General features: G+C 40.4%; 4 protein-coding genes across 11 annotated transcripts; 3 read left to right on the forward strand and 1 right to left on the reverse strand.

Annotated features, from left to right (window-relative positions):
• Positions 1-17498: 17498 nt before the first annotated feature.
• il17rd (interleukin 17 receptor D) lies at positions 17499-43497 on the forward strand. Its single transcript, XM_063474392.2, has 15 exons — positions 17499-17537; positions 22865-22987; positions 26496-26614; positions 27708-27828; positions 29371-29415; positions 29751-29902; positions 38418-38483; positions 38630-38684; positions 39614-39724; positions 40489-40673; positions 40779-40894; positions 41640-41888; positions 41973-42527; positions 42669-42946; positions 43143-43497. Exons 2-15 carry the CDS (start codon positions 22897-22899, stop codon positions 43268-43270), a joined length of 2271 nt encoding a protein of 756 aa, XP_063330462.2. The 5' UTR covers positions 17499-17537; positions 22865-22896; the 3' UTR covers positions 43271-43497.
• Positions 43498-46496: 2999 nt separating this feature from the next.
• arhgef3 (Rho guanine nucleotide exchange factor (GEF) 3) lies at positions 46497-83784 on the forward strand. 3 transcript variants are annotated; one of them, XM_063473779.1, is made up of 12 exons: positions 46497-46660; positions 56347-56413; positions 60894-60956; positions 74413-74520; positions 75119-75370; positions 76107-76169; positions 76260-76356; positions 77322-77398; positions 77490-77747; positions 78061-78231; positions 78846-79035; positions 80037-83784. In XM_063473779.1, the coding sequence occupies exons 1-12, from the start codon at positions 46626-46628 to the stop codon at positions 80747-80749; spliced, it is 2094 nt and encodes a 697-aa protein (XP_063329849.1). In that variant the 5' UTR covers positions 46497-46625; the 3' UTR covers positions 80750-83784. The 3 variants fall into 3 exon arrangements, with proteins under 3 accessions (XP_063329849.1, XP_063329850.1, XP_063329851.1); XM_063473780.1 differs by lacking the exons at positions 46497-46660; positions 56347-56413 and adding an exon at positions 57983-58402 and having other exon boundaries at positions 80037-83777; XM_063473781.2 differs by lacking the exons at positions 46497-46660; positions 56347-56413; positions 60894-60956 and adding an exon at positions 69513-70464 and having other exon boundaries at positions 80037-83777.
• Positions 83785-86149: 2365 nt separating this feature from the next.
• Positions 86150-118862, forward strand: tasora (transcription activation suppressor a). 2 transcript variants are annotated; one of them, XM_063473782.1, is made up of 28 exons: positions 86150-86650; positions 88721-88866; positions 90618-90710; positions 91010-91082; positions 91679-91770; positions 93000-93131; positions 97976-98106; positions 98378-98409; positions 98561-98666; positions 99639-99742; positions 99957-100060; positions 100723-100795; positions 101556-101630; positions 101928-102124; positions 102208-102486; positions 104130-104313; positions 104634-104762; positions 104919-105073; positions 106461-106641; positions 106995-107483; positions 108816-110215; positions 110601-110723; positions 112394-112553; positions 112752-112860; positions 114913-115091; positions 115492-115641; positions 115865-116654; positions 116970-118862. In XM_063473782.1, exons 1-28 carry the CDS (start codon positions 86365-86367, stop codon positions 117472-117474), a joined length of 6477 nt encoding a protein of 2158 aa, XP_063329852.1. In that variant the 5' UTR covers positions 86150-86364; the 3' UTR covers positions 117475-118862. The 2 variants fall into 2 exon arrangements, with proteins under 2 accessions (XP_063329852.1, XP_063329853.1); XM_063473783.1 differs by having other exon boundaries at positions 108819-110215.
• Positions 118863-120018: 1156 nt separating this feature from the next.
• Positions 120019-139790, reverse strand: ccdc66 (coiled-coil domain containing 66). Of its 5 annotated transcripts, none has more exons than XM_063473786.1 (22): positions 138270-138401; positions 136994-137052; positions 136733-136755; positions 136324-136563; positions 134397-134655; positions 134160-134313; positions 133854-133948; positions 131918-131970; positions 131406-131498; positions 130089-130226; positions 129774-130006; positions 129560-129644; positions 129324-129482; positions 129101-129179; positions 127032-127109; positions 125073-125295; positions 124764-124974; positions 124576-124628; positions 123881-124047; positions 122867-122976; positions 122179-122316; positions 120019-120652 (listed from the first exon to the last, which is right to left on the reverse strand). In XM_063473786.1, the coding sequence occupies exons 1-21, from the start codon at positions 138278-138280 to the stop codon at positions 122218-122220; spliced, it is 2622 nt and encodes an 873-aa protein (XP_063329856.1). In that variant the 5' UTR covers positions 138281-138401; the 3' UTR covers positions 120019-120652; positions 122179-122217. The 5 variants fall into 5 exon arrangements, with proteins under 5 accessions (XP_063329856.1, XP_063329855.1, XP_063329857.1 ...); XM_063473785.1 differs by having other exon boundaries at positions 120019-120736; XM_063473787.1 differs by having other exon boundaries at positions 120019-122316; positions 127032-127106.
• Positions 139791-144179: the final 4389 nt, after the last annotated feature.

A 144179-nucleotide genomic window follows, 5' to 3' on the forward strand; every position in this document is an offset into this window, starting at 1 on the left:
TATTTGTAAAAAATGTTTGGAATCATGTATGATTTTCGTTCCACTTCTCACGTGTACACCACTTTGTATTGGTCTTTCACGTGGAATTCCAATAAAATTGATTCATGTTTGTGGCTGTAATGTGACAAAATGTGGAAAAGTTCAAGGGGGCCGGATACTTTTGCAAGCCACTGTACATTTAAATAATAATAATAAAAAAAAAACTAGAAGAATGATGAAGACTAACTGAAACAAAACTGTTTACTTTTCAGACTAAACTACATTCCATTTAAAGTAAACAGGAAAACATTTTTAAGGGAACTAAGGAGAAAAAAACTTCAGAAAAAACATTTTGGTTTAGTACATTTTTACTGAGACTGAGGTGTCTGTGTTGCTAGTTTAATCCTGTCTGCAGTCTCCTACATTTGCCACTTTTTGCCTGTCACACAGCCAATCTTTAAAAGTATTACCTATTCTGAACTTTGAAAATCTTTTCACTCACAAATACTGACCTTTTGTGATAATAAAACTAACAGAAACTAAATGTAAAAGAAAAATTATCTATTTGAAGTGTTAGACCAGTGCTGTTACTTCATTTGGCCACAAGATGAAGCTGTCTCATACAATACAAGATACATATTGAGAGTCCAAGTAAGAACATACACAGCAGGGTACCACTTTTCTCTTTTTTATTTATTTGTTTTTCTTTTCTGGACTTCCTCGTCTTCTCTGCCGTTCATCCTCTTGCCTGTGGTGTCTCAATTTCTAAAGGAGTGGAGAGCTAGGACATAACAGGAGTGTACAGATATACACAGGCATACTTTACAGAATCTTTAAGGTTCACTTATTTTATTTAGCCAGACTGTATGAAAGAGGTGTGGCACACACAGTTTTGAAGAAAGATGTGTACATATTTAACTTGTCACACTGTCATAATAATCACACGTCTCTGAACTAATAAAATAGACAGAAAGCAGTGTCAGTTAAATATGATTAGCACCACTCTTCATATTTAAGTCACACTGCTTTTAATTCGCTCCAAACCAAAGATCTCTCCTTCCCCCTTTCTCATTTCTGTTTGTACATCCTTGAATCCTCTTTTTACCTCCATTCCTCACATCCACCAGAGATTGAGGAAGAGGAGGCAAGACACACACGGAGAGACGAGCTGAGACAGCAGGCATTTAATGACACATCTTTGCTTTCATCCATCTTCCTACGCTTATCTTTATCAGGGTCACTGGAGCCTATCCCAACTACCACATGATGAGAGACGAGGTCACCAGTCTGACGCAGGGCTAACACAGAGCATTGTTCTGTTAGAGCTCAACTACAGCTGTATTTTATAATCTCAGCCAGACAACCATTCACATCTATGGGCGATTTAGAATTACCAGTTAACCATGTCTTTGTCAGCAATGTCTGCATGTCCAAAGACAATGTCAGAATGTCTTTGGACTGTAAGAGGAAGCCGGAGTACCCGGGGAGAACCCACTCAAACACAGGTTAGAGTTAAGCATGTTCTCTCCATGTTAGGGGGGAAGCTCACACAGAAGATGGTGGAGTCGAACTCAAGACCTGCTTGCAATATCAGTTAAATATTTGGTACAGCTTCAGACTGCATTGTTCTGTTAAAGATCAACTATTGTTGTATTTTATAATCTCCGGTGTAAAACTAACTCTAAACCATGACATTTCTTTTTCATACAAGGCAACTTTGAATGAAATTTACAACTAGCACAAAGTGACAAGATGATGCACCTTTTTCTGTGACACACACAAACTGTTTTTGATTGCACGGTTTATCATTTGCAATGAGCGAAGCAGCTTATGAATACATAGGAATAACTGTTTGTAGAGTCCTCCACCCTCCTTGGGTTGTATTTTCCAGCTGCATTCCACACCTCTTTTGTACACTGAAGTCAAATACACTTCCACAAAGGATACACCTGTGCATCTTCAGATATACCTTCTTCTGCAACCACCTCACTCGTCTGTCTTCGACACCCATTTCAGAACTCGAGATATTCTTCAATATGTTGTAAGAAGATTGATGTCTGGGTTGCAGGCAGAAACATGGAGGACACAGAACACAAAGATAGACAAATGAGGTAAATGAGAACTGCATATTTGGTGGGAGGGTCTAAGGCACAAGCAGAAAAGAAAAGAAAAGAAAAGAAAAGGGAAAAGAATTGAGGATGTAAAATCTGATGAAGGGAGAAGTGGGGAAAGTAAGTCTGCAGTGGCATGGTTGGTATTGCTTTCATTATGTGTGCATCATGGCAAGTGTGGTTCTGGAGACCCCTTACTAAAGCAGGAACAACCACACTGCTGGCTCTGAGGTTTTTGACACTGGTTTATATGCCACAACTATGCAAGGTTCAGTCACGAAGCTTAACAGGTGTGCAAATAAAGGCTCATTTTGAAGATGGGTGTGGTTCAACCAGCTGTTAAATGAAGCAAACAGCTGTTAAAGGAAGTATATGTAGTGTGCAGGTGGGATTTATATGAGAGTCTCCTCCTATAAATCATATCTTTATCCAGTGTGTAAACAGATAATGTTCTTACCTGCAGAGGGCATTGTCTGAGTCTTTGTGTCTGTGTGTGTGAGTGTCAGGATGCCAAAATGACTTCATGCAGACACCAACTGAAGCAAGAACTACCACAAAGGTTGCTTTGAGTGCTTTGGCAGGTGTTTTTCTGTGGTCATACAGTCAAAAACTGTGCAGGTGAGATCAAACTGAACTTTGAGTATAGGTGTGGTCTGAAAACTCATCTGTGATATGGCTGGTGTCATCTCATCCCAATCCCATCTCATGGATGGGTTTTCGTTTTTTGATTGCGTTTACTTTGTGTTTTGATTGACAGCCATCCCAGACACACATGTGAATTTCTGAAAGAACAAATAAAAAGTAAGCAAACCTTCCACCCTATTCAAGTCATGCATCACTCCAACTTGTAGTTACATTCCTCAGGGCGTGCATGCCAGGTTACATAGAAGGTTATGACGCAGAGTTAAAATGGTGTAAGCTATGACCTAGATCTGACGCAGAAATACAATTCACATGGTAGACCACCATGTGAAGGTATGTCTCAATGGCTAAGATGTCCTTATTCCCCAAAGTACAAATCACACAAACACAGATTCATCCTTTTAACCAATTGAAGGATTTTCCAGCCTTCTAAACCTGACCCTTATCTGGATCTGAAAATCCAGCTCTGAACCCTCAAACAGCTCCTAAAATTCTCCCCCAGAGTAAAAGCACCCCCCCCCCCCCCCCAAAAAAAAAGTACACAGTGGATTGTTTGTAATTTGTCAAAAACTGTTTATTCCCCGCCTCTCCTTTTAAATCTGATTCCGAATATCAGATTTCACACTACTGTGTGAACTCAAATTATAATTCACACAATACAAATTTGTCTTTCAATTATTAATGGATTTCCCAGCCTTTTACCCGATCTAAATTTGATTCTAATCTGGACCCAAAATCCTGTTATGAACCCCTCAACAACCACCTAAAAATTGGCCTGAAAGTGAAAACTGGCCAAAGAGCTTAACCCCCAAAAGTACAAAGCTCACAACCACATAAGGCTAATTGTAACTTATGAATACCTGTTTATTTTCCAGTCTTTTAACTTAAATCTGAATCCTAAAACCAAGTTTGCAGTCTTGCACTGGCCTGTGAATGTATGTCTCAAAATGAGCACTGGCTAAGATATCCTCAATCCCCAAAGTACAAATCACACAAACACAGATCAGTACTGCAACAATATTTCCCAGTCTTTTCGTCCTAATCCAAGGGTGGAACCTAAAAAACACGGGGGGGAATCCCTTTGAATATCACTTCAAGAAGGTGAGTACTGGCCAAACTGTCCCTGTAGGTCCCCCACAAAGATATGCGTGCGCAGTACACGCATGCACGCGCGCTCACCTCCTCCGTCCTCTCCTCCTCGCTCTCAGAGTTGCTCAGACTTGAGGGAGGAATGGCGGCACCTCCGAGTTTCTTCATCTCTCTCTGTGGTTTATACCTGCTTTTATATTTCCCATGTGGATCTACGACATCGGGCACCAGAAGAGCGAATCAGGATCGATGCGGGTTTAAGGTAAAGCACAGAATTAAACTTTCTCCGTGGTGTTCAGCGACTTTTCGTTAAAGCTGTCGCTGCGACGTCTCAAGTGTCCAAAAAGTTCAGTTTTCGAAGACGGTCGTGTATTTATGTCACTTCTGCAGTATATGCAGTCAGATTCTTGATGAATAAGCCGCCAGTTTCACACATTCACGTGTGAAGTTAGAGTTATGCTCGCTTTTTATTTAATTTACTGTGTTTTTAATCTCAGGTTGCGTTACCTTTACCTGTCTGTCTGCGGGGTTCTAGCTGCAGGTCTTTTGCGTAAGGCTGCGAACCAAACTCCGTTGTAACAAGAATTAATTTACCTTTTTCTCCTTTTATTGGAAATTTGCAGCCCCTCATAAGCAACTTCAGACATTTTCTGAATGAGTCTGATATCATGTTTAATTCGGCATATAATAAAATAAAAATGATTTTAGTTGCTTGACACTATTATCCTTTACCTAATCTCCAGTCTGGTTGGTAGCGTAATTCAAAGAGATAGCAAGGGGGGTGTTTTAAAGTTTATAAAAAATCTTATTGATGATATTTATGTGTCGTGTTTGCCGAGTTGAACGTCTATTTTTCTGCTTTTAACCAAAACGCTTTAAACATATTGTCGATATAAGTTTTGTCGCTTTTTGGCAAGTCTTAATATTCTTAATTATTATTTATCAGTGTTTGGTGTTCCCTTGTCCTGTTCGGCATTTATGTAATGCTACAAAGTGCACATCACTTGGTTAAAACTCAAACCCCAACAGCCAAAGTCGAGGCGATATTTGCAGGCCCTGTAAATTATCGTGGGTCGTAAAGCTGATTTCCTGCCTTTTGTGTAATCTTTTAAAAGCAATTGATGTGGAAAACAGGAATATGTGAGCTGACCCACCGCCTCCAAACGCTTGTCCTGCTTTTGTACTTCACAGCAGCCTTGCTTTTGGCCATGAATGAACCAGTGTTTGGTCTGTGCCAGTTCAGAATAAGTCTCTAGATTCCGTAAAGGCCAGTGTGCATGAATTTCACTGCAGTGTGAAAAGAACAAGTCTCAGGGATTTTTCATTTGTGGGAATTTCTATAGTTTCTATCCTCAGGCTTGTTTTCTCCTCCTCTGTAATGATCATAAATGTTAGTTTATTTCAAAGGTCCCAAGGACCTCACGTTTGTGTTGGGTTTTCTTTATTACTGAAAAAGGTAGATTTTGTGGCCATTAGACTAAAGCTCCTGCAGTTGATAATTCAACACTGAACGTTTGTTGTTTTTGGCCAAGTAAAATTGTATCATATGCTTAGGCTGCACAATTAAATAATTAAACAACTAAATATAGAAAAATTGATAAAGGCAGGGAAGAGTTGTCAATAGTTATTTCTTTCAAATATTGATGTTTTTTTCTTTCTCTGAATCACACCAAGAAGTCAGGGAACACAGACTAAGCTAAGATTAACTGATAAGTTTCAATCATTGCCAGTTAATCTGTAAACCCATCTCAATTATTCAGTCATTTATTTTAAATTTGGCTCATTACAGTTGCCAAGAGTGCCAAATGTGACGTCTTCAGGTTTTTTAGTGTTGACTATTATTTACACTGATCATATACTCTAGTTATTGTCATATATGACAAAAAAGATAAGCAACCTCTCACAATGGAGAAATTGAAGTTAGAATATACTTGTCAGTTGATCTTCCATAAAATAATAACTCTATAATGAAGTGTTAAGAAACTGTTTTTGTTTCCATGGTGCAATAAAAGTTTCTCTGGTTGCATGTGTGTCCACTCTGCAGGTTTTAATTTTCCTATGTTGATAGATGAGTCCTACATGCCTTTGATACGCTCACTCTCCGTGTGTGTGTGTGTGTGTGTGTGTGTGTGTGTGTTATCCTGGTTTCCTCTTCGGCTTTGAAGTGTTTTCTACAGGAAGCTTCACACTGTTTACTCTGCTGAAACATTCCTTCCTGCAATATCCCCCCACCCCCACCCCCACCCCTCCCCAGACACACACACACACACACACACACAGACACACACACACCTCCTGCCACCTCCCCCTCTCTTCTTCTGCTTCCTCTCCTTTCACACACACTTCAAAGGCTGCTGGATGGGGGTGTGAGGGCCTGCTATTCTACAGGTGTGAGGTTATTAGAGCTGCCTGTGTGTGTGTTTTTGACTGTGTGCTAGTTTTACGTGTCAGCATCATGCAGGAAAAGGCTCCTGATTCAGGATAGATATTAAGTGTCATTTTAATGACCTCTTGGTTTCAAACACTCCATCTTCTTCCCACAGTCCAGTGACATGGATGATGTAAGGATGCACTTATCCAACATTTTCCACTTCCAGTAGAATATTGATACCTTTGTGTTGTGCTAAATTATTAAGCTATATGAGGAAGAGACTGGGAATCATTCCTTTGTTAGGGACGTGGCTGCTTTGACTGTCATGTGTCCAGATACAGGCTGTGAATGCCAGACCTCACCTAGTGTCACTGAGCTGTATATCTACCCTGTGTTCAAGCTGTTGGTGCCTTGTAGAGTATTTTCATCAGACTAATATTCTGGATTACTTAATGATACAGAGCATGCAATAAGTCTGAGATTCAGTTTTTGTGAGTAAAATCTTAGTATTTCATTAATCTCTTAATTAACAGGTATCTTTGTGTCTGTTAATGGGTGCAGCTAGCTAACCCAACTTGCTAGTGCTAGCTGATACCTTAAGACTGAGGCTTTTTGATCAAATCTGGTAACTTCTGAAAGCAGAAAAGCACCAGAAAAACCCAAACATTGAGGCATCAAAACACAGTCTTAAGCCAATGGGTGATGTCACTATAGCTACCTAAATCTTTCATACCCAGTCTCTGGTCCTGAAACATTTGCAGATGTTACTCTTTTTTTTTGTTAGGGTTATCAGAATCAGAATAAGAGTCAGCATACTTTATTAATCCCTAAGGAAATTATGTGGGTTACAGTTGCACCATTGTAAATACCGGTAACAGAAACAGACTAGACTATTTAACAATAATGTTAGAGATTTAAGAAATTTAGGAAATATGAACAATATATATACAAATCGCTCAATAATAAATATCACGGATTGACAGAGGTGATTATAAATAACTCGATATATAATATAAATCACTCGATACAGATATCCTGGAAAATACTCAATACCATTTTCAGTGGTATCAGTTGCTGCTTAAATGGTTGGGGTTTTGTTTTTTTGTTTTTTTAAGGCAGGATGCTGTTGTCCTTTTTTGCTGGTAGACTTTACAGACATTAAACATTACAGATGGGCACGACTTTAAGGCTCCTTATCATTTTATTATTAGCTGCTAACTTAACAGATGGCTAATGTGGCTGTCAGACTAACGGTTGCATTTACGATGTGTCTTTAATACTTTACGGACCTCCCGAAATTGCTCATGACATTTGTTCTGTGGCGTGAAGATCAACTGCTTCAGCTGTTAGTGAGAGGAGGGGCTGTGTGCCTGCCTGTCTGTAGCATTGTGTGTGATGTTGTGCGTTAATACTCCTGCAAATAAGTATCTCATCCGTTTATTAGTATCGATTAATATCAGATTTTTTTTGGTAACCCTACTCAACATTCCTGCTTTGAAGAGCTACATGTTAGTCAAACTCGATGGCACCATTGTAATCCAGATGTTGGCTGCAGTGCCTCTAATGATGCTATGAAGTTTATTTAATTTAATTAGCTAATGTAGCCTGTAAGCTCCAAGGCTCTACATTTATTTTAACGGTGTTCAAATTGCTTGCTCAGATTTCTTCAGCTCCCTCTGGAGCCTTGCAAGACTATTGCAGTTTTTTCAAAGATGGTGTAGTATTCATCAAAACAATTAAACAAGCTTTTATGTGTGAAAACAATTGTGTTTGTCTACATGGAAAAATAGTAGTTTTTTTTTAAAATTAAAATTGCAAATTTGTTAAAAGGAGGTTTGATATTAATCCTGAAACTCATGGAGGAAACCTCCTTTTTTCCCTACATCATCCAGAAACCCGGTTACTGCAGAGAAAGCTAGAATGATAAATGATTTAAGTCAGCGTAAAATCTCTTTTTGTAGTGAAACACATCTGCTGAAGCCATCACATCTGTCTCAGTGGAGGAAGGAACTCATTCGGCTTCCTCCTCTCTGTATCCCTCTCTGGATTCTTCATCCTGCCGTCTCTCTCACCCTGCCATCATTTTTCAAATAAGGTTTCCCCTGTGAAACCATGTCATATATCTAGGGCGTCGGTGTGTTTTTGGCATCAGGGAGCCTCAGAGGACATCATGGCTGGGTAGGCGTCGGATGGGAAACGTGTGTTTTCTGATTTCTGGCGGCTGAAACAGGCAGAAGGTGAAGCGTGAGTGCTGGAGCTCCACCTCTATCATAAAACAGCTCAGGGAAATATTTTTCATCGCTGTCCTCTGAGGCTTTCTGAGGAAAAACTGAGTTTTACAACTTGAACTTTACTTACGTTCGTGCTGGAAATGTCCTAAACAGCCCTGAGCAGAAGTACGAGGTAATAAAAGGAAAGCGAGGATGCTTTAAAAACTTATGCAATGAACAGTTTTGATTTATTGAGTTAATATTTTGTTCTTAAACCTTTGGAAAACTTGCCACAGTTGTTCTGTGGATTCAGGCTGTCTCTGTGTGATTCCATCTCTTCATGTCTTCATGAGTGAATGATGTTAAGCTCTGAGTACATCATTCTCTTCCCATTCTGCTCCGGTCTGCATGCCAAAGTCTCCCTGGTACCTCCAGTTGATCTATGTTGCGTTTTTCAGAATGTGAAAGCACTTTGGTAAAGAAAAAAGTGCATGTGTGGATGATGAGTGCTCCAGTACAGAAGAAAAGTGCTATATAACAACTAGTCCATTTAGGATTCTAAGTATCTGCTATTCTTCTGGGTGAAGATGGGTTTTTTTTAATAACCATTTCAACACATGTACTGCAAATCTTAATTTTTCTAGGCACCTCAACAGAAATATAAATGATCTTCGGTGGAACTTCCAACTTCCATCGTCTAAAGTCTGTCGTGGTTTACCTAATCCTATGAGAATGGAGCAGGTAATTGGTCAAATCACTGCAAGCTAATGGAGTCTCTACTTGGGAAGTAGTGTACTTTGAGAAGTGAGAACGTGTCGGGCGTGCACTTTCTCCTGCTGTGTGGCTACACGTGTGAAAGGGAAACATCAGACAATGTCCCGACCTGATTCCTCTGACATTGTCAGGAGCTCATGTGTAAAAATGGCCCACAGCTCTTCCTTCAGAGTCAGTTTTGTTGCAAAGAGATGGCCCCCTGACGGTGTTGCTGGTGGAGAATTTAATTGTGTATTTTTATGCCCTTCAAACAAAGAAGAACTTTTTAGTTAAAGGAAGATGTTGGATGTTAAAATCCTAAATGAAATTAAAATGGCGTTTTCTCAGGTAACAAATGAGCGTCACATGACCTCGTTCTATAGATTTGGACCATCACTCACTACACATGTATAGTGTTGTCTAGGTCGTGTATTTTCAAAGGAAGTCAGGATTTGGCCTGCTCAGAGTCTCTTAAAGGACAAACCGTCACAGCGGGAGTGAAGGAGCTCCTCCTGGGTGAGGAGGAGTCCTGATGAAGAGGGGTGGGAGGGGTTGGGGGACATTGAGGAGCAGTCATGCAGGAGGAGGAAGCCGCAGGTTTTGTTCTTGCGGTGGGAAATCTCTGGTTGGCTGCTCCCGAGCTCACACTCACACAGAGTTTGTATTGTTGGACCTCACTTTTGTTTCCAGCTTTTTCTTTCTGGATTTGGTGCTGAATCGAGATCATACATGATTTCATGTTCCTGTTCAGCAGTTTGTCATGTGACAACAGATGTGTGCGTTCCTGCTCTCCGTGTTTAGCCATTAATAAAACATTTTGACTGGACTGCGTTCACTGATTGGCAGTTCCAGAGTCATTGATGATGCACGGTTTAGGTAATTTCTAAAGATGATTCACCAAAGTCAGCCTGTTTATGAAATACTTTGTGTCTCCAATTTTCATCTAGCATGTCTGACCATCTTTATCAACAAGTACATGCTCCTCACTTTAGATGCGTCCTCTCCTCTATGTTCTTTCTCCGGATGAATGCACACTTCCTCACTTAATCTATGATCCCAGAGGGTTTCCTATCAAACTGCGAGCCTGTTAACTTGAAAAAGGAGCAGGTCTGCTGTTAGTAAATTTTACTAAAAGAAAAACTATAATAGAATGAGAAAATAAGCTAAAAGGTGTGAATTAATGTGGCAACAACCCCATCTTTAGGACACAGGAACGACTGACTGCATTTGTAATTAAGTGTTCTATTGGGTAAGCATTGGGGAGCAACTTGGGGTTAGAATAGAATAGAATAGCCTTTATTGTCATTGTACAGGGTACAACGAAATTGGAGTGCCACTCCCTTGGTGCAAAAATACAATAATAAATATAAATGTAAAATATAAAAGGTGCAATAAAACAAACAATAGTAGGTACAATATATACAGGATAGCAGCATTAATATAATGACAGTAAGAATAGCAGCATAATAATTGACGGTGACAGTATGGAGTAGCTAAGCAGTTTCAATTGTTTTTGTGCTTATTTACTATGGTGATAGCTCTGGGAAAGAAGCTATCCCTGAATCTGTTTGTCCTGGTTTTATGTGACCTGTACCGTCGGCCTGATGGTAATAGTTCAAACACTTGGTTGCTGGGGTGAGAATGGTCCTTGATGATATTGCCAGCTCTGCTGAGGTACCGAGAGTTTGCAATGACCTCCAGGCTGGGCAGAGAGCAGCCGGTGATCTTCTGGGCTGTGTTGATGACCCTCTGCAGTGCTTTCCTGTCTGCAGCTGAGCACCCTGCATACCATGTTGTTATGCTGTACGTTAGGATGCTCTCTATGGTGGCTCTGTAGAATGTCACCAGCAGCCTCTCCTCCAGGGTTAACTGTCTTGTCCAAGGATAGTTTGACATGCAGACAAGAGAAGCTGGGGATCGAACCACCAACCTTCTGATTAGTAGATGAGCAACTCTACCCCTGAGCTATAGCCGTCTCCTCAGTCTTTGTGGAAATATTTTATTCATTTGAATCAATCAGAAAAAAGCAAAAAATTTCCTCAGTTTTAGGCTTTTACTGTCTTGTATATTTAATAAGTAGCAGAATATTTTGCTGCCTTTTCATCTTTACTGGTTAACTTATACACTAAATGCGTGAAATGATTCAATTCAGTGCCGTGTGGAGGCAACAATCTAGCTGCACTTTTAAGGTGGAACGCTTTCATCCATCCTACTCATGCTGACTGAACAGAATCTATGAACAGATCTCATTTTAACCGTGTTTTTACTGGCTGCCTTGTATTAAATATGCTTGAGTGGGGTTTTAAATGTAACTGTACTATGCAAGAATCAGTTTGAGTTATTAAAAAAACACTCATAGTGTGTTGGATTGGTGTGTTTTATGCATTGCATGTTGAATATCTGTTCCCTGTGTCTCAACAGTATCTGGTTCTTTCATCAGTATCACTCTCCCATGATTTATGAGGATGAAGTTAAACTATTTCTCAGTCCATGCTGAAACTCCCAAAGCCCTAAAAAGAAATCCTTTAACTTTTCTTCTGATAGAAGAATAAAATCAAACATGACTCCATTACATGAGAAAGATTTGATCTCTACAGCACAATGCTCTGCTCTGCTTTGTCACTTCTTGCCACACAGTTCATGTGTCCTGACATGATTTTAAAAAAAGTTCACCAGGTGATCATAATAATTATAAAGTGCATAATTTTCTCTTGTGTAAAATACCAGTTTACAGGGAAGGAAAGAAGGAAAGTACATTATCAGTGTTGATTAAAGGTCTCCGTCCGCCTCAAAAACAGCCTTTTTCCCCTGTGATGATGATCACGATGATGATGCAGCGATTCGTCAGAACTGACAGTCTGCATCTGCTCCAAAACGGTATTTTACACACAGTGAACAAGATCCTACAAGACCAGAGCAGACTGAATCCAACTCCGACTCAGGCGCTTTGTTATCAGCGGCCTTGTTGTGCCATATGGAAGTGTTTGGAGGTGTGTGTTTGTCTGTAAAAGGCAGGAAGACATTAAGAGGGCTGAGTTTTTAGCCTCGAGGCTTTTGCATGAACAAGGACCTCATCAGCTTCACACGGTCTCGCTGTTCTTTGTGTGCAATGAAATCCTCAGTGAAGTTTCAATGAAGATAAAAAGGTTCAGGTGGCTTTTTTGAAGTAGTTGCCATAAAGGAGCACTTTTTTTGGTGGGGTAGTCTCTGGAAGTTTGCAGAATTGCTAAAAAGTGGTCGTATTGCGTCTTATCTCATCTGTGTGCAGAAAACAAGTTCTCTAGAAGCAAATACTCAGAGACGCACTCAGAAGGGGAGATGAGTAAAAATACATTAATTATAGCTTAATAATATTGACTTGATTAACATGATAGGAGTAATGTAACCCAACTTTTCACTTAAAGAAAAGCAATCGCATGTCTCCGACCACATGTAAGCACACTTCATTTTTATCATAGCAGTCCCAATCATTCCTTGGGATCAATCTAAACAAATATTGATTAGACTGAATGAACTGAAATAACAGCTGGAGCTCTCTGAATGTTGATTGATTGTGCCTAGCAGTTTTGAAAGAAATAAAACAGGAGAACCAGCTCTAACTTTATCCCTCAGGTCCTTTCAGCTGGGCATGAATGTAGGATGGCTGGATTAAGATTCAGCCTACTGGACCATCACACAAGCAGCTGTGATTATTGTGGCATCCAGGCCTGGCAGTGGGCTGGTAGTCTCTGGGTGCTGCTTAGAGCTTTGGAGATCCACATCTGCATGTTGTAGTTACCTGAGGGCAGTGTCAAAGACATGTAGAGGCTTTTCACATTTCCTGTAAGCTACTCCTGTTTATGTTTGTGGTTTTGCTGCTCCCTTAGCATTGACTTAGAAGTTATAATAGACAAAGAACTTTATTTTATTTTCAGTGAAGTGAAACCAAGTGTTGAAGATAAATACAGCTTTAATGTGCTGAAGAGCTTAGTCTCATGTTTTATTTGTATTTATTTGTTTTTAATTACCACGAGCCCGGAAAAACTATTCGGTGATCAATTTCGGCCTGCTCAGCTTTTTATTAGCGCTGTCCATGTGTAGCATATCTAATGTGTATATTATCCTAACCGTTAGTTAGCCCATCATTACATGTGAAGTTCAAAGTTACAGTTGTGCTGTATGATTTTTAGAAATACTTAGTACATGGAAGAACAGCAACACTGAAAGAGTTTGGACTGTTTTTAACTCTCCGTGGTGATTGCTTTTGCCCAGTGTTTGTTTGCTTTTGGGAATTCAAGGACCATTTTAATACGGAAATACCCAATGACGACAGAGTTAGCAAGCAGATAAAGATAAGATAACATAAATGCCTGTATGAAGAATGGTTGCTAACCAGGTTTTAACCCCCCTTTTGTTGAGCATGTTACACCCTAGTAGAGCATATGGACAAAACTGGAGGGAAGTCTGAACATTTGGACCTGAGCTGCCTGAACTGCAGCTTGATGGACATTTATGAATTCTGGAAGAAGTGGAAACAATGTTGTCTAAACCCAAGTAGCTGCACATGAGCTTAAATGGAACTGCTTTTTAAAATCTGTGACTTAAATCTGAAAATATCTGAGAAACAAGTGAGCAGCATCATAAGTGATGGTGCCTGACAGACGCTCTGCTCTGCAGGCACTTCAGCTCATCGTGCAGCTCTAATCTTCCTCTAATCTTCCTCCCCTGAACGGAACTTTTGTTTATGCTTCAGCCCAGGAGGAGTATGTTGATTAGAGGTCAGCTGGGAGCTTGTCCCCACATCTGGAACTGGTCTGGCTGGCCCAAACAAAACGAAGCAGAGGAGAAGTCTGCTAAGTGAACCTTAAAAGCTGTAATTGAAGAAGTTCCTGTTTAATCAGATCCCTCCTTCTCTTCTTTCCTCCTTCCTTCCTTCCCTTTTTCCTTCCCTGCAGGCTCGGTTATTACTTCTCCCATCATCCTTTACTCCCCCATTCCTCTCCTGTGTCCTTAGATCCTTTCCTCCCTTGTGTGCGCTGATTAATTACTGTTTCAACTAACTGAGCCTGCAATTAGCTGTCTGATTACCACAGGAACTGATTGTGTGTGTGTGTGTGTGTGTGTGTGTGTGTGTGTGTGTGTGTGTGTGTGTGTGTGTGTGTGTGTGTGTGTGTGTGTGTGTGTGTGTGAGAGAGAGAGAGAGAGATGTTTGGGGATTCCCAAGGGAAATTCAGTGTTTCTTCAAAAGTTTTTATGTTGTTTAAAGAGTTTTGTTCTTCTTGTCTGAAAAAGTGAAAAAAATTTTTTGACTGGTTTGTTTATGTGTCTGCGGACAGGATGTCAAACAGCTGCTCCTCCGGTCATTTATTGTGAGTGATAATGAACTACTTGTATTTTCAGTTGTTTACTGATGTGGATTCATGTCTGCTCGGGCCTCAGGGGGTGTGCGTATTTGTGTGTGTGTGTGGATATTTGCAGGGGAGAAGCATAATGATTATTACTAGTGAGAAACACCTGGCAACAGGAGAAAAGAAAGCTTTTTGTGTGTGTGTCTGCTGTAAAGTATTAAAGTTTGACTCACAGCGGTGGGCGGTTTAACTGGTGGTGAAGAGGGGTAGAAATAGTTCGTTAATTCTGAATTATCTAAGTATGCAAGTTAGTAAAAAGTCCAGGTGTTTTTACACAGCTGGTTAACTTTAGGATAGCTTAGAGTTGCCATTAGTTGGAGTGTGAAATGAACAAGACACCTTTTACTAAACACTGAGATTTAGCCCCTTAGAATCAGGGCTGGCTGGGGAAAGCACTTAATGAATGTACGGTTAAATCTACCTTGTAGTCTCAAGTAAGTTGAGTCTTCAGTAAGACTAGAAAAGTGCTACACAAATACCAGTGAATTTCCAATTCTTGTTTTATAAATTAGGTGCACCCCTTTCCTTTCCTGTGTACCTTTGTCTCTTGCTGTTTTGTTCACCTTGACCCAAAATGGCTAAAAAAAAAAAAGAGCCTTTAGTCAACAGGATCTCAGTAAATGTCACAACATTTTTTCTGTAGGTGAACCAGTCGATGCTTTTTCCCTTCAGATCAACAGAGGTCTGCTAGCTGTTCTGCTTTTCATGGTACACAGTCAAGGTGTTGGTTGGATGCCTGCTTTGGCCCTTCCTTGCTCTTCCTGTAGCTAAGCTTGTCGCATGGGCCTCACTTTTCTCTTAGTGCCACTGCAGATTTTCTGCCCTTGGACCAATATAGTCACCAATATGGCCAATATAGTCAGTCTGGGCCTGACCCCGAATTGGATGGCTTTTACTTATTTGTTAATTAATGAAGACACAATGTTTATACAGTGTTAAATGATCAACCTTAAATTTGCTTACCAAAATAACATTTGCTTTGGATTGGAAACAAATGAATTCATAATGGGCTGTCAGACGGTGAAGATCAGAGCCAAGTCAAGTGTTTCTGTCCTGTAAGATGCTGGAGTGTTTGAAGAGATACAGGAAATGTTGTAATGCAAAACCCAAAACAGAGTAGGAGCAGATCAAAAGTACTGTCTTAATTATAATTTATGTATTAAGACATCACTATTGAATAGACTATTACTTAGAAAAAGATTAAAAAATTAGAATGACTAAAGTCTGATATCTTGAATAGTCAAGTTAATTAAACATTGGTGATTTTAAGAAGTGCTAGCAGCGGCGTCACGGCTTAAAATGTGACTGCTGCACATTTATTTTTCCGCATTTTAGAAACCATAAGTTTGGTTATTTGATTTTTTTAAAAAAAGCATTTTTTCCCTTTTCTTAGACAACGTGTGATTCTCATGAGTTATTTTATTTAATCATAATAAAACCACTGATGCTTGTCAGTTTTTCCACTGCAGCACAGCAAAATAATAACTGTTGACAAGCGAATTTAGCAAACTTCAGTTTTCCAAATTGTAAGCACAGTTTAAAACAGTGCTTACTGCTACAGTGTGACACGAGAAACTGAACCTGTCAATCACAGAGGCTGTGGTGACACTGCTGTTAAAACTTGACAAACTTGTAACTTCTAACTGATTCGTACCAGAATGAACGATCTAATGTGAGACATTTTAATGCGTGTTCGCAATGAGTACTTGCACCTGTGACGTGAAGTTATTTACTTGTTAATATGTTTTATCTTGTATGCCATTTTTGGCAAAAATGTAGTTCCATGCAAAACCAGGTTTTTTGTTGGTCAGTGCAAGAAACCAGGAAGTCTGGGTTTTTTTTGTTGTTGTTGTTTTTTTTGTTTGTTTGTTTTTTTTCTTTTTCCCCCTGTGCTGTCGGTGGAAAAAACGTCCCCCTTGATTTTTAATTAGCCTTTTAGTTCATGCTGCCAGCGGGACATGTGCACACACCACAGCATATAAACTTCAAAAGGTCAAAGTTCACACAGCAGAGGCCAACTTAAAGCACAGCGTATGATTAATGCAAACATGATTAGATGAAACGTTGTGTGTGTCTGTGCGGACTTTTTTTTTTTTCATCATTGTTGTGTTGCCTTTAGGTGTTTTGCAATCTGGACAATGAGGGACTTCACAAGTATGTCATTAAATGTGTGTGCGTGTCTTTTTGTATGGATGGGTTGTATTTGTGAGGTACAGTGGCTGTTAATAAACAGCACACCGTCAGTAACACTCGCACACACTCAGCTGGGTGTCTCTTTGATTGGTTTCAGGTGTGTGAGACCAGTCTGACACCTCTGTAATAAGCCTGAGGGTGGGGGTGTGTGTGTGTGTGCGTGTGTGTGTGTGTGTGTGTGTGTGTGTGTGTGTGTGTGTGTGTGTGTGAGTGAACATAAAAGAGGGTCAAAGCCATAAAACTGCTGAAACAGTCGAGGCTGAAACATGCGTAAAGAAAGTCCTCATCTTTGTGTGGGAACATGGAGAATGGGCTTCTGGGTAATTGTAGCTCACAAGGGAGCTGATGTCTCGTCTTATCTTGCTGCTCATCATGTGTTACTCTATCTTCTGTTCTTTGTATTAAATAGACCTCATGGGTGAGGTTGCAAGGATAGCCCAGTCCCGTCTATTAAATGGAGATTTGGTGACCTTTCTCAGGCGCCAGCTATTATCTTACAAAAATGTAATTATTGCTAAAATTTCCACTGCTAACACCATCTTAAGACCAAGTCATGGCTTTTACGTCTGCATGGCTAGAAAGCAAGTAGACTTAATGTCATTTTGTTAAAAAGAAGTGAAACAGCCATGCTTTGACATGCTAGGTGACTGGTTTGCATAATCTTCTGCTAAAAGTTTAACTTTTTCACGCCTGTCATCAGGACTGGTTACTTTCATATGTCTCATATATCTCTGTTTTCTCCCTCAGGTGCCTTCAGGTGCAGATGGAGGCCGCAGGCTGGCCGTCACCTTCAGAGCCGACAGTGAGTTTCTCTTAAACATCGTAAATCTGCACAAAGTGGCTGACTGAATGTAGCAAAAATTGTAGCACACATGGTACATTTTCTCTGGTTTGCACATTGCATTGTCTGCATCAGGTGTACTCTCTTAATTCTTTACCCATTAAAAGCATACTAGCAGTAAGTAGCATCGAAGCTCTGCTGGTGTCCGTCACATTTCAGGCCTGCTTATAGAACAAAGTGATTGGGTGTTCATCGGAGGTTTGCAAGAAGATGTCCTGTAAACTATTCTAATGATCATGAAACCACCTTTATTGATACATACTTAGGTGTCAAAACTTGTCACTATGGGTACAAGAGAGGTCATCAGATGTTGTCTGAAAGCGGGGGGGTTGAGGTTGACTCCATGTGTTGCTGTTCAATTATAATCCTTGTTTATCTTACATTGGGTCGTAGTGAGTCCATGTATAAAAGAAGCTGTTTCATCTCTTCACCCCTCAAAGTCAGCTTCTTTCTGATTGGCTTCCCCTTGTAAACATGAGCTTTGAACTTAATGAGCTGAGCTGTGATCCTGAGATGGCAAAAAACAGTCCAAAGTGTTAAGAGCAGTTGAAAGCTAAGCTTTCAATTCGCAGACCTCATTACTGGACTCTCTGGCCATGTTTAACATCAGCCACTAGAATATTAGCTATATAACAAAAAATAATCTAATCTAGTTCTGATTATGTTTGCTCTACCTAACTTGAATTTCAAGGTATTTATTAGTTAATCCAAATAAAATCACATTATAATATCAAATTTGAAGTGTTACAGACTAGAAGAGAGCTTTCATGCAGGCATTTTATGGAGATCGTTTTGTATTTGACACTTAAAATCCTCCACAGGTGTGACTCGTTCCTCTGAGGGTAAACCTAAAATCTTTCACAAAGATCAATTTGATCATAAAATAGTTTATTTTCTGTCATATTTGATATGAAAATCTGCAAGCCCTCCTTACCCTCGCCCACATCATCTTCTCTGTCCTCCTCCTCCACCTTTTTCACCACCACCCTGCGCCTCCTCTTCTTCTTTTGTTCTTTTCTGTGTAAAAGTCAAGTTCCTGAACCGTGGCCGATCCCTGCCTCCCCTCTTTGTCTGTGACCATGAGCAAGGAAACGCTTTCAGATCCCTCAGAAAGTGTGTGTGTGTGTGTCTGTGTGTGTGTTGTCTGCAGTGTTATTGCAACCCCTGCAGCTAACAACTACATGCGGTTTAACTATTTTATGGAGTTTGCTCGTGTTGATTGAGGAGTTTAAAAAAAAAAAAATTGTTATATTTGTGCGATAGGGAAAAATATTGTCACAAATACAGATTAAATTTAAATAAGAAAACCTGTATTTGGATCTAGGGACTTGATACATGGATGGAGTGGACAACAACTTCAACCTTGGTGGAGATTATTCCGTGTTTCATCTAATAAATGTAAAAAGTCCTCCTTCCTCCATCTGTAAGGTCCAAGATGCTTTGTATATTTTCAAAGTTAGTTTAAAATTGTGTATGAGGGAAAAGTGCAGCAGCAGATTTAATTTATTAACTGTTTTTGCCGTAACTGCAGTTCCTGTGTTCAGTGATTCTGAGTTGATTCACAGTTTTAGTTTTTAAAAAATTAAAGTGAGTCTGTTTTCTTAAAGATTTCCTCCCCTGTGTTTGGACATAGTCAGGTCACCGCTTTCCTTGTATCTCCAGCACTTATGCTACGCTAACATTATGTAGGTTTGTATTTGCTGACATTAAACTGCATTTTAAACCAAATCACCCCGTATTACCCAAAATGTCAAACTGCATTATTAACAGGATGTGATTCTTTCCTCTGAGGGTCATCTTGTGAGTTTCTTCCATTTCTCTGATTTTCATTTAATCTAGTTTTAACACGTATTATGTAAGCAATGACGTGTGGGTCAGAGGTCAGAAGATCATGTGAATTCTGAAGATCAGATGAAATGAAAACACGCTTGGAGCTAAAGTGAAGCGCTGAGGTGTTTTAGCATGACAATCAGTGTGTGTGTGTGTGTGTGTGTGTGTGTGTACGGGTTCGTACTATCCTGGTGGGGACCAAAATCTGACTTTTACTATCCTGGTGGGGACTTTCTGCACCGTGGGGACCAAAATCCAGGTCCCCTCGGGGTTGAAAGCAATTTTCACACTCAAAATGCGGTTTTACTGTCAGGGTTACAATTAGGTTATGGTTAGGTTTAGGGTAAGGGTCAGGGTTAGGCATTCATTTTTAATGGTTAGGGTTAGGGTAAGGGGCTAGGGAAAGCATTATGTCAATGGGATGTCCCCACGAGGATAGCAAACCAGACATGTGTGTGTGTGTGTGTGTGTGTGTGTGTGTGTGTGTGTGTGTGTGTGTGTCACACCTCAGTAGTTTGAGGATCAAGGAGAGCCAGAGGCTTCCTCTCTCACACTCTCTCTGCTGGAATGATGTCATGGGGATTATAAAGCAGGGTGACCTTTGACCTCCAGTAGGTTCCCTAGAAAGGATTGTAGGATCAGCGATACTTTGAGGATAGATTATTTATTTATTTATTTATGTATGTATGTATTTGGTCATGCGTTTACCATCTTTGCTGCAAACACACCATCCTGCTGTGGGAAATTCTCACCAGTGATCAAAATGTTTTTTTTAATCAACACATTCAAACAAATCCACATTTAAAAACTGTGATGTCCAGGATTTTTAAAAATTCCTGGATATTTTGTCAAATTAAAACTGTACATTTGTAAGCTCTGTTAGATACCTGTCCAGTGTCGTGTTTGGGATATTTTCTGTAGCTCTAAGTTACAGACGCACCATAAACTGCTCACGTCCCAGCCGTCATTAATCGTGCAAGTTGTGAAAACATTTTTGCCACAATATTAGACCTCCTCTTTCAGATGATTTCAAACCTGACATCACACTTCCTTGTGTAACCGAGGCTGAAATATGAAGCTAGCGAGCTTCATATAGCAGTGAACAGGTGCCTTATACCTGTACAAATCCATGTCTCCTCTGGTCATGACAAGAAAGAAGTGTGACTGCATCGAAGTCCATCCTTCAGCCCCTTCGATAACCTTAGGAAACACTTTCCTGATGAGAGGAAAGATTTAAGGTCTTTGTTGCTGGTTTCAGCACTTACTTAATGCACCAGTTTCAGGGGACCGAAACTGGAGCCTAGTTTTAAAAAGCAAAGCTAGTCAAAACATTTATTTGAGTTTTATTCTCCATGGGTGATGTCAACACAGCTATGTCCACGGATTTTGCTCCAGCTGGGATAGGTTCCAGCACTCCCTAGCTGACAAAAGTGTTCAGAAAATTAACTGAATGGTAACTAATTGTTGGCTTTGGTCTTCGTCTGCTGACAGTATGTCCAGGATTTGAGCATCCAGTCTGAGTGCCTCAAACTGTGTCACATGCTCCAGAGGATTTAACCAAAACTAAAGATTATGCATTTTAGAAATCTGACAGCGCCTCACTGTCAGTGAATTATTTTAAATTCTTTACTCAGACTGAAATCTGCTTCAGAAGAACGTCAGCTGAAGCTGATACTTTAAAAACAGTAGGTTCAAGTTGTCATAATTCTACTTTGACGGATGAAGCGTTGAAAGGAGATGAGGATGCACAAATAAATGGAGCAACTGTGATGGTCTCCTTCAGCCTCCTCTTCTTTCCGTGCTTTGTGTGAGCGCGTCCTCCTATGCTTCTTAAATTGGAAAGCGAACAGGAAGAAAAAAGGGGACGGCTAAAGAAAACGTTTGCAGTGAACTTTAGCCCTCTTTTCGTTCTTCTGTCTTTACACTGCTTTGTTTTATAAACGCTGAAACCAAAGATTAGGGAAGGAGGAAGAAGAGTAAAAAGAACTGCAGCCTTCCTCTCCTCCATACATCCTACGGAAGATGGAGGAAGAGGGGCAATCAGCTGTGACCTTCTCTTTAGCCCTGAACATGACCCTGCTTTGAGGAGGATGATGAGGCGAGAGGAAGAGGAGCAGTGACTCGTGTCCGCTGCTCTTCTAACGTTCTCTCATCCGTTTCCATCTTTTATAAGCTCTTCTCTCCCAGCTTCTTCCTCCTCTTCCTCACTTCTGTCAATAGATGGTTAGCAGAGGAAAGGGGAGCAGTCAGTCGTGTCTGAGTTCACGCCTCTTTTCTTTCTACATCCTAAGTCCATCTTTTTTCCTCCGATCCCTCTCGGTTCATGGCTGGCTGCTCCTCCTCCTCCGCCCCTCCAACTTCGTGTTTCTCAAGATAAAACAAGAGAAATGTTGGAGACGAGAGGAGGTGAACGACAAACAACCCAGAGCGATTGAATTAATGAAGGTGCGGTTAATAAAATATGGATGACAGATCGGACAGCTGTGGAATCTGCTAATAATGCATTTCTTAATTTAACTCAAAGTATCTCCTTAGAGGGTTATCTAAGGATAATGACACACACACACAAAAGATGTCAGTCGTATGACTTTTAAAAAAGTAGACCTGTTATGTTCAGTCGTTCTGGACTCTTATTAGAGTAGCTTTAAACAACTCACAGTTCAAATTAAGCCTTCTTTAACTTAGTTCAAACAAGCTGTTTTAGCTCTGCCCTTTAAGGTCTAACTTTCTCCTGATTGGCTGCAGAAACTTTAACCAGCAGGTTTATGGAGCTGTTGAAATGAAAAGACGACATATGGACCTAAGAATAGAAACAAATGTCTGAAGCTGAGTGTTAATATTCGTCTGAAGTCTGAGTTTAAGCCTGACCATTAAGGAAAGGTCAGTAGAGCAGAGCATCTCCCACCAGAGCTCTGGACCATAAACTGTCTTATATTTTAAATTCAGAATTGCATATCCTTCATTTTAGCATGGTTTTGGTCTATTGTTACCTCAATCAGTTTTTATAGTTTTGTGGTTTTATTTGTTTATTTTCCCATTATTTTTATATATATCTATATCGATCGATCTATCGATATAGATATAGATATCTATATCGATATCTATATCTCAAATTTCAAGTTATTCTCTCAGTTTTGTGTTGTTTTCTCAGATGTTTGAGCTGCTAAGTAGAAATTTCAAGATACTTAATTTTAAATTTTAACTTATGGATGGTAACAAGCTGGAAACTATAATAAAAGAATTGGCAGAGTTGACAAAAGTCCATAACCTTCCTGCAAGAATCTGGAATTGAGCCTGAATGGTCCTTAAATGGCTGTGAAGATGTTAACTGCAGTCTTTAATCTTTACTCTGTCCATCAGGCTCAGATTTCTGTTTCAAGAACCATTAAATCTTTTGTTAAAGTGCGGCTCTCTGTGCTGTTGTTAATCTGTTCATATCTCTCTGTTTCTCTCTGCAGACTGCTCATTAAACTACCCACTGGGGAAGCACATGATCCGTGAGGTCACCAACGTCTCCTTCAGTCATCTAGCCTGCGACGATCAGGCCGCCGTGGTTGTCCACTGGTCTGCGAGCCCACTAGGTCTGTTTACCTGTCAGCCTGCCTGTTTGCACGATCATCCGGAGAGACAGTTTTAGAGAGAGAACAGGGAAAGTTGAGGGAAGAGCAAGAAAGTTCAAAGTGCTCAAATCCGTAAGATTACCCAGCTCTGTGTGTCCCTTTGATCGGGGCCGGAAAGAGAGGGAAAGAGGATCGCATCTCACACAACAATGCCGCGATTTGACCGTGAAGGAATGTGTGTGCGCACAGTGTAAGGTGAACCTCTGCTGCCTCTCCCTCTCTGTGACAAAACGGCCTGTTGTTTTCTCACACAGAGAGGGAGAGGCAGAAATCTCCCTGAAATTCTCCATGTCATACTCACATGTTGCCAGATTTCCTCTTTGAGATCTGCACAGCTTAAAGTTTCTGCTGTAACACAGCCAAGACTTTACTGACAAACCCAGAATTTATCTGAAACAAGGCTGAAGGCTGTGGCACACCAGATGAGTAAAATTAGGGAGTTGAACAGGAAGACTTTTTTTTTTTTTTTTTTTTTTTGTGGTCACCCGAAATAAGGTCTGTGACTAATTGTTGTTAACTGCAGTGAGAGCTTGTTTTGCATTGCCAGCATTAAGTTGGACTCATTCTCGGTAGAAGTTGGTTCACGGATCCCATTCAGAACTTTCATGGACAGAATTCTTAAAGGGGTGGAGGTTGTCGGATTCAGAGGTCTCAGGATCTTGTGTGAGTCTGTCGGCTTCCTTGAGCCATGACCTCCACCGTGTGCTGAGTCACAAGTCTGAGGCCATGGTTCTTAGCCAGCAAAGAGTGGATTGCCCACTCTGGTTTGGGAACAAGCTGCTTCCCCTGGGTAGGAGTAGTAGGAGTCTTGCGGTCTTGGTCACGAGTGATTGGTGTGGTGTCTGCAGTGATGCTGTACAGGTTTGTTGTGGTGAAGAGAGAACTAAGCATGAAAGCTGTCAACTGGCCGATCTACGTTCCCACCCTCAGCTGTGGCCACGAGCTGTAGGAAGGGTGGCTGGACTCAGCCTTAGAGACCCTTGGGTTGAGCAGCTCGGTCACTGGGGCCAGGCCAAGGACAATCTGGAGAGATCATCGCTCTCTGGCTTGGGGACACTTCAGTGTCCATCCAGAAGAGCTGGAGGAGGGTCTGGGTATCTCTGCATAATTAAGCTGCTGCCCAAACGCCACATGATAAGTGGCAAATAACAGATGAATGGATAGCTGGTTAGTTATTTCCACTGTGTTTTTCCCAGAGAAGGCAAAGCTTCTACATGTTACGTACCAGAGATAAATACGACTAGTCGTTGGAGACATTTAGCATCATCACATTGAACTGAGCCTAGTCATAGCGTTTAACTTCTTGCAGCTGCATTTAATCTTCAAAAATAATGTCAGGGAACATGAGAGAGAGATGCAGTAGAGCATCTACTGCTGATCACTCAAAGCAACTCAACTACAAGCTACTTTTACTCATACTTTCACTCTTTTTTTCTATAGATTTTAATCCCTTGCTCACATGCGGAGCCCATATAGAATCACAGATTAACTTTAACTTGTATTTGGGGGGTGGGAGGAAACCGGAGTACCTGTAGGAAATCCTCACAGAAAGGCCCCGGGTGAGCAGGAGATTGACGCAAGAAACTCTTTCCTGTGAGGCAACATAGCCATTCATGCCACAATTCAGACTACTCGATCGACTTGCAAAAAAACTCGTCCACCACAAACAATAAACTCTTTACATGTGTCCGATCTTATAAAAGAGGTGAAAAGGGGTCGTTTTAGATTTGTATTTGTGATGAACAGACACTCGTGGTTCTTGTTTGATTGCTATTGAGTTTGAATAAAGATTGTCCAAATTTATACTGAAGAGAAGGAGAGAAAGAAAAACAGATCAAATCTGACCTCAGGCTGCTTCTGCTGTTAAAATGCAAAACAGCGACGACTCACAAAGAGGGAGCGAGAGAGAGGTGTTCAGAAATATGCCTCAGGACAGAAAAACCTGCTCTGCTGCATCTCTCTCTCATGTTCCCTGTCTTTCTCTTGGAGAGCTGATATGAAAAACATGTCCGGTCGATGTATAGGTATAATTAAAAGACAGGTGTGCTTTCAAAGAGGAGGGACGAGGGTGTAAGGAGTGGAGGATTGTAGGAGAAGTGAAGAGGACTGAAAATAATAAGGAGGGTGGAGACGAGAGGAGATGCATGCAAATGAAGGAACAGAGTGGAGGGGGGAGAAAAATGAGAACGGGGGATAGGCGGAGATATGAGGAGGCACAGGAAAGAAGGAAACAAGGGTAGGTTTGAGGCCTTGTTTATCACTGTGTGAATTAGCTCTACACACTATTTGGTTTTTAATTGTAGCCATCTGTCGTGACTGGTTGCTGTTTAGCTGGAATGATTCCCAGCTACACTGACTGGTTACTATCTGCAATGTAAAATAAGGTGTAGAAACGTACCAGGTATCAAAACCAGTTAGACCTTTTATGGTCTGAAAAGAAGAGTTGAGGAAAGGGCACAAAAAAGATTAGCTGAAGGAAGCATCCTGAAAGAGTTGGCAAGACTGTAAAGAAGAAAATTAGGCCATTAGCTGCTATGTGCCCATTTATATTCACTGATTAAGGTATCATCAGTCTTTGCCCTACTGCTTATTAGTGCTACTTTCCTTTCTCTACATCAAATATAATTTTTCATAACTAAATGCAAGATTTTATAGTACTGTTTAGAGTTAATGTTGACACTGCAAATCGCAAGATATTTAGTGGTCTTTAATCTCCCAGCTCCAAAGTGAGAATACCACAAGTAATAGTCCACTGAGTTCACAGTAAGCAAGCGGTTGACCTGTGGCCTCGATTCAGGCAACACTTGCACCAAAAACAACATGGAGTGTTTCTGGCAGTGAGAATACGTCTGCAGATGACTCATGCTTCTGAGTCTCCTGCTGTGTGTTACGTATCAGAAAGGATAACAGAAGAAAGTCCCCAAACTATATTATCCCCATGATGTCCGGAGTTCATGCACAAAAGTGGCACAACACATCAGATTCCCACCTTTTCAGTCTTTTGCCTTTTTCTGACAGTAAGTTTGTCGAGTAGCTGTGACAAGGTATTACATTAAAAATATTTCTCCTGTGTTTATATCAAGGGATTTTCATGCAACTCTACCATGACCACCTAAAAATCCCACCTCAAATCAAAGGGGTACTAATACAGTAGAAAATTTACTTAACTGTGCAATAGAAATGAGTGCAGCAGAGAAAAGGGGAAAGATGGATGAAGAGGAGGGAACAAGGAAAGGCAGAAAGGAGAGTAAGAAGAAGGTAGGAATGAAACTAGATCTGGTTAGGAGTGGAGTGTAGAGAGTGAATGAGGTTTACAAAAAAATAAAAAAAGGGAACGAAAGGAATTAGGTGAAGAGGCAAAAAGCAAGTGTGTTGGTAAAAGGCAAGGAGAAAAGACTGGTGAGGACAGAGGAAGAGAAAAGATGGATGCAGACGTGGTGAGACTGAACTTGCTGTTGCATCTCTGCAGGGATTGAACACATTAAAGGCTTCAGAGTTTACCTGGAGGACAAGAATCCAGAAGGGAAACAGTGTCAACACCTCATCCTCAAAGACCCACGACAGCTCAACTTCTCCTACAAGAACACGGTAGGGCCATTTCCACAAAACACTTTGAACTGCTGGCTTTTCACATTTCCCGCAGTAGCACATCGCTCAAAGGATAAGATGCTTCTTCCAAATGTAAGCATGTTAGAGGTGGCTATCGAGGGCGCTGGAACTGGGGGACAAGGAGCCCTGAAGAAAATGTTGATTTGAGGGATAAGCATGTTAATCCCTGCCCACTTTTTGTAAAATGAAGCAGACATGCATAAACAGGCAGAACACTCCTAATTCTTTCTATTTTTCAAAATAGGGATTTGTAATTGACACCATTCTGGGTTTGCTTGGGAGTGGACAGAGAGCTTGGATCTCCATAAGGCATACCTCTGGATCTGCATCTGCAGTTTCTTGGGTTGTTAATGCATCTTAGGCTTAACATCAGCAGTTTGAGTCATTGTGCAGACCTCTCAGAATATAGTTTTGTGTATTTGTTTTACTTTATTCTTTTGTTTTTTGTTGCTTTTTGGCCCTCGATCGATATGAAATTACTTCAGCTCCCTTGGTGGTTTCAATCAATCCTTTCCGCTGCAGGCTAGCTGTGTAATAATCTCCTCCTAAGCTGACGGTAATGTACTGTAAGAGATCAGGAACACAATCTGCAGTCTTCATTCTTCCAAAATATCGTCATTATAGGACACTGACAATAAACTCGCACATGACTGCCTGAACAAAGATAAACACTTGAATCCTTGAAACATCTGTGGCCCTGAAGCCTTGAAATAATTACCACACAGTGTAAGCTGGCTCACTGAGTCACTCTTCTGTTGAGATGTTGTATTTAATAAGTCCACATGTACATGCTCATTAGAGTCTGCTTTTATCTTTTTTACTGCTTTTAATCAATGCATGTCTGCAGCCCACAGATAAAAAAATATTGGCACAATGACCTCAATTAATGTGCACTGTTCCCGATGAATGGATGAAGCAAACATGTTTGTGCTTTATTAACTCGGATATTTACTCTTGCTGCTAAACTGTATTATTATTTAGATTTACTTCATTTCCTCTGAAGACTGTCGCTCATCATTTCCTTCTAATTTCACTGTTGAACGTTTGTGTTTGTTAATGTTTTCCTGTACAGAAGCTGAGCAGTCAGCCGTTCAGCGGTTTGAACTTTGACACTGACTACATGGTTCGTGTGGTTCCCTTTCCATCTCAGATGAACGAGAGTTTCTTCCCTCCGTCTTTCCTCAAAACTAACTGTGAGTCCTACATGCCTCACAAATGTATGGGACTGAGTTTTTAGCCGATCAGCTGATTCACTGATTGTTTAGAAAAGCCTTTTCAGGCACCTCTTACATCATCTTACTGTTCCAAATCACAAAAAGCCACCTCGAGGCACTTTACACTGGTAAAGACTTAACCAGACTCAGGGAGGGGCAGCCATCTGCCACGACTGGTTAGAGGTGAGCATAGTTTTACGTTTTCTTTGTTATAATATAATTGTTCCATTTAGGCTTCGAAGGGACGATAAAACAGAGTATGATTTAGGGTGTGGCTACCTCAGCATGCACAAGCCTCTACCATGTGAGTGTTTATATATACAGCCGGTATGTAATACATGTGACGACATAAACAAAAACAAGATACAAGATGCTTTGTTTTTATTTTTTTATTTTTCTATTTAAATCAGTTCAATTCAGTTTTATTTATAAAGTTAAAGTATAAAGACTAAATCACAACAACAGTTGCCTTAAGGCGTTTTATATTGTAAGGTGAAGACCCTACACTAATACAGATAAGCAATCAGATAAGCAAGCACTTGGCAACAGTCGGAAGGAAAAACTCCTTTTTAACAGGAAGAAACCTCTGTCAGAACTGCAGTGACTGGTTGGGGCTGAGGGGAGGAAGACAGGACAAAAAAGAGCCAGGAGATTAATAATAACTCATGATTAAATGCAAAGAGGTGTAAACATGCAGTGAGTGAAAACAGATGTGAAAAGAAACACTCAGTGGATCATGGGAAGCCCCAGCAGTCTAGACCTATTGCAGCATAACTTAAGGGAGGATTCAAGGTCATCTGATCCAGCTAAAACTGTAAGCTTTATCAAAGAGGAATCTTTTAAGCTTGGTCTTAAAAGTAGAGGGGGTGTCTGTCTCCTGAATCCAAACTGGGAGCTGGTTCCACAGAAAAGGGGCCTGGAGAGACTGCCTCCCATTCTACTTTTGAATACTCTAGGAACCACAAGTAAGCCTGCAGTCTGAGACCAAAGTGCTCTAATGGGGTGATATGGTACTATCAGGTCATTAAGATAATATGGGGACTGATTATCAAGGCCTTGTATATGAGAAGAATTTTAAGTTTGGTCCTGGATTTAACAGGGAGCCAATGAAGAAACGTGACATCAGTGTCCTCACCTCTTGAGACACCTAAAAATTACAGTTCTGAAGAAAACAGTGTTTACTTTCATGTTGGAGTCAGATGGAGACGTGTTCATTAAATACTGGAAGCAAGATAAAAACAAAATGCTGCTAGACTGACAGATTTACTGCACTGCTCCGAGATGCATGCACCATCTTGGAAGCGAGTTTAAATGGATCACAAGACAGAACATGCATAAAGCTTAGGAGTTGCTGTGAGGTTGTGTGTTTCACTATGTGCCAAGCCAGACTAGTTTTCCCAAAACATCCCCTTTTTTTAATAAGCTGAGACAAAACTGAGGCTATAGAATGAGAACAATAAAACAAACTTTGTAACCATCTCTCTGTCTGTGTGTTTTGTTTTTTTTGTTGTTTCCCTACAGCGTGCGAAATGCTCCTCGGATCAGACAACCTGGTCTGCAAACCATGTAAGTTCCTCAGTATCGTCGTCATAACCAGAGCCACATGTAGGCCGACTTAGTCGGGAGCTGGTTACACTGCCAAAGCTGGACCCAGCCCCGCCTCGCTCTTAGATCAGTTTATTGTGAATTAGTTTTTGCACAAACGATTCAAGTTTTCCTGTGTAGGTGAAATGGTGAGAAATAGGGGAGGCTACGGTGACCTTAAGCGGAAAAAGACAACAATGTGTTCCTACATTTCTGAAATGTTGCTGTATTGTTTGAAAGGTTCTTCTTGTACTTGTTTTATTGCAATATCTAAGAGGTCGTGGGAGTTTAGAGTTCTTATTTTTTGGTGTTTGCAGTCTGGACACCAAAGACGCTGAACGTGTCTCAGCTCGGATCGAGCCTTCATGTGGCCTTTGATCAGGCTCCGCCCTCCTTTGGTTTCCATTTCTACTACCTGTACTACAAACTGCGACCGGACGGAACCTCCAAACTGCAGCGCTGCAAACCGGTAAGATCAGTTGTGTTTAATACATTTTGACATTGATCGTCAGTTAATTTCAGATTTATGAAAGTTTTCTAAAACCCGCCATGTTCGAGCAGGTACTCAGTGACCTCTAATGAGAAACGTGACAGTTTTTGTAATAAATACCCTAATAAATCTCCGTAAACAGATTCAAATGCAAAGGACTGTGTAGGCGAATGAAAATGTACTGGGTAGCAGGAGATGACAGAACTTGAGGAACTGGTATCATATTTAACCCTTTGTAATCACCATTTGCATGTCTAGACCAAATAAATTACAGCAATAATTCTTTCTGCATGCAACCGCACTTAAATATCACGAGATCAGCTGTCCCAGAGCGCTGTTTCCTTTGGTACTCTATCGATCTGACCAGCTGTTAACAACACTTCTTAAGTTGGAATATACGTCATCCAGTGGCGTGTCTAGAAAATTTTTGTTGGGGGGGCCAGGTAGGGGCACAGATTTGGAGAAGGGTGGCAGATGTAATTGGCAGATAATGTTAAAAAAAAATATCTACCAACCGTTAACTATAATTCAATAACCCTATAAACCTAATAACCGAATGCGCTTTTAACTCTTATTAGAATGAGATTTTAACCACTACGGTGCAAAGTTTTTAGATACTGCGTTGATAAAGTACAAGAGATACAATCAGTGCTTTGTCAGTGTTTATTCAGCATTCAAGGACAGCAATATTTGCATAGTCTTATTTTCTGCAGTTGACAGGCTAACAAACCCTCCTGTGTCAGTGGCAGCTGAACTTCATTCGACCATGGCCTGCAATGACTTTGCCAAATTCTTCACAGACAAAATCCAAAAGATTAGACAAGCAATTGGTACATCAACAGCAGATTCAGGATATGTACTGTTTACTGAAAAACTGTTTAAACACTATGAAATAGTTTCACCCTATTAACAGCAAAGACCTGGAGGACATCTTAGGTCAACTGAACTCAAAGACTCAAAGGTCTCAAAGACTTTAGAGTCAGACCTGTTACAGATCATGAACTTTTCTTTAATGTCAGGTGTGTTTCCAGAACCACTAAAAACTGTTGTAATAAAACCTATACTGAAAAAGGACAATCTTGACAAGACACAAATGAACAACTACAGGCCGATCTCAAATCTCCCATTTTTAAGTAAGATCATTGAAAAAGCAGTTTCTCAGCAGCTCAATTACTTCTTAAAACAGAATAACTGCTATGATGCCTTCCAGTCAGGTTTTAGACAGAACCACAGCACTGAAACTGCTCTGACCAAAGTATTTAATGACATATGTCTGAATACAGACAGTGGAAAAATGTCAGTCTTAGTTTTACTGGATCTCAGTGCAGCATTTGATACAGTTGACCACAACATATTACTCAAACGACTGGAGAACTGGGCAGGTCTTTCAGGAACTGTACTAAACTGGTTCAAAACATATTTAGAAAACAGGAAATACTTTGTATCAATAGGTAACTTCACATCTGAGCAGACAAGTATCACATGTGGAGTTCCCCAAGGTTCCATCTTGGGACCCCTTCTGTTTAACATCTACATGCTCCCACTGGCACAGATTATAAAGAACAACAAAATAAACTATCATAGCTATGCAGATGACACACAAATATATATCACAATGTCACCAGGAGACCGAGGCCCTGTACAGGCTCTTGGTAAATGCATTGAGGAAATTAATGACTGGTTGTGCCACAATTTTTTCCAGCTAAACAAAAACAAAACTGAAGTAATAGTCTTTGGAGCCAAAGAAAAACGATTACAGGTCACCAGAGAACTTCAATCTATACACCTAAAAACCACAAACCAGGCGAGAAATTTGGGTGTAGTGATGGATGCAGACCTAAACTTAGAAAAACACATTAAGACATTAACAAAATCAGCTTACTATCACCTCAAGAATATTTCAAGGATAAAAGATCTGATGTCTCAACAGGACCTGGAAAAACTAGTTCATGCATTCATCTTTAGCAGGCTTGATTACTGTAACAGCATCTTTACAGGTCTACCTAAAAATCAGTCAGACAACTACAGCTCATTCACAACTCTGCTGCTCGAGTCCTCACTAAGACCAAAAAAGTGGACCACATCAGTCCAGCTCTGAGGTCTTTACACTGGCTGCCTGTCCGTCAGAGGATAGACTTTAAAGTTCTGATGCTGGTCTATAAAGCTCTGAATGGTTTAGGACCAAAATACATCAGTGACCTCCTGACCCAGTATGAACCTTCCAGATCCCTCAGGTCATCTGGATCCGGTCTTTTATCAGTTCCCAGAGTCAGAACCAGACACGGAGAAGCTGCATTCAGCTTTTATGCTCCTTATATCTGGAACAAACTCCCAGAAAGCCTCAGATCAGCTGAAACACTCAGTTTATTTAAATCCAGGTTGAAGACTCACTTATTCTCAGCTGCATTTGAATAAAACACCAAATCCACACTTTGACACTGCCAGTATTAACCTGCAGGGCTGGACTGGGAGAAAAACTTGGGCATTTTGACTAGAGACTGGCCCACCAGGTATTAAAGCCATAAAGCCTTTGAATGAAAACAAACGCTGTTGTGACAGTGATGTACAGTCTTTTTGGTATATGTATGATTTCTATACATTTTACATCAGATAAAAACTTTTTTCGCAAGATTCAGATAATTATTTAATAAAAGCTATATATTTTTTAATGAGAATAAGAAAGAAAAGTATTTCTTTCTGCCCCCTTTCCCTGTTAATGCCCTACCTGGCCCCCTGGCAAAACTTTGCTAGACCCGCCCCTGCACAGTTACCAGCTGTCAGCTACATAGAAAAGGATCCTGGTGTTATTTGTCTCTCAGAAACAGTTCATAACTTCCCTTCAACTCATTCATGTCACCTAAAAGGTAAACCTGTTTCTCCATCACCTGTTCAGCTCTGATGATTCAGTAAGGACATCTCCTGGTTTCATCTTCATGTTTCCCTCTCACCACATTTCCAAACCGACATCATGACCAGCAGCTTTTACAGCTGTGGCTCCAGCAAACATCAGCTGATACTAGAAATTAATATTAAACAAATCAGGGCTCTAGACTAACTTTTTGACATGGGCGCACCGGTACGCCTAACTTAAAAAATTTAGGCGTACCGGCACAAAAGTTAGGCGCACTCAAATTTTTCAACCGCTTCGCTTAACACCGCAGTTTTACATGTGCACCTTCTTTGGGGGGAAGTCCATACAGACAATATTCATTTCTAAATTATTAACTAACAATCTTGTGCTTAAAGTGCTTTGTCAATATTGTAGAAAATGTTAAACTTAATCATCAGCTTGGCCTCCTCTGATGACCTGTTTGCCACTGCCTGCTGCTGAAAGGCAGTGGGGAGAGGGGACACTTGGGCAGTGCATTTATTGCAGCATGAAGTGTGTTTTCTGGATACACTGTGCTTTTTCAGCATTCAAAGATTGATGGCTCCGTGTCAGAGCTGGCTATGAATTTCAGACAGATCAGGCCTTAACTTAACACAAAAGTTATCAATAGTTCTTTTCATCTTTTCTTATTACCCACAGCTACATCCACTTCTGTCAGGCCTAGGCTGCTCACTAGAGCTGGGTATCATCACTGATTTCTATAATCCATTCAATTCCGGTTCTCAAAGTCCTGATTCGATTCAATTTAGCCTCAGACAGTCAGAAATATTATAATTCTGATCATTTATCAGTACTGATACATGTGAGACTTCATCAGAATTGTGAACATCACAGTAGATGCCTTTGTGTCAAAGTAACTGACAATAAAACACAGAAAAACATGAAGGAGATTTTCCTGGTCTGGCTTTTTATAACAGATAACCTTAAAAATATTCTGCAATATTCTGCAATTTTGCATAATTTTAAGAAGTTTAAATTTCTTCAGTATTGAACAGCAGAAATTAGGCTTTCTTGTCGGACGTCATTTACATGAAAAAAGAAAAAGACAGCGCTGTAAACAACGGTAGACTGGTGGGTAATAAGCGAATGAATAATCCAGAAAACAGATTTGAGACGGGAAACTGTTCTTGAAGTACACACAGGGAGCTGTGTAGGAAGTAGGGCTGCACGATTTTGCATAAAATGAGAATCACGATTTTTTTGCTTAGAATTGAGATCACGATTCTCTCACGATTTTCTTTTCCAATATAAATATTTATTGCACTTATTAACTGCACATCAACTTCGTAACATAAAAACAATAAATAAACATAAAAACAATAAATAAACATAAAAACAATAAATGCCTCACATTTTGTCGTTGCCGCAAAATGTTGTACTGCTTGAAATTCTCAGTGTCTCCACCGTTGCTCGACACTGCGTGTATAGAGCAGGTAGTGCAACAATAGAAAAATAGTTGCGGGATGGCACTGTGTAGCGTTTGTCTAGGGTGTTGATCATTTTCCTAAATCCCTCGTTTTGCACAGTGTTGATGGGAGCCATATCTTTAGCCAGGTGATAAGTAATAGCCTCCGTAATTTCTTTGTGCCTGCAGGAGTTCGAAGTGTATAGGGAAGCGCTGTATAAGGTTCCCGTTATTGATGTTTGGGTGGTTGACCCAGACGGATTTTCTCCTGTCACTTCCTCGTCATCCCTGACGTGTTCTCCGTTGTTTTTCCCTGCCAATTTGAGCATCACCGGCACAGCTTCTGTATCACGTGGTATAAGGCTCCGCCCTTGTCATTTGTTGAGCAGGAAGAGTGAGCGCTTGTTTTCATGCAGATTACGTCCCGGATCAAAATGCGGTACAATCGTCGTCGTCTTTTTTTTTTTTTTTTTTTTTTAATCGTTGTCATTTGGAAATGAGATCGCACATAAGTATGAATCGAGATCGCGATTTTCTAACGATTAATCGTGCAGCCCTAGTAGGAAGTGTAATTTTTATCGTGGGGAAGCAAAACAGCAAAAGTCAGAGGGAATTCATGACGACATTGATCAAATGTGAAGCGTAGTTTGCTGCTTCTTTTGCTGCTGGCTCGGCGAATTTTGGTTGGAGAGACAAAACCTGCAGCTCAGAATCAGCGCAAAAAGACGTAAACACAGAGCGACCCGACGCATCAGAATCGCTAAGCTCCGACAGCGTGTCCGTCTGCGGGCCGTCCGGTGAGAAAGCCGAGAAAGACAAAGCTGATTCTGATGCGTCGGGTCGCTCTGTGTTTACGTCTTTGTGTGGAATCCGTTAATTAAATCCGTTATTAAAGCTACTCACCTCCCTCTTCTACCTGCACTTTCCACTGGACCACGGCCAATCAGAGAGGTCCCGCCCCTGACTATCTCTGATTGGTTTAGTCCACGATAGGGGCATAATGTGTGTCTGTTGTTGACCACACGGAGTTGCAGAGATTTTTTTTTTGTTACCCAAACAGGTACGACCAAGTGTTGGTAACAGTTGGTCGCACCGGTGCGACCAAATGTTTTTCTTTAGTCGCACCACGGAAAAATTTGGTCGCATTTGCGACCAAATTGGTCGCACTCTAGAGCCCTGCAAATTCTAACAACAGCTGATCAAGCTTAAAGGTGCTGCTGTTGTTTAGCGCAACATCCGCTGGTTTCCTCTTTCTGGCGCAAAGTGGGCGATAAACAAACAAGAGAGAAAAGCTGATCAGCTGATCACTGATCAGTTTCATGATTGAAGTAGGAACAGGAGAGGGAGGGGGGAGAATGAGAGAAGAAGAGGCAGCTGCAGCGTAAAGACAGAATAAATCCAGCTTTGTGTCTTTTTTCATTATAGCTAAAGTACGGGACAAACTATGACTCTTCTCAGCTCAATACCAAACGCATATTTTCTCTGAATGAGGGACCATTCCATTTTTTTAAGGAGCCGTTGGCAACTCTACTAACGAACCTTGTGAATAAAATAAAGTTCAACATCAGTAACATCATAGCACCCGCCCAGCTTTATAGAAACACCGTCATGCTAGCTAGCACGCAGTACGAAAAAGTCAGCATAATGAAAATAAACCACATCTGAACTTGGTTTATATCTGACCCAGATAGACTGCAGGTCATAACTTCTTACCTGAAGTTCAGTTCACCTGACGCTCGGACTGGCGGCTGCCTCGGGTCTCTCCTCCTCCTGCCTCCCCTCTCCCTCATCCACCTGCTGGCCTCTGTAGAAGCTCCGCCACAGCCACCACCAAACAACTGAGTTATTTTTACACATCGGCCAGCATCTGGCCAATCCACCACTTCTCATTGTTCATGCCGTTACAAAAAAAATTAAATAAATAAGTCATCAGCCCACCGGGCAAATGCCCGGTATGCCCGGTGGCCAGTCCAGCTATGTTAACCTGTTAATCTTTCACCGAAGAATTGTTTTCTGCGGTGCCGTCTTTCGTGCTTGGCTCTCCTACCTTTGCTAACATGATGCTCATTTGCAGAAGCCCATGCTGCATTCACTTAGACTCGGATATCTGAGCTTCACTGTGAAAACATAATCGTACATTTGATATTTCATTGAATTTTATTGTTTTAGCTTCGGGGTGGTACCTGGGGTGGCCAGTCTGGTTGGAGGGGTGGCCTGTGCCCCCCCCAGGCCACCCCGCTGGACACGCCACTGACGTCATCACGTTGTCAGCGTGAACTACCACGTGGTTTTCTGCAACAGCGGAGAAATGATGTCATTTTCCAAGGAGCTGTAGTATTTTCTTTCTCCAAGGCCTATCACAGATCCACTGTGGCTGCTGAAAACTGTTTAACTTTGTGCCTTTGCGCATATAAGCTGGGCACGTAGAACTTTGAGTGCACTACTGGAAATAGTTAATTTTGCTGTACATGCTGTGTTTCTTCAAACTGCATATGCATTTTATTTTATTTTTAATACAGTTTATAAAAATGAGTGCATCACAAAACTTTATGAACACACTCAAGCTAAATTTCCTGTTTACAGTTTTGAGGGACACACCCATGACAACTCTGTATCTAGAAAAATGTGTAAAAAAAAATAAATAAATAAAAATAATTTTATTTCACTTTTAGTAATGTATTTGGTTACTATGGACTTATTACATACACATTATTAAAATTTGGGCTCTGTCAATATACAGCAAGTTGAATTTCTCCCAAAAAAAAGTCAGTACAGCATGTAAAAATATGAAGATAAGCTTGGGTGGACTTGTTCTATGATAGTTAAATTGGAAGAGGTTATATTGGTGCCTATTGAGTACCTGTAGACCACCAGAGATTTTCTCATGAAAGATCTTAAGTTTTGTTTGGAAAGAGGGTTTAATCGTTTGAGGGGAAAAAGCTGAATTAAACTGTATGGAAAATTACCAAAGAATGTTTTTTTTTTCTTCTTTGTTTTGGAAAGCGGATCAGCTTGTGGGTAAAAAGTGAATGCTGTTGTTTCCAGAGATGTATTTATTTAGATTACAGAAGAGGGTTTACTCTGTCCTTTTTTTTTTTTTTTTTTTGTTTTTTTTTTTTTTTGTTTGCCACCACAAAAAGAACTGAACTGCTTTTGTTGGTCGCTGCTGAAACCCTGTAAAGAGGTGTTTTTATTGAATTATTTCCTTTCAATAAATACATTTGTTTGGACTTGCCTGAAAAGAACATTTGAGATTGCTGGGCATTAGAGTCCTATCTGAATCTAACAGACAAAGGCATCATTGGACCTTATTTTGCTTCGCTTGGTGCTTTACAGTTGAGGGGTTCGTGGTAGAGTGTGTGATGCTCTAAAACATGTGCTCTTGTGGCAGATTCACCCTGAAATAGCAAGTTAGCAGTCTGTTACAAACATGCGATTGTCTCTGATTCTCTAAACTATTCTCATAGTTTCTTCTAATATTTTCTGTGAAAATGTGTGTTGTCCCTCCCCCTTCCCAGCTCTATATAATGGTCTTATTTTTCACTTCGCCTTCACGTGTGGCCACTGTGGAGCAGCTGTAAACACATTTTATTTGCGATGAATTTGATGTGGAAGCCTATAATTCGCCCCTAAATCTCATCCAACCACATCAAGAGTTTCTACCTGATCATGTCCGGACTGGAAGGTGGCGTGAAAAGCTTTTGTTCCAGCCTCGTCCTAACTGCATCCTCCTTGATCTCGCTCCAGCAGCTCTTTTCTTTTGTCTGTCTTCGCAGTATCAACACCATCAGGAGACATACAAACTGCACACAGACACACACACGCACACACAGGGGAGTTTCTGTCCTTTAAGGGGTTGTGAGGACTGAAAGAAGCAGTTTTGTGAAGAATGAAAAAAGGCACACCTGTCCCGTCACTATATCAGGGTTGATATTAAGGCTGCACCAACTCCCCACTGATACCGACACCACTGTTTAATATTTGTACAGTAAACTGATGAATATACTGTTTCTCATATGCTTTGAAAACATTTTTAAAACTTCTTTGGCCTTCAGTTGTACCTCCTCTCCTCCTGAGCAGGCTTTCGTTGAAATGTGTGCGTTGTCAGAAGGAGTTTGGGATTGAATCTGGAAGCTAAAATTTAATTGCAGATGTTAGTCTTTATTGAAAACTAAAGTGTCGTGTTTTACCGTTTCCAGGATGTGAATCAGCCCAGAACGACATGTATCCTCCAGGACGTCACTCCAGGGACCTACACTATAGAGGTACATGAATGTAGCACAGAGCTGAGCTTCATTTAGAGCATTCACAGCTGGTTAAACTGGTTTCTGCTGGATCCTAGTCCTCACCGAAGATGATTTATAGACCAAAAATGATCAGTTTTAAACAGTACAGTCTTCTCTTCTCTCAGTTGAAAGATGACAGCAACACCACCAGGATGCACACTCAGCACCACGTCAGCCAGGGTGAGACGCGCACAACCACACAGTACGCTGTATATAAAAGATGGCCACAGACAGCTTGACATCCCACCATTTCATCTTTAGTATTGTTGGGTCTTTAGTTTGATTTAAAAATACCCCATTAAATAAATATTCCTACGATGACTGCACTAAAAATAATTGAGCTGAATCCACTGTGAACAGCCCACCTGTGCAACACTGCTGTTCCTGATTTACTGAAAGTTTTAATCTATTTTTTTTAAAAAGCCACTGAGGGGCTGTCATAGTGAGACATTAATGACATGTTTTCAGTGAATACTCTGGTCTGTCCATGACTCATCTTACCACATGCTGAGCACAAGGCATTGTCCACATTGAGGCAATAGACTACAATAAAATACAATGGCATGTTGGCAGCCAGAAAGGAGTTTGCCTCTTCACTAATTTGTCAGTTCATTAAGGATCTCTGACTTTTCTGATTTCTTTACCTTATAATAAAAAATTAGCACCACCTAGTGGCTGGAGGTGTAACTATAAACCAAAATTGATTCTACACAACAAAGGGGTCCAAGGTGAATTTTAGTAAAATAAAGTTCAGCATCCTGCTTCTCCCCCCGAGTTGAAAAAAGTCTGTTGGACATTAGGATGCCTCCTGGTAGCCTCCCTGTAGAAGTTTTCCTGGCACGCTCAACTAAGACGAAACCCCGACATAGATCCAGAACCCACTGGAGAGATTATGTATCCACTGGGTCTAGAAACGAGTCAGGATTACTCCAGGAATCAGTTCTCATTGTGTGCACACAATGAAACATCAACTTCAGTTCAGACCTAGTTAGCTCAGTCGTTGACTCTGCCCTGCCCGCTACTATCATTTTTTTTGTGGGAAAGAAATACTGAAATAACAGTCTGATCTAATTTCCTCACAAATGGGTATGTTTGTTTCCATCCTCCAGTCCACTCCCCCTGGGCGGGACCTATCCGTGCCATGGCCATCACGGTGCCGCTGGTTGTCATGTCAGCATTTGCCACCCTCTTCACAGTCATGTGTCGCAAGAAGCAGCAAGGTGAGGGGAACCATGATTCATATTTTAAGGGGCTCAGTTTCTTCCCATTTTAACGTTGTTAGTAATGATTAGTGATAGTGATCATCTGCTGTGTAAATGAGTTTCTTTCTTTTAGACAGCAATTGGCCCCAGATTTACTATCTTGAGAGGTGTACACAGTATAAAATGGTAAATAAATGGTAAATGGCCTGTATTTATATAGCGCCTTCCTAGTCCCTAAGGACCCCAAAGCGCTTTACATATCCAGTCATTCACCCATTCACGCACACATTCACACACTGGTGATGGCAAGCTACGTTGTAGCCACAGCCACCCTGGGGCGCACTGACAGAGGCGAGGCTGCCGGACACTGGCGCCACCGGGCCCTCTGACCACCACCAGTAGGCAATGGGTGAAGTGTCTTGCCCAAGGACACAACGACCGAGACTGTCCGAGCCGGGGCTAGAACCGGCAACCTTCCGATTACAAGGCGAACTCCCAACTCTTGAGCCACGATCGCCCCTATAAAGCAATTACCCTTGTAAACCTTTGCATTACAAAAGGGTGAGAATATATAAGTGTTACTTCTTTCCACTTGTTGTACTAGAAGACAGTATTAGCTGTATTCATGCTCGGAATAGGTCAATCAATCAATGTGACTGCACGACATCCCCGTTATCTTAATGTTTTTGTCATTTGTCATTCAAATGCAGTTGCCGAATTTCTGTCACTACACTTTAAATTTATGGCTGCATTTTAAAACAATCCTCTCTTCCCTCTTTTAGAAAACATCTACAGTCAGCTGGATGAGGAGAGCAGCGAGTCGTCCAATCACAGCGCAGCACTGACCACTGAGCGGCCGTGGCCCCGCCCCAAAGTCTTCATCTGCTACTCGAACAGAGACTGTCCCAAACACACCAGTGTCATCCAGAGCTTCGCCTTCTTCCTGCAGGACTTCTGCTGCTGTGAGGTGAGACGATCATGAAGAAGAAACTGAGGACCACTAAAAGACTTAGAGGAAAAATATATAGAAAACATGAAAAAAATCAAACTGATTATTTTCACTCATGTTCAGGTTGTGTTGGACCTGTGGGAACACCTGGAGATGTGCAAAGAGGGTCAGATGTCATGGCTCAGCAGACAGCTGGATGAAGCAAACTTCATCATCACCGTCTGTTCCAAAGGCCTGCGGTACTCACCTTACCCTCCTGTTTCTATAGAAAAATAAGCAGACAATCACATTTATTAGAATTTAGATTTCATTAGTTTGATTTGGTTTGATTTATTTTTTATGCTTAATTTTTATGTGTACAGTATAATTTTAATTAGTCTTTGTTTCTGAAGTCTCATTCTTCTTTTTTAAATTTAGCCAGGGAGACTTCTCCTCCCTGGCTGAGAGTGAATGTTTTCTTCATATTTAATTGTATTTTTTTGTGAATATTACAGTTGAGGCGCTGAAAGTGCCTTCAGCTGCAGTTCCTCAAATGGCCACTAGATGCCTCTAACACTTTTTATCAAAAGTAAACATCAGAATTTGAACTAACAAATAAGTCAGGTGTTCAGTAGTTACTTTATAGTAAAATCTTTTAAAATTGTTGAATTAAAACACAAAATGTGTTAAAGACGCTGATGCATATATGATTTAATTTATGGTAGGCTCACAGGTTTCTAAACCTAATTGACGAGTGTGTCACCCCTCTGCCCCACCTCTTTTTACAGGTGTCATGTTTTCTTCATTGTGTTTTCACTTGTTTCAGTCTTTCCTTTTGTCTCTCTTGTCTTCTTTGCCATACCCACGTGCCTTTTCCTCTTCAAGAACATTGCAGGTTTCTAAAATAGAAATGTTAAGTAATGAGTCAACTAAAAATGTACTTTAATTCTTTTCCTTACCAGATTTTTTTCAACCCCTTTTGTCATAACTGTTGTTTTTTTGCAGCTATTACGTGGAAAAGAAGAGCCGTCGAGGGAAGACGCCAGTGAGCCGCCGTAGTAATGGGAGCAGCTCTTCGATTACTGCGGTTGGTGGGGACCTGTTCATTGTGGCGGTTGCCATGATTGCTGAGAAGCTGCGGCAGGCGAAGCAAAGCGAAGACAGCGGGGCACAGGAGATGAACCGATACATGGCGGTTTACTTTGACTATTCTACAGAAAGCGACATCCCCACCATGCTGAGTCTGGCTACCAGGTAAAGACAGGAACCATGAAATACAAACTTTAATGAAAATGATAAATACTTGCCGCCTGATAAATAATTTCATTTCCTGTTTAGGTTCAAGTTGATGGACCAGCTGCCTCAGCTCTTCAGTCGGTTCCATTCGAGTCATTCCAGTCTGACTGATCGTGAGCAGCAGCCTCTTAACATTTCCCGGAGGAACTATTTCAGAAGCAAGTCCGGGCGCTCGCTCTACGTTTCCATCTGCAACATGCACCAGCACATCAGCCAGAACCCCGACTGGTTCGAAAAGCAGCTCGCTCCTGCAGGAGCATCCTCTACCTCTCCTGACTCCTCCTCCAAACATCTGTCTCTCGCTGCTGTCCAGGCTCCAAGCCTTCCGCCCAAACCTTCCTGCTCCTTGTCATCTCAGGCTGAGCAGAGGTTTGACTCTGGCTTGGTGCTGAATGAGGTGGTGGTGCGAATGCCATCACTGGAGAGTGGGGAGGGCGTGACGGGGAGGAACGTACTCCAGCTGGCCCATGGTTCCAGCCCTGATCCCAACCTTGGCCCGAGTCCCAGTTCCAGCCCTGACCCCTGTCCCAGTCCTGGTGTCTGTCCCAGTCCAGACCTACCACACTCTTCTCTGTTCATGCTAGATCCCAATTCAAGGTAAAGGAAAGTGTGTTACACCTCATTTTTGTTTTCTTTTAATTTCACTGATATAACAGCAGGTAACATAGAACTACTATTATTATTATTATTATTATTGTTATTATTATTCTGACTGCAGATGCTTTTTATCTGTTACAGGTCTGCTTCTGGAATATCTGGACTGTTATCCGAAGACTCTTCATCCTCCTTGTCCTCCTCTGGTCCTTCCATCCTCCAGGATGGCATTTCCCCTGGTCAGGGACAGGCTGATGAAGGCCGCCCCACTGTTCCAGAGGTCCCCCCTCCTCGTGATTCAGGCATCTATGATTCATCTGTTCCTTCGTCAGAGCTTTCTATTCCCTTAATGGACGGACTGTCACATGACCAGGCAGACTCCTCCTCCCTGGCTGAGAGTGAATCATCTTTCTATGGTTTGAGTAAGGCCTCAACCTCAACAGATGTTTTATAAAATCAAACTTTGCTGTTTGTTCTGTAGAAAAAGCAACATTTTAAATAACATGCATGTGCCAAATTTCCCTGACTTATGTCCTCATGTGACTTTTGCACAAAGGTAAATGATTCTTAAAGACTGAAGGTGATCATGGTGCTCACACTTGGCTATGTGTCTTTCAGGTGATGAAGAGGCACCCGCTGCCACATCGCTCAGCTGCAGCGCTGCCACGGTGTGCAAAGCTGAGCTGCACCACCATCATCACCTCGAGCAAAATGACGCTGTTCTCACACCTGTGGCATCATTGTAGGGGTATGCCTTCAGCCAATCAAAAGAAGGCTAGCCCGGTGATGTCATCTTGTAAATCAATGTGCCAACTTGGACCAAAAAGTTGTCTTTGTGAAGAAGGCGAAGCTGGAAAAACCGGAGTGGGAAACAGTTATGACAGATCAGCATTCCAGAACTCAGTTTCTGTGTTAACCACTGAGTTCTAGAACACTATTCCATGGTAACTGTGGTAACCACTATGTTGTAAAACACTTGACCATAGTGACCATGGTAACCTTTGAATTCTAGAATGTTGATAAATAGCTATGATAACTATGGAACCACTGAATTCTATAACAGTATTCTTTTGTAACTGTGGTACCACTGTGTTCTAGAACAGTAATGACTGTGATTGCTATATTAGCCACTGTGTTCTAGAGCAGTATTTCCTGGTAATTGTGCTAATCACTGATTACGAGAAAACTTTGGTAATTGCAGTTCTTTTTTCTTTTCTTTTTTTGTCCACTGGAGGATTTTTGAAGGACTGGAACTCCAGATGTTGGCAGAGGTGACCATTTCAAACCAAAGATGGCCTCAGGCCACAGTGTCCTGATTGGCAGACAGAAATGTATGACTTGATGTCAGGTACCAAAACGTGATGCTGTAACAAACCAGCTGTTCCAGTACTGTTTTGATGTGAAAATGCAAGATAAAGCAGAACCTGATCAAAGAGTTTACTTGCTGCCCAGGACTGTCAAAGGAGTTCTTACTTAAAGCTGCTGAATGTATAAACACCCTAAAGACATCAGTCAGCACTTTTGGACCAAACACTTCTGGGAAACTCCCTCAGAGTAACTGCTCCACAGAAGTGCATACCATCAAGGACACACTTTTTTTTTCTTTTTCTGTTTGCATTCACACCTTCGGTAAAAATGCTAGCATGAAGTTTGACCCACCTGGCTGCTGGCATAGCAACAGCTATCACAATTACATAATGGAGAACACGGTGGTTGGAGCCGTATGTTTGTTGTGTGACTTTTTTTCATAACAGCGATGGCATTAGAAAGGGGACAGATATAGACTTTCTAGAGGGAAGCACCAATTCTGGGCTTTTCCAGTGACCACAGCTGTTATTGCTGCAGATAACCAAACAAATCTTCCCTATTCTCTGACCAAACATGTTATCAAGTAAACCAAAACAGTTCAGATCTGCTTTGGTTGTGGTGATTCTTGTAACTCAGTTTCAGTCTCTTTGTTTTCTCTCTGTTTTGCTTATCGGTGTAGCAAGTCGAGAGGAAAATCTAGCAAAGATTTCACATTTCTTCTGCCACATACAGGCTGGACTTAACAGATGCTTTATTTGTCTACTGTCTTTCATTTTTAGTAATCTCTGGCTTACATAGGTAATGTTTACTATTCCTATTTTATCATGGCGATTGCATTACTCAAAAGGTTCCTCTTGTGCTTTACTTAGAGTGAAAAAAGGTCCTTTGCACTTTTAGTTCTTGCATTATGCAAAACTACAAAAAAGGGGGGACTGTTATGATGTAATATTATTTTGTATTATCATGATTTAAGACCAAATACTGAAAAAAGAATCAGATGAAGCTTGTTTAAGAGGTGCCTTTTTTATTTAAATGTGCCCACTTGTTTCTTGAAAGACATTTACATCATAAAGAGAAACCTTCTTTAAAAGCACATCTTGTTTTGAAATACTTCCAACATACTCATGCCTTATATTTGTTGACAAAGATTTATTGTTGGTGTAACAAAGTAACATGACCACTATTATCCGATCATAAAATCGAATATTTTGTTTAAAGACGTGACATAAATGTTAGTAAAGCTGGCTAACGTGATGTACAATGATGGAAGACTGTCATTTACGTGAACTCAAATTATTTTGCTTTTTGAGTTTTTCTTTTTAAAAATTGTTTTCTAGCTCAAGAGAGTGAGTTGCTGCTGAATGCGTGAGTGAGGATTTCTGGTTCATCTGCAGGTTTGAGTTGGCTGGAAGGGACGATGTAACATTTCCTACTTGTAAATATAACTTTTATTTTTCTCTGGAAATGTCTGATATAATTTTGTATAGTTAGACTTTTATTTTAGTAAGCTACTTGTTTTTAGAAATTGTACTGTTTTATAGTACCTTTTATATAGAAAATAAAAAAAATCCATATTAAAAAAAGTTATTTCTATTTCCTTTCTTTTCATGACTTCCTGCTGGGGATGATTTGGATATGAGCAAGCTTTTATTGTTGCAAAATATAATTTGGATCAAAATATCCTTTATGGCTGATAGTACTCTGTGACATGCTTCAAGCTGACTAACAGGTTTTAGCTTCTTGTGGTGAAACAAACACTCTTCCCTGATATAAAGGCCACTGGACAGCTCTATAGTTTGTGAGCTGTGAGGCATCAAGGCCTAAATAAACAGAAGCTACTAAAACTCAGATGTTCTACAAACAGCCTGCTTTTATTTTCAGAATAAAAGCTTAAACCCTGGAATGGTTTAGAGATGATTATCAATTAATTTAAAAAATATTTGACAATTCAGTAGGCTACATATACTTAGCTTGGAGGAAACAAAGTATCAACTCTATTGCACTAATATCAGTCCGATAACAATACCAACTTTGCTATCGATAATATAAACATTTGGATTGTTCTGCCCACGTCTAGTTTGAACTCTTGGATATGTATGAGGTCATAGAGAGCAGATATAATCTGGTCGTCTTTGGCACAGAAGCTCCACCCACCTGCTGCTCAAACCTCTGTTTTTATGAGTGAGTATCATCCGGTCAAGAGAAAATTGGTGCAAAGGTGGAGGAACTAATACAGCTTGTTTGAGAGGATTTGTGGTGCTGCAACCAAGGAGCAGAGCTTTTTTTTTTTTTTTTTTTTTTTTTTTTTTTGAATGAATCATGCAAAGCTACTGTAGAATAAAAATAAGCCCGATCTGGAAATGCATAATACAACCCTATGTTAAACTATTTGTTCTTGACGGTCTCTGTTTTTTAATTTTTCCTCAATGCATTCTAAAACGCATTTAATATGTTAATGTACTCATTGTTGTAATATCTCATTTTATCTTCAAAGTCAACCCATGCTTTTATTTTGAAGGCGAGGTTCAAAGGAAGGCGCTGCTCAGACTCGGCTGTACAGAAAAGGGAAGGATTTATCGCTCTCAGGTTGTTTTCCGGCACAAATCTTCGCACTGAAGCTGGACTTTCATTTATTTTAAGAAGAAACTTTTGTTTTCACTCACTGGAAGAGCTAAACTCACTGAAACAGCTGATCCGACTGCTGTTTGCTGTTTTTGTGTTTAATCAGTTTTAGTTTTTTGTTTTTTTCTAAAGAGGGTTTGTTTTCGGCTCGTTGGGAGGAGCTGCAGTCCGATGCAGGCAGGTGATGGATGTCAGCGGGGTTCGAGGTGAGGGGACGCTCCTCTGTGAAGCTTGAGACGTTTGTACTGAAGTTTTTTGGTAAAGAAAATGTATTAAAAGTTTCGGGGAAAGACATGCGATTCTAAGATTAACCCTATCACTGCTGGTGTGTGTTTAATTATAAGGCGTTATTATACATGTGGAAGATTTAAAGTCAAGAGACTCTGAAGAGGCAGTCAGTCTACCAAAGAGAGAAAAAACTGAAAGAAAGAGGTTTTTATTGCTGCTTCATGAGTCACAAGTTTGCATGAGAGGGTGACTTATAGCTTGTGCACACACACACACACACACACACGGCTCCAAGTCTATCTCTGTGAGGACCCCGAGCTTTACCCCTGAACTTCACCTGGACCTCATTCACCTCATTCAATTCTGAGCCATAAAAGAAAGCTTTCAAGCACCAAAAGACAGGATCTCTCTTTTCCCAAGCTGTAAAACTCAAGCTGGTGCTCGCAAAAAGGAATACATACACACACACACACACACACACACAGTGGGTACTTCTGTCCTTGTGAGGGCCTTGCTATGATTTTAACCTGTACCACACAGTACATTTCAGATAAACAGCCTTCTGCAGACAGTTTGCCTCTCTGACAGTTTGGTGTGAGCTGATGTTTGTTTGCTGTTTAAGTCACAGTTTTCTGATACTGTTGAATTAGCAGCTGAAGCTCTGGAGTGATGTGATGCTATGCTAGTTCGTGTTAGTTTTGGTTACTTAAATGCAAAATAGCATTTGTTGAAGCTGGTGTTTACCCACGCTGCTCCAGGATGATCTCATAAAGAACTTCCTCAGTCTTCATAAATGTTCAGTGAGGTTGAGATCATGTGATTGCAGGGAAATTCATGTTTGCTGGGACGCCTACTTTGGTTTTTAAGTAGTTCTTCAAGGCTTTGATGTGTGTTTGGGGCTCATTATCCCACTGCTGTGTGAATCCCACTCCACAAATATCAAACCAGAAGGTGGAGCGAGTCTCTGAAGGATGGAGAGCTGCTTCTCTTCGGATTCAGTGTGGCGGTGTGGATTCATAGTCCTTCTAGAAGCAAGCCTCTCTATTTGGACAGTTATTTTTTTATAAGCATCAGCTGAACTAACTTCTAATTTAGCTGTTCATTGGGAGCTCAAATCAGAAGTTGCTCTGAAACAAGGTTTTAAAAAAAATCTCACAATGCTCACAAAATTATACTTCCATAACCATATTTGGTGCAGGTGTCCTACTCTGTGAGGCAGGCAGTAAATACAGCTTAGAAGTCAGCGTCTGAGTTTTAACCTCATTTGCCGTCCTGTGCCCTCATACAGATGTGTTATATTTGGAATTTGGTGCTTCATAGAGACTTTAAACATTTGAAATGGTAGAAGTATTTACGTCCAATGTTCCCTCTAATTTTTCATGTGTCTGAGCGAACACACAGACTCCCTGAGCGATCCCTTGGACCACTGTGAGCGACATCAGACATGTGCACTGTGGTCACGCCAGCATCTAATCCATCCAAGTTACATGGTGTATTAAAATAATCAAATTACAGCATTTACATTTATGTTAGACTACTTTTAATTAACTGCTTTAGCCCACTTACAATGAAAATGTAAAAAAAATCTAGTCTTTGACCTGTGCAGTATGTTAACACTATTGGAAGTAAAAATAACTTGAACTCCAATTTTGAAAACACAACTTTCTTTCTTTTTTAAAAAAAGCTCTGACTTGTATTATGAGTCTGTGGTCTGGGAGAGAGTCCTGTAACTCTCTGTCTGCAAAATATAGTATATAATGACCAATGCTGGGCAATTAATTATATAGTTCTTCAAAAAAGTAACTCAGTTTGGCAAACAACAAAGATTTTTGCAGCTATTTTTTTAAATGCAGCCAAGGCGTTTTTAAATAAACATTTCAAACTATTTACAGAACAATCAGCTGTTCTGCATCAAATTTGATGCCACACAAATTATTTGTGCCACTCCAAAAAATAATTTCTGTCCACTATGAGATAAAGGAGAACAACAGCCTGATACCTGCAGGCCTGACAACAGGAGATGTATCACTCCTGTAACACCTGTAACATTCAGCAGTCGCCTCATTGTTCTGACACACACAACAAAACTATTGACTACACTACACACTAACTACACAAGATTTGCGCTAAACGTCTCAAATCTCTCACATCTCAAAGCACCGCCGTCACTTCTAAAACTTCCCCCCGTTTCTTAACAACTAGATGCCACGTTGCCATATCATTTTTTGATTGGTCGACATGGTACATATTTGGACGAATAGGAAAGGGAGAGGGGGATGGAGTTTGTTTTTGCTCACAGGCTTTCGAGCCTTTTTTTTCTTATAAAACGCCGTTTTTACCGTTTCTTCCCGCAGTAAATATAAACAACGATAGTATTCAGGAAGAAAACCAAACATTGCAGATATTTTTATCATAACTCTGGTTTTACGTGGCCTATCAACACAATTTAAAAACTGGTATAAAGTCCACACTTTTCCCGTCAATTGTTCCGTCTGTCCTGCTCACATCTCCAATGGTTGTACACGTTGTCATTAACGTGGCTTCACTCCACATCAGCCACGCCGCTTTGCTAGCTAAAAGTGTCGGCACAGAAGGACGCTGTCATAGCCCATCAACGACGTTGATTAGCTGCATATATACGAATGTAAATCGCATTATTGGCTGGACTATGGGATAAAGTGGCATCGTTCTAATACAATATGGGAGCAGCCAGTCACTTACTGACTAACACTGCAAAACAGAATTGTTAAAGTATTAATTTTAATTTCAATTCAGGTTAATTTTTTTGTGCGCAACGCAGATTTTCTGTGCGCAGAGACCGTACCAGCAGTGCGCAATTGCGCACGTGCGCAGCTTAGAGGGAACATTGTTTACGTCATTTATGTAAAGTACAAACATTATATATAAATTAAAATTACTGAGTATGAGGATCGTAGCATAATCACTTATTAAAAAATGTCACTTTATTGCTGCAGTGAGAGATTATTTTAATATCCTGGATGCTACTTCATCTATATAAATACAGGATAATTTATCACCTTTCAGTAACTTCAAAATTATAACTAGCTAAAGGTTTTAGATAAAAGTTATAGAGTACAAACTAAAATATTAGTGTAGCATAGAAATATTTAAATAAACAAAAAGTACTTGAGATATGTTCCACCACAGTCATTTCCATGCTCTCATCCATTGGGAATTTTAAAATTAAGACAGTATACCATTGGAAAATTTTACCCACTGGTGATCTCTAACTGGCATTCATCATAGACTGTAGTTTTTCTTCTTCTTTTGGGTGCTCCTTTTATAGGTAGTCACAGCAGATCATCTGCCTTTGTCCCACCTTATCCCTAGCATCCCCTTCTTCACTACATCAATGAGTCTTCTCTTGGTCTTCCTCTTCTTCCTCTGACTGGTAGCTCTGTCTTCAACATTTCTTGAGTAGTATATCCACTATCCCTCCTCTGCACATGTAGAAAACTCATTTCACTCACTCGGTTCACCCTGAGTGGTGCCTCTGATGTTCTCATTTCTAACCTTGTCCAATCTAGTCACTGCCAGTGAAAATCTTAACATCTTCAGCTCGGCGTCCTATCTTTTGGTCATTGTCACTGTGTCCAAACCATACATCATAGCAGGCCTCACTCACTTGTCTTGTAAACCTTCCCTTTCTTTCTTGCTGCCATCATTCTGTCACCGCTGCTCCACACTGCCTCCACTCTCTTCTACATCTCTCTTGTGCTCTGTCCATTGCTTTGGATGGTTGATCTCAGGTGTTTATTCCTCACAGCTTCACTGTTACTTCACTGTTTCATCTGCCTCCCACTCATTTGTGCACATGTATTATGCTATGTTTCTGCTGAATTTCAGTCCCTTTCTTATTTCCAGAGCAAGCCTCTGTCCAGAGGATACATCAGATACCTTTCTGGAAGTTTCTCTCAGCACTACAGCTGTACTTTCACACTCTTCTTGTAACTCTTAACTACCACTTAAAGCCTGTGTCAACTCCCCCCGAACTCTGTGCAGCCATTTTCCTTCTTCCTTCTTCAGCCTCTGTCTTCACTCACTTCCTCTTTTTGATTTCCAAAGTAATCCTACAGACTGTTATCCAGTGCTGTTTTGCTACATTCTCCCCTGACACCATCTCTCAGTCTCCTGTGTCTTTAAATGGCACCTTCTGCATAAGCTGTTGTCCACCTGCCCGCACCTTCCTCCATTCTTTTTTGTCACTCGATGTTCCTCCCTCTTCTTGAAGCGGATATTTGCCACAGCCATTTCCATCCTTTTTCAAAATCCACCACCATTTGTGTTTTTCTGCCTTTTTCTATTTAACGCCATACCTAACCTACCTTCTCATGACCTCCTCATCACCTATGGTCCCTTTGCTTTTATGTCAGTTGAAGTCTACTTTAATCAACAGTCTTTCTCTGCTGACATCCAGCCTGGGGCTCATATTCACTGACAGCATTCAACATCGCCCCTACTATTTAAAAGGTTAAAAGGGAGTTTTCCCTTCCCACTGTCGCCAAAGTGCTTGCTCATAGGGGGTCATATGATTGTTGGGTTTTTCTCTGTATGTGTCGTTGTAGGGTCTACCTTACAATATAAAGCACCTTGAGGAGACTGGTGTTGTGATTTGGCGCTGTATAAATAAAATTGAATTGAAATTGAACTGAATATTTCAAGCCTCATACTTGTGATCCTGTCTGGCATTCTCTTCACCCCCACAGCACCGTCATATACATTTCCTTCAACATTGCCTCTGCTGCATTCCTCTTCCTATCTACACCATAATAGAACAGCTTAAATCTGCCTTCAGTGCTCCTGACCTTGCTTCCCCTCCACCTAGTCTCCTGTACACACAATATATCCATATATATCAGCCTACTCTCATCTCCACACTCATTCCTTTCCTTCTCTCTCACTGTCTCCTAACATGCCTTCCCCCTCTCCTGTTGCTTTGTCTTCAGCCAACAGTACCACAGTTTCCACAAGCTCCTTGTTGGCGAACAGCACCAGAGGCAGTCATTGTTAACCCGACTAATCCAATATGGAAATGCCATTTTTTTTTATGAGCCACATGTTCAATTTGGCAAAGATTTTGGGCCGGATGCCTTTCCTGATGCAACCCTTTCCATTTATCTGAGCTTGGGACCGGCAGTAGGAGTACACAGGCTTGTGGCCCCCTCGTTGCTGGGTTCATCATATACTGTATTTAAAAGATGGATGCTACCATGATCATTTGTAAATAACGGCATAAACAATATTTGCCGTGTTACAAACATCACACCTGGAAGTCTCGTCCTGTTTAATAAAAAGACACTGAAAGACCTTCCATACACAAGTTTTTAGATGTAACGCCACCTCCACACACAAAGTTTTAGTAACAAAGCATGCAGTAAATACAACCTGCATTTCTTCTGTGGGATAGGCAAATCTTTCTTGTATGCAGGAATTCTGCCTTCGGGGCTTCAGTAATATTATGAATCATACGCAAATGTGTTCTGTAGTTACTTGTACATGTAGTAACTCAAGTTTTTCCACATTTCAGGGGTCCATAAAAGGCTGACTGTCAAATGATTAACTGCTGCTTTGATACTTGTTTTCACTACATTGGTGATTGGTATGTGATAATAGTCACAGTTCTCCTGTGTGGTTTGAATACCACTAACTTCTACTCCTCGCGTGAAACTTTCAATTATTTCTCCGAAGCTGATACAGACCGAAAACTTTCTGTCCGTATACAAAGACACATGCAATGCTGCTGCATTTGTATGGCGAAAGTTGAACATTTAGACAATGACTGATTACTCCCATTAAGCTGCTAATTATGCAGCTCATGGGATGTACCTCTGCTGATGTAATTTAGAAATAAATTCTGTAGCTAGAATTAACATTTGATAATGATACAATGGGCACCTGGGCACCCGTGAGAGCCTTCCCATTCCAGAAGTTGGACTCACAAATCAAAAGAGATGTTAAAAAGAATGTGTAGATGTGGTTTATGTGACTTTGCAGTTTGCATTTTTTCTTTTTAGTGCTTGAAATTCTGATAATTTTGCATCTTTTTTAAAACATTTTTTCCTAGCTTTTCCTTTTAATGGTCTATTTGTTCATTTCTGTATTCATGGTTCCCATACAAGATTTTACTTGTAGGTAGGTAAAAGCTAAATTTGGTCAACTTTTTAAAATTCATTTAATCATTTATTTATTTATTTAAGATTTTTTGTACTTTTTCTAAGTAATGAAAAGGGGATGAATGATATGAACTCAGTGCAGTCCTATTTGTGCAGTCCTTTCAGCTCTGGTTCAGTCCAACAGAGAGAAATTTCTCACTCGTTATATAGAAATATAGAAAAGTTTGGCAGATTGGTGTTAGCAGGTACTTTACAATGAGTTTAGCAGCTGTCTAACTAAAACAGGTTGACACTGTGTAATTTATTTTAACCACTTTTGCTATGTCTGAAATGCTTCTCAAGAGTCATAAAACAGATGATGAACTGGGTGTGGGGAGTTAATCTCTGGAGGAATGTGGTTCTGCTGCTTTCAAGGGACAATGCAAGATGTTGTTCAGGTGACATTTTTTTCTGTCATTTAGACATAATTGCTCCTACCCACACTGCACACCGCTCTGCTGGTTTTATGAGACGTTTTTGTGCCTGACGGAAGTGGAAGCAGCACAAAGAATGAAAGATTTCCTTAATGGTGTGACATTTGAGATTGATACCACTTCATGGACCTCTCCTAAATAGTCCACTGATTTGCAGATAGTTTCATATCTGCATGTTTATTAATGATGATAACAACAGAACAGAACAATGTAAAACTCCAAAATGACTCCCACAGTTAGTCTCACTACAGCTAGCCTCTCCTTGAGCATAGTGCCTCTTTTAGTCTGAAAACTGAATGTTTGCTGAGAAAGAGATATTAAAAACAGATGAGGGGGTAAAAGATTTACCAAGAGAACAGGCAGGGAAAGACTGGAGGAGCGTGTAGCCAAACACACCTCTGATCTCCTCTGCAGGAGAGTTCAACCACGTCACCTCCCTCTTGGGGGAAAAAAAGTGAGTTTAAAACATTTTAACGTTTAAGGTTAGAGTAAGGGTTATAGTACATGTATTCAAGTCGGCATAATGTCCTCTGAAGTGATGGAAACAGAACTCTGTGTGCAAGTGTGCGTGCGTGTGCGTGTGCATGTGTGTGAGTTCATCCAGGGTGGGATGGTTTGCACTATTGGAAAAAGCCCTGCAACTCCCAGGAATGAATGAGTCACACATATAAAGGCACAGACACACACACACTTTAGAGCTATGATGAGACAGAAATTGTTTTTTGGTCTATTGATTAAAAAAACAAAACAAATACTGATGCCTGGTAGCATCTGTAACTTCAGATCCATCCATGTCATTGTTAGAAAATTGTCGTAAAACACAATGAAGAAGCAACAGAAAGCTGAGAAAAAGCAGCAATCGCTGAACCATCTCCCACCATACACTGTGTGTGAACACATTCACATCTTATTTTTTTTACAGCTGCTCACTGTTTTCCAATTCAGACCAATTTAAACCCAAACAAGGATCTTCTCCTAACAGTTTTAGTACTTAAATCTAGACGGCGAGTGAAAATCAAAGTAAAAAAAGCAGGTCAAACCAAGTGCAAAAACATTAATGTCCAAGCAGGCTCATAAACCTGATATTTACGCCACCAGCACCCTCCAAAACTTCCTAATGTGGACATTGTGTGAGACACAGTCAGCATCTGACAAGACAGGATTATATGAGACACCCCGATGAAGTTATTTTTCAATAATAAAGTGGACCTGTTATGTTTTTCTTTAGTTTTTCTTTAGGAGTTTCACAGTGATGGCTGTTCATACATACATACATGGCCAAAGTTTCTAATAGTGAGGTCAGCATAACCGAAGTAATTATGCGTTTACGAGGGGGCGCAAACTAGAGGAAAGTTAGTTTACAGCAGCTTATTTCAGACCAAAGCCTTTTAAGAATGATTATTATACTGATCTGTGAGTCATACAAAGCTGCTCTTGTTTTCTCAAACCAGTCTGTATTTTTTAGTGTGAAACAAGAACTTCTGGAGCAACTTTGTTTGGATATAACTTCATTTATTGTCATAGTTGTTTATCAGTGAGCCACACATGACTTACATAAGCCTCATTCTTAAGGTAGAACTGACTAAAGTACCTTAAGTAAGAAACATCCAATCAGAGAACTCCTGAGCAGTTACCGTGCCACTGACAGCAGAGGGAAGGTAGATACTGAAGTCACAGACACAGGAGCTTCCTGGGGTGAGAGGCCAGGAAACAGAGCAGGACTGCTGTCACTCTCTGTGTCACACAGACAAGAGGGAGAGGCTCTAATGATGTAACATGTTTGTCTCTGGCTGTCTGTGTCCTCTCTGTCTGCTCGTTCTTCTGCAGCTTCACCAGCGTTCATAAGCCTTTTGTTCAGATTAGAAATGATGAATGTGATATTAACAGTAAATAAAAGTGGATGCCTCTGGGAGATGCTGAAGTTGGCCTTTGCTACAATTTGTCTGTTACTTTGTTGACTCTCTATTGTGTCTCTAATTTTTGCACAGTCAGTTGCAGGACTTGGAGAAGCTCAGGTTGGAGGGAAGCTGTCAGGTTATTAGGACAGGAAACACACTTGCAGTTTCACACCAGTTATTTCCACATACATATGCTAATATACACCATATTTCACTTTTTTGTCAGTTTAGCGGAGCTGCTTTATAGTTTACAGTCTACAAACTAAATGTGACACAAAGAGTTTGTGTAGGTTACAGTTGTTACTGTTGCTGAAAGTCTGACTACTTAAACAAATAATCTGCTTACCTTAAAAGTTTGATATCCATAATAAAAACAAATGAAGTACAAATATCCCGTATTTTCTTTAAAAGTGGCGATGTCAGCTTCTCATACACATAAATGGAAGCCAAGGTTTGTTAACTCTGATGGATGCTAAGCCATGCCAGAGTGCCTTCGTCCACTCATCTGTTCAAAATTCATAAGATTTGAATATCAGTAAAGAATTTAATCGAACTTACACAAAATTATCACCTAAAAGATCTTCACACAAATTTTGCACTGGGTAAAAGGTCGTGGGTGCAGTGACCTTGAGAAACCACCTGGTGGAGCTCTGAACACTTCATATTTTACACACTTTTGAAGGCTTGCCTCCTTTACTCATCGTGACAATCTGCAAAGTTAAAAAGTCAAACCTTAAAAAAAAATTAACTTAATTTTTAATCAAATATGAAGATTAGTTTGCACTTAATCTTCTGTTGCTAACTGTGCAATGAAATAATTCAGCTTTCAAAACTGCTCACATTTTAATGAGTTTTTTAAATCCTACTGAAGTTATTCAAAAAATAAAATGAAGTTTTAAAATATGTGTAAGACGTCTTTTTTCAGTCATTTTTATTTTGATTACTTTTCTCATTTATGCAAAAGTCAAAACTGTTAACTCAGAGGCCATGCTTAGAACTTAAAATAAATAAAACGGTAATTGAAAAGCAAATTGAAAATCTTTTTTTCTTCTTTTAGTTATTGTTTGAGGTAACAGCATGCTATCATGTTCCTTTCATCCTTTATTGCTTCTCTCCTCTCCTCATCGGTCTCTCTTCCTTCCTCCTTTTCTTCCTTCAGGTCGAAGCGGCAGAGGAAAACATCCTCCTTCTCTCTCCTCTCTCCTGATGGCTGGACCCTCAGAGGGGTAAGAACAATTCCCACACATGAACTTAGTCATGTTATTCCCTGTGTTACAGTAACTGTGCTGTGACTCCATTATTATATAACACAGGATGTGCCAAAGTCCATAATAAAAAAACTAAACAAATGCAGCAAAAAAAAAAAAAAAAAACGCAGCAAGCTGTGTCTCAGCTAAGTTATGTGATTTTACCTTTTCTTTATTTGATTTTTATGTTTTGAGGTTTGGCGATAAGGACATTATTTTAAACATCACACAAAAGTCCCATTTTGAAGCCCCACATTTGCACATTTAGGCTATTTGGTTCAGTTCAGCTTAATTCAGTAATTTGTTATTGTCCCTACTGGGGAAACCTGGTATACAATACACAAGAACCACAATCCTCTAGTAATAATCACTAAATTAATTTTAAAAAACACTAAAGCAAGCCACTTTGCCTTGGGAAACACGACCAGCTTCAGATTCATTGTGCGTGTCTGGGTTTAGCTTTGGACATTTCGCCACATTAACGTTACTGAGGCATCTGACCCAGATGGCTCCTGGAGGTCTCCTAGATAAGAAGTTTCAACCATGTCCAACTGGTATGACACACCCAGGAGAAGACGCAGGACAGGCTGTACAGTTTCTGTCTCTCAGCTGGATCAGAAATGTCTCAGTTTGTCTTTCTAGACGAGGTGGAGGTCTGGGCCTCTCTGCCTAGACTGCTGACTCCTGCAAAGAGGCAGAAAACAGGTGATTACATCCGTTTTTAATGTTAAAGGAGACCTATTATGGTCATTTCCAGCTTTATATTTTTGCTCTCTGGCTCTACTAGAGTGGCTTTGCATGACTCACAGTTCAAGCTGGTCTGTAGAAGTGTTTGTGTGTTAGTGCCAGCAACATGAATGCCAGGACCCAGGGTTTCCCAGCAGAACACAATGCACTGTAATGTGATGATTAATGTGATTCACTTAAAGCCATCAGGGGTTTATTGGTAATATTGTGGCTGAATTCTCATTAATAATATGTATATTGTAATAAACACAAGAACTGTGCAGAATGTGTAACCAGTGAATCTAGAGCTGTTTCACCTTTAATAATTAGGTAAAAAAATTGCTGATCGGCACAGCTGAAAATGAATTTCTCTCTGTCAGTTCATAAGTTAATAGTTTTAGCCCCACTCTGCTTGATTTTTTTGTGATTCACACTTTTTAAATCGTTTACTCTAAATTATATGCTTTAAGAAAAGAGAATATCTGTGTTGCAAAATGAAGAATTTCCTTTAATATAATTTGATGAAAAGGCAAGAAAGAAAGAAAATTCATAATTACTTTTTAATTTTGTGTGAAAATAATGTGTAATAGATGTAAGTGATCAGTCTTTGTGTGTAAGTGTTTGTCCTGCTGCTGTCACCGTGCTCCTTCAGCTCCTAATTATAGACGTCTTGTCTTCCCCCCCCGACATCCGTCATTTCCTGTTTGTCCAGTGGGAACCGAGGGGACAGACAAACACACATATACACACACACACACACACATACATTGTAAAGGGTTCCTGTTCCTGAGGGTCTGTAGATCCACTCAGGAAGGTGGTGAGGCGGAGGAGGCTCAGACTGTGGCTGAGGTGGTGAAGCAGGAGAACGCAGGCAGAGAGAAGCAGCGGGCAAAAGAAGGTCAGAAAAGAGAAGAGGAGGTGCAGAAGAAGAGGCTTTTGGATCAAGAACCTGGAGAACTTTAACAGAACTAAAAGAGGTGGAATAAAATGTGACTGTGAAGGAGGTGATTCACAGGAGGTGGGAGGAACAAAGGAGAAATTATTTCAAGTGCTGTCCAGCATGTGAAGAGGAGAAAAGAAAAGAGGGCGAATGTGACTTTGGGGTTAAAAGAAAGGGACCTGGAGGAAGAGGAGAGGAAGAAAGAGGAGGATAAGGAGCTGCAGAGTTGATTACTTTTCAAGTGTGTTTGAGGAGCAGATCTGATCCTGATGATGGGCTGCTGTTTGTTTGTTTACTATCGGGTGAGTGTGAAGAATCAGAACCGCTTTAATAAAAGCACAAACCTGCAGTACCGATGTCGTCCTGAAGGGGGACGTGTTTCTGGATTTGTTTTTTGTGTGCATGTTTCTGTATTTATTAAGTACAAGTTTGAGATATGTTTATTTCACTGGGCTGGTTCCCTTTCTACTTCCAGCACTTTTGGGAAAAAACAAGTGGGGGCTCGCTCTCAGAATGGGTGAAGCTGGACCTGGTCCCCACCTCTAGGTGGGGCCATCCATGTCTTTAATGCATGACTGGCAACAAGCCAAGTTAACCTTTGACCTTAAAAATGAACAATACAGCCTGAGCACCCGTTGTTGATTGTATGTTTGCACCTAGTGGTCAGTGGCTAAAGATGTGAAAACAACCGAAAAGTGCTACAAATTAGAAATCAGATTGTACTGAGGATAGGAACCTGTAGTAGACTGTATATAGAAGATGGTATCAGGTTTTAGGCCTAAAAATGCAGAAGTGCATGCATTTCTAATTACAATTCTATTGAATAACCATGGGGGGGGGGGGCTGTTGTGGCTGCAAAAAGAGCTCCGGTCCTAAAGCTTCCTTGATCACTAAATGCTTTTTATGATGGGTTTATCATCTCTATTTAGAATTCTTATTTGATATGACAAGATGCTCAAGCACGGTGTGCTTTTCTTTGTTATAAACAAGTCAGGTTCACAGTCAGGTCCCCATCACGTGTGGGGGATTTTGTGATTTACAAAGTCAAAGGCTACAAATAAAATGTGACAGCAAACGCGCTCTAGTGTGAACCCTCAAAGTGGCCCGCATGCGCAAAAGAAGACGTCACACACAACGCGCTCTGTTCAGACCCAGACCAAACAATATTGTTGGCCGATATTGTTGTTATTTTGTTATTTAGATTTGGCCTAATAATTATCCTTATTGCTGTTTTAGAGGAGCGGTGCTTCAAAGGATAGTTGCAGATTTCTGTCAGAATCTGCAGATTATACAGTACAAATAAAATGTTCACGTTTCTCCAACGTTGTCTTCCCAACAGTTTCACTAACATCTACACTGGATGGCCAGGAAGCTTCGCGATGTCTTATCGGACGCTTCTCCGGCGCTGATAATTGGCATCTGTCTTGTGTCAGTGACATAAAAGACGGATTAAATGCGACATGACCATTCAAACAGCAGTCGCTTTCTAAAACATCAGATATGTATCGAATTCAGTACCACATACGAAAGTGACCCAGATCGGATTTGAAAATATCGGATTTGCGCCGTTCACACTGTCATACCATGATCGTATATGGGTCGCATAGGGTCAAAAAAGTCGGATTTGATGCGCTTTCGCCTGCAGTGTGAACGTAGCCTAAGATGTCAAAAGTGCTTATCTGAGATGTTACTGGACCTTACAAGCCATTGGTTGACCACGTCCATCTTTGTAGTTTTTGTAGCCCCCACTATCTGGTCACAAGATCACAACCCTTGGTCGGTTATTACTCTAACCTTAGTAGGCCGTTTTCATGACACACATTAAGGCTTCCTGTCCCACTTTTTAAGGAGTCTAACTCCATCTGGAATCATTTTTCCATCACCTGGACATACTCTCCTTTCTCCAACAGAAGCAGGAACACCCAATCAGGATCCACAGAGATTTGAGTTAAGATTGTGTCCATTGTTTAATGGAAAAAGCATCTACTCCATTTAAATCTCATTCAGACTGAACTACTCTCAAAGGAAAGGAAACAAGGGACTTCTTGTTGTATTTACACCTCTTAACACCACTTAAACTGCTTAGCTTTGAAATTAGAGCACTTCCCTCCTCTTGTCTGGTGACCCCCCCCCCATGACTGAGCCTTAACCTGTACAAATGCGGAAAAAAGATATAACACAATATTTTGTTAAGGGTTGAAATGTTTTTGCATGTTATTTTCATTCATTGTAATCTGGGTAAATTAAACTCAGAGTTTATCTGATGAGTAACAACTTATTGAAATGTCGATATCTGAGCAGACTTGAGCAGACAAATTTCTTATAAGTATTCTTGCTCATTTGCCATAAGTTTTTCCTCTCAGGATACTTACAGGTTACTGTTCGACTCTGTGTTGAGTTAGAGGTTAGCCTGAAAAGTTCTTCAGACACTATTTAGTGATGAAAAATGCTAAAATCTCCTCTCCAGATTGATCGAAACAAGACAAAAACAATTTGAACAATTAAACTGAACAGATTCTTTTTTTTTTTGCCTGCTTGCTTTTTTTGTATTAAAATTTTTAATTTATAGTATTTTATTGAAAAAGAACTCACAAGTTATTGCAAGCTGAAACCAGAACAGTGAGCTAAAAAACTGCATGGAGCTGTGGTTGGGATCCACCACAAAAACTCGACTTTCACATTTCTGAATGTAATCTGATTTAATAAAAATAAAAACAAATTTAAAGCACACTTCTTAAAATCAACACCTGCTCTCTCTCTGATGCATTTTATTCTGTTTATTGTGTTTTGCAGAAGAAGAGGAAGCAGGCCAACAGAGATGCCGACTCCCTCAGTCTCTGCAGTCTGGAAATCAATGTGAGTTCAGCTCCTCTTCAAGTGTGTGTCAAACTCTACTCTCGTTTAAAAAATGATGACGTGTTTGTGAAAAGCTCTGCCTTCCTCATTGTGTGGGCAGCGTTTTCACACATTTAAAATATGACCTAAAAAAAACCCTTAAGCTAACAAGATGATGATGTCCTACCACTCAGGAAGTGTTCAGCTGTATTTGTCTCTATTATCCTCATATGCAGAACACAAAGGAGGCGGTACATGTGACCTTCTAATCAGGAAGCTGTTGCATGGCCTGTATATGAGAGACCTCACTTTTGTCATTTCATTTAAAATACCAACTGATTTCAGTTTCTAACTTGAGGACAGAAGTCTTTTAACCACACTTTATTGATCCTGTGCGTTGGGTTTTAAGTTTCAATGCATCAAAATGGGGGGAAATCACAAAAAATAATATGCACTAAAAGCTTATATGGTAGTCAAAACTTAACAGAAGGCATTTTAATGGTTTTATCCACAGAATCAGATAAAAAATGTCCATATTTTCCTACAATTGTCAGATTTTTCTCTGATGTTAACCCTCTCAGGCTCAAATTAAGTTTTTGTTGCTAATGCACAACCAAGTCCTGCAGTGGTACTTCTGAGTAAAAAAAACTCATAAAATATGTATGTGGGGTAATCAGGTTGTTAGTTTTTAACTGTTGCAAATCGGCAACGCCTGCCTCGAGAGGGTTAAACTGATTTCTTTGCTGTTATGCCGTCATGCACTTGTGCACAATCAAAAACGGAGACATTGTTCTTCCTTCAGGGTTGAACCTTAATTAAAAAAGAGACTAGCTGTAGTGAAACTGTGACAAGTGTGACACAGGCCAGAAACTGGCAATGTTTGCCTTCAAAGTTCAAGCTGTGCCTTTTGAAATACGTTGACTGCAGAGATTACCTTTTTTGAGTTTCACTGCCACTTGGCCTGGAGTTTGCTCGTGTTTGTAGAAAAACATCAGCATCTTAACCTCTAAGCCTACCTGATCTCCTGCTGTTTGCCCCCGTATCAGGGGGCGTTGGGGCTTAAGTGGTTAATAATAATGCATTTATAAAGCACTTTTAGGCACTTTTATAAAGCACTTTTCTAGGCACCCAAAGCGCTTTACAATTTCACTATTCATTCACTCTCACATTCACACACTGGTGCAGGCAAACCATAGTTGTAGCCACAGCTGCCCTGGGGCAGACTGACAGAAGCGAGGCTGCCATATCACGCCATCGGCCCCTCTGGCCAACACCGGTAGACGGTAGGGTAAAGTGTCTTGCCCAAGGACACAACGACCAGGACAGAAAGAGCTGGGGGATCGAACCGGCAACCGTCCGGTTACAGATGAGCTTCCCAACCCCCTGAACCACGGTCGCCCACGGATCTTCCATGAAAACTACATAACAGCCACAATCTGCTAGCGACTGAAGTATTCACAAGAACTACTTACTTGGTTTAAATCTGGGACTCTCGGCCATTTGAACTTAGAACTGAAGAAGCTTCTCGGATGAGAGGTGAAACGTCTTCAAGCAACTTAAAGAAGTCCAGACGCTTTTCTTTGCAAACTCCTTTGACTACAATGACCTGGATGACTGAGAACCTTCACAGACATATTCACAAGAACGTTTTTGATGCAGCACCATCTTTGTAGCTGATTTCAGTGGCTGCCAGAAACCACTGGCCACCGGTTGGTGAGTAGTTTCTGGCAGTCATTGAAATCAGCCGCAGTCTCTGAGACAAAGAGTATCTCATACATTTTATCTCACATTCTACCAGAGTAGCTTGGCTTGTTTACGGTTTGAAAATAATCCTCATTTATCTTACATTGGGCTCAATTCATTAACTGTCTGCAACAGTGACAGTTTAGCTCCTCCTCTTTACACTAACTTTCTTCTTATTGGTCACCCCTCTTAAGCTGATTACTTAATTAAAATAGAACGTTTAATGCCTCTGTAAAATTATAGGAGTTCTATGACATGCATCCCTATATAAGAGAATAAAATAGAATAGAATAGAATAGAATAATCCTTTAATTGTCCCACAAGGGGGAAATTTGGTTGTAACAGCAGCAAAAAGACACATATACAAACAAACAGTACACAGGACACAGAACAGAAACATACACAATTTTTCTTAAATATTTACATTAAGGACAATGGTTACTATATACAGAGTATTGTACAGTTATTAAATTAAATAAAAATAACTACAGATAAGAGGCAAACCAGGTTGTAGTGGAACTCGGTTAATTAACTTATTGCAGTTACAGTGCTGATGTAAACATCTATGTTTGTTGGGAGCAGTTCTGATTGTACAGTCTGACAGCTGCAGGGAGGAAGGACCTGCGGAAACGCTCCTTCATGCATCTAGGATGCAGCAGTCTGTCACTGAAGGAGCTCTGCAGTTCAGCAACATTTACATTCATGGGGTGGGAGACTCTGTCCATCAGAGATGTTATTTTGGCCAGAGTCCTTCTGTCTCCCACCACCTGCACTGGGTCCAGGGTGCATCCCAGAACAGAGCTGGCCTTCCTGATGAGTTTATTCAACCTCTTCCTTTCAGCTGCCGACAAACCGCTGCTCCAACATACAACACTGTAAAAAATGACAGATGCCACCACAGAGTCATAGAAGGTCTTTAAAAGCGCTCCCTGGACTCCAAATGACCTCAGCCGCCTCAGCAGGTAGAGTCTGCTCTGACCCTTCCTGTAAAGAGCATCAGTGTTGTGGCTCCAGTCCAGTTTATTATTCAGGTGAACACCCAGGTACCTATACGAGTCCACTATCTCAATGTCCACTCCCTGGATGTTCACCGGTGTCAGTGTGGTGGGTCTGCGTCTCCGGAAGTCCACCACCAACTCCTTGGTTTTCCCGGCGTTGATCAGCAGCTGGTTCTGCTGACACCAGTCCACAAAGTCCAGAGTCCACTGTCTGTACTCTGAGTCGTCCTCACCTGTGATGAGGCCGACTATGGCAGAGTCGTCAGAGAACTTCTGTAGGTGGCAGCGTGGGGAGTTGATGGAGAAGTCTGCAGTGTAGAGGGTGAAGAGGAATGGTGCCAACACAGTTCCCTGTGGGGCCCCCGTACTGCAGACCAGCGTGTCAGAGACACAGCCCTGTGACCTCACATACTGTGGACGTTCTGTGAGGTAGTCCAGTATCCACTGGGACATGTGGTGGTCCACTCCCGATAGCTCCAGCTTGTCCCTCAGAAGTCGTGGCTGGATGGTGTTGAAAGCACTGGAGAAATCAAAGAACATGATCCTCACAGTGCTTCCAGGCTTCTCCAGGTGAGTCAGAGCTCGGTGCAGGAGGTAGATGATGGCGTCCTCCACCCCAATGCCAGGCTGGTAAGCAAACTGCAGCGGATCCAATGAAGACCTCACCAGGGGGCGCAGATGGTTTAGAACCAACCTCTCAAGGGTCTTCATCAGATGCGATGTGAGGGCTACCGGCCTGTAGCTGCTGAGGTCCTTGGGATGGGAGGTCTTTGGTACCGGTACCACACAGGAGGTCTTCCACAGCTGTGGTACTTTCCCCAGTGACAGGCTCAGGTTGAACAGATAACCTAGGATGCCACACAGTTCATCTGCGCAGCACCTCAGGAGCCTGGAGCTGACGCCATCTGGACCTGCAGCCTTCCGCACCTTGATCTTGTGAAGCTCGTTCCTCACTTGAAGTGCTGAGATAGAGAGAGGGGGTTTTGGGGGAGGGGTGTGTATGTTGGAGTCCACAGAAGCCGGGGGTGGGTGTAATGACTGGGAGCTGGGAGGTGTGAAACTGAGAGGTGTGAAGTCCTGAGATGAAGGACAGGCAGTCCCTGAAGATGAAGGAGATTGCAGCAGGGGGGACGATGCTGTGGGAGGGGTGGGTGGTTGATCAAACCTATTAAAATATTTATTTAGGTAATATTTATTTAGGTAATATAAGAAATACAGCTGGAAATCTGTATCTGTAAGTATTAAACCACAAAACCTTCAGTACACACTGTGGGAAAGTAATTATATCTATAAAAACGTAATATTCAATTAAGTTTCTTAAAACCAAATCACAACAGCAGTCACCTCAACGCCCTTAAGATTGTAAGTTAGAGACCCAACAATTATATAGAGAAAACTCAAACAATCAAATGACCACCTTTGAGCACGCACTTGGTGACAGTGGGAAGGAAAAACTCCCTTTTAATAGGACGAAACCTCAGGCTCAGGCTTTCTGCCACAACCAGTTGGAGATGATATGGTGATACAGTGTTTATTCCAGAGACCACAGAAAAACAGAAATTAAAAATATTTTCCTGCTTTTAACATATATTTTTCTCATCAGAAATTTTATTGCACTTGTATAAACTCTGAAAAGAAAAATGTTCCTCTTAGAGCATCCCCTCTGTCCAATTCAGGTTTGCTGGGGGGCTGATAGGTAACCTAAAAACTAAATTCATTTACAGAGGAGAAGACAAATTAACGGGGTTTCTTGAGCAGATTTTTATTTGTATTTGAGTAATAATTATGACGGTGAAAGAAATATTGCAGGGAAAGTACAGAACTTTGTACACTGACTGCAGGCCCTTGGGGGCCCCCGGCCCTTATGTTGGGCCCCTCCTCCTGTATTTTTAGCCTTCTGCCAGGAGCCTGTTCCTTCCTGGGCGTTTCCTCCTCTGCTCGGTCTAACACAGGATGTCCAGCCTGTTCAGCACACTCCAGCGGCTCCAGGGGGACAAACAGACCCAAACACACCATCAGTCTTACTTTGTTCAAACCGGCGCTGGCAGATACTGAAGCTGGAATGAATTACACTCTATTGTTTCTGTGCTGTCGCTCAGTGAATCACACACACTTGTATTGTTTTCTTACTCAAACTCCAGGACCCAGAGACCACTTTATCTGATTTAAAAGACACGTGTAAGGACCACCGGAAAACGTGCTTTACATCAATAATTTAACCCTCCTGAGCAACTGTCTGTTTTCAGAGTGGAGATCAGTAAAGATTTGTTAACTGGGAATTATTATATTTTATCGGTTCATCCGTTTAGGAAACATTTACTGCAGATTAATAACTTTATAACATCTATTTATTTTAGGACAGTTTTTAAATATTTTTACCTGAATTGATTGGTACAGCCCACATACTCACAAATGCATTTAAAACTTTTAAGATTTAATAAAATTTGACTACTTCTGACTGCATAATTACAAAATAAAATAAAAACTTAAATAAACTTAAATAAAAAATATGCAGACCTTTTTTTTTTTAATACAAAAGGTAAGTACTGTGAAAAATTCACAAAAAGTAAAAAATATTTTTTTAAAAACCCCAAACAGGATTAAAAGCACTGAAGTGTAATTGATGTAAACAGACATTAAAGTAAATATTTATTCCTTTATTAATAATTAATGTGGCACTATATTTTGATTATTAATAATAATAATAATAATAATAATAATAATAATTTAACCATGACTAATCAGATTTTCCCTCTCAGAGACATTGAATATCTTTGTTTAAACCTAAAATATTCAACTGGAATTATTTGCTATTGCCATTAATTTTATTTTATTTGTGAAAAACGCTGCTCTAGATGTAAATTAGTTGTTAAAGGGGTGATGCTGTCATTTATAGTTATAATACATTTACTGTGGAAGTTTCTGTTTGGCATTGGATTTTCTTATAGATTTTTTTTTAACTTGTTAATTAAAACAGGCATTCACTATTGAGCAGTTATTGATGTGGTATAGTAACTGTGGATTAAAAATGTGAGGGACGTTTATCTGTTTACATTTTATACACATCGTCTTTCTGACTACAATAAAACAGCATCCCAAGCTTTCCGTCAAAGATATTTTTAGTCGTAATTACAAATAATGGTTAAAAAAAGACCCCTCATCAGTACATGACACCCCATCCTCAGCATGACTGGATGAAAGCATGGATGGACCAATATTGGAATACTGGAAAGTTTTAATGTACTGGTACTTTTTTCATGTTGTGCTTCTTCCTACTTTTATGTATTGAATGTAAATGTTGTACTATATGTTGTGTTCCTTAAATGCTGTTTTAAAATTTTAAATATTCATTATTTTGCTGTGAGACGGCGCAGTGCGTAATAGTAATAGATAAATGTTTGAAAAGAAAAAGTAGGGTCCTGGAGAACATTCTGACCCAGATGAAGGCCCTAGCATGAGCAGTGCTAGTACTAGTAGTGCATGGGTAGTGGTCAGAAGAAAGCAAAAAAGGTATACTAGGGACAAACTGAACCAAATTCCGCTATGCCATGTGTACAGGGAAAAATTATCAATTTGCTTTTTGTGACATTTTTGTTTGGTGGTGTGCCGTGTGATTTTTCTAATGTGAAATATGTGCCGTGGCTCCAAAAGGTTGGGAAACACTGGTTTAGATATACGTGTTTCACCACTTAAATTCTTGTACAGCCACTTTTCAGGTAATAGGTTTCCGGAACTGGACAATGGAAAAAATCTGTGGAAATCTGTGGGGTTTTTAACATTATAGGTTTCCCACTTTAAATCACTACATTGTAAGGTTTGTGATAAACAGAAACAGGACCGTTAGTATTCCCCAGTCTGTCATTTATCTTGGAGGTTTGAGGGTTAAATCTGATGGGTTTCTACTGCAGAAACAGGAAAGAAAGTTGCACAAGATTGTAATGTTTCCTTGTCCAAATGTGCATGTTGATTGAAATATGCACATACGTGGAGTACCATCTACTGTATTCTTCATGTTTTTTTTATTAGTTTTAGGAGATGTTAATAATTGATCGATGTTTTCAAATCTTTATCATTCAAAAAGAGTGTGCGTTTCCATCTGTAAATGCTTCACCACATCCCTGTAAGGTTTAAAGACGCAGTCGATGTGTCACAGTACAGATCGAATGAGGCTGATTTGAGTTCCTCCCTAGGCGTCTACGAACGAAGCCTCCCAATAACAGACAATAGGACTTAGTCACAGGGAGCAGCTTTTGTTAGCAGACTGTGAGGTGTCGGAGGCCAACGCTGCTGCTCTGACTCTGATACCGGTCATAGCTTTTAAAGGAAACAATGAAAACACTTCTGTGAATGATGCAATCTTTTTCTGATATCTTGTTGCTTTCAGCTGAGACAGGAAAAAGCTACTTTTTTTTTGGAATTTCAATGTACCGTGATTATAACAAGGGTCCTAATGTACCCAAATCTGGTCAAATCAGGTCAGCCAAGCTGATGTATAAACATATATAGCTCATTAACATGCTTTAGTAAACGATGGATGTCCCAGCTCTTCATTAAGTACTGGAAAAGCTTGATGAAGATCCTCTTTGTAACATCAAGTGAAGCAGTACAATTAAAAGAGACTTTTTCATAAAAGTGAGAGTGGAGTAGAGGAGGAGATGGACTGATGTGTTGACCCCAGTGCAGTGTCTTCATCAGCAGTGATGAAGACACTGCACTGATCTGTTGTGGCGACGAAAGAGCTGATTGTGAAGGTTAAGCTGTTGATTTACTGGATGATTTACTATATTCCTATCCGCATGTATGGTATGGTGATGAGATGTAGGTAGAGACTAAAAGAATAATGTCACAGACACAAGCGTCAGAAAGAATAAGCTTCCTCTGAACAGAGTTCAGCCTTAGAGACAGGAGGAGCTCTTTGTTTTAGGAGGGGCTCAGAGTAGAGCTGCTACTCCTCCACATTAAAAAGAGCCAGATATGGTGGTTTGAGAATCAGATGGATTCTTTCAGGATGCCTCCTCAGTGAGGTGTTTTAGGCATGTCCACACAGGACACACAAGACACTCTGGAGAGATTATGTATCTGCTCAGTACCCATCTTTCAGATGGGTACTGAGCAGATACACAGTGGGTACACAGTGGGGCTGAATAAACACATTGACTCAGAATTTAAAACCAGGACACAGCTTTGGCTGCAGGCCTCTCTGTTTATTAATTATACTTCGGACTGGCATTGACTGATGAGGACTTCCCAGAACCACCAGCAGTTCCAGTCAGGGATTTCATAATTTACGTTTGTCCAGATTATCGAAATACATAATAATAAACTGAGTAAAGATAATGTGAGTAATAATATAAATATTAACCTTATACAATTTACATTATCATTTCTTTCACATTAAAGGTAGATTTACTTTTTATTTCTGGCATAAAACATTTTCAGGGAATGACACATTTTAAATACACACAAGAAAAACAATATACATTTTCTTAAGTGCATTTACAAAATGTCTTATCTGTAGGATTCATATTATATGTTTTCATATTTTTAAATCTTCTACCAGCTCTTTTAACTTTATTTCTGATTGCCTAATGTGTCTGTGGCACTGAGACAATTGGTTCAATATCCGAATATCTAGAGTTTAATTTTTAAGGAAGAAATGGGGTATTAGTTTGGGTTTTTCTTTAAATAACTGTGTACAAATGTGGCCTATTAATACGTTCTAGTTTCTGGGCCACAGTAGAGCTCTATGACACAAAGGAATCAGATATATCAGGGTGTGGATGCACACAGTACTTATGAGGATGACTTCATCATTGTTGTTGTTGGTCATTTCTTGGGATTTGTTGACAATGGAAACTGTATACATATATATAACAGTACAGGAAAGGGACAGGCAGAGAAATGAAAAAGTACAGAATAAAGAAAGGAAGGAAGTAAAGTTTTAAGTGACTGGGTGAGAGCGCCACTGAATAAGTGAGCCAGTGACAGAGAGAGAGAAAGAGAGAGCATTAGCTGCAGAGAGAGTGAGAAGGCGGACGAGTGAACAGCTACCGCTGAGAGGATTACACGATTCAGAGCTCTACACGGTCTAAACTGCAGACTAAACTTTTCCTGTATGATTTTCTGGGAACAGAACTAAATCCAGCCTCTTTTTGAACTCTTTTGTTTGGGGTCTGATGGTTCGGCTCTCAACCTCAAGCCCTCCCGGAGCGGTGTGTTTAAAAGCTCTGGTCAAAGCCAACTTGTCTTTATGAACACTGCCAGCACCGAGTCTGACTGGATATTTTGCCTCTGGCAGTACTCTTGTGGCACCAGGCCTTTTTAGAGCTGTTACGTCAACTCTTTGAGGCTACTTTACAGCTATTAGGCTTTTAGTTGAACGGCTACTATTACCAGGGGTTTTAAGGGGACTATCCTTGTCTTTCTGTACCTGTGCCACCACCAGAATTGTGCTTGGAACTCCACTGATAGCACTTTCTTTCTGGTTTCCCAGCTTGTATCAGTCATTGCTTCAGTGCTAGAACAGCAAGCTGAATTGTTCCTGGACTTTGTGTCTATACTAGAAAACAGTACCAAACTCTCTTTAGTGTCACTCTGGACCCTCTGCTGTTTTCTACCAGTCTGAAAATCTTTATGGACGCTCTCTTGGTACTGGGAATAGTCCAGATTGTGTGCTTGGCTTTGGGGTGAGCAGTATGGTGGCGGGGCAGGGGCCCCTTAGCCTGCTGGTACAGCGGTTTAACTCTGGATGCTCAGTGGCAAACAGCAGCATGGGAAAAGAGGTTGAGGTAAGATGAAACATTTACTCTTCTGTGCAGCCTGATTGGATTCAGTTGTGTTAATTTTGTGAGATAAATTAGATTCTTTTGTTTGTGTGTGTTTTGTTTTCATCAGTCAAATGTATTAATTTTTTCTTGATTTGGTAGCATTTAGCATTTGTAATTTTCACAAATGAAAAAAATCTTGGCAATGAAGCTGGTGACAAAACTGCAGTTCCTCTATTGGCCACTTGAGGCTGACTTCAAACTGAGTTAATCCCCATAGACTGTCATATTAGAGTCCCAACGTTACAGCAGAAATAAACATAAAGAAAATAAGCCCAGCATAAAAGACATTTTACGTCATTTCCACCTTCACGCACTGCACAGGGGGTTAATTTTTTAAACTAGACCATTTACGTTTTTCTAATGGTATTAAGTTACCATAGCTCGCTGCTAGGCCTCATCTCCTCTAACCGAAGTCAATGAACAGGGCGCTTTAACCTTGTTTGAGCTGTTGCTTATTTGAGTGCATTGAATATCTGATGGTACAATAATGATAAAATAATAGGGTTTGATGTGGAGTTGATTGCATTAACACAGTGTTTTATTCATGTGTTACTTTGCGGTAGTTACCAGGTGTCTGTGTTTTTGAAACACCTTCACTTTCATACTAACCAGTCTAATTTATTACCAGACATGCTCACATATAGTCTCTCCCCCCCCCCCCTCCCCCTCCCCCCAACCAATAGGTGACATCAGTTTTCTTATCAACACAGTATATGTTAAATATGATGTATTTATCACTTTATTTATATTCACATATGTACTTATCTGTACAGTAATTAATTAGAAATATACAGAATCTGATCTAGTAACTTGTATTCTGGTTTTATATGATGTAATCTGATTGGGCCTACTTTACTCTATTACATGACTGATGTGAATCAATCAAATGTGATCTAATCTGATGTTATATGGTCTAATTCAACAAACTAATATCAAAATCAGCACAACTAGTTACATTTAATGTCATTTACTTTAAACTAAAAAGACTGAACAAGAAACGAGAAGTGAAACTATGATGACCAACACCTCAAAAATGTTCTTTTTAGTAATTTTAATTTCCTGAAAGTCTGGGGCCATGCTAGGTATCACTAAAGACCTATAAAAATGCAATTTGAATCCCTGAACTGCAACGTTTGTTTAGTCGTTTAATTTACAATGGACTTTATATCAAACGACTGAACAAACGTTGCAGTTCAATGATTCAAACTGCAGACCGGAGTCAACCTGCTGTGAACTTGCTGTAATTAAATAACCAGCCAGTTGCTGACGAGCTGTATTGAATTGATTGCTGTCAGTTCGAATCAGCTGAAGCACCATCATCCACAGAAAACCCATTACAGTTTGTCCAATGGAAAGTTCTTGAGCATGAAGCAAATAAGCAGATAGTTTATGATCCAAACTGAACCCGAAATCTGTAACAAAACAAAACAAAACAAAACAAACAAACAAAAAAAACAGCTGCAATGCATCTACGCTGATAACTTTCACCAGGAAATGACACTGACTTTATTTCCATGTGATTTGACTGTGTATTTTAGAGACTCATCACTGACTCATCATTTTTTGAGAAGTTGCTGAAAACTGTGGAAATTCTATTTCCAGATTTGGGGGGTGAACTTAAATCGAAAGGTGAAGGAAAAAAGAAAATTATCTCAGAAGTTGGTTTATTTTTAGGCAGCTGGTTCCTGACTGTGAGAGCTGATGGTTCCTGTGTTCCAGTAGGTCAGCTGACAGTGAGCTGCCGGGCAGAGCTGCACACACACAGACACACAAACACGCTGATTTACTGTAAGTCTCCATTCAGTGCAGATAACCCAGAGGCAGTTTCACACTAAGAGATGTACCCTTTCCACTGCAGAAACTCCAGGTGCACACCAGGTGTCCCTATTGTTTACAAGATACCGTCCTAATCAGGGCTTTGAGTCTGTCTGTTTACAGACTCAGATCCATCAGACTCACTACTACGACTACAAATAACCAACTGAAATAGTACCTAGTCTTTAACAAGCCTTTTTAGGCTTAAATGTATTTTTAATTAAACAATCAGCTACCACTTGCAACATATTAAATCTTATTTTCGAGATCCAGCTTGGGTCAAGCTGCTGCTTCTGACAAAAACTGAAAATGGAGCGGTTGCATCTCAATGCATGTGCCATAGAAAAATATTTTTGGGAGATTTAACATGTTGAAATACATTAAATCTGATATTTTCCACACTTAAAACATTAAGCATAAAGTATGAATGCTGGGGTGACATCCCTATGTAGATAACTTTGCTTATTATTATTAACTGTGTGGATTGTTATTAAACGAGCTGTGATGCTGATTCTGCTTTACACTCAACTTTCGGCAGTTTGTTGTAACAAAATACAGCCACAAAGATGACTTTTTCCAGTTAATTTGCAGTAAATATAAACATTAAATAACCATTATGTTCATCAAAACTTAAAATTAAGCAAAAGCATTTTGACCGTAAAGTTTATTCTGAGCATATAAAACACTGTTTGGGATGAATGAGACTAAAAACTCTCCAACAATTGAAGGACTCGACATGGTTGTTGTTTGTTTTGTGTCCCTGTATCACAGATATTGCATTGCTGATTTGGATTGGTGTTTTTTTGTCAGCATCTAGCCCTCTCCAGCAGTTTTCCAATGCATTTAAGTACCTGTAGGAGTACTTTTTTCAGCCAATAAAGAGAACAAATGCAGTTGAATTTTAAATAATTTCACTCCACGCGGTGTCGAAATTTGGAGGCATCATGACAAGAAAAGCAGCCCATCACATTTTATTTTAAACCATTTTAATTCCATTTTTTTACCACCTCGAAAGAGGTTGGGTTGGGTTTTGAAGGGAAAGGGAAGAGATGGATAAAGGGAAAAAGATAATAATAAGATTTAAACACAAGGGGAGTGAAAAGAGGAAGGTAGAGGAAAAAAGGTCAGTGAATCATGGGAACTTCCCCAGAAATCTGAGCCAATAACCTAATAAAGGGATGGTTATAATGCGGTTTTTGGTAGTCCTGCAGCGCCTTTTCACTTTGCTCACATATGAAAACACATACATGTTTGTTCATTTATCATTATGAAGTGATAATTTTACTCTTTTTATCTTCATTATGTCACTGCATATAACGAGATTGCAAAAACGGCTGTTTGTAAACACCAAATAATTGAATAATAAATACATATATTCGTCTTTGTCTTAATCAACGAATATACAGCTTGCAAAGTAATCAATAACAGGCACTATTAGTGTCATTCTTCAATGAAAATTTATTTAAAGATATGTATGAAAACCTATTCCATTGATTCCAAAGTGTCACTGCACTAAAAATTGTTTTTCATTTTTTTTATTTACAAACAACAATCTACATGTAATCTCAATAATGTAGACCTAACATGGATGTAATGTCCACATTCGCTTTGAGATCAGCTGCTACACGTAATAATTGAATTTGAATTTGTAGGGATTTCAGTGTGATAAAAATAATTGGCTAAAGCAAAATCCATGTAAAATTTAAGTTTTACATGAAACCACAACAGCCTCTTGTCTCCATGATCATCCAGTCTCACACAGTGACCATAACAACAGTCCTGTTTAGTGTGTGCGTGACATAAGTTAGTGAAACATGACTGCGTGTGTGATAAAGTCTGGTACTGAGGGAAAGACTTTGAGTCATGCTATTGTTTAATATGTCAACAAACCAGAGTCGGCTTTCCCACAATCAACTAGAACATTTGCACACAAAGAAACCTCTGACTGGCTGATATAAAACAAGAAAAATGTCTGCTGGTATTGATGTTTGGTTGATTAATTGATGTCCTTGTTAACCCTTTGAGTCGTTTGTATCCCAGGTGTGTTGATTTTGTGAGATAATGTAACTATGTGGCTCTGCTCACCCCTTCCAGGAGCCCAGCACCAAGCGCAGTAAGCCTCTATCCCGGGTAACGTCTCTGGCCAGCCTGCTGCCCCCCGTCAAGACAACGCCGCTGAAGAGGATTGGCCAGACACTGCAGGTAGACCAACAATCACGTCTTCAGTTTTTTTTAGTATTAGGTTATTTAAGATGGGAAATGAGAGTGGCTCTTATCCTGCTTCCCATTTTAATTATTAGGACATTGTCAGGTTTGATGAAATTAGATCAGAGATCTCGTGCGGGGGCAGCTATGAATACTACAGTTTAGAGTAGAAAATAGCAGTGAAGTGAGTGTGGAAGTGCCTTAAAACTGCATTCTTTCTAATGGCAAAAAGACGTCTGGTTATACAGAAATCTCTGAAGATATCGCCGCCTTATGAATGTGCAGCCAGATCCTGTCCGATTTCAAAACACAAAAATGGCAACACCCAAAACACTCAGCTTGACTTCAATAGCAGGTGACATTACAGTATACTGGCACCTATGCTGAGGGAGTGGAGGGAGGTCATAATTCAAAAAACTGTTTTATAGTCAAATAATATTATTTAATAATATCATTTATGGGGAAAATTGATGATTGATGAGTTTTTACTTCCAGAATCAGGGATGGCAACAAAAGTTTTAGGGTACAGAATAGTACAATTTAACAAACAGAAATAAGTTCTAATATATATTTAAACCATCTTCTGTTTCTGCAGCGCACCATCAGTCTTCGTAATGAGGGCCGTGCAGAGAGAGCTGCTCCTCCTCCTCCTTCCTCCTCGACAACAAAGACACGTGTTATCTCAGCGACACTCTCAAACCCTTCGTCCTCCATGACTGCCCCGAGGGTTTCAACTGCAGCTGCTCCGGCCTCCAAGCGTCGGGACAGCAAGCTGTGGAGCGAGACATTTGACGTCCGACTGGGAGCGGCACAACCTCTGAGCCCCAAAGAGATAAAACGACAAGAGGTGAAAATCAGTGAATTTTTATCAGTTTATTTCTTATTTCAAAGTATTCAGGTACATTATTTCATTTCATTATTATAATTTAAATACTAGAATATAGTCTCAAGAATGATCAGCAGAATAGAATAGCTCCTTTTTGTCACTGTACATGTACAACAAAATTGTGGAAACACTGCCAAACAACAATGATGAATGAACTTTTTTGGCCTGATAATAGACTGTATGTATAAAAAATGGAAGTAGCCAATGTTGCCACCCATTTGTTTTTGGACTCCACATTTAATCACCTCCTGACACAGAGAGCTGCTAATTAGTGATAAAACTAGAAAAAGAAAAAAGAGAATGTCACCCATCAAAATGAAGCACAGCATCGTGGACCAGCTGTACAGGCACCAACACCAGAAATGAGTCCAGTTTGACTCAAAAAGCGGCTGACTGCAGCTGTGTTGGCATTCCTGTCAATTAAAGGGCCTCATACCTAACCTCACCATAGAGCCGTTATAAAGGGGGAAATATCCATAGATTCTAAAGCTGTTTATATACCACACTGTAAACATGTTTGTTTCTGCTGTAAATTGGGCATTTTAACATGGGAGTCAATGGGGCTGACTCACTTTCTAAGTCAGCCTCAAGTGGCCACTCCAGGAACTGCATGTTCATTTTTCAGCCACTGAACCAAACTAACACTAAAGTCAATCTGTAGCATTGAGTTCTCAGAGTAATTGTTCTTCCTTTGCAGGCTATATTTGAGCTGGCTCAGGGCGAGCAAGATTTGGTGGAGGATCTGAAGTTGGCCAAGAAGGTGAAGTAACTTGTTTATTTATATTTCAATGAAGAACTTGCCTTCAGTGTCAGTATAGTCACCTGTGTTTTTTTTATGTGTGTGCTGTAGGCCTACCACGACCCAATGCTCAAGCTATCCATCATGACCGAGCAAGAACTGAACCAGATCTTTGGTACTCTGGAATCACTTATACCTCTGCATGAAGGTAGGAAAATATTTTAATTACTATTATTTACATTATCGTTTCACAAGAATCTTTTGCAGTCATTTGCATGATCTTTATGTAGCCATACAGATGAATGACATATATGTAACAACCTTAATGCTCTGTGTATAAAAACAATCTATAATGGATGTTTGATAATTCATTGCTTTCTTAACTAAAATTAAACCGAGCCTCATTAGCGTTCAGGTGGAGGAGTCGTGGCAGTTAAAGTAAAACAATTAGTGATTTAGGCTGGCCACGTTTTTCTTTTTTTCTTTTTTTTTTCTTTTCGGTCAATAAATCTTTATATACATTTACATATTGTCATGTTAGGCTGTGTGCAGGCAGGCAGGAAAAAAGGACCCAAAATGCAGGACTCTCAAAGACAGGACTGGAACTCAAAACGCAGCTTTATTGCCAGAAAAAACTCTTAATAAATTAAACTCACCAAAACAAAACTCTGAATGGAGAAACTAGGGACTGACATGGAACAGGCGCTTGAGCCAGAACACACAGCTTACAGAGGGTACGACATGACAAAGGCAAACACAGGGCTTAAATACACAGTGGAGTAATCAGGAAATGGAAAACAGGAGGGAGACACAGCTGGGAGAAATTAAGGCTAACGAGACAGGGGGAAGTAAAAGTGAATACACTGACATAGGACTGGGACTATCAAAATAAAACAGGAAACAAGAAACAATTTACAAAGACGCGGACTTGACAAAGAGAGACAGCCTGAAAGAATATAACCCTTAATACAAACCAAAACATAACTCAAAGAGCTGGGTCAAAATGACCCAGACCCGTGACACATATTTACACTTCTACAATATTAGAGTTTAAGTCTAAATTTCATTTTGTGGAGTTTTCCTTTCTCGGTATTACTTGATGCCCTTAAAGCATCCATTATTCTCACTCTGACGTCTCTTTTCATAAATTTTAACTTTTCTGTCTTACCTCAGATTTGCTGAGTCACCTCCGAGATGCCAGAAAACCTGACGGGTCCACAGAACATGTAGGAGATATTTTAACTGATTGGGTGAGTGTTTTTCTAACCAACAGGCAGCAGAATCCATATATTAGCGCTTAACCAAGTATTTATCAGAGTGTTTGTCTTTGTGTCGCTGTAGCTGCCCTGCCTCTCTGCCTACACGCCATACTGCAGTAACCAGGTCAAAGCCAAGGCTTTGTTGGACCAGAAGAAGCAAGATCGGCGAGTCCAGGACTTCTTGCAGCGTTGTCTCCAGTCACCTTTTAGCAGGAAGCTGGACCTGTGGAACTTCCTGGACATCCCCCGCAGCCGGCTGGTGAAATACCCGCTGCTGCTCAGAGAGATCCTCAAGCACACAGCCAACGACCACCCGGATCGACAGCACCTGGACGAAGCGGTGAGGAAAACTAAGATTGCAATACTTTATCAGTTTGGGTCACCAGATAAAGCCTTTAAAAAGACTAATACTCATGACTGTTACATAAACTTGCTTAGTGCAGACATGTCTCAAGACGCACCTTCATCCCAAAGACAGTCGAGGGACAGTAAGGCAATAGACAAAGATGCAGACAGAGAAAATCCTGGCTGCCTCTTCAATGTTGGCAGAAGATTGAGAGCTGTAGAAGTCCATGACTGCCCAACCATCCATCAAATCAGCTGACCACAAATGTCAGATGAGATAACAGTGTGTTTGTGTGTCTGCCCCACAGATGCTGATGGTTCAAAGCGTGGTGGCGGACATCAACAGGCAGACAGGAGAGTCGGAGTGTCAATATTACAAAGATCGTCTGGTGTACACAGAGGACGGACAAAGGGACGAACTCATCGACCGCTCCAAGACCCTCAGTTGCCATGGAGAGCTGAAGAACAACAGAGGACTCGTCAGTACAATTCTACAACTTTATCATCCTCCCTTCCCCATTTATCCATTCATTAATTTATCCAAAGGTCAAAATGGACCTCAAAGTTTTAGATATTTAAATCGTTGTATGTAAAAGTAATCCTTGTGAATGGGAAGCTCAGGCTTCAGGCTGCTCTGCTGTTTAATTGCACCTGATGAGGTGTTGATGAAGACATGCCTGAAGCCTATTGTAGTCCCACTGCAAGGTATACAGCAGGGGGGTTCAGAGGGGCGTAACATAGTTTCAGATGGGTTTTTTAGTCTTGGGTCTTTATGATGTCATAGAGAGGATTGTTGCCATGGCTAAAATATTCACAACAACACTGATTAAATCCAATCAATAAAACATGTTTATTTTCAACTTACTCTTGAAATCAGTGATATGCATTATATGAATTTTCATGACATATGTGAGGTTTTTAAAGGTGATTCCTTAATTTGATTAATTTTAATGCTATACAGAAATGCTTCTAATACTTTCATAACATTACCATTTTATGACCAAAATCACTCATAAATATCATCCAAATATTTTATTGGTATCTCTAGAGGAAAAAATTAAAACCTGTACTCTGTCTGATTCTCTCTTTCTAGAAGCTCCACGTGTTCCTTTTCCAGGACGTCCTGGTCATCGCCAGATCCATGTCGTCAAACGACCAGCCAGTCAGCTATCAGCTCTGCCGCCAGCCAATCCCCATTCGTCAGCTGGACTTGGAAGACCTATCAGATGGAGAGATAAGAGTAGGCGGATCCATCAGAGGGGCCTTCAGCAACAATGAACGAAGTCAGTACTGGACAAAATCTCACAGACTACAAACACAGATATTTAAATCAGTGTCAGGTGTGCTGCATGCTGAGGATGTCTTTGTGACCAAAGTTAAGGTTACAAAAGTGTTTTTTGTAGTTCTGTGTGGTAGAAACGAAATGCGTCATATTCCGCACTCACCACATGAACTAGTATGCTGATTGTAAGCAAGTATTTAATGTTGGACCTCAATGATCTTGTCCTGAACACAGTGGACGTCCCTGTAGCCAAAAGACTGAATGTCTAGTGTAGTGACTGAAACCAGAGGAGCCTGTTGTAGCACTAGATTTATATGAGTGATTCCAAGATTTTTTAAACTGCCCATTCTGGGAAGGTGTGGTCCAGGTTATTTTTTGTAGCTACACTTTATGGGTGTCCCTGAATGTGCCACATGCAAACAATCGCGAAGTTACAATTTTGATAAGAGGTGTGTCATTTGTCAAATGACTCCAGAGACAGAAAAATGCATTAAATTATATTAAAACATGCTGGTAGAGCTGTCCATGTGATAATCAGTGGGTGTATAAAATCAGAGTGATTAAATTTTGTATTATGTTGGATTTTTTGACCTGCGTTACCGTTTCGCCTGCTTTTAAAGGGCTGTTTAGGAGTTAAGTCCAATTTTTAGGTTTAAAGTTATTGTTAGGGTTCTGAACTTAGTAGTGACGATAAAAATGATAGATGCATTGACGTACCATCAAACCATGATGTTCAGGTTGTGATCTAATGATATGGTATATCAAGGAAAACTAAGAGACTTTGTGCTGTGCTATAAAGGTTGTGCACAGCTCACTTTTGCTTTAGTAAATATACACCTTTATTGGTCATTTGTTTGATTTTGTTTTTATTTCTGATAATAATTTAGCAACAATGTTTACATATCAGTTTATTCTGTTTATTATAGGATTTTTATCAAATTCCAGCTTATGTTCACCACCTCTGTCTCCTGTTTCTTCTTCCTCATTTTCTCCTCCACACAGCAAAGAACTTCTTCCGGGTTTCATACCGTACTGGAGGCCAACTGCAGAGCCACTGCTTTCAGGCTAGTGACGCCTTCAACAAACAGCAGTGGATCAACTGCATTAGACAAGCCAAAGAAGCTGCAGCACTGACTGGAGACCAGCTGCCACAGACGGGACAACGTCCAGAGACGGGGGTCAATGAACAACCAGGGCCACCTGTTGAAACAGGGCAGAGTTTGTGCAATGACTCGGAGCCTGGGAATGAAAAAGGGCTGTGGGGGGTGAAAGGACAGGGCTTGGAGGGAGAGGCAGGTCTGCATGGACAGCAAGAGCTTGGACTGAGGGATGGAGATGGGCTGGGTTTAACTCAAGAGACAATGACGGGGAAGGAGATGGAGGCAGATTTGGGTTTGCATGGCAAGTCAGAGATGGACAGAGCACTACAGCTTGTGATCAGTGAAGCGAAGACAGGTGTGGAGATGGAGGGAAATCAGGGTGTTGGTGTGGAGATGGGAGCTGAACCAGGAGCCACTGCAGACTTTAAGGTGGATGAAGAGGGACAGACTCTCAGCAGATGTGAAGATGCAGTCTCCATTTCCCTCCTCTCCTCTTCTATTCCCAAACAAGTGGAGGATGAGGTGATGGAGGAGGAGCGGAGCAGTGCTGCAGAGGAAAGAGAGGATTGTATGGACACTGGCGAGATGGACTCACTGCAGTGCCACAGGTGCTGATAGGACAGCACGTATCAGGACTGGAACTAAACTCAACCAAATGTGGTATTTAGTAATGATGTAACTAACAAAAAGCCAAATGAAACGTATATGAACAAACTTCTTGGGGGAAGACCAACCGGTGCTCACTGCTCACAGACATACTGCTCAGAATTGAGGCTGAAGGTGGTAAATGCTTGTACTGTGATATGTATGTAAGATGTTAAGTCCAGGAGATATGGTGAAGTAACAAAAATGTGCTCCAGATGAAATAAAGACTCAGAAAAGGCCAAATTCAAACAAGATTCAAACAACATTAAATAAAGAAGACAACTGGCCACTGTATCTGATGAGAACAGAGATAAGATGACAGCAAACATTACACATTTAGAAATAAGCATATCTCAAGGATATGAGTCAGGAGGATACACACTTATTCTCCACATCGGAGTAAACAGTCACTCCCTAGCAATGTAAAAACACTGTTAGGCAGGCAGTGGGACACTCCTCTCCCTTAGGTTAAGTACTCCCAGGACAGTCTCACTGCTGCACCCACTCTGGTTGACCCACGGATGCAAAATAAAACTCCCTATAAAAACCTTGGTGAATTTAGAGTTTTGACTGTTTAAGGAGAATTGAAAAAGTGAAATAGAGGAAATGATGTTAGCAGTTGCTAAATGGTGTGTGCACAGGTTGGTCATAAGACTGAGGATTGGAAGTAAGCATCTCCCATGCTGCTATCTGCTGTGTCCTAACTGCAGTTAGCCATGGATGTTGTTAAGAGGACTGGATACCACACCCTGTGGAAGTTGCTCACCAGGCACACACTGCTAAAAGACTGCTCAAAGGCCCTCCCTCACGGGCTTCCTTTCCAGCTCCCCCCTGGCTCCATCATAGCTAACATTAACTCACATTTTGTACTGGACCCGCCTTTGAAGAAATAAATCCTGTTCCAACCACCCCTTGCCAGCAGCAGAGCTCAACAGTCTTTATAGTGGTGACGAGGCTGAGAACACTACTTTCACCGAATAACAACAAAACGTATGTCTCCATTCACTGTAGAAATCGTCAGTTATTTGGTCACTCTTATGTTTGGGTTTATGGGGGTTGCTCCTGGACAGGCTTCTCCTGGATAGGCTACTGCTCACCTCACTGGTCCTGTGAGGTGAGCAGTAGTGAAAAACAGGAAACTGGGAAATGTGAAAACACTCTTAATTGTGCCATCATCTCATGTATTTTTGCTCATTATTATATTTTACATACCAATTCTGTTGTATAGATTGGTGGAGACACAGACTGTAGTAAGTAAGTCTGCAGAATGCCATCATTTCAGTCACCAAAACTAAAGCAGAGATGTCTTGGATGGTTTGTACCAAACAGGAAATTACAGTATTCTTAGTTAATTCCTTTAAAAGCAAAGCAACAAATCCCCTACTTTGAGCCCAAAAGTCCCCCCCTCCCCCCGTTGAGTTGTTATGGAGGGCAAGAAACTATTCAATGAAGCCAGAACATTAATTGTACCAGGCTGTAAATATGTGGTTGCTGCAAAGTTGGGCATTTTTGCATGGGGAGTCTATGGGGATTGATTTCCTTTTGGAGCTAGCCCCAAGCGGCCATCAGAGGAACTGCAGTTATTGGCATTTGTACATCGGCTTCATTTTTCAGCTCTGCAGGGCGTCACTTGGTTTTCATCTCCTGTTTTAGTTTTCTTGTCAGATGTGGGATCGCTTCCTCCTCTGCTGCTGTGTTTCAAAAACTTTTTAAAGCATGTCTGAAAACACTGGAGAGAACTCAGCTGTACATTCACTTTTAATGAGTTAGCAGATTTTATTTATCTTCTGTGTTCTGTAGATTTACAGTTTTTATCATGTATCCCAACAATATTTTGTTAAACTGAAGTAGCAGCTGAAGCTGCTGCTAAGTGAAATGCTCTGTGTTCAACTCTGTATTAAAGAAGGAGCCTGTTGTACATGTACTGTATGTATATAAAGAATGTATATGAAGTATTTGTGTAATATGAATGAAGGAAAAAAAACAAACAAGTGCTACTGTTTGTTATATACGTGCTTACATATTACACACAGAATGATTGCTGTCAGCTCCGTCAATGTTAGCAAGGCTGAAGATGCTAATAATGACATTTACACTAAATTAAGGCTGCCATTTTTAAAAATGAATTACAGTACTGTGTAAAAGCTTTGAACCACCCTTCATTTTTCTATATATCTTGCTAGGGAAATAGGAAATAGGTGCAGCACTTTATTCAAACATGTAGAAGCGTACATGGAAATATAAGGCAAAAAAAAAAAAAACCCTGGAAAGTCAATATTTGGTATGAACACCTTTATTTTTTCTTAGGCAAGCTTTCTAATAATTTCTTTATGCAGTCTTCAGGAATAGTTTTCCATTCCTATTGAATGAAATTCAAAGCTCTCCTTTGGATGTTGGCTGCTTTTTGCTCCATTCTCATATTTTTGTAGATTAAGCCAAAAAAAAAAAAAAGGGACCAAATGGTGTATTTCTGCTTACTTGTTATATGTAGACAACACTGAGTTAGATGCATTTTTAGTGCTTGAATGTTTCATAGGTCAATGTGAAGTGGTTAAATAAACAGAGAAAAACATTCTTCTGAAAATGTTCAGGTACAAGGACTGGACTGAAAATTAGTGAAATAGCAGCAATTGTCCAAAAGGACTAATTTTTCACTTATTGGGAGCACAATGTAAATGAAATGAGAGGTGGCTCAAAACTTTTGCAAAGTCCTTATAAGAGAAGATTTGGACATCTCTGCTCAGAGAACACTAACTATTGTGCAAAAACGAACAAGGTGATTATAAGTTGAAGTATTATTGTGAGGAACAAAGCATCAATAAATTGTTTTAATAGAAAGCCTTTCATTGGATGGATGGTTACTGTTAGTTTAAAAAGAATTCCCTATCGCCTTGCACACACAGAAATGCAATCACTCAAATGCACAAAAGCTACAGTTACAACAAGCTATTCTGATTGCCTTCAAATCTTCCAAACCAGGGGTAAGTTAAAAAAAAAAATTACCTATTGGTAATTTCATTAACACCAAAGCAGCTGAAACTGATGAACAACCCCTCTGCTACTTAAATTATCAGATCAATGTCCAAGAAGTTATATTGACTTGTCACTATACTATGAATAAAAAGTGTTCCTGTCATGTTTTTGAGCAGTGTACATCAAGGAACCCAAACAAGTTCCTCATCAGGTCAAGGCTCCACAGTCTATTTACACCTACAGTCCACTGACCACCTTTTCAGTGATGAGAATGTGCACATCCTGGACAGAGAGGACCGCTGGAGTAAAGAAAGCCATCTATGTAAAAAGTAAAAACCCATCTCTGAACCAGTGAGGGGGGCTTGTACATCTTCCACCACAATGCTGTAATTGCAGCCATTTCCCGGCTTTCTGTGAATGACTGCTCATGGACATTGATCGATGGTCATAGCAATTTGCATATTAACGATCATGAAACTGAGCTCACAGCCTATTGTTAGTCAATGGACATTATGCAAAAGTACTTTTCAAAGGTATAGGAAAGCTGCAGTCAGCTGAGACTGAAAAAGTCACTTAGATGGGAAATATTTCTCTCACAGATGTTAGAACATTGTGGGATTTCCTTCCAGAGCATGCATTAAGACACTCCAGCTTAGTCCACTACTGCGAATTAATGTTAACCGTGCAGTGCTCATTACAACCTCAGAATAGCATGACATCATTTTCGTTCACTTGCTGTAAAAAAATATTCTCAGTATGAAATAATCAGATCATGTACAGATAAAACGACTGCTCAAATAACAATGACGCATTGGACATATTTCAAAACGAAACTCACGTTTTTCCTCTCAGCTCTTTTTCACTATAAAATACGTTTATTATAAATATACATTTATTTCCGACTGGAAAATACAGAAACTGTATCTTTAGAAAGCAAGAGACACCGTGTGCTAAACTACATTTGGTGTGTCTGTTTGTATTTCTTGAACTTGTTTGCATTTCAAATGAACTGCCATACCAGAAACAGTCCCGTTTATGCTCGCCCCCCTGCTGCAGAGCTGCCTCGATGGCTGGAGTACTTGTCCATATCAAAGCATGAACAAGCAGGATGTGCAGGAATAAAGGGTACATTGTGTGCAGGCGGGATCTCACTGCGGGACGATTGGACATTGTGAATGAAGGCGGTCAAGGCATTATCTACCTGCACATAGATAAATCTCCTTTCCTTTGACTCTCCATCAGGGTAACTGATGTACAGCTTGATGTTGAATCCAGTACAGCCCATAGTAAAATCAGAATTCCAGGAAATTACAGCAGGTTCTCCTTTAAAGCAGGACTATGTCCCTATGTGCGGCTGATATGCAGGGACCGTTTACAAAGTGCAACACTGAACAAATATTCGACATACAAATTCATGACTTTCCTGTCACTGCTCCCAAAATCACTTCATACTTTAATCACTGTACTAACATGCTGCCGTATAATTTAGTGTATTTTTTTTAAATATCCAGAACTATTCCAGTAACACAGTAAACAGTTACGTAAAATCCCCCTTTAGTCTGTCCACAATTTGCAACATCAGGGGTGGAGGTGGGGGTGGATTAATCGCAATAGATGGCTGAATCATTTTCTGTGAATTTCTTTCCAACCTGAAAGAAAAGAGAAGAAATAGTTTTAATACATTTTTCATTTTTCCTGTGAAGTTGTCATCTTTACCACAAATTGGCAACTTTTTCATAAACATTTTCCCTTAGTATGAAGCACTGTTGCTTCATACTAGTATGAAGCACTGTTGCTTCATACTAGGTCCTGTGTTCGAGAAGTCTGCGTGGGTCCCACAGCTTCCTTCCACACAGTACAAAGAAATGCAATGCTAGGCTAAATGGTGATTCTACATCGTTCATAGGTGTGAATGGCTGTCTCTATGTTTGTCTGCCCTGCGATTGACTGACCTGTCTGTAGAATGCACTCCTTATGGCAGCCCCCCCTCCCCGACCCTGACTTAGATCCGTCAGGGTCGATTAATTTGGACACGTTTTTCCTCATAAACATGCCGGTTTATTTAAGGTTTTTTTTGTCTTTTCTTTTCTTTTTTGTGTAAAATTTCCATTTTTGTATATTTGTTTCTTATAAATGTTTTTATTTATTGCAATAAATTTATTTATTTATTTATTGCAGATATATGACTTTATTCACTCTCCTCTCTGCTCGGCTTCTTATTTTCCCTTTCAGTGGCCCTTTATAGCACCATTTTGTGCTACACCGTGGAAAAACATCGTGGGAACTGTCGCAGTTTTAGGCTCGAGGCTTTGTCCTCTCTGAACCCTGACATGTTTTATTTTACCGTTTATTTACCCATCGCTGTTCTGCGTCCGCTGAAACCGTAATGAAACTGTGGGGATGGGGTTCATTTTCCAGAAGATGGCAGCATTGAGATAACCAGGTGCAGCTAAATCTCAGTGAAGAAGATCTGCGCCCACAGGAAGCATGGTGCGGGTTGAGTGTTGCTCCGACTCCCTCCGCTGCGGGATTAGGAGGTAACATCGGTGTCATCGCGGGACTGCAGCCGAGACGAGGTGCCGGAGTGACGGTTGAGGAGAGACTCGTCCATAATGTCCAAAATACATACAATGGACGACAGCAGCCTGCCCCGGAGGGAAGCAGGTCGTCCGAGGAGGGTGTCTGCTGCTGCGGAGCTTGGAGCTAATGTTAGCCTGCAAGATGGCGAGGTGATCGACCTAACCCCTTCCAGAGAAAGTCAGCCTGGAGCGGACAGACCAGGCGCTGCTGGCGGGAGGATGGAGAGGAGGAACTCGGCACCTCACGTAGTCCATAAGAGGCATATGCCCAAGGAGCCCTACAAGTTCCACATACCGAAGAAAACTGAGGAGAAGAAAGGTGGGCCATTGTGTTTGTATATTAGTAAAATTACACCATAGCATTCAGGACTTCTTTGTGCTAATTTGTTTAGATTCTTTTTACACCTGAAACACTGCCCTGAACCTGAGTTAGCAACGGGGAAGTTCCATTATCGGACGTGCGAGTATCAATTCGAAAACGTTGTTTTCTCTTCTTACATCGCACAACATGACGGTTGTGTACACAAATGTGTATTTCATATGTCCAGCCCTACTGTCACCATCAGTTTTACGTGTATCAAACTCCGTACAAGCTCCAGTGTGTTTGAGGACACGGTTAGGGTGAGTGAGGGATGCTAGGAGTTAGCGTCACCAGCCAGTTAACATTAATTACATGCTTGTAAGTGCAACAGGTGTTTATTTTTTCACTTTATAGATGATTTTAGGCTGTTTGTGAGTGAAAGTAAATATCCACCCATTCATGTACGAAATTTTAAGCTGCATTTCACCTTTATGTTGACATTAGCTTCTCCTAACGAGGGTTAGCTAAAGCGAGGTAACCGCCTCCTTGTTTACATTTCAGTTATAAGTGTCCAAGTGCTCACATGTACTTTGCGCTTTCTGCTCTTGTGTTTATGGCTATTGTTATCGTGTCGACCCTAAAATGTGATATTGAGGACATTTTTGGCGCTTTTTACAATGTCTACTATAAGATTAAGGCTAAAAGTTAAATGAGCTTTGAGATAAAGTTTGGTGTTGTGCTTTTTAGGGATTGTTGGTAGGTCAGAAAGATGTAAGCCTGAGGCTATGGTGATTTTATTTTTGCCATGATTAGCACCAACCAAAACAATGTCATTGCATATATATCCCCCATGTACTCCATGCAACCCCCTATCCTATCCTATCCTATCCTGTCGTACTCAAACTGTTATGTTCCTTGGTACCTTCCAAGCAGTCTTTCCAAGCCTAATAGACCACTCCTACTGAGAAAGCCTCCTTTAGTTCAAGAGAAATCTTAGTTATTTTATTTTTCCTCCTTTGCATGCACCGTTTAACAAACAAAGTTAATAACCACCATGCTGAAGATTATAGGGGTTTTTTGAAGCAGTAAATTCAAAGATAGCCAGGCTATGCTGACATCTTGTTGTATCTTCTTTATGTGTTATAGCTGTCTGAGACCACAATTTGAAACTACCACCACATCTTTTTGGCTTGTGTTTGAATATTTTGTCTCAACCCCGGTGTTGTAGCTGTGGAGCGCACAAATATGTTGTGGGTTACTGGGGGCATTAGCTCTTTTTGTTAAATCACACATTAGTGTTTGATGCTCCAGCTGAGCCCTCTCCACTCTGAGGGAGGCAGCTGCTACAGGTTTTTCCTGTTCTCCTGAGAATCTGGCTAAAACAAGAAAAAAAAAAAAAACAGCATCTGTCCTGTTGTAATTAAGCCAGTCTGTCAAATATTTCTGTGGGCCTCCTCATTAGGAGCCTTGATGCTGAAAGCGGCATAAAGGGTGGGGCATATTGGTGGCGTTATTTCAAATTTTACAATTTTGTCTGACATACGTGATCAGCAGGGTTACTGACAAGCACAGTAATATTCTGTACAAGCTCAAGTTAAAGTCCTGTTATTTGACTTGAGTTTATGGCCCTTCTAGAGGCAAGTGTGTTATTGTCAGTGATGACCAGGACTCACCAGGGAACCTGAAGATAAGGTTGAAAGTGCTCCCCCCCCAGCTCGTTATATGCCTGTTACACATACACAAAGCAAGGCATCAGGTTCAGTTACCTGCAAACTAGGGCTGTCATGATATCAGCTTTTCACGGAATTAATATTGTGGCCCATTGCTTACTAAATCTGGCCCCTGATCTCTTCCTCTGTGGACACCCCATAAGAAGTTACATCATCAACTACTTGTCCAGTGGAAGAAAATGTTATGTTGAACAGAGAACACTGCAAACAGCCAAACACACCTGTTTCTTGCTACGAAATAATGAAACAGTGTAAATGTATATATGTAAAGTATAAAGGTAAAATGGATTCATCATTCTGAGGGATTATTTGTGAAAGTGGTTTTTATTGGCTCTAATCTCTCCTGTCTTTCTTGCAGCTCTGTTCCAGTATGTCTCCACTGAGTCCAGGGAGTATGAAGACATGATGACTATCCTGACCTCCAGCTACATCGACACTAACTCTGCTGGCTGCTTTACGTACTCCATACCTCGGCTTGTCTACAGTGAGCTGCTGGAGAAAGAGGTGAGAGATAAACAAGTCAGAGTTGTGAATTTATTAAACGACTAAATGGGAGGGAGGGGGAAATCAAGATCGCCGTGGGTAACGTGCAGGGCCTACTTTACTTGCAGGTTGTGACCACACGTCTTTGCTGGGATGGTCTGGTCAAGTGGTTTTGTAACAGTTTACTTACATTGTGGGCAACACAGATGATAATACTTAAAACAAAGAAAAATATTGTCTCACCTTTCTTTCCATATAAAGAAGTTTAACTACGCATTTAATCCTTGATATATCTTAAGACAACTAACTGCAATGTAAATCTTACTTTTATAATGCAGAAAAACTGTGTTGTGATGCAGCTGTAGTATTAAAAAAAAGAAAGCCTGATGCCACAGCTCTTTGCGCTTATACTTTAAGAAATGTGTTAAAAGTACTTGCGGCTCACTGCCTGGAATATAAAATAAAAAAACGGAAATCTTTTTAGTCAAAGAAAATGTCTTTTTTAATGCAAACCGCCTCTTAAAAAATCAAATTCTGTAGTAAATATTGAAAAAAAAAAAGAAAAAGGAATTTGTATGTTATTTTAAGGAATGCTGACAGTAGACAGCAGCTCATTTTATGCCCCTTAGTGGTTCATCATTTACTTACAGGCTGTAGGTGATGTCTTTGTCAGAAAGAACATTATAAAACGAACACAAGTTTTAACATTTTCAAAAGCTTTGCCGTGGGTTGGATTGGACGATTTGGTGTGCTGATTTTGGTTTCAGGGCCTTATGTTGAAACCGCTGGTGTACTCTGACATGGCCTATATGTGACTATTCATTTTCTAGATCAAAGTATCACAAAACCACTCTGCTGTCTTCTGTTTTTTTAACACCTTGCTTGGGTAGATAACTTCCTTTCCATGAGAGAGTAAAGAGCAGTCATAAGCAAGCCTCAGCTGGTAGTTGGTGACTTAACTTCTTATGGGGCGTCCACACAGGAAGAGAACAGGGGCCAGATTTAGTAAGCAATGCAAATTAGTGTGATGCCACATAAATTATGCCAGTATTACTTAGCTGTAGATCCTGTTAACACATCTGTCAGCTAGGGCGGTGAATGAACAGACATTGTCACAGTACAGTAAGCAGTATAACTGATTCGATTTTAGGAAGAAAAAAAAAGTAATTTTAATCCTGAACTCTGAAATCATATATTTCAGTATTAAAGGAAGTAAAAGGAGATGTTAAAGGAGATTTATCGACAAGCTAATGTAGAAAGTTAAAACAGAATCAGTTCTTATTTTGTGTATTCTGCTCTGTGTCTTTGTCTTGCACAGTCACGCAAAATAGATTGTTCATTTTTTTTTTTTTTTTTTTTAATTTTCCTGGTTAAATAAATAAAAGAAATTAAATAGAAATATCTCAGATTTATCTCTAATGGTGATTGGGGTACCATGGACATGTGCAAGTGTCAGTGCAGTGCTCAGGAAATGAACAAATTAATATTTCATTCAATAAAAACTACTGTTTATTTACATTGAAATGAGCTGAACACATTTGAATGTATTGCCTGTACAGTGCATGGTAGAGCAGCTATTTCAGAGGCTATGTTTGTGTTGTGAGAAAATTTAGGTCTTGGAGTAAGAATTATGAATTGGATAGGTTTGTCATTAGGAAAAGCTGTTTAGAGAGATGATATTGTTTGTTTAGTGATAATTGTACTGATAGTTTTTGTGTGTGTTTGTGTTTATGATTGATCACATTATTCGTGTGTGTGTGTGTGTTTTTAAGTTTGTGGAAAAAAGGAAGGAGATGAAGGCAGAGGGGAGGACCGATAAGGAGCTGGAGGAGTGCTACTGTTTCCTGTTGACAGACACTCAAAAGGTAGGAGTGACACTGAGCTATTGGTTCGGTTAACAGTGGTTTTGTTTGTTTTGGCCTTTATCCAGAAACATAGTCAATTTACATAGTTGATTTACTTAAGGGAAGTATGTATTTCTTAGAAGATTTCTTCTTAAGAAATGAGTTTACAGGGAAAAGACACTGATTGTAGTTGTTCTTAGAAAACTGAATGACTGTGTTTTCTGTGTAAAATAACTGGGGTCACACCAATAAACCATGTCCTTTAAGACTGAGCTTTCATCATATCTGTGATCTAACTTGTGTTTTGTTTATTGTTTTAGCTTCCCCTGCTCTGTGAGAAGGGACTGTTTGTGGGTCAAAGCTGGATCACAGTGTTGGGAAACCCCAGTAAAGGTAATAGTGCATAAATGATCTACATATTGAGTTATTGCATGCTAAAAGGAGAAGTCGCAACAAGCTGATATTGAATTTATTTTGCTGAATCAGCTTTCCAATAAATATACAGTTGTGCCTTGACTTATGAGTTTAATTCGTTCTGTGACGGAGCTTATAACTCAAATTACTCGTATGCCAAATCAGTTTTCTCCATTGAGATAAATGAAATGCCATTAATCCGTTCCAGGCCCCCCCAAAACGACGCCTCCGGATGGTTGGAAAAACAAAGGTTTGCAAAATAAATGCAAGAACAACACTGATGCTTCCACTGCCAGATAACCGCATAAAGTGAACGAGTGAGACACGATTTGCTCGGCAGATGTTGCGTTGTTCACTGTGGCGTTCGCTATGCCAAATAGTGGTGGGGTATTCAAAAGTGGCTTGTAGCCCAAATTTCAGCTCTCAACTCAAAATCGTACAAGAGACTGGGCGTATCTCGAAAAACTTGTTAGTTGCGGCACTCTAAAGTCAGGGTACCACTTTAATAATAATTCTTTAAGTAGTAATTTTATTACTTTGTGTGTGTGTGTGTGTGTGTCTGCATATGTTCTTAGGAGTGTATCTGTCAAGGTACTCAGACCTGCTACAGATGAGTTCCTTAACACCAGGAACCACGGGGGAGATTGTCATTTTCAAAGTGATGAAGGTAAGTTACAGGGTTCATATGTGTGTGGAAAAGCTGAGAATGGTCAAGGAATTTTACAAACCTCTAAAAATGTTGGAAAGTTCAATAAATCCACAAAGTCTTGGAAAAGTCATGGAAATATGCTTCACAAGTACTTCTGTAATAGAGTATTTTTGATTCAGGTAAAATTGGTCAAATAATTATATTTTGTGTAAAATCTATCACTTTACTCAGCATCATGTTATTCTCTGTTTAGACCCCAGCATGAACTGAAGCCTGCACTTTGAGGACAATTGCACAAATACTAAAATAATGCTTCATTAATGTCTTGCTGCATTTATAAAAGCACAAAGTAAGAGCAGAGAAAAGCAAGGACATGAGACATGCAAATTGTTGATTTTGTAGAAGGGATAGTCATCGTCATTAGTCATCATTTTGAATATTCAAAATATTAAAAAAAAAACCTCAAGCAATTTAAGCTGCTGTTTTTTAAAGTACATAGTTTCTCTTTCATTGACCAACACTTAGAGGATATAACAGAAAACTGCAGTACTGAATCAGTGATGTAAGTCAAGAACAGAGTTTGTGAGGCAAGCTTTCTTGTAATTATCGATTTGATTACTTATTTTATGTTTCTTGTGTTTTATTGATTGCTGACTTGTGACTGTGGACATGTCATTTGTTAGATGGCTCACTCTGTAGACATTTAAATACTACAGCTGTGAAATAAAGAGTAAATTATTTGGGCCACAGCCAGAAACTGGCCCAACTAGAACTGCAGCTCTGAGGTTTGATGATATCAACTAATCCCACCTTCGACTAATCTGCATCGGCGATGCTAATTTAAATTAGAGGTGGGTTTTGATAACCGATTTTCCGATTAAAATCGTTTTTAGCTTGAATAAAGCGATATCGATTCATTAAAATCCTGAATTGATTTTTAAATATAAATGTATTTTTCTGAATCGCCAGAATCTCAGGTTAAACATCACAAAACTATTTTGACAACCACCAAACAGTTAAAACAGCAAATGAACGCAGGTAAACGGATTCCGCAAAAAGACGTAAACACAAAGCGCGGACCTGACGCATTAGAATCTGTGAGCCCTGACGGCGTGTACGCGCCATCGGGTGAGAAAGCCGACAGCACACTGATTCTGATAAATCTGATAAATCTTTGTTGTTAAACTCAATACGTAGCGGTAGAAATGATTGTAATCTGCAGTGGAATTCTTTGTTTGGTGTTTTAGGGAAAAGTCAAGAGCATCTATGAAAACATGAAAAACCTTCTAGATCCAACGCCTCGCTTTGACAGCCATATTTCCAAGAACGCCAGCAAAGTCACCTCGCTGAACTCATACCGCGCATTTGAACTCACACAGGTAAATACACTCAAACACAGAGGAAAAAAAAACTGTGACACTAAGATCCCTGGACACAGAAATGGACAACTTACTCTGGGACAAACATAATGTTGATGCACTTACACATTTTATCTGTTCTACACTGAAAATTGTTTCAGTGCTTTGAGATGTTTTATAGTCAACATGAGTCTTTCAGTTGGTTCTGGCGGTGTTATTGGGGTCCGGTTTGTGTTTGGCAGGAATTGCATGCCTGAATTTAACTTTAAAAACAATATTCAGAGAGGTATGTGTGGAAATGACTCAGCTGTTGAAAAAGCAGACATAAAATTACACGTCTGTCAATATTTTTTTTTTGTTTTAAATTGAACAAAATCACATGAAAATGATCTTTTAGCTTCAGATGGTTTATTCGCTAAAACAGATTTTCTGGTTAAAATGTTTTTGTTTGATGTTCAAATTTTCAGTTTCCATATTTGTATTAGGAGTGACCTGAAAAATAAATTTTCCATGGTTGGGTTAGGGCTCATATTTAATGTGTGTGTGAATTTCATTTCATGGGTCAGTGTTGTCTCAAATGGAACATGTCAGGCTGTACACTCACACAAATGACAGTTGCAGTATTTGACTCTGGTTGTTGTGATTGCCACCTCATTTTGTCAAAAACTTGTTGTCCCATCTATGCACCCATTCATCTGTTTTGGGTGGATCATTGCCAACATGTCTGCACTAACTCTGGATACCTAAACCCTTTGCAAACTGATATAAATGTGCGACCAAAAATCTCACTAAAGACGCTGGAGCCACCTCAACTTGCTCCTTTCAACATGGAGGAGCAGCCATGCTATGCTGAGCAGCTCCCGAAGGAGCATAGAGAGGTGCTCCGTTTGGAGCAGGAGGCTCATATCTGGTATATCCGTGATCCCATTTTGGCCCTCTTTCGAATTTTGTCTTTCTCCCCCACAACATGCCTGGAAAATAAAAATCTGTTCTATCTGCTGGTGAGGATATGTTGTCAGCGCTAATGGTGACATTGTGATCAGTGCATATGACTTTTACTAGCTGGAATTAATTTGACAGCACCAAGATGGTGACCGCTAATCATTGTGTGGATGCTTTATGCATCCACACTATTGTTTTCCTGTTTCTCTTTATTCTTTATACTTTATTCTTGTTGCTTCCGTACACTTTTTGGCACTTAACTACTTCCACAATTTTCAGCCGATTTTCACCGTTCAAATTTTAAACTATTCTGCTAATTTTTCCCTTTCCGGCTATATCTTTTGGTATTTTATACTATTATACTTTTTAAAATATTAAGCTTTTTCCTTTAATTTGTCCCATTGGAAATGAATGGGAAACTTCTGCAATTCTGCTAAAACTTTCTTTTTTTTGAGACTTAACTACTTCCTCATATTTTCACCTAGAACAACCATTCAAACTTTAAAATGTTCTCAAATTATTGGGCTATTCATGTATAAATCAGCTTTTTTAAATCTTTTACCGTTTTAATTTTATCACTTTTAAAGTTTTGAGTTGCAAAATTTTGATTTTTCACAAAATACATGCGTTGTTATGGTTGCTATGGTCTTGGCTTCCAGTGTGACACTGAAGGTTTTGCAGTCTTCTCTTCATGTCCGAACAACTTCTTGCTACTCGCTCAATTTTCACTCAACCCACACAAATTATACATCAAAACGTAGGTATTTTTGCTGGCTTTCAGAAAATGTCACTGTCATTGTTGTGGGATTCATAGAATTTTGCCAAATCCCCTCAGACCAACACAAGCTCGGAAAAGTCTCCATACAAAGTCAATGGAGAGTTTGCTCAAAATCACCGCTTGATTTCTGTCATGAGAGGCATATTCGAATCGTCATATCTCCTTAACGAAGCGAAGTTAAAACATGAGGCTTGTCCCAGTATATCTTCAGACACTCCTGACGCTCACAATTCATGAATTTGTTTCTCACCTATTACCGTTCTGAAATAAGTTAGACTTGTTTGAGGGTAGGAAATTCGTCCTTTGCTCAGTTTTCTTCAGATTTCAAACTCTGGAAATGAACCACTTTTTTCTCTCGTCATAACTTTTTGTTGGATTTCCACAGAGACCTGAAAATTTCCATGACTGTTCACCAAAGCCTGCTGTCTCTTACGGTGAAAGAATGATATCGATACTCCAAATAGATTTAGAGTTACAAAGCTTTGTTCGAGGGCAAGTCAGGGCAGTTTTCTCTTCGCCTCTACTCAGTTATGGTGCATTAGAAGTCAAATAACTTTAATAATTCATATTTTAATGATAAATTGTCAACACTTTAAGATTCCCCCATCTCTTCTGAACAAAACGGTGTAAGAATGACTGTTCTAGCCCCTATGGTTAGGAAATTATGGCCATTTGTTTGAGGGGAGTCCTGACTATGAGAAATAGACTGCAGAAATCCTGTCTCTGTGCTGCGTGTGTGTAAAAAGAGGTGCACCTGTTTTGGCGGGAAAAAGCACACAGCCTCTCTGATTGGTGGATTCAAATTTAGCAGCTCCCAGGCTGCTTGACTGACCTAGAAACTTGGTTTTCTCCCCCTGTGTGTGTGTGTGTGTGTGTGTGTGTGTGTGTGTGTGTGTGTGTGAGAGAGAGAGAGAGAGAGACAGAGAGAGCCTTTTTATGGGAGCATCTTATTGTATGATTTTAATTCAATATATTTAGACTGGTTGACTGAATTTGATCCTGTGTGTCTCTCTGTGCTTGTATGTTTCTATATTTGTCCATCTTTGTGATTGTATTACTGTTATACCTTTTTTACAGATTTTGTTTCATTTAACAATTACATTTGAGGGACCCTTAGCATGTTCAGCATTTGTTCAGCTGTCCATTTTGCTTTTCCAATTTTTGTATTTAACTTATTACTATTGTGCTAAGTCATAGCATTTCTGCTGATTTACAGTATTTGTGCTAAATACAGCATTTCTGCTAAATCATACTATTTCTGCTATTTTATAGGATTTGTACTTAATATAATATTTCTGCTTAATTATAGTATTTCTGCCATTTTATAGTATTTGTGCTAAAACATAGTATTTCTACTAAATGCAGTATTTCTGGGTAATCATTGTATTTCTATATATTTCTGCCAGGTCCCCAGGGAGTCAGTCCTCTGTAAGGACTGTAATATTCAAACTTACCTATCAGGACCTGGACGGCTTCCCAGCCAGCCAATCATATCTGAGCCCTGGCACATTCAAATTTGCATATTGGGGCCTTCATGGCTTCTAAGACAACCAATCATATCTGAGCCCTGGCACATTCAAATTTGCATATTGGGGCCTTCATGGCTTCTAAGACAACCAATCATCTATGTCATATATCTTTAATATTTCATATTTGTATTTTAAATGGTCAACATTTCAAGATTCCCCCATGTCTTCTGAACAAAACGGTGTAAGAATGACTGTTCTAGCCCCTACGGTTAGGAAATTATGGCCATTTGTTTGAGGGGAAACCTGACTATGAAAAATAGACTGCAGAAATCCTGTCTCTGTGCTGCGTGTGTGTAAAAAGAGGTGCACCTGTTTTGGCGGGAAAAGTGCACAGCCTCTCTGATTGGTGGATTCAAATTTAGCAGCTCCCAGGCTGCTTGACTGACCTAGAAACTTGATTTTCTCTCCCTGTGTGTGTGTGTGTGTGTGTGTGTGTGTGTGTGTGTGTGTGTGTGTGTGTGACACAGAGAGAGAGAGAGAGCCTTTTTATGTGAGCATCTTATTGTATGATTTTAATTCAATATATTTAGACTGGTTGACTGAATTTGATCCTGTGTGTGTCTCTCTGTGCTTGTATGTTTCTATATTTGTCCATCTTTGTGGTTGTGTGACTGTTATACTTTTTTTTTTTACAGATTTTTTTTCATTTAACAATTACATTTGAGGGACCCTTAGCATGTTCAGCATTTGTTCAGCTGTCCATTTACTTTTCCAATTTTTCTATTTAACTTATTACTATTGTGCTAAGTCATAGCATTGCTGCTACTTTTCAGCATTTGTGCTAAATACAGCATTTCTGCTAAATCATACTTTTTCTGCTTTTTTATGAGATTTGTGCTAAATAGAGCATTTCTGCTAAATCCTACTATTTCTGCTGTTTTATGAGATTTGTACTAAATACAGCATTTCTGCTAAATCATACTATTTCTGCTATTTTATAAGATTTGTTCTAAATACTGCATTTCTGCTAAATCATACTCTTTCTGCTTTTTTATGAGATTTGTGCTAAATAGAGCATTTCTGCTAAATCATACTATTTCTGCTATTTTATGAGATTTGTGCTAAATATTTCATTTCTGCTAAATCATACTATTTCTGCTTTTTATGAGATTTGTGCTAAATACAGCATTTCTGGTAAATCAAAATATTTCTGCTAAGTTCTGCTATGCTATTGTATTTCTGCCAGATATTATCTTTCCTCTAAGATATTACAGTTCTGCTAAGTTACTACATTTCAGCAAAGTTCCTTTGCTTCTGCAAAGTTTTTACAATTTCTGCAACTTTTCAGCTTTTTCAGCTAGTTTCAGCAGACAGCTTCAGCGTTCCAGCATCCACACTGCATTTTCGCAGGAAATGCAAATTTTTCTAGTTATTATTCAAATTATTATTCAGGTGTTTGTAGTGAGATTCATTTAGTTTGTTAATACTTGTTGTTGTGAATCTACTTGTAGGCAGTGCAAGTATAGACACAGCATGTGTATATGTGGAAAAAGTACTGACATATGATGCAATTAACGGCTGGTTATTGAAGAGGAAAATAAGCGTTTGGGAACCTTGCGAGTCTTTTAAAGAAGCAATGACTGCTTTAAACACCACCGTTTTCTTGATTATTCCAGCAATACTTCTACGAGTATTCATTTGACGAGCTGCGAGAGCGACCTCGCCAGGTGTGCCCGTACGCTGTGGTCTCCTTCCAGCTTAAAGGAAAAGACTCTCCTCTTCCCAGTGCACCTCTAGCACCCATCAGGTATGTGACACATTTAAATTGATGCTATTCTAGCGAGATAACACCTAAAGAGAGTGTTTGCAGGAAGAAACAGCCAGAGCAGCTTCAGTAATAAACTTTAGAAATGGAGTCTTTTAATGAATGTGCTCTTGTTTTGTTTTTTTTTATATTTTATTCCATAAAAGTCTGACGGACATTTTAGACATGTAGGAATCAACAATGGTTCTGAGTTTTAACCTCCATCTCTGTGCCAAAACTGACATGAAGTTTGTAATTTGTGTTTGGTGGGCAGGTCGAACAGTCAGTCAGCAGAGGGGAGTAAAGGTGAGCACTGGTCCCACTGGTCGATGTAATCACACCTGAATGTGAAAGGTCACCTACACCGCTTGGATATAAAATACAATAGGAAGCTCTGTGTTTTGTTTTTTTTTCAGTCTTGCTCTGGTGCTGATGAGGTTTTATTTTTCTCCCACAGAGCGTGCTCAGTTCACAGTGTGGACTGGAGACCTAGTGAAAGGCGACCGAGTGCTCTTTCAGATCTCGCTCTGTTCCCTGTCTCCTCCCTTCCTACCCCACAAACTGTGAGTACTGAGCTGACCTTTAGGCTGTTTAAAGCAGTGGTTTTCAAACTGTGGGTCATGGAGTTCCTGTAGGTGGGGTGTGGATGACCAGAAAAGACATTAGTTTGCTGACTTACTGACCAATATTTGTGACTCCTCTTTATTGTTTAAAGATGGATCAAAATCTAAAGTGGGTTTTAGATAGACTTGAATGATATAATCAGCTACTTCTGATGTGAGTCTCCCATCCTGCACGTGAACTCCACCATCTTGGACCACAGCTAGCGAGAGTTGAGTTTGGTCTAGTGAAACATAAAATGTTAGTGTGGATATGCTGCAGATGGGCAAGATGGAGTATATTCGATTCCATAGATCCTTTCTATCTAAGCTGAATGAGAACCACCACATCAGCACCCTGGCTAACAAGCCCGGAGGTAGGGCAAAACAAAAAAGGAAGGGCTGGGTATAGCCGGTTAGTTGTTACTGAATTTTAAAAATAAGACTGAGGATATTGTCCACTGCTAAAGTGCTTATGACGTTTTTCTCTCAGACAGATGGAAAAAATAAAAAGCGAGTCACTGAAAAATAATTAGTACATCTCAGCAGTCTGACTGGGTAAAGTGTAAGCATGGGAAACACTGGATGGGGGGTGTTTCTTTGAGTGGGGGGAAAAATAAAAAATGTTGAGAAAAGGTTTCAACTAAAATGAAAACACACACAGACATATTTCATCAACACCTCGAAAGCTTACCTGGCTTAGCTGACTAAATTCCGTTGTTGGTGTCCATTTTTTCTGTGATGCATTGCGCTCAACTCTTTAGCTTAGCCTTAATAAAATAGCTTAGCAGCCTGCCTTTAATGATCTGTAATCCCTCACAGTATCATTTTTACTTTTACTTACTTCAAAAAAACTACATGCACATTTAAACAAATGCATCCTTAACATTTTAAAATAATTCGCTCTGTGTCCGTTTCTCCATGATCCTCCCTCAGACCAGAGAAGCTGGAAATTGGTCATTTGATGAGGCTCGACCAGGTGACCAACCTCCTCCCTGCCAGCCTGTTCTCCTATAACCTCTACAACAGCAGCCAGGAGGGTAAGATCACATTAATCCTCTTAGTGATGCCACGTTACACACCAGAAGTACAGTAACTTTAATGTTACATAAGATTCTGGTAATCACCCTTTCTGTAACAGCATTTTCACCCTCAGATATTGCCAAAAATATCCTTTCTTAGTTATATTTTCAAAATGCACGTGCATTGAAAGAGGAAGTGGATCGGACTTATTTTATATTTTCTTTTTGGTAGTTGTGAAGAACGGCTATTACTGCAGTCTTCTGGAAGTGATGGACAGAAATCGGTCTAAAACCAGCGTGACGAGACTGCTGCATGAGCTGGAGATAAAGCGAGTGGTGGGTTCTGCTTACTTTAATATCACAGAGGACTAGCAGATTCTCATGTACAGTGCATGGAAGCTATATATAGAAACTATATATCTGCCAGAGTCTTTGTTTACCTACAGAGAAAAGCAGGTTGCCTTTATTTGAAACGGCCTCACATCAAAGGCAGCTATTTCACTTTGATATCACAGATGAATAGATTGTGAAGTTCTGAGCCATGATCAGCTGACACTCTGTCCTGATACAGTGATTTTTACTTTATTTTTGAACTTTTACTTGGTGTAAAATGTATGTTAGACAGCAGTTGAATATTCTCGAGTTATCTTGTTATTATGCTGGTAGGGCAATAGTTTCTAATTAAGTGTCCCAGTAACTCATTTTTGACTTTTATTGTGATAAAACTACAAAAAGATTATAAACAATGCAAAATGATAAGTGGATTTGTGGAAACATTATTTTATCTTAAGAAGTTGTTTGTTGGTTGTTTTTTTTTTTTAGTTGTTTGGAGAATTATTTTCGTGCTTTGCATCACTATTGGAGTCTCAGAGATACTAAAAATTGTAAATATGTCCCACAGACAGCAGCAGTTTGAACTAAGTTTAGCAAGGAAGACAAAAATAAAATGTGAAGAATGACACGAAGTGTTGAGTACAAGTTGTCTTTTCTCTTTACAGGTTATAGTGACTCCGCTTATAGATAAAGGCTTTCTGTTCCTGTTGTCCAGTGTTCAGATGGCCACGCCCACAGGTAAGGCGTGGGACTGTGAGTTATACTGGTAAATTGTATGCAGGATAATATTTGGATAAAAATCAAGAGTAAAAATAAATAAACAGCATTTCTCACAATTCAGCGTTATCTTCTCATTCAAATCCAGGCAGTATCTAGCGCTGGTGGTATTTTCCCTGTCAGATCACTTCTCTGTCAGTCCCGTATTGACCCATTTCATGTTTGCTTCTGTAAATTGTTTTCTTTGCTAATTTCAAACTTGGGCGGATATCAGTTTTTATGTAAGACTGTTCCAGTCTTCATGTTTAGAGTCATTGCCAGCATTGGGTTTGAAGCACAAGCAAAAACATGCTCATTAATGTGTTTGATCCATCCCTCAGGCTGAGCATTCAACTTACTGTAACATCCTCTGATGGTCTCTGACGGAGAGTGTGAATGAAATGTGTCTTGAGGCCATCTCACCTCTTCTAAAATGATAGTAAAATACTGGATAATAACTTTGAAGGGGAGGTTGACCAAATAAAAAATCCTCTTTATAGGTGCTTTCAGCCCATTTCAGTACCTTAAAGGCAGATTTGGCACAATCCAACCCATAGTAGATTTATTCTTGTTTGAAGTAGTTAACCTTAATTTTATCACTGCTGTGAGTTTTCTCTACAAAGAAAATATTGGTAGATGTCAGTGAAATGTTCATGTACTATGTTTTTGCTGGTTGTATAATTAATTATGAATTTACTATACTGAAATGAGTAAGAGTGAGAGTGAGCTAATGTGTTTTCAGAGAGAGGAGAGAACTGGAAGAGGTGTCTTCAGGCATTGTTTGTTTTCCCAGAGACCAGAGATGTGTCCAAAACTGGTGAGTATCACCGTAAATGAGGGGCATTCATTTAATTTAGTTGCCTTTTGGTACAAAGTGAAGTTTAATATAGAAAAGAAAATAACAGGAGCATTAATAGTGTCCCTGAAAACTAATTTTTGATGAGCTAAATTAAATGGAGCCATAATACAAGCATTTTTAGTGTAACCACAGTTCACAGGACACTCAGCCTAAGTGTTAATACTGATCTTTGACTCTGCTGACAGGGTTAAACAGCTGAATCAACATTATTTTCAACCTAATGATGTTTTCCTTGTTTGTTTTTTTTCCTTGTAGCACCGCACTCTGCCTTCTCTTCCCATGATGCCTCTGAGTCTCAGACATCCGGTGCCGCAGTGATGTCACGGCTAAGTCAGTTTATCCCAGCAATGCATCATGCCCTGCTCAAAGTTCGTGCCAACCCCCCTCCTGAGCTGTCTGCTGGTGTGGAGCGCCAGGCACGGGAATACCTCATTGGCCTGAAAGACGGCAAGGTACGACCCAAATCTCTTGAAGCTGGCATCTTCAAATATCCACTTCCCCTGGGGACTGCAACATTTCTGTGTTTGCTCCCAAGGTTCGACAGTACCCAATGGGTGAGTACGATTCCCAGATGGATGACAAGGAAAAGTCGTTTGCTGCTCCCATACACCATCGGGTGAACTTGGAGGGCTACCTGCGCTCCTACCTGTACAGCCCCGCCTTCTACCTTCTATCAGCAGCTCGGGCCAGGCTGTTATTAGAGGCGCACTGTGGAATCGAGCAGCCGCAGCAGGAAGCAAGAGCCAGGAAGAGAGATGCAACAGAGAAGGAAGCGACAGGAAATACTAGGCACGGGCAGACCAACACACAAAAGGTGAACAGTCACACAAAAAAACATAACAGAGTAAGTCCTTAGTTAGTAAGTCCACTTGTACTGGTCATGTCCAGAAGTATTTGGACAGTGATACAGCTCTGTGCACCAATATTATTTATCTGAAACTGACTCAAGATGTTATTTTAATGGTATTGAAATTATTATATTGTAATTCAAGATGTTATTGAATTACAGACTTTCAGCCTTTAATTCAAGGGGTTTAATAGAAATATTATTGAATTTGCCTAAAAGTAAGTCAGTTGTTTTTTGGGTAAAAGGCTACATTTGGTAGCAGTTTATGGGTGCTCTTAATATCCCATTCCAGGCCAGAAAGCTCTGGGGAGTACTCTGGGTTAGATCAGTGTTGGAGACCTTCAGCAAGAACAACATAAATTATCACAGTCTTCTATTTTAATGAAATCCTGTTTCAGCCTCTTCATTTCCCCTCTTCATTCTCTCTCTGCTTCCCTTTGTGGTGGATGCCCGGTAACAAGTTGATGGAAAATTATGGCAAATATTTTTTTAAATATATTTTTTTTATATACTCATTGGCTTATTTCTCCTTGTTTCGTTCAGTTTCTTGAAGCAAACAAATAGGCATGTTGATTACATTGTGAATATTTACAAACGTTACACTTTTCAAAATTCTACATGAAGTCTTTAACTGTTTACCCCTTGAAATCCTGGAGTAACCCTTAAAGCTCTTTTCTGAGCTGCGTGGTTTCTGTTATATTTCAGCCTGCTTATGGAACCAACTGACTGTGTTTGCATCAGAAGTTAGTGAGGGTGGTCTCTGCCTACGCTGCTACCCTTGGAAAAACCCAGAAACTATTCTAATGGTAGTCAAACCAAAACTTTATTGATCTATAGTAAGAATACAGGCGAGGCTTTGTTGTTATCAATACTGTTAGAAAGGAGTACCTAATTCACTAGTTATTTTTAGTATAAATTTTTCTGATAACACTACTCAGTACGGGTAAAAAAACCCCAAATGCAGTCACATTTTCAGAGTTTTGGTGTTGAAAAGTACCATAGGTATCATTCTGCTGACATCCCCATTAGAGAATGTATATTCCTAATATGCTCTGGCTATGAGTAGAGGCTCTAATTCACCTGCTGTTCAGATATCATATCAGGTAGCTTCAGATAGCAGCAGGCTCAGAGGGAGAGGGAAGAATCAGAAATATAAATGAGGATTATTTAGATTTGTGAGTCATGTAAAGCTACTCCAGTAGAGTCCGGAAATAAAAATGCGGAGATTGAAATGTGCAAAATAATCCTGCAAAGCAAAATAAATCTCCTCGAGTCATTCACCTAAACTTAGACAAACAGAGCATACTTTTCACTTACCAGTGGTGAAACTGAGGGCTGAAGGACCCACAAACAAGCAGCAACTTAAAGTAGTAAAGACCTAACAGGAAATCTCAAGGGAGGACACTCAACTTGGTGGTTTCAGATTTAAGGCAGTTAAGTTGAAAGTCTGGTCAACACATTATTCGCAACTTGATGTCACAGTTTCAGTTTCACAGTTGCGTCTGAAATGAGAGCGAGAGACCCACAGTGGGTTTACTGAGGTAAAGTGACGGAAATTGTTTTTGTCCTATGGGGTTGATGAACTCATACCAGTGATGCTTGTTGCTCAGATGCAGCAGCTGATCGACCTTGTTTTGACCTGCAAGAGGAATGCAGAAAATGAGGTGAAGAGGGAGGAAGGAGGGGGGCTCCAGACTCCAGGGAGGAAGAGGAAGATGGAGCAGCAGGCGGCAGAGAGGGCTCTTAAATACCTGAAAGCATCCCAGGAACCCATAAGGCACAGCAAGATCCCAGGTGAGGAGATGGGAAAACCATGTCTGCTTTTTTGATATGACCTGATCCCAGGCTTCATGAAAATCAGCTTTCAGGTCCTCAAATGTAACCTCTAAAGTCATGAATGAATTTAAGTTTGGTAGCAAATCCTCATGAGTGAGTCATATTTGTACATTGATGCAACATCAAAGGAAGCTCTTTTTCTTTTGATGATTCTTTTTTGTCAAATTTCCCTCTAAATTTTCTTAAAAACACCAAAGATTGTTTGCTTTTCTCATTTTGTTAACAAGCTCACAATCATTGACTGATGACATGTTTTCTCTTTGGATGTGCCTCCTAAGTTGAAGGAAATCAAGTGTCCTTGTCTCCTGTCTCCTTCACGTCTGTGATTGGCTCATTGGGTTTGAGGGATGCTGATTTGAGAGAAGAGGGATCTGAACTTGCCGCCAAACTTCTGAGCCTGCTAACAAGTGAGTGGATACTCAGACAACATACTGAAACTTTCCATTCTTCCTGCCCTTCTTTTGGCTCCTTTGTTTAACCAGAATCTTTTAACTGTTTCCTTCTGTTATGGAGCAGCTTGCTGCTTACATCTTATTTCAGTTGATTTTTCTGCTCATTTCCAGGCCTCGACCAGGCTGCCAGAGGAACGGCTAATCAGAGCCTTTATGAGGCACAAGAAGATGGGCTGAGGGGGTCGTATCCATTTGATAGGCTGGCTACAAAACTAGGCCTGCCCACCAACTGTGACATTGATCTGAGAAAGCAGGATGAACTGGAGGTATTTTATGCTTATAGTATCTGTTCACAAAATTACTGTCTAGATCAGGGATGTCAAACATGCAGTCAGGCAGCCAGAACCTGTCTGCTGAAGGGTTCAAGTCAGCCTACTGGATTGCTTTGCAAAGTGCAAGAAATTCTCATTAAAGTGCACTTGTTAGTGTGTGGGTACCAGTGTTACACACATTTTTTACCTTCTGTTTCCTGGCAAATTTTTAGAGATGCCATGCGAGGGTTTTCTTTTACTTGTTTTTTTTTTTTTAATTTTATTTATAGTGAATAAAGCAAATACTGGACTGCTGAACAAAAAGCCTATTAAAACCTGAAGCATATCACAGCTGTGATACTGTTGTGTTTTCCTGTCAAGAGCCTTTAAGGGTCGTTTATAACATGATCTCAGTGGTTTTTAGAGTTTTCTTAGCATCTTAAGACCAACAAGAGATAAAGGAAGTTGATACCAGTGCAGTCACATAGGTTGTTATGTATTATTTCAATGTATTAGTCATCTTCTTGCCTGCTTTCTACTGGGATGCCTTCAGAACAGCTTAATTCTTCATGGAATCGATTCAACAAGGTGCTGGAAACATTCCTCAGCGATTTTGTCCACATTGACATCCACAAAGTGAATTTCCTATTCCAACACTTTACAAAGATGGTCCATTGATATCTGGTGAATATGGAGGCCATTTGAATAGAGTTGTCATGTTCAGGAAAGGAGTTTTAGATGATTTGAGATTTATGACATGGTGTGTTATCCTGCTGGAAGCAGCCATCAGCAGATTGGTTGTCTGAGGTCATACAGGGATGGACATGGTCAGCAGCAATACTCAGGAAGGCGGTTACTAACGTTTAAACAATGCTCAGTCGCTCCTAAGAGTCACAAAGTGTGCCAAGAACTATCCTCCATGCAGTTACACCAGTGATCCTTTCATGTTGTTTACACCAAATGTTGCAGCAGAAATCAAAAATTACTGGTTGGAAAATTGTTGTTATAAGGCTTCTCATCAACAGCTCCCATCACTGATCTGTTGTTTTTGGCACCCAGGTGGAAAAAGTCTGACTCAGCGAACCTAACAGACGGCTTTATCAAAGTTATTTAATGTTTACACTTAAATAATGAAAATAAGCAGCTGGAAATTAGCATTACCAATCCCTCTTATGAATATTAGTATCATTATCTTTTAATATTGTATCCCCAAACCAATGTTGTATTATTGTCTTATAAATATAAGTACTTGCATATTTACCTGCTACAAAGCTGCTTCTATTTGTATTACTTCTAAATAAAGCTCCCACTCTGGATAAGCTTCTTCCGGAAAGTGTCATAAAACATAACCATTTGAAATCGAGCAGGTGAGATTACAAAGTGTGTTTTCCTGTGTTTGTAGGAGCAGACGGCAGGTAGTGTCAGTAGTTTGGAGGGATTCAGTCCCAGCTCGCACAGCGGGGAGATGAATCACCACGGAGCAGCAGCTCGAGGAGGAAGAAGAGAGCTGGGGAGAAAAATGGAGTTTGATGAAGATGACGATGAGGAATATGAGATCCCGTGGGTCCTCATCCCCATAACAGGTGTGTCTGTCTGTTCAGTCAGACATCTGTACTCTAAAACAGACAGTGTGCATTTTACAATAATAAAAAAAAACAATCAGCAGTCATACCACACATTTAAATACTGTAGATTTTAATATGAAGAGTAAATTAAAGTCAGAATAAAACTCAAAAAACTAAAAAATGTATGAACAATAAAAAAATAAGGGGCCACGTTGTTTACTAACATCCATCATAGGAATAAAGGTTTTTGTGCTAAAACTGTGTCCAGGTACAGTTAGGATGAATACAGCAGCCTGTGGTTTAGATCACAGATCACAGAGTTGGAGAACTAATCAGACTGAAAACTAAATGTTGGTGTTTTCCGTCTGCAGGTCTGAGTTCAGAGAGGTACACCCTGGGAGACAGGAACATCCCTCACGATCCTCGTTTCCTGCACCTCACCATGGCTACAAGCATCACCACCACAACCAACCCTCCCAGGCAGAGCCCCACCTTGTCTCCTGAGCCCAGTCCTCCTCCCTCCCCCTCCTTGTGCCCATCCCCTGAGGCCAGCCTGCCTCCATCCCCCTCCCAGTGCCCCTCACCTGACCCCAGTCCTCCTCCTTCACCTTCGCAATGTCCTTCTCCAGATCCCAGTCCCCCACCTTCCCCGTCTCAGTGCCCATCTCCAGAGCCCAGCCCTCCCCCATCTCCCACACAGTGCCCATCTCCTCAGCCCAGTTCCCCACCTTCTCCTTCCCCGGAGGCCAGCCCTCCCCCCCACACATCCTCCCAGCCTAATGAGCTCAGCCTACTTAATAAGAACCACAAAAGTGCTAACGAGGAGTTGTTAACCTCCATGGCCTCCAGGGAGTTTGCAGGTAACATCAGGCAACCTGAGAGCGTCTTGCTTAATGTATCTGGACTTCAATGCCACCTGCAGTTTTGATTGCCAACTCCAAATGTAAAAATTAATGCAAGTTTATTTTTTCATTTTATGTTGCACCTTTAAACTCTGGTTTATCGGTTGTGTAAATCATTGTGGCTGATTTATTTATTTATTTAACAGCTTTAATATATTTGAGGAAGCTATGAAAAATTTACTATTTTCGCAGTATGAAGTACCATTTTATTTTACCAGTGTTTCTGAGCACTTTTGACATTTAAAATTCCAGATCTGAACAGGAACCTGAGCATTTCAGGTGTGTTAGATCAGCGGTCCCCAACCTTTTTTGCGCCACGGACCGGTTTATGCCCGACAATATTTTCACGGACCGGCCTTTAAGGTGTCGCGGATAAATACAACAAAATAAAACTAGTACCGGTACCGAAAAAAAGAAGATTTATTCATAACACACGTGAAAAGACCCAGGAAAACAGAGTTAACGATAAAAACGATAACAAAATAACGCTGAAAACCGATAAAAACCCTGAAAGCCATACATTTCACACCTGAGCCTCAACTCTCGCGGCCCGGTACCAAACGACTCACGGACAGGTACCGGTCCGAGGCCCGGGGGTTGGGGACCGCTGTGTTAGAGGCTTCAGCTACCTACTGCAAAATCTAAAGACAAAGTCCCTCTCACCCTCTGCGATTCATACCGTTCATTTAAAATATGACTATTATAGGCTACTGATGAGCCTGCTCTCAAAAGGTATTAAGACAGAAAAAAGGATATTGTATATAGAATAGTGTGTAATTACATCTTCCATCAAACTGATGCATTCTTAACTCTAAACTTATATTTAATATATCAGAAATACATAGGAGCGGGCGCCAGTTTGTGGAAGCTGCCATGTTCCCCTGCCCCTGAACTTATGGCTAACTGTGTTTTACATATGTGGCTAAGTGTGCAGGAGATGAGCCTTGTTAGTAGAGACCTATTCCCTGAGTATTTCCATGTATTTATTTATTTTAATTTATTAATTCAAATATTGATATTTAGTGTTCCTGTATTGATTTTAACGACTTGTAACTTAGAAAAATTTCATAGTATGAAGATGACAGTTTGTAAGTGTAAGGTGAGACTTTAAAAAAACCCCCAACTTTATTATATTTTACTGATGTATAGTGCCAGTGCAATCACACGATCCTCATTGGTTCTACTCCTGTAATCCTTCCCTCTTGTAATATATGCTTGTTTTTAAATTGGCTGACCTTCGTGTACAGTTAATATAATTTGTCTCCAGTCTAACACTGTCTTCTCCTGCAGCAGCATCCAGTGGCAAAGGGGAGAAACCTCAGGGTAAAGAAAAGAAGACTGAAGAGCCATGTGTTTCTGCATCCATCCGTCCATCTATTCCTCCATCTCCAGAGAGAAGGATCTCGTCACCATCCACGAAGCGAGTGAAGGAAGCAACAGAGAGAGGAATGGTTAAAGTGAAAGAAGAAGCGGTAGAAGCTTTGGTGAAGGAAAAAGAAAGTCAGGCAGGTGAAAAGGTGCAGAAACGAGAGATAAAAGCGACTGATGATCATGAACAAGATTTGGAGAAGGTGATCCAAGAGATGGATTGTAAAAAGGGAAACGTGAAGGAGCTGGTAGGTGGTTCTGCCTTCTCAGCCTCTGCTTGCACAGATATTAACAGCATTGTGGACAGACATCTTGGTGACTTCTCCTCTGAGATTCAGCTGCTCCTGCAGGAGGAGAGCACCCACTATAACTTACCTCAGTACCCTCACTCGACTTTAATTGCAGCAACACCTACACCTCAACACACAATGTCCTACGCCTCCGTGTCTCAGTTTTCACAGTATGTGTCCTTCTACAACCCCTGCCCTTCCGTGCAGGACTACGTGGACTCACTAAAGGACGGCATTAACAGCATGATAACAGAGTTTGATGATGGCTGGCGAGAGTGCAAGCCCAAACCCAGTGGGACTAACGCTGACACCACTTTAGCGAATAGAGTCAGTGCTTTTGTGGCCAGCGTTCGAGCAGCTAATACTACAGGTGGAGATGATGAGGGGTCTGCTTCCTGTGATGAGCGGACAGCTGCTGACTCTGGCACTACAGCCAGTCAAAGCCTAGCTCTCTCCAGAGGAAATGAAGCGTGGCTGCCAGACAGCACAAACTACAGGAATCCCACAAATTCTCATGTTTCTTTATCAATTCCTACCCCCTCATCTGGTTTGATCTATGAGCCTGCAAACACTTCTGTCCTCTGCCCTCCACTTAGCACATCACCACATTCCCAGTGGACACCACAGCAGAATGAAACTGTAGAAATCAGCAGGACAATCACTCAAGATGTCAGCCAAACACAGGAAAACAGCACCACGAGGACTGTGCTATGTACTGCTGCTGCTGACAGTGGGGGTGTTCTTCCAGCTAAAAACATTGTTGTGACTCTGCCGGGGCTAGGCGGTACTTCTGACTCTTTGGGAGAAGCTTCCCATTCCTCTAAACTGGCATCTAGCCCGAGCTCTGTACCTGTCCCCAAGCCCAGTGTGGGGACCGCACCCCCTGCCACAGACCTGAGCTCCCTGATCAGCCAGTTGCAGCCAGATGTGTTCAACAGCCTGGTGGAGATCATCAAAGAAGTCAAGAAAAACTCCCTGCAGTTCTATATCCACTGCACTGAACCAGGAGACGAGGTCACCAAAGATATAAAGGTAACCTCATGGGCAGCTCAGTTCACACTACACGAAGAGCCAAAGGAAAGTCTCCAGAATGTATTTTTTTTAACTGTTTTTTAAATGTGGGTTTCCTTTACTTATTTATAAATAAACAGCTTGACTACTTTGACAAGATGATCTCAAGAAAATCGCAAATAGAGACTGTTTAACATGTCAAATATGAAAGAGGTAGTGCCAGTTATTAATGCTAAAGGAGCTAAACACAAAGCTGCTGCTGCGTACGCAGAGTTGAGGAATTTTTTGTTGGTATAAATGTGTATAATCTCTGGTTAAAGTGAAGAATAAGCCATAGAAGTTCATCTTTAGTGACTCAGAGTTATTTTATTTTTGTTCATGTTTTGTGTGTGACGTTATGTTGTAGGAACTCCTGCTGAAGCAGGGTAACGTGGAGCAGAATCCGCTCACCTTTCTGAGCCAAGAAGACCCTGACAACAGGCTCCTGGTCATCATTAACAACAAGGACATAGCTGGACATGTACACAAGGTAGTTAACAGCTGTAAAGTCTTGACGGACTCTGCTTTAATCCACTGTTTTGTCTGATGATGACTGCTCCGGTTGTGGTTAAATGTCACATGGCTGGTACCCTGGAGCTGCCTGTACTGTAGACGTCAGCTGTTTTCACTCAAGCTCTCCAGGCCTCATTTTTTTAAGACACCCAGCATTGCTGCATGTGAGTGAACCTGCAGCTTCTTAGTACAGTGCAAATAAAGGGTCTAGTAGTCCTGTGCATTAACCCCCAGTAAGAAGTCTCATGTGTCCTACCTCCTACGCAGAATATTTCCAGCAGTGTCAACATGTTTGAAGCGCAAGTGGTTTGGGCTGTGAGTTTACCTTTAAGGGAATGGGATTATATTTTATGTACTCATTTTGCCATCTTTGTTCTTTTTAAATGTACTTTAAGAAGTTTTTAGTGCAGTGAGGGTAACGTGACACTACACAAACATTAAAAAAAATGGTATTGATTTGTAAATAATTGGACACGAGTAACTTAAGCTTATTATATAATATTATACTACTGTATATTTCAAATGACCTCAGCAGCTCTTTCTCTTTCTTTAAAGATGTAATGCATTCTGGGGTCAGCTTAAAAGAAAGGCATATGTGAAATGTAAACCTGAGGTCAGAGTTCAAATGTGATCTTTGGATGCAAACTATAATCCCATATTTAGAACCAGTATGTCTTCATGAACGTTGCCAATACAAACCAAGTCATCTGAATTTTCAACAGAGTTTTAAAAATAAGTTTGACGTTATTTGACCTTGAAGAGGTCAGAGGTCAAACGTAATCTTGTTGCTCACTAGCTGTATAAATGTTTCTGTGAGATTTGTCCATTTGTGTAGCTCTTCATTATTAACCTTTATTTAACCAGGAGTTAACAGACCTGTACAAGCACCCCTTTGATCACACAGAACCAGAATCTGTTTTTATTGAGCAGGTATGTGTACACATAGAAGGAGTAGGGCTCCGATTATTTTTTTGTTGTTTGCACAATACTGACAACGTGACATCAACATGACACAAAAACGACATATATACCAGATTTATGGTGCAAAGGTGCCGAGTCCAAACCTGTTGGAATATATATATATATATATATATATATATATATATATATATATAATATATATGTGTGTGTGTGTGTGTGTGTGTGTAGCTAGCTAGCTAGCTAGCATGTTTTTATACTGCAAAGTAGAAGGAGTAAAATCAATGCAGAGGCTCGTGTGATCACGCTGGCATTATGCATCAATCAAGTGCTGACTTAAAAGGTGGCCTGGACAGGAAAGACCAGCGCATTTAGAGCTTAAATGCTCTTACACACAGCGAACACAACACCTGTGTGCACTTTTAAATGTTAATGTAAATGTTGTGATTTCTGCCTTCTCTGTGGCAGGCGCTAACTATAGGACAAACATTAGTACAAATACCAATAACAGGTTTTCCACATATTTTTGATTTAATATGTATGTGCAGTATGCTGCAGAGGTTCCTTCAGTACTTAGCTGTCAGCGGCTGCACTTTTTATGTGCCACTGCTGTGAGGAATTGAGTTTTTCATGCTTGGCAGATGTTTTGCTGTAGATATTGAGTCATGAGAAGCCCACACTGAAAACGCACATACAGCAACTGTGTTTATGTGTTTGTGTTGCTGTCAGATCCCAGGGCTGGTGTCTCTGAAGCGACACTCCGCTGTGGTGTTTGTGGGAATCGATACGCTGGATGACATCAGGAACAACAGCTACAATGAGCTCTTTGTAGCCGGAGGCTGCATCGTATCAGACGAGCTGGTCCTCAGTCCAGACTGCATCACTCACGGTAGGTCAGAGAATCAGAAAGCAGCCGTTTAAATGTATGTACGTAAATGTAGTGGAAAAAATCTTGCAGTTCACATCTACACATGGAGAAAATTTTGTTTTTCACAAAGATAAAAACAGATTTTATCTTTTCTGTCAATCAAAACAAATGCATTACTTATATAACTGTAGTGTTAATTAATGAAATGCTTTTCTACAGAACGACTGGCGGCACTGCTGATGTTCCTGGAACAGCACAGTTCTCTAGAGAGTGTTTGGAGGTGGAAGATTCACTGCAAAACGCACAAAAAATTAAAAGAACAAGCCAGGTAGTAGATCTGCTTCTCACTATGTAATGAACAGCCTTTAGCCATTTTAGAAACTATAGGTGTCACATTTCAAAACAAGTTTCTTTTAAATTAGTTTAGGCCTTACAGATTAATATATAATTCTAGCAGGATATATAAACTTTTACTTTAAAAACTTTAAAGGAATTAAAAGAATACATGTGAAACTAACCTTAACTGTAAACAGGTCATTGGTGATCTTCTGGATAAAATGTCACAGTATTCAGTATTCCAAACTGGAATACATTCTGACTGGAGAAGTGTGGTTGAATGGTAACAAAGAGAGGGATGGTAGTCAGAACTGAGGGGATTGTCCGATCAAAAGGAAGCATTGCAGATTGCAGTTGCATCTACGAGGAATCATTTGAATTGTAAGAACAAGATCTGGGCTATCAACACCTACGCCCTGCCCGTGATCGGGTACCCTGCTGGGATAATAAGCTAGCCTGATAGAGATACTTTCAGATACAGACAGATAAAATGGTGGTAGCTAACAACCGGACATAGTAGTGGTGGACAAGGAATGAAGATGGCCAAAGTGATTAACATAGCGATTCCGAATGACAGCAACATCAGGAAGCAGGAACACAAGAAGCTGAAGAAATACCAAGGGCTCAGAGAAGAGCTCAAGAAGATGTGGAGGGTGAAGGTAGCAGTGGTCCCTGTGGTAATCGGAGCACTCAGTGAAGTGACCCCCCCAAGCTATGCGAGTGGCTCCAGCAGATCCCAGGAATTGAATTGAATTGAGAGCCTTTATTGTGATTATACATGGTATAACGAGATTAAAACAGCTATATAAAAGTGCACATGTGCTTTAGCACATAATAAGAACTATACAATAATTTAACTTACACTTCATTTAAATATATAAATATAAATACACAGTACAGTACTGGTACAGTACAGTACAGAGACAGACAGGCAGAGAATTGATGAGTTGAGTATGGTGATAGCTTTGGGGAGGAAGCTATCCCTGAGTCTGTTTGTTCTGGCCCGTATGGATCTGAAGCGCCTGCCAGAGGGCAGTAGGTTGAAAAGATGGTAGCCGGGGTGGGTAGTGTCCTTCAAGATGTTTCTGGCCCTGCTGAGACAACGGGAGTTGTAGATGGCAGACAAGTAGGGCAGGGGACAGCCGATGATTTTTTTTTTGTGCTGTGTCTACCACCCTCTGCAGTCTCTTTTTGTCTTCCTCCGTGCAGCTGGTGTGCCACACTGTCACTGCATAGGTCAGCAGGCTGTCGATGGTGGATCTGTAGAAGGTCACCAGCAGCGGGGCGTTTAGTTGCTCCTTCCTGAGCACCCTTAGGAAGTGTAGCTGCTGCTGGGTCTTCTTGATTAGGGGCGTGTTGTTATCTGACCAGGAGATGTCTGCTGAGTTTTGGACGCCAAGGAATTTGAAGGACTCCACTCGATCTACACATTCTCCGTTTATGTGCAGGGGCCAGGGGCAGTTCTGTTCCGCCTGAAGTCCAGGATGACTTCCTTGGTCTTGGTGATGTGCCAGGTTGTTTGATGCACACCATTCTCCCAGTTTCAGGACCTCATCTCTGTAAGCCGCCTCATTTCCCCCTCAGCCCCACCACCGTTGTGTCATCAGCAAATTTGACAATGATGTTCTCTGGATGGGCGGGACTGCAGTCAGATGTGTAGAGGGAGTAGAGTAGTGGGCTTAGTACACAGCCCTGGGGAGAGCCGGTGCTGAGAGTGCGAGGGGAAGAGAGGTGAGGACCCAGTGTCACACGCTGGGGTCTGTTGACCAAAAACATCAACATCCGAGGTCTCTGTCTAGAAGAGTGCAGTCCTAGGAACAGCTAAGATGCTGCGCGGGTCCCTCAAACTCCCAGGCCTCTGGTAGTGCACCTGAGCTTCAAGGATAAAGACTGCTGGCAGGGGGGAGAGGGGATTTTATTTTTATTTTTTTTAATTCTGTACTGCACTTCCGCCTCCCTTCAATTAAAGAGTAAGATGTTTGAAGAAGCATCTACATCCTCCTGCAGGTTGAACGTGGATGATTTGTGTATGTTTGATCATCAGATTCAGGAGAGAAGCAGCCAGCCTGCTGGATTTGCTGTCAGCTTATCAGAAGCGACAGATCGTGGAGTTCCTCCCTTATCATCACTGCGACATGATGAACCGTCAGTCGCCTGACCTGGACTGTCTAATCGAACTGCAGGGACGATACACGCAGTACCGACACACGATCTTCCTCACAGGTACGTATATGTGAGCAGCAGTGACTCTCCGGGCACCTGATTAATACTGTTGACTGGTTACCTGATTGCAAACTAAACCCAACATCTGAACTGCAGAAGCTTTTACTTTTTGCCTTTCCTATTTCACCTGACTTAAAACCATAGAAGCGGTGTGCCTGAAGGACACGATAAATTCCACCAATAAACATTTGATCATTTGATTGGTCGGATGATTAATCAAATTTTTATGTTGTTCATGATTGTGGGTTCAATTAGTTATGAATGACAAGAAATCTTCATGTTCTGTGCACAGTATGACTGCATGTACAGCAGCTCACCTGACTGTTAAGTAATATGTCATGTGATTAACATGAGAAAATAATCTCATCCTTCAAAGTGTTTTTCTTTTTTTTTTATTCAGAGCATCATAGTGAGAAGTTCACGGCCTACTCCAGCGGGGGCATCATTGTTGCCAATATCGATGAAATTCTGCACAACTTCTCCCAAATAGTTGGTTGTCATGACATCAAGGCAAAGCAGCCAATCATAGATGACATGTTGTCTCCCAAAGGTGCCAAAGGTTTAAAATGTCTGCTCTACCATCTCTCCTTCTTTTCTGTTTCTCCTACTTTTATACTGACACTCCTTCTCTCCTTCCGTCTCCTGCTTTTCAGAGTCAGGTTTTAAAGTCAAGCGTTAGAGATAACATCCAGCTTTATTTAAATTCAAGCATTCATTTAAATTTAAATGCAGCCCTGTCATCCATTCTGATGGGGGTGCTCCTCTCTCCTCAGGTGTCGGGGGTCAGCTGAGTCATAGTGACTGTGTCTCGGGTCCTGAATGCTCCCTGTCCATCTTTCCAGAGCACAACCACTTGCTCTCCTCTATCACCCAACCACAGCAGCTTCCACAGCCCAGCTCCGGCTTCCCAACCTCTGTCCCTCACCCCTCTGACCAGCTCGTCCCCGACGCCTCCTGTAAGGACGGAGTCCCGCGCCACTCGGACGCTGACTGTGAGGTTCTTCGACAGGCCATCTTACAGCTGCGGGCAGAGCGTCAGGCGCAGCTGCAACAGCTTCAGCAGCAGCAGCAGCAGTTGGAGTCCCAGGCAGAGTTGAGCATCAACCACGTGAAAGGCTTCCTACACATTCCCTCCCCTCCTTTGGGTCAGGGAGGTCCTCCTGACTCAGTACAGCTCACTCCAGGCAGGAAAGCCGTGGCAGCCACTCTGGACTCGATTCACTCGGTACTGCAGCCAGAGCTGAGCAGCAGGAGAGAGGACAAGGTGGAGCCTCCTACAGACGGATGGAGGAGAGGGGGAAGTGCAGGGAGAGAGGCTGAAGATCAGAGAGGCAGCACTCCAGTGCGAGTGGTGGGCTCACAGGCAGGAAACCAGGCTACTGGCAATAATGGCACGTCAGCCTTTCCGAGCAATCAGAACGCCGCTGTAGTGACAGCGCTGAGCAATCAGACACACAGCGAAGCAGATCAACACGGAGAGCCTGTGTTTTCCAAAGCAGACGAAAGTAGTGCACCACCCTGCAGTACCACCACCTGTCCAGCAGAGGGCGAGGACAGAACAAGGTAGCATAACGCGCTGGGTTGAGTCCTGCTCTTTTTTTTTTACAGGTCAGTTTGTAACATGACTGCAACATTAACACTGTTCGAGTATTCATATAAAATACAAACAGAATAATTCGACTTACCTTTAGAGCCGCAAGTGGCCCTTAGTGCAAGTGCACTTTTTGGCACTTCTATGTACACTTCCACTTGGGCTTTGTGGCCCAGAGGTTTCCATGTGATGCCGACATGGATCCATAAAAGCTGTGCTGATTTCAGTTTTCAACCTCTGACAGTCCTGTTCCTGCTCAGTCTCTTCTTCTGCTTCTCTTTCTGTAGTGAAATAAAAGCCAGCTATGAACAGCCAATAACAGAAGAGGCAGCACCACCGGGCAACAGTGAGGTACCTGGAAACATCACCTCGGTCACAAACCACGAGAGTGTCTCACATCCTGCTCTGCCCCAACTACAACAGATCCAGCACCCTCAGCAACATGTGAGCGAGCAGCAGCAGGGTGCTACACACCTGCAGTACCCACCGCCCAGCCAGCGGGGCATTGGTCTCCTTCACCCCCACCTACCTCGAGTCCACGGACAGCCTTTTCACCGGGCCCCCATGCTGGGGCCCCTGAATGCCCTGGGAGGAATCAGGGGCCTCCTGGGGCAGCCACCCCTGTGGCCTGGAGGTTTAGGCCCTGCAGGTGCTGTTCCCCTGGTCTGGGGTTTCCAGCAGGCAGCTATGGACTTCACGGGTCCTTCACTGCTGGGAGGGTACCACAGCCCTGCAGGCCAGGGCGGCTTCAGGTACAGAGGGGGGCAGCGAGGAGGCTTTAATGGGATGTAGACAACCAGCAGATTAAACTATGACCCCAGAAAACTAACAGCCAGGAGTCCGAACAGGCCAAACAGGTGTCCACGCTCTGTTTCCAACAAAAAAATAAAAAAAGATCACAGTTTTAGCCAGGTTATTGCACCACAAAAAATTTCATGTTGTTTGTGGTTCAAAAGTGGGTAAAGCTAGAGTCTTAAAGTATGCAAGCTTCAGATGGTTTGTATAGTCTGCTTCTGATCCTGAATCATCCCAGGAGGTCAAAGAATCTGCATGTTTCTGTCAGTCAGGGCTCATCACCTCTTTTTATGTGCAAGACCGTGTCTTGAAAATGCCGCACACTAATTTTATATCAGTGCTGCTGGTCTTTGTACAGTATTCAAACTTAAAAACACAAACTTATTCAGCCTGTACTCCTGCAGGGCTGTTCTTAAACCCCAGGAGATATGTGAATGGGAATCAGCAATAATTTTCATACTCATTAGTTGATTTCTTTTAAATCAAGCTTCTAATGCGTTTCATTTAAAACATCAAAAATGTGAAAATGTTATTTCTCACATAAAAATATTGACTGTCAAGCCCTCCTGTAGTTGTTTTATGCACCTCGGAGCGACTGAAATGTCTGAAGACATTTGTCTCTGATGGCTGGCAGTCTGAGATCAGATCAAAAAAATGTTGTCCTCAACTACTTTCTGTCTCTTACTGAAGCTCTGCAGCCTCCAAAAACCTCAAAAAGCACCAAATATATGTTGGTCTGTTTGGTGTAGTTGTAATAAATAGTAACTCTGTGCAGAGTGTAGACTAAAAAACAAAAAAAAACCCCATTAAAGTACCAGCTGTGTGCTGAGCCTCAGCGCAGAAACCTGTTTACTATTTGAAAAAGACTGAAAGATGAAGCCCTTTCTCAGTTTTTGGACATGATTGAGAGCTAAAAACAAGCACAGCAGTTGGTGTACCTCAGTCACAGAAGAATTCAGTACTGACGTGGATACAGGACAGTTTCTGACTGAATGAAGGGTCTCATTTAAATCAGTATCATCTGGACCTTAAGTGTGACTCTTTTATTACTCTGAGTGGTAGTCCCGTTTTCCCAGATTCCCTGAACGCACCACAGTTTCACACTCTGGGAACGTTTAATAAGTAAAGTTTTTGTTTTGTTTTGTTGTGAAGATGTTTTGTCTTTGTGGAAAATGGCACTGCAGAGTAACCTGTACAGGAGGCTGACAAACAGACTGCCTCATACCTGTGGACGATGTTTATATCCTGTAAAAAAATTTAGTTTGTACAGAGTCTTTTGGTTGTTACACTCTGAGCTGTTTGTGTTAGATTTTATGTAGGGAGAGACTCTGGAACGGACCGGTTTTAACTTAAAAAGCATTTTTTATGTTTTCTTTTTTTATATCAGAGATTTTTTTTTGTATTAAAATAATAAACATTATATAAAACTTTGTGCTCTGAATGCAGTTCTAACAGTCGGCATTAATGTTGAGGTTTTCCAAAGTTTCTGACTGATATCTTTTTCCCTTTCCTCTTGCACAGTGCTGCTGTGGCGCTCTTTCCGCCTGCGAAAATCACGCAGTAGCTGCTCCCAGTCACTGGTGTCAGTAATTCCAAACACAGTGTAACAGGTGGATGAAGCCACAGCGATGTCACAGATTGTTGATATTATTTATCATGAAGACATCAAGCTGCCAAAGTCCTGAATGCTTCATGTGTTTACACACTGTTTAAATACGTTAACCCAGACTCACAGACAACTTTTCTGGCGCAGTGTCAGTCAGTTTGGATCCAACTAGAAGAAAATAGTACACTGATCAAAAAAAATGAAAGGAACACTTTGAAAGTATGTCGAATTTCAATGGAAAAAGAAATCATGCTGGATAACATTACTGACACGGAGTGGGTGATCTGTTAAGAATAAAAGGATGCCACATCGTTTGGTGGAAATGAAAATGAAAAACCTACAGAGGCTGAATTCAAAGACACTGCGAAAATCAAAGTGGAAAAAATGCAGCAGGCTGAAATGTCATCGCAGCACCTTAAAATGGTTTGTATAAAAAAGTGTTTTTGTATATAAAAGTGTCTGTGAATGGTGAACTGAAAATGCTACATGCAGATGAACCGAATCATTTTTTTGGGATCATTTCCCAGAGGCGTTTTACTGGATTTAGGTCGGGCGAGTGCGTGGGTCCTTCATCCTCCAGGAACTCAGTTTATCCACTATGTGAAACAAGTTGTTAGCTACTCTGCCTTTAAACCAGCTTTCTCCTGATTGGCTGGCCCTCACAAACTGAGGGTAGGTGGGGCTGTGTGTTGGAGATGACCCATATTATTAGAGATATCCCCTCACTGTTACTGCCTGAAACTCTTCACAGTACTCTCCAGCCTGAGCTTCTGGCTCACAGGGATTACTGTACATACACTTACCTCATTATGTGAAACTGTCTCAGAACCAGGGAACCAAACCAGAACAAAAATAAATCTGACCAGAATGAACTGGTGTCAGCACGTTTTAACTAACTATGCATAAAAGAAATGAAAGTCAGTATAAACCACAGGTCTCCAAACATTTATTACATTTAAAATAAATTAAAAAAAAATACATCAGCACAATGAAAATCACACAGAAACACAGAGCTTCTTAGGCAGCAGAAAATAAAGAAACATTTGTTCCTCACTTCTCTGCAGGAAAAAAATGGAAAAACTCAACAGTTGTCAGATACCGTGTCGTTCTTATAAAAAAAGTGCATTTAAAGACATTAAAATACGTTCCTCATGTAAAGGGATTCACCAAGAAACTCAGCCAGTGAGCAGCAGGAGAAAGACTTCCCGTTTGGAGGAGGCATTTCAGTTTCAGTGCTGTCTGTTTGAATTAACTTTTGCGTCTCTTAGAGAAAACCTCATATTTGAAGTTTTAGCCACTAAAATTTGATTAATTTTCCCATCGGGCTGTGAAATCTAACAGCCTCCCTCATTGAAAAGGGACAGATTTTTAACTTTAACTCATTTAATACCATTGGACTGGTGAGGAACGAACGAAAAACACAGCAAAAATAAACTCAAGCCACAGGATGATATACGTCACCTCATTCTGCCGTCTTGTTCCAAAATCAGCTCCCCACGTTACCCACTATGAAACTCAACCACCAACCTCAGCAGAGATGAGTTGTATGTAAAAGATGGACATCCAGGTCTGAGAGGTGAAACCAACACAGTAGATCAGTACAGAAGCTGGCATTGATACAGCTCGGGTTTTGATTATTGCAGATAACAGGCTCTGTGGGAAAGACGAGTAAAATTCACTAATTTTACTGTTAAACTCAAAACAGACTACACTACAGTTACATGACTTTAGGGGCGTGACCACTGAGCTCCTGTGTTTGGCTTGATTAGACTTAATGTTCCCCGACAGCTTCTGTCGTCTTGTTAGCAACCTGTTAATAAAGAATCTTCTTTAGGGCAAGTAAAAGCTTCGAGTATTTTAAGTAGAACTAAATGTAAAAATGTCTAAAAGTCATGTTGAGCACCAACCTTAAGTAATTAAAAATATAACTGAAACTGAAGACTGCATGTTTATGGTCAGAATCAAATCAGTTTTTTTAAGGCGGGTGTGATTGACATGTCACTATCCTACGAGCATTTTAGTTACATCCACACCTCATCTGCAATCCCTAGTTTCAAAAGCATCAGCTAACAAATGGGTGATGTCACAGTGGCTATGTCCATCTTTTATATACAGTCTATGGCCACCCCTTGTTGGTGGTCTGTAGGCGGGGCCTCGATATTACAAAGGATTTCATCTTTAGCTATGATTCTTAGCTGAACAGAGAGATAAACGATTATCATCAGACTTTCATATCTGCTCAGTGCCCACGTCCACATCACTGGTCCACTGTCGCATTCAAGTACACCTGCAGAGCGCTGGACGGTCAGTTTCTCGTCAGAGTCTTTAGCTCTGAGCTTCAGCCACCGCGGCGTCCGACTCGTGGACTACTCCCCTCTGCAGCTCTGAGGGATGAGTTTACTCTGACATATTCACACCAGTTCAGCTTTTATGCAGCATGAACATTTGTCTTAACTCTGTTTTATTACTATTGTGCTTTTTTTTGCTTAAAACATGACACCTGTAGTTCAGTACTCCATCTCCTGGCTTCTTCTTTTTTTAAAAGGAATTTTTTAAGGACGATTCTAAACCAGGGAAAAAAAAAAATTCCCTGGTTTAGAATGACCCCCAAGAAAAGGGCAAACTTTGTATGCCTATCCATCCAGAACGTTTTCAAGAATCCTGCTGGTAGACAAGCAACGTTGCAATTTCAGCTTTCAGCTTTAAGAGAATTTAAACATCGCTGTGTCCCCAATGTTAAATAAATTCAACATTAAGAAAAATAATGATTTAATTTGGGTTTTTCTATAATTGAGCAGCTCATGAGAGCTACAACCATCTCTGGAATATTTACTCTTCCCTTTTGTGCAGTGGGAAGAAGAGTTTATGGAGAATTACACTCAGTGACTCATTCAGGGGTTAATCTGCTTGAACCCACTGTTAGATTGTTACTGTTTCACTGTTAAACTAAACTGTCTATCTCCTCGTCATAGATCCAGGGGAGTACTGCTGATTTGTGACATTTTAGTACGCTGATCATCTGTCCCCTCGAGGGTCGGACCTCCTGAGGTCATCAAGTCTAAAGGACTCTGTAGTATCAAAATAAATGCACTCACATGAGAGTGCTGAGGTTTTTAGTTGACACAGGTTGGAGGTCACGTGCGGTGTGATGTTGAGGGAATCCGGTGCTCGTCGCGACGCTTCCGGGAAGGATTCAGATCTGACTCTAGCTCCCGCTGCTTCAGTAACAAACCCTGAGAGCACACAAACACAGTTTGTACAGGTGAGGATGCTCATCACTCATCATCGTCTTCATGTGGATCAACTCAGACGTGACGGGGAAACTATTCTGCTCATTTTTAGGCAACTGAATTTACTGAAAAGAGGAGAGCGGCAGACAGCTGGGTTTGTAATACACTGGCGGAAACTCTGTAACAGACTCTGTAACAAGACTTCAGGAGAATCAGCAGATAAAGACAGCAGACTTTATCTGCTAACCCTGGTTTCAGGGTCATCATACATTATTAGTAATTAATAATGTATGATGAACCTGACATAACTAAGTCGGAGAATGATTACTTCCTGGCTCTCTTCCACAGTGTGTCTTTTGTCCTGTCTCCCTCCCCCAACCCCCTACCAGCAGATGGCTGGCCCCTCCCTGAGCTTGGTTCTTTAGGTTTATTCCTGCTAAAAGGGAGTTTTTACTTCCCATTGTTGCCAAGCGCTTGCTCACAGCGGGTTGTTTGATTGTTAGGGTTTTCTCTGTAAGGACACCTTGTGTGTGGCTTTTCTTGTGTGTGTTACCTGGCGGAGCTGAGCCAGGCCTCTGAGGATCTCCTGCTGTCGGTGTGTGTGGGTGTTACGAAGCAGCTCTGGGTGGAGGAGGGGGTCTCGATGTGATGGAGGAGGCGCTCCTATAACAGGAGAGAACATTTATTTAGATGCAAACTGATGCACAGTAACATGCTCAGAGGTTTTTCTCTGCATTTATGCGCCGCTGTTTACAAGTTTAAGTTACTCCCAGAGGTGACCAAATGGATTGTTTTATCCAACTAAAGATCAGGTAGTTATCATGATTGTCTAAGAAAAAGAAATAAAGATTTATCTGTTTCTGTGCAAAGACTTTCAAAGTGACATTAGATGAAAAATAAAACTGATGCATGTACTCTGACTATTCATAGTAAAACGTGTAGGTACATGAACATCTCTGGGAGAAAGAAACTGGAAAAATGGGAGTCGTTCAGGAGGTGCTTTAAATTTTGGGAAAAAACAGGAGTGCTGGAAGTTCTGAGGATACAAAATGGACCCAGCTTTCAGGGTCAGAATAATCCTGAATATTTTTTTTAATGGCCACCAGAGGTGATACCTTTGGTAATATAAAGATTATGTAGAAGTCTGTGGCGAAATGACCCTCAGCTATGACCTCAGTAAACACTTTCCTGATGAGTTCATGAGCTCATTCACTATTTTCAGGTCACACTGATAGAAACATTGAGCCCATTTTGTAAATTCTGGTGATTCTAAGAGTAAGAAAAGAGAATTATCCAAGATTTCTTCTGTCAGGCAATTAATTGATTGGTTTTCAATGTTTTGGGGACTTGTGGGATAAAACTCTGGACAAGCAGATACAATTATGTTACTCCATCGTGTAACAATACTGTACTTACATGAAGGCTTAAACTTGAATAAGCATCTAGTTTTTGTTGTGACTATTCAAACCCAAATCATTTTCTCTACTGTATCGTAGAATTTGTGTCAATGGCGAGGCTGGAACTTGAAAAATTTGGGGATCATTAAATCTAGGTTGGTGCGTCTAACCTGAGTGTGTGAGGGGTGGAGGAGTGTCAGCGGGCTCCAGAGGGTCCAGGTTGAAGACTTCATCAGTCCTGACGTAAGGAATGAACTCCAAGACAAGAGGAAGAGTATTGGAGGCATGCTGACTCTGCGCTCTGTGTTTGACTGCAGGGACAGGAGGAGAGCGCCCTCTGGAGGACAAAACAAAAACATGAAAAAGCCCTCCATTTTTTTATTTTTTAGTCTAGAATAAAATGCACAACCAAACTACCTGAAAACTGGCTGAAAATACAATTTTATAATGATTTTAATTGTGGGCTGACCAAAGTTAATATAGTTTTCCATTTGTTCTATTAGTTTATTCAATTTAGTTAGTCTTATTTTTCAGTTTACGTTAAAGAGTGAGTTTGCAGGTAAGTTTTTATCATTTTGTGTATTAAAATACACAGAACACTGACATCCAAGTCTCAATAAAAATCTACAACAAAGTCTCATTTTGTTTTGACACACAGTTGTTTGTGGCCACACAGTTTTGAAGAGGGAGTCCCAACCCCACCATGCACAGCTGCTGGATTAATTAATAAAAATTAGGCTTTCTGGTTACAGACTGCACAAACTTTTTTTTCTGAAATTTTTAATCCTCCTAAAAAAATAAAAAACTTTCAGAATCTGTTTGAATATTAAAACCTTCTGATTGGTGTCTACTGTCCGCTGCTCACCTTTCAGTGTTTAAGCCTGTGGAGATGATGTGCCCTCTGGAGTTGGTTTCCACCTGAAACAGTAGCAGTCATCAACACACACATCCACCTGCAGCTGGGAGGGTTACAAATGACCTCCAGCCAGCAGAGAAAACTAGAAGTAACAAAAGTTTTCATTTTTAAGAAGCTGGTATGAGGGGGGGGCCTACCTTCCTGGTGGGACTGGTTCTGGTTTGCATGATGTCGGGGCACAGGCGAAGCTCCTGGGGTGGAGGAGGAAGAGGAGGGTCAGTCCTTGGCAGACAGGTTCTCTCCTGCAGAGCGAGGAGCTCAGCTTGCCTCTTTAGTCGACTCTCCTGTCTGTTCCTCTGCAGAGCAGCCGGGTAACGCTCCGAGGCTGGAACGAATCGACGGTTTGGCCTGAAGCAGAGCATGGATAGGGAGAGATTTTTAAAATGATATCAATACAATCCCTGTGTTTCAGATGTACTAGAGTGCGATGGTCTAGGAGTTTCTACCTCTGCGTGTTCCACTCAGGTCTCCTCTTGTCCCTCCTGCTCTTCTCTGTCCTGGCAAACGGCTCATATGGGTCTCCTCCTGCTGGCAGACAAATGTTCTCCTTCCCTGTTCTCAACGCTCTGCTCCTGCTGTTTGGAGGAGGAGCAGCAGTGGGCAGAGATGGAGGAGGCTGCACTGAGACATCTGGAGTCTGAGCTCTGAGCGGCAGAGAAGGAGCAGCTTCTGCACAAAGAGAGGGATAAACAAAAACATACAGACGTGAGGCCTTTCAGCAAATATTAAATAGGGCTGAACCAAAAAAATGATTTGTACTGTACAGGAAATAATGAGCAGCTTTCTAGAAATATTGCTCCTTCACACAATGAAAGCAAAAACAAAGAAAAAAAATCGAGAATCATTTAAACAGATTTTGAGTCAAGTTTGTAGGACCTAAGAGGTAAAGATGACACTGCTACAACTTTATTAATATATTCACAGAGAGCCTCTTCACTTATAGTCATTTATCTTGTAGAAAAACAGCGCACATTTCGGTGCTTTATTTCGGTGCTTTTTTTTTTTTTCCTGAGCCAATTCTAGCCAATCATTTTACGTTTCCGAGGATAGTAGGCGGGCCCAGGTACGTACGTTCTTTTAGAGCAGAGCTACAGATTAAAAACGCCCAAGATGAAGCGGTCAAAAGTCTGGCTGTACTTCACAGCAAAATATGCAAACTCAGCAGCCTGCAACAAGTGCTTTAAGGTGATACTGTGATACTGTCAAAGGAGGTAACACCTCGAATCCGATGAAACACCTGGCGACGCATAGCGGGTTTTTTTTAAAGCCGAGAAATGCACCATATTTGATAGCTTGCTGCGAGACCTCACACCGAGCACATCTTCTTCGGGTGTGGTGCCTGTTATCGGACCTGGAGTTAGCAACATCCCCCAAAAACTCAAAGAGTAGAGTCCTGGCCCCTAGCCCTGCAAGTGTAGCAGAAATGATGATGGATGATGATGGCAGTGAGTAGCTTAATTCTCTGCGTGAGTAGCTTAATGTTGTTCGTGTGTAATTTACGTTGAGTAGGCTAACCACGTTATTAAATTGATGCATGTAAGGTGAACTAGCAAACACCGTCGTAGTTACATGCGGCTGTCTTCTTGTTTGATGGCAGATACTCCCTTCACCCTGGCCAAAAAGGCTAAAATGACCAAAGAAAAAGTGGAAAACAGTTAAACATGAGAGGTTTTTGAACAAAGTTTGTGTTTTTTCCATTGTTTAAGTACTGCTTCCAGCCAAGAGTGATACCATATATGCCCTATAGCTGAAGAAAAGGCTAACATTGTTATCTTTTTACAAAAAAAACAGCTAAACATGAGAGGTTTTTGGACCAATTTTGTGTTCTCCATTCTTTAAGCACCGGTTTGAGCACCGTTTAAGCACCGGCACCGTTTCAAAAGTACCGGTTTGGCACCGATATCGGATAAAACCTAAACGATACCCATCCCTAGTGACCACAGAAGCCAAATTTGCTTGCTGTTCAAACCGTTCGGCAATGGGGAGCCTAAAGGTCTTAAAAAGGAGATGAGCTAAAACATTCTGTTTTAGACAGAGGATCAACCTCAGGAGCTGCACCAAGGCTCAGTAAAGGATAAAAAGGAACTTTTTTATAACTGTACATCATGCAAAGCTTCTCTAGAGAGAAAAATCTGAAAATGGGCAGAATGGGTCAACTTTAATTAAATCTTGCTAATTTAGTCATAAACTAGAAAGTAAACTGGTAGTTACAGTGCATTTTCTGCTCTAATTGAGGACTCAAAGCTCTTTTTACTCCACCCTGATGCTGCACTGAAACATTTCAATCTCACAAACATGGAAACAGATTTTTTTTAGTGGCTCAGTGCAGATAGACTTGAGAGACGCAGACATACTGTCTCCCACAACAGCAGTGTAAGTGGGTGTAGTAGCATTAGATACGTTACCTGTCTGTACAGCAGCGTCTTTGTAAGAGGAAACCGAAGTGCTGGTGTCCTCCAAATCTTCAGCCTGCCTGGTAACTGCTGAAAACACAAACAGACACACACACAGAGCTGATTATTACAAACATGTTTACTTCAACATCTTCTGCACCTCAATTTATTTTAATCAGCTGTCACCAGTGCTACACAGGGGGGAGCAAATCCTGAAGCAGGTGTGTTTAATAAACAGTTTGGGAGTGAAACGCTCTCTTCTGTCAGAAAGCAGAAAACATTAAACACGAATGAGCACACTGAGTTGGTTCTAGGGCTGGGCGATATGACCCAAAATTCATATCTCGATATTTTTTAGCTGGATGGTGATATACGATATATATCTCGATATTTTTTTTTAAAGCCATAAGGTAAGAACAAAAAGAGAGTTCTTAGTCAAAGCTGTGTTCCAGATGTCACACAGGCACTTTAACATACAGCGTAGATGTACATGAAGAAATTACTCAACAATAAATTATCAGCATTTATTAAATAATAGTGCTCCATAAATAAAAGAAAACTATGTTGTTTTTGTGCATAACAAATAGCTCACAATTGTGCAGTCAAAATGTAAACTAAAAGATGCTGAGCATAATAACAAAGTCTTGATGCATTCTCAATCATCCAGGAAAGTAAATCTCCAAAAGTTGAATCTGTTTATCTGGACGTAGCGTTTTGTGGGAGAAACGTAATATAATAACAAAGACAGATTTCACAGCAGCTCTGTTCCCAAGTTCTACTGCGTGACTGACAGCCTGGAGTTTGAAATCCTCTTTGTAACCGTGTCTCTTAACAGGTGCCATTTATGGCCCTTATACACACACAATCCGGTAATATTACGTTGAAGCACAGTACGTATCACTCCGCGAGGCTCCAGACTACGGTAGCCGTAATGCTGCGACAATCCATCAAGCGGATTGTCAGCTCCGTAGCTTACCAAAGTCGTACTAAAACATTTTTTGACAGATTGCTGAGCGCCGTGTACCTCATAAAATCGGTTCGCGGTCAGTAAGCACAACCAGAACTCATACATAAGGCGCACTGTCGATTTTTGAGAAAATGAAAGGATTTTAGGTCATGCACCCCCTGTGGGCTGCATGTCGTTAGCGCGGTTAGCTCGTTAGCGCGCTTAAATCTGGGTTTAAATCTGGGACTCTCGGCCATTTGACCTTAGAACTGAAGAAGCTTCTCGGATGAGAGGTGAAACGTCTTCAAGCAACTTAAAGAAGTCCAGACGCTTTTCTTTGCAAACTCCTTTGACTACGATGACCTGGATGACTGAGAACCTTCACAGACGTTAGCGCGCTTAGCTCGCTAACACGTTGACGCCGTCCAGCCCCACGCACGGGGCGATCCGCGGTAACTCGTTAACGGAGATTTGCCGTGTTCATCTTGTCGTTGCCTGCAGGTGAAGCTATGGGGGAGGGGGAGTTGTGTTCAGTGAAGGAGAGGCGAGGCCCAGTAACGTTGCTTAGAGACAAAAGTGGACGAAAGAGAGGCGAACTTGCGGCTCCACAAGTATAATTATAACGTAACATATACTATATCGATATAAACGATACTGTCACATCTTATATCTCGTATGAAAATATATCGATATTTTTAAAAAACTCGATATGTCGCCCAGCCCTAGTTGGTTCCTTGGTAGGGTACTAATGAAACTAATTCCTGTGGGTGGAAATCACTTTCGTTGCTGTTTATCAGTCTCTCGGCAACAGTTTTGGTTCATGGCAGAAGTGGATTACATTTCAAGTTTTTAAAAAATGACTCTCTCCATAATCCTCACAGTGGTTTGATCTACTGTTTGGCATTGATTTACTCTGCAAACTATTTCTGAGGCCACGTTCTGTACTTCTGCCACTCAGTAGAATAAAAGATATGTATGTTTGGACCCAGACTCTATATTTTTAGCAGCATTACCATGTGGTTGAATCCCGTGCTTTAAAGCATTGATTCATTACTGAGCAGGCAGAGTGAAAAATATGCTTTTGGTGCATATTTTCAGATCTAAAGTGCAAAGACGCTGCATAAGTCTTACTGACCGTTGGACTCCAGTTCCTGATGCAATCTGCCATCATGGCTGCTTTTTTTTAGCTGCTCCTCCTGATTGATCGATTGCTCCTGAAGATGAAGAACACAATGATACAGTTTCAGATAAGTACAGTTAGCTTCATCCTCATCAGAAAATGTTTAACAGAAAATATGAGAAATAAAGGAGTGCAGAGAGTTTACGTAAATGTTTCTGTATAAGAGTCTGTCTTGGACCTTTTCCCTCTCCTTCAGTGTGTCCATCTCATACTGTCTCTGCAGCATTTCCCTTTCCAGCACCACCCTCCTCTCTTCTTCCTCCTCCTCCTGTCTCCTCTTCGCCTCCTCTCGTTCCCTTTGCAGACGACGCTCCTCCACTTGGGCTTCGATAGCTCGCTGGTAGGAAAAGATAAAGTTTAGGGAATCTTGGTGAGAAAAACATTTACTGATCTCTTCTCTGTGCCTCCTCCTACCTGCTGTTCAAGCTGTTTGAGCCTCCTCCGCTCTCTCTCCTCTATCTGGGCAGGATCCAACAGGGAGGTCATGGTCCTCAGATAGCTGTACGTACGACATGAAAACAAAAAAACTAAATATATACACTTATACATCTGCAGCTCATCTCAAATAAGTCACCATGGATCGTGTACAAAGAGTCTCTTAAATATTTGACGAGACGTTCCTTCCCACCTGGCCCTGGTTGGGTACCCACGGGTTGTATCCACACTGTTTCCTGCGACACTGTCTGCTCCACAGCTGCTCGTAGCATCCCAGATGAGGGAAAGGCTTGACAAGGGCTCCCACTCTCCCCGTTCAGAGCTGCTGAACTGAGCCGGTGGCAGCGCTGATGAAGCTGCAGGCTGGACAGGCGGCCTCCTCTGCAGCGAGTCAAAATGTGTAGCCCAGAGCTCGTGGTCCTCCGCCTGCAGACACAACAACACCAGACTCAGGGGGACAACTTTGACCTCTCAAACCTGCCTGGTCTGTGCCGTGTCCCCGCTGTACCTGACTCTGCAGCACTTTCTCTCGTCTCCTGCGCTCAGTCATCTCCTCTCTCTGACGGTCCAGCTCCTCCAACCAGCACCTCCTCTGCTCTTCTCTCCTCTCCACACTTAGCATCTCCTCCTCCATCGGAGTGACCTCCTACAGAGATGCAAGGATTTAATTTTAATTCATATTTTTTGTTGCCTAAACACATCCTTAAGATCACAGTTAAGTTTTGTTGTAAGTAAATTTTAAACACACAGACACACACACACAAAAAATATGCTCGAATTCAGTCAGCAGCAGTTCTGAAATGAATAACCCTGAACTGTATAGATAAACAACACTTGAGAGAAATATCAGATTCAATAAATCTTTTCCCCTTCACTCTCCCAGTGTGATATGAAAAAAAACTGCAATGAAAGCGACATTTTTTGTACTATAAGTTAGAGAGGGATTAAAAGGCAAATAACAACAACTTAGGGAAAGTTATGTTATTGAAAATGTTCTAAAAATCTTCAACTGCACTTTACTCTTTTACTTTACTCTTAAAGAGTAAGGTATAAGAAAAAAAAAGCAGATAAATACTTCGTCTGAGATGGAACATGTTTTATCTATCCCAAAAGTTCTTGTTCCAGCGGCTAAAACAGGAAACAACCAGTAATGAAATAAAACAGCTATTATTGAAGCAAAATGACAAAAAAACTGAAAAAGAGCTAAGAACTAAATACAATAAAATAAAAACAAAAATCTGTGTAATACACAATTACTAAGTAAGAAAAAACTAAATATACAATTAAAAGACTTGAGTAAAATAAACCAACAGAATATATTTTTATTTTCCATGTTTTTTGCAATTATTTAGTCACCAGTGTCTGATTTAGACTGGAGGTAATCATAGTCATGTTTTAACCTGTAATGGACAAGTACAAGCATAATAACCCGTGTGGTTGTATTCTTGTGTTTTACATCACATTAGATAGACATCTAGCTCTAGAGATAATCTCTAGAGATAAGATATCTAACTGTAACCCACCACATGCATCAAGTAATAAAACACATTTTGTAAGATGCATAGGATCATAAGAAAATAAAGTAGCCAATAAGACCAATCCACCCAATCTAATATAAATAAAAAATTACTGATAATTGATTAAATATACTTTTTCTGTTAGTTACAAATTTAACTGATGTTTAGTCTTGCTGAGGACAGAATGGAAAGTTGGTGTTCTTACATCAGAAAAAGTGTGATGGTGTGAAGAAATGAAAAAAAGCTATTGCATGGCTGCTCCAACCTCAGTGTTGATTTTATCTGTGTATTAAAAGTACTTTTATTACCCCGAGTCTGAGGCTGGATCTGATGGCTGGCGGCTGCTGTTTGTGGCCGATCGAGCTCTGCACTGATAACACACTCTGTGTGTCCTCCTCAGTCTGAAAAACACACAAATACACAAAAGGCTTTTACACATGCTACAAATAAAATAAAATAAAATAAAATAAAATAAAATAAAATATATCAACCCAGAGTCCAATCACGTCCTGCATAAGCCTGTATTCTTCTTAACTGACAGTAGAGGGTGACAGCTTCATACTGAATAAAGTATGATGCAAATAAGTCAATTTTGCACATTTTGGCTATTCTAAGAGTCAAGCCCACTTTCCTAAATCAATTCATCCATTCCAACTAATTCTTGAGCATTACTTAACACAATTCAGCTTGTAGTTCTAGTTGTAAAAGTTCTACTTTTATATTTTTGGAACAGTTGGTAAATTTTTAAATCAGCAGTTTAATTATTAAAAAAAAAGAAAGAAAGAGACGCAGGAACTCAGAGGTGAAATATGCACTGTACCTGCAGTCTGCTGGGTGCTGAATGTTGCTGCTGCTTTAGGGCCACCTGTTCATCTAACACACACACACACACACACACACACACACACACACACACACACACACACAGTATTACTTTGATTAAGCACTCACTGTCTAATGAAACCAGTTTGACAGTTTGATAACCATAGGAGTCATTGTCAGTGTTGACCTATCAGTATGTCATTTCAGGTTACCTATAAATTAAAATAAACATCACAAGGTTAAACACTGATTTTGGAAAACAAAACAAAAAAACTGTTTTTCAAAAGTGTTGAAAAGTAGTACTCAGAGTCTTAAGTCAAAGTCAAAATCTTACTTAAATAACACTACAAAGGTTTTAACATCGAGTACTCATTATGCACACTCTGGTGTAATTGTGCTCTTGGAACCGTTAAATTGTGACCATATAAAGAAATGGTCATCAACAACAGTCAGAGAGCCTGTGGTGTTCACATCATGAGCAGTTGGTATTAATGGACTCAAAGTGTGCCAAGGAAACATTCCCCTGAACATTACACCACCAGCAGAAGCTAGGACTGTTGACACAAGGCAAGTTAGGCTCCATGGAGTCAGGTTGTTGTTTCTGACTGAGCATCTGCAGACTTGGTACTACAGACTACATTTTGCACTTTGGTTTGTGGTACCAATAGGTTGGAGCAGATTCTCTGTTCAGCAAAAAAGGGACTGATTAAATGAAATCTATCCTGTCTGGCTTCTGACCTCTTGCTGGATGTTTTCCCCTCATAGTTCAGAGTAAATCTAAACACTTGTGCTGAAAATCCAGATGGTCTAACTAATAAGTAAAAATCATACATCAGTGAGGTGTGTAAACACTAAATTTACATTTTTCAGGCTATGAAAGTGGCTTTCTTTTTACCTGATAAGACCAGAGTAACTTATGTTGAATATATAACACAATCCAATTTAAAATAAACTTCCTTTAATGACAGCATGCTCAAAATGCATTTTACATTCTCTACAGACAGAATATATTTTATACATGCAACCTGTGGAGCCATATTTTACTGACACCACTGAAGCAAGCCTTGCTGCAAAGTTACTGCAGGACAAACTGTTCGTATTATATTTTCTCAAGAATTCAGTTTCTAAAGCAGAAAATGCATAAATATAATTTCATACTTTACTCTAATCTGCTGCCAATTCTTTTTTCTTTTTTTTACACTTCTGACATCATAGCAAATACAACAAAGAGTCATGTGTCCACAAACTAAAGGCACATTTGTAAATAGGCTGTGGCACAGAGTCTGAAGAGTTCTGAAGCGACTGATTATAAAACGACATGTAAATGGATCAAGTTTAAAGTCTCAGAGCTCTAATGTGCACACAAGAAGTGCACGTAATGATTTTCTGCAGCATTGCTCACTTGCCTTACATGCAGCACCTGTGTTGTCCTTTGCTGTGTCATTATTTTACATTCCTTATGTTTGTCTATTGCCCATTCCTCTGATTCTTAAGTAAGCAGAACGATCAATTACGTGCAGAAGAAAAGTGAAATGACAAGCAAAACACCCCCGTTAATGTGCAGCAGAAAGTGATAACCATCATCATATTAATGGTCATCTCTTAAAAAGAAATTACAGCTGTGTCTAATTGCTTCGTAGTACGCCTCTCTGCTGTTTCATAAATAGCAAAACCAGCATTGCAAAGTGACTGACATTTTTCCTCATTCTGATTTTTTAACATCAACTGAGGCTTGATTTCAGGCTGAGGTGAGTAAAGACAATATAAGATAAAACAATAACTAAACTCTTACTGTGTTTGCTCTTTGCTGTTCAGCAGGTTTATCAGAGCCATACAATGATGCTCAAACTCTCTGGTAGAACTGTCACCATTCTTAATATACATGAGGATTACTGGTTTAAAATGCCTGCGTGTGTGTGAGTAACTGTACGTACCGAGTTCTTTCTTCCACTGAGCCTTCTTAGCTTCGATGGCTGCCTTGCTGTCTGACTGTCGCTCTTCCAGCCAGCTGAACATACCTCCAGACAACCTGAAGAACAGCATCATCACAACATCTTCAAAACGTGATTTTTTTTTATCTGCTGTAACAGTGATGTGACATTCGTGTTGTCTAATGATATTCATGCTTGAATTAAAGAGTCAGCTAAGTTTCCAGAGTCCTATACACTGACTGCCATCTACAGTAGGTATGCATCATGAGGAATTTGATTTTGCTACAAGAACTGTGACAAGCTCCTCACTTGTTGTCTTTCTGTTGTGAGCTTCCCATTGAATCTGTTCCTTCTCCATCTCCTTTCTTTACTCCCTCCCCTCCTCCTCTATCTTCCTCCTTCATATTCTCTCCTCCTCCTCCTTCATTCTGTGAGTAGCCAGATTTTGAGCTTGTTTGATTTCCTGAAAGGGGGAAAAAAAAAAACATGAACTTTTTAAATTGCTCTTCACTCTGTGCTTCAATCCTTCTCAGTGCACCACTCCACCATTGCTTCCTTGAGTCTTGTCATCGTCTGGTGGGTGCTGCACGTTGTTGGAGGTCTGGACAGTGCTGAGGATGTGCTGCAGCTGCTCACTGGTCAGACACACCATGCTGTCCTTCAGTGCTGCATCCCTACTGGCTGCTGGGTCTTTAAATCCTGCCTTTCCAGCTCCTCGAGTCCTAGTGTTTCCCGCTTGTCCCGTTTTCTCACCGGCTCTCAGGGACCCAAGAGTAATACTGTGTTTCTGCCTGTCTGACTTCACCTTCAGCAGAAAGACAGAAAATCAATGGTTGAGGGGAGACAATTACAGAGTTATTTTAAATTTAAGGCAACTTACAATACCCTATTTTATAAATAGTGCACAGTATGGACAGTCTGTTGTGGTGAAGAGAAAGCCAAGTGTTAAGGTTAAACTGTTAAATTACCAGTGTATCTGTAGGTCTTTTGACGATGACCTACAGATAGTGCCTGAATGAAAAAGATCGCAGATACAAGCAGTACAAATTAACTTCTGCACAAATGGGTCTATGTTCAGTCATTCAGGAAGAGTTTAGAGTAGACCTGCTGCTCTTTCACATCAAAAGAACCCATGGTTAAGGCATATAACGAGAACAACACTTGCAACTGGTGTTTTAGGCGTTTTCTACTAGGAGATGACCCCACAACATGCTGGAGAGATCGTGTCCCTCAGCAGGCTTAGAAGGGCCTTTGTTTCCCCATCCAGAGGAGCTGGATGAAGTAGGTAGGAGATGAATTTCTAGGAATCTCTGCTAAGGCTGCTTCCCCCATTGCCTGCATCCAAATAAGTGGTAGAATCCAAAGAACCTCAAAATATTTGAACTAGACAGTAATAACTCTAAACCAGTAGTGCATCAACAGAACAAAAATACAAAACATGAAAAACACGTACATATGTATATAAGAAATATTTACATGAGTATTTATAAGAAATAGTCCCATTTTATCTGCTATAATGCATCTCCTCCAGTGTGTCAAAGCAATGATCCTTGAAATTTATTTTAATTTTTTTAGGAAGTAAACAAAATCACAGGAAAGTATATCTGGAAAGTGAGACAGGTGGTGAGCAAAGATTGTGTTGGTGTGGCAAAAACCCCTCCCAAAACTGCTGTGTTTTTAATGTGCTGTGTGCCAGCATATGATGGCACCACAGTTCAAACCCTTTCCACCAAATGCTCTCTGTCAGATGCCTCAGGACATCTGACAGAGCATTCAGCGGAAATCTCTGCTGACAATCTCATCACAGGAGACAAATTCTGTGAATTTGTCTTGCTTTTCACTCGATGGGCTGCCTTCTGGCTTGGAAACTGTGGACTCTCGTCCCCAGCAATGATCCCTCACACGAAATTTGTGCCAGGTTGAAACAGAAGTTGATGTTTGCTCTCTGTGCATGTTTGAGGTCCATGATTAAATTATAGAAGGAAATTGGCACAAGTGGTCATAACTGGTCTTCCAGAGAATTCTGAAAGTGGTCTTTAGATGCACAAGAAGAAAAGAAGATCGATCACATTTAGATCACAAAAAAGAAGAAAATTATCTTCAAAACAACTGAAGTGAAAAAAGTAAAGCAAGAAATTACAATATTAACAAATCAAAGACAAAGAAAAATATAGTAGGAGACTGAATAAATAGCAATACAAATTGGGAAAAATGTCTATAAATAGAACAGCCAATTAAGAAAAACAGTAAAAAATGTGAACAAAAACCATTGAAGAACTTCAGATTCAACAGAAAGCAAGTGAGACTAACAATATCCTGCTCACTCGCCTTTGGATTTTATGTGTGAGTGGGACCAAGTCGGAGAAGAACAAATAAAAAATAAAAAAATGTTATGTTATCATTTTATTATTTCATAGAAGCTTTTTTGAAACTGTGTCCAAACATTTACAGGTATGCTAAACCAGATCCTTACCTTTGCCACAGCTTTGACGACGCCAACTTTATGATGATCATGTGTTTTCATTGAAGTCAAGCTGGCACTCTTCCCTTCAGTATTGGAGGTGACAGATGCACCTGCTCCTCCTGCCTTACTCCTGGCCCCTCTGTGCCTCATTGCCAGCTGTCGGGGTGGACGCTCCTCCCCCTGTACATCTGACACACAGGAGGTCTGCTGGCAGCTGAGGATGTTTGCTGCTCCAGGCCTGAAGGACAGCTGTGAGGAAACACACCAGATCAGACAAAACTATAACAGTCATAAAGCCGACAGACCATCATGCATTTGTTACTGATTATTAGAAACATAAACAATATGTCACCAAAAGTATTTGGATAAACACACTTTCATGAGAATATAATAGCCCAACTTTAAATTGGAGTCCTACCTTTGCTGGATTTTTATCAACACCTGCAGTGGAACAGGCATGGGAGTAGTAAGTATAATTTCAAAAATAGGAATTTTACATAAAGTAATCTTCACAGTGTCGAAACACAGCTTTAACAGGAAGGTTAACTGACTGCTAACTGTGCATTTGTTAACAGGATTACTCAAAGAGCTATGGATAGATTTGGATGGAAAAACATTATTTTTCTACACATCCAAAATGAAGATTAAAATGTAGATTATAAAAGCTTAACGGTCTCACCATGACTGAGCAAAATCAACTTGGGTTTTCCATTTTCAAGTTCAAAAAGCAGGCCGTCCCTGTTCACAAACACATCGATTAGGGCACAGAAAAACACAATAAACACCAAAAATTATACTGTAGCTGTACTGGACCTACAGAACCAACTGTTTCTACTTTCATTTTTCAAAGTGTGTTTTGTCCAAGTCCAAATATGGGATCAGGATCACTGAAACAGCACTCAAATAACAACTGTCCTACCACAGGAGGGTCATGGTTTTTCTTCGCTTAAATGTCCCATTTATGAAACGTCACACAATCACATTTTATTTGCTTAGTTATGAGTCAGTACAGGGCAAAGATCGATACTGCATTTAAGTCTCATTATCTAGTCTAAGTGGTTGGTGTATGCTCAATTTCCACTCCATATTTTTTATAATTGTACTACAGAAGCTTTACATATTCACAGTTCAAAAATAATCCTTATTTATCTTATAGTGATGATGTGAGAGCTGACAGAAGTAGTAGGATTAATTGTGAAGTGTACCAAGCTTTACTCTGCTGATTCAGACAAATGCTGCAGAACTGATCACACTGTGCTTCACAGTACAAATGAATAATGACCCAAAGCATACCAAAAAAGCAATCCAAGATTTTATCGAGGCAAAGAAATTGGATATTCTACAATGCCCAAGTCAGTCACCTGATCTCAGCCCAATAGAGCAAGCTTTTCGGCTACTGAAGACCAAACTGAAGGCGAAATCCACAAACTAGCAGAAACTGAAGGTGGCTGCAGTAAGTCTGCAGAGCATCTCAAGTGACGAAAGGGATTGTCATCCAAGTATTTAAAATTGTGTTAGTTTGCCAAATTTATTTTGCGCACATAAAAATGTGTCTAAAAACGGCTGCAATTCCCAAACCGTTAATGCAAAACCTGGAAAACTCAATTAAACGCTGAAAACTGATGTACAGAAGCAAACTACTAACTGTTCGACTATACTTAGGGCTCCAAACCTTCTGCCCGTAAATCAATACAATGTTAAGATGTTTTGGTGCACACCAGTCTCACGGTGAAATTTTCTGAGTTGTTTGTAAGGGCTGTAGTCAGGTTCATAGGGACCTTTGTGGGTTGACCTCCCCTTTTTTATTGCTGCAATGTAATGTTTTTAAAATGGGTCATGTTATGTATTGATTCTCTTTGGTTTTAAGCTAAAATAATCCCCTTCATTTCACTGCGACACATTCGCCTCCGTGTTAGCCTAAGCTAGCTCCCGTTACCGTTATAAGGAAGACTCACCCGAGATTCATGCCGACAGAAGACGGCTACACGTCTACCTAGGGCCGTATAAAACCAGATGTGGAAACTCAGCACATGACGTACAGCTTTATAAAAGCGCTTTTGTCAGGCTCTGACTGGCCAAACTGCTAGTTCCTCTATGTACAAACAGTGTACGTTCGTTGCTGGCGACGACCAAGAAAAGTGTCACTGATTGGCTAATTCTTGATCATGTTTAAAATTAACAGCCAATCACATGTCTTCATTAGAAAGATTTAAACGATGTTGCATTTAAAGTAACTCGGAATTAGGCAAACGATTAAGCCCTTTTCCCATCAGCTTGCTACCTCTATTTGTTGATTAATTACTACTATTAGCTAGTAGGTATTTTAAATGGTCCACCACCTACCAGGAGGCAGTATAAATGTTGTGTGAATGAGGGTCACAGTGATCACCGTGATCGACTTGATTTTTTTTTTACTTTTCAAAGGGGTTCTGAAGGTAGCCTCCAATTATTAATGCGTTGTTTGTAGTGAGACGAATTTATGTAGTCATCCTTTTAAGTCACTCATATTTATGTATATCGTGGTTTGTTCTTTATATTGGGACAGCTTTTTTGTTTGCTTTTTTATGTCCCCACTTCGCTTACAGTATCATAACATAATTACTGAACATAACTACATCATCGTAACCACCCCATATCATGATTTTTTTTTTAAATCTTAGCTTCTTTTATACCACTTTAATTGCAGTTTTATCAACACTGTTAGTGTAGCATCTGCAGTCAGTTAGTTCTTTAAGTGTTTATGTTTAAATAATATCAGTATTTATGACCTAAATTAATCATTAATGAATTTAAGTCATATTGTATTATTGTACTGTTATTGTTGTTGTTGCTCTTGTTGTTGTTGTTGCCAGAGGCGTTTGAGAGGTTCAGACAACAGTTTACATAACTGTAAAACAGTCATGTAAACGTCCCAATTTAATAACAATGTCTACTCATTATTTTTTGTTTTGAAAACTGAAACCAATTGAGATCAAAACTAAAGACATTTCAAAGTTTTTGTAAGAACTCACTATTCGTATTTCTTTTTTTAAAAGTTTAAGTTATTTCTTGAATGAGATTTCTTGATTAATATGTGTTTTTTACAAGTTGTCTTTAACCTTGTGTATACCAAATATATTCAAATAACAGTTACATAACACATAAATGTAAAGTACAAAAAACAGGAAACAAAGATAATTTGTCATGATTCTCAAGCCCAGTAAAACCCCAAATATTAAAATATAAATGTACTTATGATTAAATAATATAATGCATATGATTTGCATATTAAGTAAGTAAGGTAAGAATGCGAATGCCACTTAAACAAGTTCCACATCAATTATCTGCACTGGATTTATTTCTGAATAACTATTCATATATGCCCCTCTAACCTACCTCCTGTATGCCACTCCATTTGGAAATTCATGTAAACACCTCAGACTAGTGGTGACGTTTGGCTTGCAGCAGTTATAAAAGAATTATTCCTCATGTTTCTTCCCCAGATAAAGCTTTAAGTTGAGTTTTGGTTAACAATCCTGGTAAACGAAAAAAAAGCTGCAGCTTGCGAGTAGGGTCGTAAGAAACTGCAATTCCCGTTGTGACCTGAAGATGGCACTAAGCCGCCATTGTCACGCAGATGAACCGTAGAATCCAAACAGGCTGACGTTAGCCTCCTCCTGGATGTTTTTCTTCGCCGTTAAAGAGTTTGGCTACAGTAGAGCGACATTAATCAACCTCTCCAGTCTCTGAAGCACCTCCAGCGACACCTCTGCGGAGTCTGCTCCCCGTCCACTCGATGCTCCTGAAGGTGAGTAGCTATCGTGACAGCTCGGTGCCTCTCTAACCGGAGAGACTGCGTAATGTTAGCCGCTAGCGTTAGCATGCACCGCTGCTCAAACGGCAGAGTCAGACCAGTGTTTACCGTCAGAGTCCGACACTCGGAGCATTAGTTGAAGAAGAGAGGAGGTTTACCACTGACATGAAAATGAAACAACGGGAAGATTTATTTTTAACTCTAAGCCGTTTGAAAACGAGTCTGGCTGACTTAGCTAGCTAGCATGTTGTCAGGCTAAGGTCAAGAAGCTGTCCAATCTGACAGCTAACGCTAACTAACATGGTACCGATTCTACAAACGGGATATGTAGGAGACAGCCACGCCAATAGCAGGTAACATCAGCACCGGTTCTGACCGCTGGAAACGGGGCTGTGTCGGTCACAAGATTTCCAACAATAGGTGGGTTCCTGAAAGTTTGACTGGGGTAAATATGGTTTTAAGGGAGGCTGATGGAGTCAGATGGGCTGCCCAGTGTGGCATACTGGGATGGGTTGGTGGTGGTATTGCTACCTGGCATTTTATGAAGGTTTGCCCGGGTTTAGTCGTAGCTTTTCTGGGTGTGATGCTGGTGCTCCACAAATGGCGACAGTGTTAGTAAATAAACCGACTCATCCGCTTTACTTCTGCTCTGTGGCGTTTCTGCAGAGGATGCGGTGGTTTCTGTGGCTCCTATGTATTTCTACATAACCAGCAGCTAACAGCCTCTTCTCAGGCATCAGTCAGCTAACCTCAGTGATGACTGACGAGGTTTCCAGGTCTTAATATAATTTTCTGATCATTACATTTCTGGTATGTAACAGTGCTGTGCAAAAGTTTTGAATGTGTCCTCATTTCTTTATATTTTGACTTCCAAGGAGCCAGACTTTCTTGTACATTTTTTGAAGTGATCTTGAGAAATAATTCTGCTCGCTTTCTGGATTTTTTTTCCCACTCGTTTTCAGTCCTTGTACCTGATAATTTTCAGAATATTTTTTTTTGTTTTTTCAGCAACTTAAGATTGACCTATGAATCATCCAAGCATAAAAAGGCTTCTAACTCAAAGGATGAATCAGTGTTGTGTCTAAGCAAAACTGTCAGCTTGGTAAAGAACCAGTAACCAAGTATATCTTTAGACACTTGGTTAGTGGCAGCCTGTTGCATAACACATAATTTGCTCCCATTCATTTAGTCAAATCTGTGAAAATATCTAAAGATAACACAGTTTGTTGGTGCAAAACTACAATTTTATGTCTATCAAGGTGATTCTCGAAGAGCTATTGGCCCAAAACTGTAAGACTAGGTTGTGTGAGTTTGAGTGTGTGGGTAAGCTAGAAAAATGCCCTTTTTGGAATTATTAAAGTTTCCCAATCTGAATCTGAAAAAATAACTATATCTTGGCGTGGAGAAAAAATCCTAAAAAGACCTGACACAAGACCTGAGAGTTCCATCCGGTGCTTCATTTGATTCAGCTACTGTTCACTGAAGCCATGTCAGAAATGGTTTTAGTGGAAGGGTGGCTGTCTAAAGTATCTTAAAGCATGCTCAAGAAACCATTCTTAAGGAAGGAGGCTGTGTTTCAGCCAGTGGTTTTGGAGATCTTGTCAAAACTGGTATAACTGTAAATGCAGGAAAGTACCATGAAATTTTTAAACACCATGCAGCACCAACTAGAAAGCATTTGATTGGGAACAGCTTCATTTTTTTTTTTTTTTTTAGCATAACAATGATCTCAAACACACACCATTGCAGTAAAAGCATACCTGGATAAAGGAACACTATCAATCATGAATTAGTCTCCACTGAGCCCAGACCTCAATGTTATTGAGGTAGTGTGACAGAGAACAGAACAAAAGGCAGCCACCATCCAAAGAAGAGCTTTGAATTTCCTTCAAGATGCCTGGAGAACTATTCCTGAAGACTACTTAAAGAAATAACAAGGAATCTTGCCTAAGTTCAGGCTGTGATGAAGAATAAAGGTGGACATACCAAATATTGACTTTCAAGCCCGTTAAAAATGTACAAACTTTGTTTTAGCCTTATATGCTGTATTTTTGTGTATGTCTGAGCACAAATCATTGCACGTTCCCCATCCTTATAGCAAAATATAAAGAAATGATGGTGGCTGAGGAAGTGCAGACACACAAATGTCAGTGTTTTATAAGCAGTGTTCTTATTTTTCAATGTTTTATTTATTTGATGTTTTCTCCTCCTTTAATGAGTTTTACCATTTACAGTTTTTGTCATATATATTTTTTGTTGCTATGCTGTAAATCTCTTGTCAGACTAAAGCTAACTTTTTGTTAATGATTTTCCAGTAGCCTGAAATGGGTGGACAGTCAGTGTACACATTCCAAGTGTTTGTCTCAATATTTACATTTTTCAATGCTGACCAGTAGCAGTTTATCTTTTCTGAACAATCAAAAACAGAAACAGATTCTGAGACCGATTCTGATGCTGGACAGTATGATGTTATATTATTATTATTATTATTATTGTTATTATTTTTAATATAGATTTAAAGGACCAGGAATACATAAAATCTTAAGGTATTTAAATTTAAGAAATAATGCATAAATTATGACAATGCAAAAAAAGAACAACTCAAAATAAATAATCTACACTTTGACACAGGGAGTTAGTCCTGAACAGGACGCTTATGTTATGTTTCAGTTTGATTTAACGTAGCAGTGAGTGTTAAAATGATAATTGTCAAAAATAACTTTCTTCAATAAAAAATGTTCAATATTAATTTGATAGAACTCATTCCATCAGTGGCTTGATAGACAGCACAGAAAGGCTAATGATGATGAGAGCACCGCTAAGTTGAACCATTCATGTGACTGGAAGAGAGTTAAATCTACAGCATGTTAGGTTGACGCACCAGCAGCACTTAATCTATGGGTCTCTGCAGCCATACAAACTGAAAGACTGATCGATGGTCAGTATGGCGTATATAGTGAGTCATAAACACAGAACAGTGGCAGTACAGATTAAATGTTTTACAGTTGTTTAGGACCAAAGTATTGTCATCTTGGGTTGTTAAGTCAGGGTAAGTGATTTGTTGGAGGTTGTCAAAGTAGCTCCTTTTCTAAATCCATGCACTGCTCTCGCTCTCTGACATGCCCTCGTTTCATCTTTTGTCATCATTGTGCACTAGGGAATGTAAAAGCAACCTGTTGCCTTAGCAGTGATATCGCAATATTAAACATCTAGATCACAAAAACAATTATACAGGTGTTATTGCTGATGCTATGCGATTGCACAACCCTAGTTACTAACTCCATGGCCTTAAACATTTCTATTAGACCGCACTTCCCCAGCTGTGTATAGAAAGTTGAACATCTCTGTCTTACTTCACTGTTACACCAAGTGTGGTCAAGTTGGGCATCTGATCCAAATCTGAAATGGTCAGAATTAAGGTTTTAGTTTATAATAGATGCTTATGTTACTTCATTGAAATACAGTCATATAATGTTCTATCGTACATTTGTCATGTTCAGTTTCTGACAGAAAATAAGAAACAAACCAAAATTAACCATTGTATGTTCACATCTCACTTTTAACCTTTAACAGAAATACTGATTTGGTTTATATCATGATGAATATCAATATCAACTGATGGCATAATAATTTATTGTGGCACCAAACAGATTTGGTGTACCACCAGTCACTATCCAGGCTCATTAAGTTTTCTTGAGATGTTTAAATTTAATCAGACATCAATGCCAGATGCAGACCTTTCATATAACGTACAGTCCAAATTAAGATCATTACAAAAGACCAGTCAACAAAGAGTCAAGAAAAATGCTTCATTGACTTCAGGATGACAGCTCAATATCTGTGCAGAAAGTTTCATAATAAGAGAGTGACAGATCTTTGATCTTGTGGTACAGCTGTAACATATAGCCCAGCCTTCTGCCATAAAATTCACAACACATCAAAATGAAACTTCTTTTTACAGCCTTTTGAGATTTGTCTTAGAAACATAATTTGCTGTAGCTGAATGCCTTTTTAGTTCAATGACTTTCTGAACCCTCAGTTCTCTGTGACTCCATGTGACTACTTATTTGTG

This window comes from Pelmatolapia mariae, linkage group LG5, assembly GCF_036321145.2.
Source record: "Pelmatolapia mariae isolate MD_Pm_ZW linkage group LG5, Pm_UMD_F_2, whole genome shotgun sequence".
Taxonomy (NCBI): domain Eukaryota; kingdom Metazoa; phylum Chordata; class Actinopteri; order Cichliformes; family Cichlidae; genus Pelmatolapia; species Pelmatolapia mariae.

Bases quoted from the DNA above. Each gene is read 5' to 3' on its own strand.
- il17rd (XM_063474392.2), top strand. From the start codon at position 22,897: ATGATCCGTGAGGTCACCAACGTCTCCTTCAGTCATCTAGCCTGCGAC. The intron at 38,685-39,613 runs GTGAGACGCGCA...TCCATCCTCCAG, and splicing joins TCAGCACCACGTCAGCCAGG to TCCACTCCCCCTGGGCGGGA. The intron at 40,674-40,778 runs GTGAGACGATCA...ACTCATGTTCAG, and splicing joins AGGACTTCTGCTGCTGTGAG to GTTGTGTTGGACCTGTGGGA.
- ccdc66 (XM_063473786.1), bottom strand. The intron at 133,949-134,159 runs GTGAGGAGCTTG...GCTGTTCTTCAG, and splicing joins TCACAACAGAAAGACAACAA to GTTGTCTGGAGGTATGTTCA. The intron at 131,971-133,853 runs GTACGTACAGTT...TGTGTGTGTTAG, and splicing joins TCAGTGGAAGAAAGAACTCG to ATGAACAGGTGGCCCTAAAG.
- tasora (XM_063473782.1), top strand. From the start codon at position 86,365: ATGTCCAAAATACATACAATGGACGACAGCAGCCTGCCCCGGAGGGAA. The intron at 86,651-88,720 runs GTGGGCCATTGT...TCTTTCTTGCAG, and splicing joins GAAAACTGAGGAGAAGAAAG to CTCTGTTCCAGTATGTCTCC. The intron at 110,216-110,600 runs GTAACCTCATGG...GTTATGTTGTAG, and splicing joins AGGTCACCAAAGATATAAAG to GAACTCCTGCTGAAGCAGGG.
- arhgef3 (XM_063473779.1), top strand. From the start codon at position 46,626: ATGCAGGCAGGTGATGGATGTCAGCGGGGTTCGAG. The intron at 56,414-60,893 runs GTAAGAACAATT...TGTGTTTTGCAG, and splicing joins ATGGCTGGACCCTCAGAGGG to AAGAAGAGGAAGCAGGCCAA. The intron at 60,957-74,412 runs GTGAGTTCAGCT...CACCCCTTCCAG, and splicing joins TCTGCAGTCTGGAAATCAAT to GAGCCCAGCACCAAGCGCAG.